This window comes from Rhea pennata, chromosome 10, assembly GCF_028389875.1.
Source record: "Rhea pennata isolate bPtePen1 chromosome 10, bPtePen1.pri, whole genome shotgun sequence".
NCBI lineage: Eukaryota > Metazoa > Chordata > Aves > Rheiformes > Rheidae > Rhea > Rhea pennata.
Window position 1 is genome coordinate 19,394,421 of NC_084672.1, and position 144,179 is coordinate 19,538,599.

At 36.6% G+C, this 144,179-nt stretch overlaps 1 protein-coding gene across 1 annotated transcript; it reads right to left on the reverse strand.

Moving 5' to 3' along the window:
• Positions 1-8,879: 8,879 nt before the first annotated feature.
• Positions 8,880-108,512, reverse strand: VPS13C (vacuolar protein sorting 13 homolog C). The gene is made up of 83 exons (XM_062583297.1): positions 108,351-108,512; positions 107,050-107,093; positions 103,671-103,713; positions 102,801-102,896; positions 101,828-101,929; positions 95,858-95,967; positions 95,038-95,097; positions 94,377-94,436; positions 93,732-93,812; positions 86,266-86,323; positions 85,795-85,922; positions 84,809-84,915; positions 83,913-84,084; positions 82,918-82,980; positions 81,635-81,767; positions 80,975-81,069; positions 79,196-79,338; positions 77,518-77,710; positions 77,233-77,347; positions 76,771-76,907; positions 75,956-76,082; positions 75,209-75,326; positions 74,606-74,735; positions 74,148-74,226; positions 73,045-73,184; positions 72,389-72,542; positions 71,903-71,979; positions 71,698-71,757; positions 69,804-69,957; positions 68,652-68,768; positions 67,947-68,050; positions 66,807-66,974; positions 65,701-66,005; positions 65,369-65,516; positions 64,472-64,577; positions 63,936-64,063; positions 62,184-62,340; positions 61,328-61,407; positions 60,628-60,687; positions 59,320-59,479; positions 58,189-58,302; positions 57,540-57,643; positions 56,913-57,080; positions 56,170-56,474; positions 55,663-55,807; positions 54,524-54,680; positions 53,585-53,715; positions 52,307-52,476; positions 51,519-51,757; positions 49,685-49,920; positions 48,842-48,934; positions 47,305-47,670; positions 45,898-45,987; positions 45,284-45,439; positions 43,980-44,244; positions 43,160-43,320; positions 42,461-42,582; positions 41,921-42,215; positions 40,222-40,611; positions 39,801-39,905; positions 38,887-39,051; positions 38,402-38,530; positions 36,899-37,032; positions 36,362-36,488; positions 34,670-34,905; positions 34,171-34,312; positions 33,026-33,166; positions 30,823-30,904; positions 30,649-30,718; positions 29,685-29,796; positions 29,065-29,178; positions 26,827-26,963; positions 26,492-26,573; positions 25,930-26,043; positions 25,607-25,682; positions 24,845-25,008; positions 24,052-24,097; positions 22,836-22,959; positions 22,108-22,222; positions 13,783-13,874; positions 12,338-12,461; positions 11,989-12,072; positions 8,880-9,090 (listed from the first exon to the last, which is right to left on the reverse strand). The coding sequence occupies exons 1-83, from the start codon at positions 108,448-108,450 to the stop codon at positions 8,989-8,991; spliced, it is 11,136 nt and encodes a 3,711-aa protein (XP_062439281.1). The 5' UTR covers positions 108,451-108,512; the 3' UTR covers positions 8,880-8,988.
• Positions 108,513-144,179: the final 35,667 nt, after the last annotated feature.

Consider the following 144,179-nt stretch of genomic DNA (forward strand, 5'->3'; position numbering starts at 1 on the left):
CTCATTCTGATGTACATAAGCATGACAAGTCAGAAAGGTAAGCATAAATAACAACAGCTACTTAAGATAAGTCTGTGATTTGACACTACAAATCATTCAGTAGCAATATCGCTGCAACTCCCAGTTACTCATTCCCATCACTGAAAGGTTTTGTTGGTGTCACTTAAGCCAGACAAGTTTCTGATTCAGTTTAGACTTTTGTTCTACGAACAATTGGGTTTGTTCAACTGAGTGGCACAGGAACAAGAATGAGTGGCTTGGACTGCATGCAAACTACATAAATCAATACTTTTGGCAAATGCTTCATATTGTCAATAACAGCCTGTTCCATGTATTATGATCCACAAAACACAGTAAAGCTCTGTATGTACTGAGTACGAGTCTCTCCTTGCCAGTCCTGCAGCACTGTTGATGGCCCACTTAACTGGATTTAATACAGCCTTAGCTATATTGTTTCATGTTTATTATTTACAACGGAGCCCTAAATGTGCTTTCAGTAAAGTTAGGTATTTCCCAGGTCCACTTGCCCTAATTCTTAGATTAAGGCCCTCTTACACAGTAGTGGGGCAGACAAAAGACAAAGGATGGTTAGCTCTGGAAATAAAGTTTTGTGCTCACAGATCAAGCATGTTAGTAAACATGTGAGCAATTTCACATATTATTTCTCCAAAGAATTTATTTTTATTTTCAAAAAAGTTTCATAAAATTCTGAAGTCAAGACTTGAAATAGATAACTTGCAATATCAAGAATGTGTTTCTATATACATATAAAGTTGCAAACATGCAAATATGAAAAATAACTATTAGAATACAATATGAGATGCCCTTAGAAGAAACCTGAAAAGAATTCTGAACGTGCTCTTACCTATGGAAAAAGTTTGTATCACCTCTGTCTGAGAGAACTTTTAAAGGACTTCATTCAGATAATTGCTGACAGGTAAGTTGCATTAGGATTTTAAATCTTTGAATAGATCACAAGAAGCAAGTACTACAGTCAGAACACGATCTTCAAGTTTGCTGCTCTATCCATTTTTTTTTACTCCACTTTTTATTCCCTGTTCCTCCTCCATTCTACTCCTCTAAGAACTTCTAGACAAGGCAGCTAGGTGCCACAGAAATGACTAGAAAGAAATGAAAGGCCATCCAAAATTTGTTAATCAGCATTCATAATAAAGTACCTCACAGCCACCACAGCCAGCTGAGTCTGCCCTTCATATAAACAAAAGCCGTCAAGTTTCCCTTCAGAAAAGCTGGTTCTCTTGAGAAAAGCTGGAAAAGGGGCCCAGAATATGATGCCTAGCAGAGTTCCTACTATAAAAAGGCCACACTAGAAATTAAGAAAAGCAATGTGTGTGTTATTTGCTGGCTACCCAAGGTTTACTAGATGGGACATACCAAGTCACAAGTTCTGGTCTTTTCATGGATAGGATGAGAGGAGCCAAGCAGAAGCTAAAAAAGGAGTAAGGCAGCAATCTTGTAGTAAGCATTGACATTAAGCAAACAACTTATCTCCCTCTTTCCCTTCCTCAGTTTTCAGTCCCTGCCTGCAATATCAAAGAGAGAGTTGCCTGCAAGCCCTAGATGCTACAGGGCCAGAAAATAGTGAGGGATCCAAGAGAAACTCTGTAGCCCTCAACAGCTAGCACAGTGTTATGTCCCATGGCAGAGCCTGTAATTTAATGAGACACTTCTGCACTGCCTCCTTTCTGGCAAGTTAGCATTTGCCTCTTCCCTCCTCTGTCTACCCTTTCCCCCAGCCCACCCTTATTTTCCAGAGGATTTTGGGGGGGGTGGGGGGGGGGGGGAGAAGTAAGAGAGAATGGGAAACCTAAAGATTTTTTGGGAAAAAACATTATTTCTCAGTGGTAAAATAAGAAACATGTTTTAAAATGTTTAATTCCCAAATAATGACAGTTATCTTTTCTGCTATATGCCTTTCCAGCAGGATTTTTGTCTCCTTAAATACTTTTTGTCAGCATAAAGATATGGTCAGATTATTATTTTTATACATTTAGATAGCCTTACTATCTAGATAGCCTTTTTTTTTTCTCCTGTAGATGCATCAAGAGAATCTACAGAGTGTAGGAATAGGAAATGATCCTAAAAAAACAAAAAAAGAAAGACACTGCAGTCAACCATACAGAAACACAAAGAACAAACAGGTTAATGCAACTTCAATTCTTGCATGCTGCAAAAAGAGGCACATGCAGAAGACTGGAAGCTCACCAGTCTAAGACTTCCACATACGAGCTACAGAAGTTGAGCTAAGGTTAGTTTTCTTTAGTAATAGCTCTTAGTGGAGATCTCCACAGTAAGAAGTGACAATCATGATCCAAATAGAGAATATTATTACTTAAAATTCTTACTTAATTTGCAAATAGGAAGCTTTTAAGTATAGCTTGAAATAGGTATGTTATCTATCATAAAGCAATCTCTTCTACTAATCAGAAAAATTAAGTTATTTAACTTTGGACAAACAATGCAAAGAAACAGTATAAATCTGTTAAACAGTTCAAAGTTGGCTTCTTGGGCTGCATTAGGTCTACCTGAATTTATCAGACACACAGAAGAAAAACAGTACCTACCTTTTATGACAGTCTGCTATACAACCATCTTCAGATAAATTTCTGCGATTCAATAATAGCATGAGCAGAATGAGCATGCTAGTAAAAATACAAAAGGTTTGCACTAAAATACTAACTAAAATACCAACTAGTATGTGAATGATCTTTGTACTTTATTTTTTTTTACAATGAGGAAAAACTTTAGGGTTGGATCTACATTTGGCAAAGTTTCTGACAGTCTCTGACATACAGCTCTGTGCTCTGTATTTTCCGTATTGACTAGACGATTTAATAATACAGTATTCCCTGGGGAGGAGGGTAGATAGGAAAACTAAAAGACAACAGCAGTAAAATAAAAAGATTAATTCCTCCACCTTGTGGACAACTACTGAAACAACATCTTATAATACCATTTCACAAGGTGTTGTGAAAACATATTGATTATCAAATTCCAAAACTCATTCATCTATCAAGTTTCATAGATTAATTTCTGCTATACCATTAAGTGTCAAACTTCAAAAAGAATCCTTGCAATTAACTCAAAGTTGATTTAAGTAATAAATTGTTTGGTTTATGAAATCCTTCAAAAAGCTACGCCACGTGTCCATTCTCTTGATATTTATCAGCACCAGTAGTTAAACACTCAATGTTGGTGTGCTCTGCTAAAATCTAAAGAATTTCTTATAGTGTACAGAAAGTCCTGGGGTTCAAATCTAACAAAAATCAATGCCTTCAGGGTTTGTCCCCATGACAAGCTTATTGATATTACCATTCTACTTTAAACCTTAATAATAATCTTAACTCAAAATGTTCCCTGGTATGCATGTTAGTATATCACTATACTATATCACTGAGATCACTGTATCTTTTTTTTATTATTATTATACACCTTTCAAAATAGGATGAAATCAAAAGCTGTGTTTCTTACTAAAAGTTAATGACTTCAATACACTCTGTCCTGCTTCTACTGATAATTAAGCTGCAATAATCCTAAGAGATCAGTTGTATAAGCCATTCCGGACTCACTAAAATCATTTTAGCCCGATGTCATAGCTCTTTAAAAGTCAGTCAACTTACTTCTATCAGGCTAACAAAAAGCATTGCTAGATTTTTTTTTTTTTTTTTTTTTAAGAAGCTTTATGAGCAGATTAGAGTCCTTGTAAATCAACTAAATAACTAAATCAAAGGCAGGTTTAGGGCCGTATCTATCAGAGTAGAGACTAGGGCCTGTAGAGCTGATCGATTTACCTATAAAGGTAAAAAAGGTAAAGGTTTTTATGTTGTAATTGATTTTTGGTTTATGATATTATGAGAAATTTGTTGTACTGATGAGGAAAAGTTTCAAATCCCTAGAAATATGCTACATATACACTTCCCTATTATCAACATCTTTGCTTTGAACAAGCATTTTTGAGAATTATATTTCCTTACTGTGCTCACCTGTAATAATTAGCAGCAACTATAAAGAATGTGGACACATGTAAGAGGAACACTGGAACACGACAGTTGTCAGAACACCGGGCAAGGGGAATTTCCATATTCCAGTTACTGATTCCAGTAAAAACTGGAGATTGCTCTTTGTCTCCCTCACTGAAATCCAAACAAAAATTCCTTTTCTTGTCAAAATCTAATACAATCACTCTTTTCAAGTCACACAGTTTGCCTTTACAAATAGATTATTTCCTGTTACTGATGTAAAAAGTTTACAGTGGAATTTCAATACAAACTAGCTTTTATCAGCTTTCTATCTCTAAAATGTTTGTCATATCAGCTTTCACTTTCCTCCTCTCCAAATCTACCACAACAGTATCACATTTTGGGTTTTGCCCATAGAAATCCAACCTGAAGACTGAAGGTTAGATTAGGATTGAGATACTGAACATTCTTACTGTAAAACAATCAAAAATATCAATTTGAAGTAGAAAAATCCCTGTTGACTTGTAGAAAAAGATGATGATGCAATAAAATGAAGTCTTAAATTCACAAGTTCCTTTTGATAGGCAAACTCTTTCAAAGTTATTTTTTTCTTTCACATTTAAGCTTTCTTCCTTCTCCTAAGTCAGGTAAATAGATTAATCTGTCTTCATTGCTGACAAAGATCTGGAAAACTCCAGAACGGCAGCAAATCCCAAAATATAGATTATAATTGCTAAAGTCTGCAGATTTGCATATTCATATTATTGTTACTGACTGATAATGCAAGTGCCCACAATCCAAGGGAATTGCATTAGTAAACTGAAAACTATTCATATACTTAGAACAGAAATTTTACATCTACATATGATTAACAAAATTTTTTTCCTTCACTCTTCAGTTTGCCTTTCATTTGCTGCATGACGCCATATGTTTAATTGATAGCAGCACCCCCCCACACACCTCCTACCCCACCATGAGCATACCTTTGTGCAGGAAATCTTAACAGTGAGACTAAGACTTTGACTTATAAGATGAAGCCTTAAGTTTTATGAGGTGACGCTCAAATTTCTCCACATATTTTACATTAGTATCATCTCTCTTGAAGGGGGTGGTCCACTGGTATCTATTTCAAGTAAATTCTTCACACTCAGGTTTGAATAAATACGACTTTTTAAGCTGTTGAAAGAATTATTTCGTCAAATAGATGCTAGCTAGTTTCAAAAGTATCACAAGTCAGTTTTCACTTTTTAAGCTAATACTTGGTGACCCAAGATATTTTTATAGGTAATTCTAGTTGTCAAAGATAGATGTTAAAATATTCCTAGCACGCTAATCTACTCTGACAAAAAACACTTTTACTGTAAGTATTGAGATAAAAAATATTGAAACCTTGATTGTTAAGCTGAATCATTTTAATTTATCCCCCCTCAACTTCACAGTTAATCCTATACAAGAGACCATATTTAAGCTCTTACTACTAAATCACTCTATCAGTTCCATAATAAACCAAACATTTTTCCCAGACTCTGAAAGCGTTAAACAAATTGTTAATCATGGTGATGAAAAGAGTAGAGTTGTTTTACCTGGAAGGAACCACGGAATCATAGAACGGTTGAGGCTGGAAGCAACCCCTGGAGATCAGCTAGTTCAACCCCCCTACTCAAAGCAGTTGGCTAGAGTAGTTTGCCCAGAACCTACTGCCCATTCTCCAAGGATGGAGACTCCACAATCTGAGTGTGGAGTCTTTTTAGTTTTAAGTTACACAAGCGTTTTTGTTTGCTTGTTTTTTTAAGCTCATTTAAGTGAGCTTGAAGTGATTGGCTTATTGTAGTCCTGTGGAGAAAAGTATCATCCTATGACTAGCAGTGGCATTCTTAATAAGCACAGAACTAAAATTCCTATTGAAAAAAATAAAAAAGGAAGATTAATTTAAAAAGCACACAGTTAAGCACAGTTGCCAGTACCATCCTGTGAAGGACCACAACTATCGATCTTTAACATGTTAACATGTTTTTGTCTACTGTAATACCATTTGATTTGACTATCAGTTTGTGCTAGTCTTTTAAAGAGGGTTACTAGGTTGAGAAAGATCTGCATAGGGATGTATTTCACTCTACTTAGGAGAGGGCTGAGGCTGGGAAGGCATGACAGAAAGCAGCAAGGAAGCTGCAAAAAGGAGGCCACATCTCAAGCAGGAGACCAATAAAACTGCAAGGAGAAGGCAGCCCCCCAAGCCTTGGAAAGATAAGTTTCTGAAGAGCCAGAGAAGCCTATGACTCAGGAAGCGATGGAAAAACTGAAGCCAAGCCTGGAAGCAAGGACCCAGACCTCCAGCTCTAAGTTCTACTTAACAAGTTAATATTCTAGGTCCTATTCTCAGAAAAATTAGGTTTATAGGTGGAAAAAATGGGAGTCTAGGAAGACCTCAACATTTGACCTACTCAAGTTTGCTCAGTAATACTGAAATTCTAGAGCTTCATAAAGGCATAAAATCTGCCAGGGATGGAAATTACTCATTGCCACACTGAGAAAATCTGCCTAAGTCTTCAAAAAAAATATTTGTTTCACTTTGCACTGTAGTAGCTGGTTGAAATTCAGAAGTTCTCTGAAAAAGCACTCTAAGCCAACACCACCTCATTCCTACACAGCATGCAAGATCTGCATAAACACCGCAGGAACACTGGACACCTATTAGTTCCAAACATGTATCTTCATTTAAGCAACAAGCAGGCATGGAAATCCTTAGCAAATCACCTCACCTGTCCTCTTTAGTGCTTGGTCCAAGTAGTAAAGTAGATTGTTCACTACCTCTTCAGCTGGAATTTTTAGTGCTATTTACCGCTTGAAATTCTGCTAGCAACTGAAACAGCAGACAGATGCATTTTAAAACCAGAAGTCTTCTACAAAAACCTACTACTCCTTCAGAGTGTTTAAATAGGGAGTTATTTCACTGCATTTACTTGAGAAGGTGAGAAAATGATATCAACTGTTTACAATTCAACCCAACAAGTATACAAATAAAAATGAGGCACAGAAGTACAAAACTGAAGCAAAGAGAAGACTGGTTCAGCAACCCGTCATCAGAACTGTTTTAAGCCTCAATTCTCTACCATAAAAAAGGCACAAGGTACCTTCCACATATGCACTGAAAGGAGGCAGAAACGAAATCATTTGTTTCAACCAGGGTTAAGTGATAGTACACCTATGAACTATCCTTTACATGCCAAAAAATAAGCTGAAGGAAATGCTGGGCTGCAGATAGCTCTTGTGCAGTACAGTAGTACAACAGTTCTCCCAGACTCTGCCAGTAGCATGTGACAAACCAATACCATGTGACAGTATTTTACTTTTGAAACAGTGTCATTTAAAAGCATACCACAAATAAATGCATATAAAAATTTATTATCAATACCTTTAACATGGGTCTTGAAATACACACACAACCTTGTCAGCTAATTTAGTTAACGTTTGAGCAGAAGTTTCTAGAAAAACAGTGATATCCTGGAGATAACAGTTGTAACACATTTTCTCCATTGTAGTAAACAATATTAATAAGCTGTCTGTGTAACTGCAATAAAATCATGGTTTCATATGTATTCTAGAAGTTCTGTTTGGCAGCATACTTACAACTATCTTAAACTTCCTAATTTTGGCAAGATCACAGGTACACATTCAAAGTTTATTATAGAATCCATCAACCTAACACTCAACATAGAGTTTATATTCCAGGCCCAGTTCTCATGATTGCTGCACTTACTGAATGAATCCATGCAGGGAAGTTGTCATTTTTAGCTAAGTTCATATTGGTAGCTATTTAGTTAGTACAAAATGAAATAAAAAGAAATCGTTCATTGATTGCTTCCCAGCAATGCAGGTTGGAGATAGTGTATTTACAAGAATAAGCACATGTAAAGGCACATTGTATCATATTTGAGCGCCAAAAGATTGACAGCAAGAACTGAGTTCACAGATCACTTGACTAAAATCTGTTTGCTCATATAGTTTTTGATCCAGAAGGCTACCTATGTAGCATGTGCCTGGTGCTAAGAATGGAAGTTGTTTCAATAGTAAATGGAATTAGTCATACCATTAAAAACTAGACATGCTTTGAACAAGCTTAAATGTCTTGCTAAACTGACTCTAACAGCCTTCAATAAAACAAGCTGCTACAAAAATAATGCATCAAAACTGACTTTTAGCTTAATTAGTGAATTCCAGTGAAGCAACTATATACTGAAATACAGAAAACTAATTACCTTGGTTTAAGCCTTGATATACAAGGCTATCTAAAAAAGGTGTATTGTACTGTTTCTCCTGGAGAAGTATTTACAGTGATAAAACCAAAACCATATTCATTTACATGACAAGTGGTAAATAATATTTTCCATTTAAAAAGTGTAAATTTTCAAATTTTAATTTATAATGTGAACAATCAGATTCCCAAGCAAGCCTCTCCACTTAACAACAGCCTATTTCTTTCATACATGTTCATTCTTATGTTACTCAAGAGTGCAAAATTTTCATGACACAAAACAGACATGGATGAAATTATAGTGGTTAAAATACACACACCTCTAATTTAAAGCAAATGCTGTTTAAAAATAGATGTCTTTAATTAGCCTCAATTAATAACATAAGTATTTCAGTTTTCAAAAACCCAGAACCACTATTATTTCAACCCCTTTGTAAACCATTACCTTAGAGTGCAAATTGGTAATCACTTTATTTTTTTTCTGAAGTCTTAGATATTTATTTCAGAATAATTAAATCAATAGTTTTGGAAAGAACATTTTATCCTAACCATATAGTCATATAGTTTCCATTACTTTTGAAAAGAAGCACGGTTTTTGTTTTTGTTTTTAAATAAAGCATTTATGACAGTTAACTCAAAGGAAGACATGAGATGTATTTTATCTTTATTTTCTGCATAATGTTTCCATGTTGCCTCTAATCAATTTTAGGTATAAGATTGCATACCAAAGGTCAAACCCGACAAATCCTGTCATTATCAAGATAGTGCCGGTGGTTTCTTCAACTGCAAGGAGGCTTGCTTCACCAACTTCTGTTGCTTTCTTGCTGCCTGGGCTTCCTCAATGGCACAAACAACCCTCTGTAAAGCAGTATGTTGGGTGGGGAGGAAGGGGAAGAAAAAAAGAAAATTCAAGCGTGCAATCTGCAGTTTTCTTCCGCAAAATACCAAAAATACCCAGTTGAAAAAAAATATGCATTAGCACATATATACATGCTGGCCAATTTGTCTGCCTTAAGTTAGACACCTATCTTCTAATTTCTTCATATAATTTTCAACTCAGAAAAAGCTTCCGTCATGTCATCAATCTACTCAGGTTTTTCAAGTAGTAACGCTAGTGATGTTATTCATGCTTAACTAGATAAACAGATGATGAGCAAGTGACATTTCCAATACTATAGGCACTCAATAGCTTTCTATGTCAGGCATTTTAAAAAGTTCAGCATTGAAGTCATCAGCACTAAACTCAGGACAAGTCAGCCTATACAACTACGAACTAATGCCAGAGTCTTAGTAGTACTGTAAAACTGAAGCAGTGACATTAAAATAGCCGCTTCACATCATATGTAATGGTCACTAACACAAGCATAATAATTTTCTTAAAGGTACAGGCAGATACTGCAATACAAGTAGCACAAAGCAGTTTAAGAGGATGCATCTTGCCCTTTACTGAATTTCCCCTATTAAGAGATGAAAAGTCTTTTTAAAAAAGCTAAAATTTATTATTAGAGATCAAATTAAATCTTTTTTTCCTCTTCTAAAGAAAATATTTGAAAAAATTTTGATATATTTACACACACTCGCACATGTATATACACACATATACATATATACACATATTATTTATATATTTTTCATATCTTTACATATATATGTTATAAAAGGCTTGGTTTTATTTTATTTTATTTTTGAGCACCTACGTCTACTAGTTTTAGCCTTGAGGTAAAAAGCTAAGAAAGCTGTTACGTTCAGGCCAAAAAAAAAAAAAAAACAACACATTTGCGTTACCTTATCTGGAAATACAAAAGTAGCGTGGACTGTACTTAGAACAAGATATAAAGGACTTCAGACATTTTAGCAAAAGTTTACAATGAAACTCTGGATAAACTGGATGAATAGTTGAAATCCACAAAAGGATAAATTAAAAGAGAACCAAACAATAATGCCCAACTGAGCTTAACTGAGCAATGCAGTATGATTAAATTTATATTTTTTATTTAATTCCTGAATCCCAAAGTATCTATGCCTAGTGCTCATGACTGTTTATCATTAAACATGTTATGCATAATAAATATCTAGAGAAACAAGAGTAGCCGTAACTTGGATGGTCAGTCTGATTTTACTTGACAATTTTCAGCACTTACTGAAAGCTAAAGTGTTTAAAATGTTTATGGGTGTTTTTTTGTTCAAAATTTCAATAAATGGCATGTAACAATGACTATTAAGACAAAGAATAAGCTGGATGGCTGACAATATTCATTGAAAAGTACCTGAAATATTTCAAATATTTATGAATTTCTGGTAACTCAGAGAGGTTGGGGAAAATCTTAGAGGACTAGAAAAGGGAAAGTCCAAAACCTTTCTTTGTTTTTAGAGAAGACAAAGAACAAGTTGCAGATAACCTTAACCTGATCTTACGAATTTTGCCTCCATATTATTTTCACTTGCTAACAGAGGATACTACAGAAGCCATCACAGAAATGACAATTGTTTGTAAAGCACACTTTTTCATGATCTCCTATAAAATTGGACTAGTTTTTCAAATGGGATCAATGGAAAGTAGGGAGATGCAAAGTGAAGAGTAATACTGATAAAGTCAAAAAAACAGAAACCCATGAAAGATAAAAAGACTTCAGGACGGAAAAATTTGTCTTCAGTATACAAATACCAGTAAAGGAACAAGTTTGTTAGGCAGTGACGAAAGAGCCTTTAAGAGAATCAAATACTAAAGAAGCATCTCTCTCTATCTCTCTCTCATGAGGCCTACAGATGTTTTATTTTTTAATCTTGAATTTTGAATTATACAATGCCCCAGCTTTGTAAGAGATGCAGACAAACTATAATATTTAAATAAGTCAGCCAAAAGCTCGATTTGGAATGCAGGGCGTAAGAAAAGGCCAAAAAAACTTCCATTTTAAAACAGAAACCGCAAAGAAAATATGTACTATTTGAGTATGAAAAAGATGCTTTAAAATGACAGCATGCATTTTTCCTGCCCAGTGCACTCCATTCTTCAATATGGATTGCTCAGTTAAATAGGAGCAATTTGGCCTATACTCTGGCTGCTGGCTTGCTGTTTACTGGAACTACAATATTAAATCTCTTCCAACATGCTGGGGACATAATTGATCTCATTTTTGTGATTGGGAAAAAACTCCTCCTGCCTCACAATCTGATACAAATATACAGTGAGACACACAGCTTTCTAGGTAAATACTTCCTTTGTTTAAGTATGGTTTATCTTGGACTTTACAGAGATTGTTAGCCCAGGTGAGCTCCTACAGAACTCAACCCTTCACATAAGAACTCCCAAAATATATCAGTCTCCCCAGCAACATGAACATTTACAGATAAACAGTAAAAAAAAATAGGGGAGACAAAAAATGTGAAGTCTTTTCACACGAACATACACTTAATGGGCAAACTCAGTGATCTTAAATTAATGAGGGGGCAGTGGAATTCAGAGGTACATTGAATCCTTAAGACTATAATGAAGCTGACCAGGCCCACTATTTGAATTTTCTTTTACTGCTCTTTGATCATGAAGCATAAGACAACGCAACTTCAATCTTAATCTATGACTGTATATATTTTCTTGAATGCTTTCAACTAACTTGTCTCATCCTACTCCAGCTTGAAATAACTTTTTAATGAGAAAGTATGGTAATCAGCCCCCAGATACAGCAGTCCATTCTGTCTTTTTGACACTGAGTTTCAAAAACTGTTAAAAACAAAGAAAGAAAAAAGAAAAGAATATACCTTTGCCACAGTTTCATCCTGAAGCTGAATTGTCCTCATGTATTCGCGACCCATACTGTCCTTCCTTTGGAACATCCCTTGATCCTATTGCAGGGCAGAAAAAAAAAACGTAGTTCAGGTGACTCACATGACAAGAATGCAGAATCTGATATTGAAATGGCTTGAAAGTCAACCTTAGACTAGACTTCTATGCAGCCTCTGTCCAACCCCACCCATACATCCAAAAACTTTGAAGTAATTCCTTTGTCATAGTTCCATAGCTAGCAGTTAGAAACCTTAAATGAATTAGGATTATACTCAGATGTCTCGATAAATACTGGTAAATGAAAAAAGTTCACGCTTCTCTTACCATAACAGTGATTTTTAAAACATTTGCTTCATAAAAGGGGCGGTGTGTAAAATCTTCGAATAAATAATCCCACTCTGTTGTTAAATGGCCTAAGATTTCCACTTCTTTTACATATATCACTCTCCTGTTCAGAAGACAAAAAGAGCTGAGTCATATTTCATCTTCCCTTAAATCATAATCTTACTAGAAAATAAAACAAAGAACAAATTAGTTTGAGAAGACATTTTCTATATGAATCAAAAATAGTCACCCAGTAATCAAGGCACTAGATTTCCTTAAGGACTTTGAGATGAATATTTTGCCCATCAGTCTTATAGATGATTTACATTAGAACATGATACACAAGAGTTAGTTAAAAATCATCTTGCTCCCTCCAATTCTGAACATTTCACCACAGTTAAATGCTAAGGGGTTCTCAGTCAATTCAAACCTATGCACAATAGCCAGCAGACACCAGATGAGGGCACTAAGACAGCTGAACGCTGGCTACACAGAGACACAAATGGAGAATAGCTAGACTGACAAAGTTGCTGAAGTTTACAGTTGCTAGCTAGCTGCGCCTTATTTACTTTATGGCTCAAAGGTCAGCACCAGGCAGCACTGAAGTAGCACATTAATACAGAAACAGGTAGCACTTTTGAACAGAATTAACCTAGAAATTTATGCATGTAGACAAAGCAGGATAAGGAGAGAAGCATACATTGAGCTAAAGCAGCAAATAAGCAAGCCACTTAAAGCTGCATTAAAAGACTGTGGCAGTATCTTGGAAAACGTTGTTCTGTTGCATATTTCTGAGGTGGGTTAGTTGATAAAGACAAACCCTACAGGGTGCCTCTTAGAGTCTTTTCAGATGTAAGCCTATGACATACACTCAGGAAGGTCTAAAATCAGTGACGTTTAGCATGTGGAGCTCCTTTCCATGAGCTCCTTTTCTTTATCTACATATATTTACAAAGTTTTGATTCCTCTGACTGTCTGAGACTGGTAACACCTTTCACTCTAAAACTCCCTGGTAAATTTAAAATTGTTTCATACTTGTATAAAAATAAAATTAAGACTCCAGTTAGAGTAACATTTAATTAGACAAGACCGTAAAAATATGTATTATTAAAAGACTGGTTTGACTGTAAAGAATTAGCATAAGCCAATTTAAAAAGTCAGCAGCAAAGAAAACAAACTTTACAATGAGTACGATGCAAACGTCAGACCCCAGAGTTAATTACAATGTCTTCCTAAATTAGTATTTAGTAGCAACATCATTTAAGAATTGATTGTTATTTTATAGTTTCCATAAAGGAAATAAATCATAAAATCAAGAAGAAAAACATTAATGAAAGTACATGCAAAGAGAATAGTAAAACATTTATTTTTTTAGACTTATCTAAATGCCTGATTCCCAAGTTGAACCCAAGAGGAGCTTTTAGAAAGCCTTCAAATCTTAATACCTATTAGTAACAAGAAGGTGTGCCCTTCTGCCTCTTGGAAGTGCACAGTGGTATCGATAGCTCTCTTTTTCCAGCTTTCTGATGTGCAATTTCTAAAACAGAAAATGAAAAAATATTTGGACCATAGAACAATACTCATAAGTGTTTTAAACTCAAAAGCCTTCAAAAAAAGTTACCTAGTTGATCCAATTCTTTAAAGGCAGCCTCTCAGTGTTCTCACTACTGACACTGAGTCACTGCAATGCCTGTCCTCCTCCACTCAGCAGGTGGAACAGTGACACTGCAGTGCCATCAAACTACCTGCTTGGTCAGTTTTCACCCCCCCCCCCTTTTTTTTTTTTTTTTTTAATTGGTAATTCTCATTTTGCTATGCCCCCTTTGCAGGCTGAATTAAAGAGTGAAAATCCTGTGACAATATCTTTGAAAAATAAAGGGCATGACTCAGACAGGTAGAAATAAAAAGCTATAAAGTTACAAATACTCAATACACCTCAAGACCAGGCTTCTGAAGTGAGACAGAAATGCTTATTAAAGAACCAAAATACAAAGGAAGATATTAAAATGCAGATCAAATTACTGTTCTCATTCCGTGTTTTTTTTAGACAACTATAGCTGAAATAACAAACTATGTGAATATGGAGGTAAAAAACAGTTCCAAATAAAAATGTACCCAAGTGTTTCCTAGCTTTTTTTTAGGTTCTTTATTAGGAAAAAAAAAAAAAAAAAAAAAAAAAAAAAAAAAAAAAAGCAGCTTAATCCAAAAACTATTTCCTACTCTATATTTTCTCTTTAACTTGTATCATATTTTCTGCAACATGTCCCAAAAGCACCAAATCATTACAGCATTCCATCAAATCCGAACAGCAGCATGGAAAACTGTCTCACAGTTAACTTAAATCAAGCTCACAATAATACTGGATTAATAGGCAAGAGGATTCAGACTTAGATATATCAATATATTTGTGGGAAATGCATTTGCATCAAAATATCATGTGAAAATTTCTAAAAAGACAGAAGGTAAGAAATTAATAATGCATCACAAGTGGGCACTCAAAGTCAAACATATGCATATCTGTGCAAACCACTACTTCTCATTCTGTGAATTTCTTAGACAGTACACAGTGTGTTTCTGTCCAAGACAATTTGTTGCCTGCTTTTACCTCTATGTGTTATGGGAAAACATACTTAGGTTACTAGTTTGAATGAATATTAATTTCCAGGACAGAAATGGTCTGCTGGTATTAAACATATGATTTCTGGTAAAAAAAATCTTGAATGCATTTCAAGTGCTAGCTGAAAGGTTGCTAGAACTCACATTCAGACTGCAGTTCCCATGTATGTTGTAAATATGCAATCATTGCTAAGGAATCCAATCTGAACACAGGTTTTGTTAACTGACATCATGAATCCTGTGTAGCACATTTACCATGGTAACAATGCCATACATCTCACACACATCTAAAATTGGCTACCAAGAGAACATTCAAGTGAGAATCCCTTAAAAGACCCATTCCCACTATCACGTTTGGGGAAGTGATACTTTATTACATTTTAAAGACAAAAATTCTAGCACGGAAGAATTGAAACAGGAATACAGACACAGGGTTTAAAATTAGTTTTGCATTTGTTTTGGATGTGTAAAAAGTAAATCATTGTTATAATACGCAATACATGCATCTCTATGCTTCAATCATCTCATACTCTGAACACGTGAAATTAAGTTCCATGAAAGCTGGAAGTATGTAAAGGCTATTCGCAAGCAACTGGAGAGTGTGTAGAAGCTGGCATTAGTGTCAACAATAAACCAGTGGGATTATTCAGTTTCAGCCTTGGAAACAAGTGCTGCAAAGAGGACATGCAGACCATGGCTTTGCCCAAAGAGTCTAGTCTAGAAAGCATCTGGATTCTAATGGTACTAAGCAAACTTAAGCACAGGACTCCAAAGCAGTTGTTACAAAACATATAGGCCTAAGTCAGCATCACAAACCTAGTTGTGTTTACTGACAACCACGAGCCTCTTATATTCAAAAACTATGTTATTAATAGAAGGTGTTAGAGAAACTCAAATACCACAGTCCTCCTAGATCAAAGTAAAACATTCATTGCTAAGCTCAAAAACTTTCAGCTATCACCACACACTGAATTCAACTGTGATGCTGAAATTTAATCTACAGTACATGCATCTCAAATGCCTACTCAGTTAGAGTGGCATTGACTGAAACAGTTGCTTTAGTTACACATCTTTCTATTCAACCCTCTTGAACTAAGCATGTTAAATCAGTGCATAAAATCTTTACAAAATACACAGTCCACTTGTAAGTAATGTTTAATTAATAAAAACAAAGACCTTCTAAGCCAACATAACTACCTCTTCTGTTGTACATCTGTTTCAATGGAAAATGTGGCACAGCTTCTGTGTAAGAACATGAGAAAATGCAAGAAAGAACAAACACCATACATCATCTGTCCAGATGCAAAAGGCATGAATCTCAGCCCAAGAATAGCTAGTGCTTGTAACTGGATGCCCCCAAATCAGTTTGACAATCTTCACAGGAAAATAAGATCATGTTCAGTTTTCAGTTTACTGCTGTGACTGTGGAATTAAGAAATTCACTGTTATTTAGAGGCTGAAATTCTTTCTGATAAACTAGTGGGGAAGTCTGTACACTTTCAGCTATTCCCTGTGAAGATAACTTTTCTTAAAAATTTCAATAGCTGAAACCATAGACTGAGACTGATAAAATGACAATAAAAGCAAAATGTGACTGTCTGCCGTTTTATGATCAACCATGTGCATGCTAAGAATTACGCAGTTTGAGTATTATAAGATCTGCTCACAGTTCAATTTACATTAGAATCAATTAAAATAGTTTTAACCTTTGTTTATTTTTGCATTTTTATTTTCATACATTTAAAAAATTAACAAATGCAGTAATGTATCGTATGTTGCAATAGACCCCCAAAACCTTTGATTTCAAAGGCTTAAAAAAAAAAAAAAAAAAGAAAAAAAGAAAAGGAAAAAAAGAGTTTAAACTCGAAGAGTTTAAACCAAGAGCACAGCTTTCCTGGATTTGCTCATCAGTAACACCATGTTTTTCCTCAACAGTTCAGCATTTGCCAAACAAAAACATAGAGTCACTTTCTGAGCATCTTAAAAGTTTCTGATACTATAAAATATTCACAAAAGGGAAAACTGCTATAAAAATCTGCTTATCTATTCAAAATGCTGTAAAAAGGAGGCTATATATAACAAAAATCATGATATGATCTTGAATTCGATACCTGATTCATAGCTATTTTAGAAGTACAAATAAAAATAAAGGAAACTAAAAAATACCATCACTTAAAACTATAATTCAAAAGTTGAAATGTATATTCTGAACTCTTTTGCTGGATATAAAAAAAGCGAGACATACCACATATTTAAACAGGGATTTATTCATAAGTGTGTTTCTCTATTTGGACTCAAAACTTCGGAGAGAAAGCCAGGTTTCAGCAGTATCAGAAACCATTTTGATAATACCTTTAGATTTTATATACAATATGTTACTACAGTAAGAGTTTCTACTAAACTACTCCTAAGAGAAGCAATAAATGTCAGGGCTAGAACAATACTTATGATTAAAAAAGGTTAGAAAAACATCTGATTTATTATCTTAAAAAATAAGTTTTATTTGTGCAAGTTACTACATAATCTGCATACTCCTAAAATTCAGGCATTTCTATCAAAAGCTCTTATTTTCAAGAAAATCTTAGAGCATTAGAAGGAAGAAATTCAACGCATTCTAGTTTTACACAGAGAAGAGATAACTAGTGTGAATTTACACAGCAGAAGAGTGATTCAACCAAGAATGGAAATTGCAGTTTCTTGAAACACAGCCTAGTATTCACTCTGCTACACAGCACTGTGTGCTTACCTTATTACTCATGAAGAAACATTCAGCCCACTTTAAAGCTCCATGTTTTAAAAGGCAAAATGAAGCCAAGTAAAGCCACGGACATCAATACCATCAATCACATGTGTTAGATCCCAGCAGGAAGCAACACCTGCATTCTAAAAAGCACGGGGCTAACAAAGCCAAAGGCATTATCCTGTTTTAGCAAATCTCAACTATGTTCAAAGATACATACCTACGACGATACAACCGATGACCATGAGCCAGCAATGTGCCCTTGTGGCCAAGAAAGCCCATGAAACCCTGGGGTGCAGTAGCAAGAGTGTTGCCAGCAGGTCGAGGGAGGTGATCCTGCCCCTCTGCTCAGCCCTGGGGAGGCCTCATCTCGAGTACTGCGTCCAGTTCTGGGCTCCCCAGTACATGAGGGACATGGAGCTACTGGAGAGAGTCCAGCGTAGGGCTACGAGGATGATCAGAGGGCTGGAGCATCTGCCCTACGAGGAACGTCTGCGAGAGCTGGGCCTCTTCAGCCTGGGGACGAGAAGACTGAGGGGGGATCTGATCAATGTGTACAAGTCCCTGAAGGGAGGGTGTCAAGGGGACGGGGACAAACTCTTTTCAGTGGTGCCATGTGACAGGACAAGAGGCAACGGGCAGAAATTGAAGCACAGGAAGTTCTGCCTGAACGTGAGGGGGAATTTCTTCCCTGTGAAAGTGACGGAGCACTGGAATCGATTGCCCAGAGAGGTTGTGGAGTCTCCTTCTCTGGAAACCTTCAAGGCCTGCCTGGATGCAACCCTGTCTACCATGCGCTAAGTGACCCTGCTGAGCAGGGAGGTTGGGCTAGATGATCTCCAGAGGTCCCTTCCAACCTTACTGATTCTACGATGAGACTTCATTTCTTGAGAATCAGTTCTGCTAGAGTTACTGTATTTTTCCTTTGATTTCTCCAATGACTCATACCATACAGTTATGTTTAACATACTATATTCTACACCCTGAGCATTATTGTGCATGACCTACAGACATGGTTTGCAAGACAGAGATTCGACTTTAAAGATTTTGAAGTTACTGAGCAGACCCCTCTATAGTACATATGCAACAGATGGAGCACCCTCTTGGAAAATGCACTAACAACCAATTTGTCCAACCACTTACCAATGTGAACTGAACTACTTTGATCTAGTTACTGACCTTATTCTGCAACAACAAAACTTACGAGTGGGACAAAAAATGGCTCATCTTGTAAAACTTGCACTTAAAATCACCATAAGCAGAGCTCTAGCATCTGTATCATTATATCTCTCTCAAATATGAGAGCGCTTTTATGTAAGGCTTTCCCTCCTCCTCCCCCCCATCCCCAAACCACTGGATAGTATTAAGGGATCACTCCTCAGGATTTCACACTTTTAAGCTTGTATTTAGTTTCAAAAGACATGTGCATTGAAGTGAAACATCACAAACTCCTTATCTGTAGAAGAATGAGCTCAAAAGCAGAAAGAGAATACCTAACCATTCCCCACAGGAGTTAGGGAGCTAAAGGACACACAAGAATAGGGTGTTTGGAGAGGCTGAACACTGAAACACAAGTTCCCCATCAGCTGAGGAAAGTCACTTTTAATTTGATACAAATGACAAGCAAAGTCTGTGAAAGGACCTGAGCAGATGCATTATTATGGCTGGAGTGGCAGGCTAGAGGTGGATGAATTTGGATTAATTTAATGAAGTAAAATCCAGTGCAGGAATCAGACATGATAAACAGTCAGACAAAAAAGTCCAGAAGTATATAATAGGGACAAGAAAGGTATCTGAAAATAACTTCAACAGTATAGATAGGAGAATAATTCCTGGGCCAGTATTTGTATGGCAGACAGCAAGCATCACGAAGCCATGAATGCAGGTAAATACAGGAAACAATCCAGATAAATTTATATATTATAACAGTCCATTTCTAAACAAAGAAAGCTTGTTCTCTAGCTATTTTTAGAGGGGAAAAGATACAGCAAGTTAAAAAAAATTAGAAGGTGTAGTTCTGGTAAAGTACGTGACATAGTGGGTCAAACCTGGATTTAAAAATGAACAGAACTAGCGCCTACAAATTGAGCTCTTCATGGAACATAAATTGAGTTCTTGTGGAGTAAATGTGTAAAGACAAATAAACTGACCTTCCAACTAATCTTCCTTGCTAAAACATGCCACTTCCTGTAAACAAATGGTCCACTTTGCTTGGAATTTATATTAGAAAACAAAACCTCCCCTAACACTAACCTCTAGTTTAAAATCAAAATCGAATTTAAAAAGCTTTATTCAATTAACAGACTACTGAGAGAAAGAAACTATATTTAGAGAACTACAAATAGAATTCTTTTTCAGTTAATATTCAACTTTGATCTAGACAAATTAGGTCCAAGAAAAATACTAAATATCAGATGTGCAAAAAATGCAAAATATTCCATTTCCAGTGTTATTTGTGCTACTTTTTCCTTTCTGGGAGATGGAAAAAATATAATGCAACAGGAAACACAAGATTACTGAAAAATATTGCAACCCAAATTCTCATCACATTAAGAAATATTTCTGTTTTACTTAACAATACAATGACTTAATTTTGCTTAATTAGCTAAATTAAAAAGGTGGGGTTGTTGATAACGTAAGAGGAAAAGCAAAGCTGACTGTTGACCATTGTATTCAAGAATGACATTAGCAGAGAGATGTCTCTGCTTTAAAAGTTTATTCATGTACAATAAGCAAACGACTTGCTCCTAGTTAAGTTTAGTTTGTTAGTTTATAAGGTGTGGTATTAAAAGTGAGATTTATAGCATCACTTGCTTTAAAAATATATCCATACATATATTTATGGTAATAGCCGTAAGTTTACATTTAAATATGTTGAACAGAAAAGCTCCAGAAGATTCTGAGAACGAAATCAGAGTCTATTGAGCTTTTTTTTTTTTTTTTTTTTTTTTTTTTAATTGAGAGAATATTCATAGTTAAAAAAAAAAGTATTTACTTGAAGTCATGGTAGTTCCTCAGATGTGAAAATGCAAGGCCTATAAGCATCTTACAGAGACCACAAATACAAGTTTTCTTAAAATTTACATAGAAATGGTATTTCTATACCATGAAACTACAAGCAAGCATTTTCACAGAATAAAGTTCTATTCTACATCATCACCTTTGCACTAACACCAAAATATTGTGCTCTCTTCTTCTAAAGCCCCAGCTCTAAGACAACAGTAAAATGAACAAACTCAACATCTACTCTTGATTTTTTTCAAGGGCCTTCAGTACCTCCAAGGGTTTAACTCTCTTGGAAAAACAAATGAAAAAAAAGCTCCCTGTATCTGTCATCTTCCTCATTCATCTAACTTTAACCTAGATGGTTATTCAAATTTCTTTTTTTCTCCTTAGTCTAGACAACATGAAATGCTGTTTTGTTTAACTGCTACATAGAAAAGATACGAGTGATTGGTGGCAGCGTGGTAGGCAGGTAGATGTTAAATTGAATCCTGTCCTTAATCTAAATACTTAAGGCAGATAAAAGACCATGAAGAAAAATCAAGAAGAAATAAGGAAAATGTTTACTCCATTATTCCAGTTCTTGCTGCGTATGCCAGGAAAGAAAGAGAGAGAAGAGAAACGTTAGAAATAGACTGAAAAGTAAGGATTAAAAATGCCACATAAAAGGAACTAGCAAATACATAGGTTTTAGTTTTAAAATGGTAATATATGTAGTTATTTCCCACTAACTTTTTAGCCACAAAATAGATTTTTTTTTTTTTAGGTAAACTTTAAAAACATGAATTTTGAAGTATAGTTTAACTGGATTCCAACTTTCTGGAATGTGAAAGCAACTACTATTTATCCTTCATGCACTATCCATGCCACATTTAAATGTGGAAGCTGGCTGCATGACCATACGATGCCTGTAGTTATGACATATTAGCATTAAGAACAACACAAGAAAAAACAAAAAGTGATTTTAAAAAATTCATGCAGATTTTACAACTGCTGCTACCACCAAAGTAGTACCATTACACACCAACTCGTTTTCTATTCAACCCATTTCAGAATTGCTTACTCTGTGAACCTACCTTACTTCTGTTTCTAAGCAAAATATTAGAACCGAGTGTCAAAGCATTTCTACATATTCGAAGCATTCTAAAACTGTCTTCTCAAGCAGTAACAAGCAATTAATGAACATAACATGTGAAAGACCATTCAACATTACTGTTGCAGTTTCTCCAGTACAATCCGTTTTCTACTAAATGAGTTTTGTTTGTTACAGAGGCTTACCTAATGAAATAGGCAGTCAAATTTTAGCTACAGATAAAATCTGCCATAGATCCTGGCAGCTTTTTTCTAATATGATCCTTTACGGAATTCTTCAGGTTAGTGAAATTTAACTGTTTACAATGCAAGGTCATACCTCAAATAAATCATAACCCTCAGCTTCCACCCTATTGTACGGCCGGATGATGCCATCTTCATGAATAAGACGTGGAGGACGGAGATTAGATACTTCCTCAGTTGATTCTGCCACCCTGCCAAAGACAACAGAACAGTACCTTAGTAAACTTATTACAGTTTTGAGTTTCATACTCAGATTGCCTACTGTTTTCTCAAATTCTTTTTGTAACACTACTTTTTCTTACAATACTTTCCAAAGCTGCGCTTGAAGCCCAAAGCCTGATGTGCACGCTAACTGAATTTCAAACAGACAGCATTTCCTCCTAAAATCCAAAGGTCTGTTTTTCACAATAGGTTTAAATGACATTTAGGTATTTGCATTCAGGAGTACACAGACCTACTTCAAAAGCAAAATTTGCATATTAGGTGTTGTTTTATTTAGATTTTTTATATGAACTTAATTAACCTGAGGGGGAGGGAATGAAAGGAAACAACTGGCTAGCTGTTGTCCACCTGAACCACAACAATGCAAGATGTATTCTGAAGCAGCAATTTTTAGACTTTATGGCAAAATGCATTCATGACAGGCTACTACTGGAAGCACCTCTCGATACTGTACATTCTACTGCGTATTGCAATTAAGGCAAATAATTTGGTGTCACTACCAGATTTCTTCACTATCTGGTGCCCAACACATGAAGAATTCAGCTGAACTGACTAGCCCAGAACTTCCCCTTGACATTTTACCTTTGAATTCCCTGGAAGGTACTGCTTGCCATATCTACAATGCCACCGGTTGGGCGGGCCACAACTCCTACAAGCCCCTTTCCAATTCCTTTAAAGAATCCAGCTGCACCTTCTTTTTTAGCCCCTGCAGAAGAAGAAAAAAAAAGCAGCGAGTGGGAATGGGTGAGAGATTGTTTTAATGTTCAACCTGTTTAATTAATGCTCCAATCTGCATTAAGATTGTTTTGTAGTGGAAATATCCTCAAGCAAATGATTACAGACAAACCATTCATTAAAAAGTTCTCTAGAAGTCACACATTTGTTCCCCACCTCTTCAATAATACTGCTGTTCACTTAACACCTCAAAAGCCTTCAGAGCCAAGAAAGCGAAGGTGTTACCTAGAACCACAGCCATAACCAAACAATCTGACAACTGTGTTACACATATAACAGAAGCCAAATATTTCTCTCTCCAAATTCCATATTTCTGGTGGGAAAGAAATATGGAAGAGTAAAGATGTTGCTGGGCAAGCACAGGTTTTCATGTAACTCAAAGCAGTAGTCAATCTATAGAATACAGGTGAAACAGCATAACAACTAATTTTCAATACTTAAACCATTTTGATATAAACTACAGTAAGAAGCAACATATCCTAGATGTTTTCTCTTTATCATCTATCATACTGACAATGTAACAACTTTCACAAAAATACATATTGATCCCAAGCATAAATCAAACTTGTTTATTAGGATTTCACCCCTTTCTCCAAGTTTTAGAGTCCCAGCAGAGTAAATGAGGAATAAGACATGTCATCTCCAATGAACATGCCATTTTAACTGTTCATTTTTGCCATACTATAAATACATTAACTCAGCATCTAACACATCTATGTGCCAAGTATACTGTTGGATACTGTAAGGAAAATGTTCTAATCGCTAAAGCCTTTTCTATCTTTCTTTTAGTTACCTTTACTATCTTTGGTCTAGCCTTAAACAATAAGCTAGGTACTACAGCAAGCTCAACAAAATATTCAGTGACAACCTTTTTACTCATTTAGATGAGATAAGTAACAGTTATAAATATATTTAACTATATTATTGCATAATGTGGCATTTCAATTGAAATATAATCTCTGCTTCAGGATCACCATGTTTAGCTTATATCAATATTTATTAAAAATTAAATTGTAAAATATTGAAAACTGTTTAAGCAGTGCATTGCAGCCTTTGTGCTTACCTTCCACAGGTTTAGTGATTATGCCAGTCACACCACCAACAACACCCTAAAACAAGGAACAGAATTAAACCGTTACTTAGAGATAGGAATACATTTATAGTCCATTGAGCAATTAGATGTTTCTCATCCTTCATTTAAAAAATTTTAGCCAAGTTCAATATCAGAAATAATAGGGTTTGGGAGCTTTGTTTTTTAATTCTTAAAGACATGCTAATTAAGGGAAAGGAAAGAAGGAGAAAGATAGGAAATGAATAGATGGATGAACTGGTAACAAAGACTGAAACATCTTTTGTAGAATAGCCCCTTCTTGTAATAATTAAGAAAGCAGCCACCATTTCATGTTTGCTACTAACAGAAAGCTGTCCATACTGCCCAAACTCCCTGTCATGAGTGACACCAAATATTCAAGATTAACATTGAGCAACTCTGTGACAGACTTTAATTTAAAGGAGTTTAACAACACTAAGGTGGAAGAATAAAAATCCAGAGGCAATTTTTGAATCTGTCAGCTAACAGGATCAAAAACAACAGTTTAATATTTGTAACTTATAATTGCTTAGAAATAAGCTGACTGTTTTGCTTTTGAAGGGCAAGCGATAGACGTTGTTAGGATACCTAATTTGCATTCAAGACACTGAGTCTCTACAAGCTGACTTAATGTTTATCGTTTTTATTTAGTTCATGAACTAATAAAGCCAAAAAAGAAATTATCAAAACTTGCTTGTATATTACTTATGATTTTCAAGCATCGATTAAGTGTTAGCACATCATACACTGAACTTCAAATTTATACCCGTAACAAGCCTTTTCCTCCCTTGGCCAGACTGTCACCAAAATCTTTAGGTTGACGACCCATTTCCTCTCTCCGTTTCTGCTGATATTCTTTGTCCATAGTGATAGCAGCCAAACCTTTTCCAACAGAACCAGTGATCCTAGACACCACTCCTGCTGCACCACCTGATGCAACAAAGTAGAAAGCAGAAGTTACTGTTCTTTCACAGTTTAACAGCCAATGCAGAAGTTTCTCTTTGCAACAAATTCAGATATTACTAATTTACACAGTCTATTATGTTTTCTATGAGAAGACTCCAAAAACTGTCCTGAAATCTATAAATACAGTAAAAGATAACTTTTAAACCACATCAGCGTATGTTATATAGCATACTGGATAGAATCTGATTTCTTCTAATTGCAGTAATACATAGCTAAATAAAACGTGTAAATTAATTGTAATAATAATTTGCCCCAAGCGTACTCCTCAGTGTAACATTTTAGGATCATTAGAGTTACCTTCCTTATTCATCCTCCACATGTTACAAACTATACACACAACGTTTCCTAATTTGCTTCCTCATCTTACAAAATAGAGATTTAGAACCTCCCAAATAAGTTAGGTATGAATAATCTGTAATCTGGGTACTGGCAATACTATCTGGCAAATTCAAATACTTGCTACATAGACATTTTAAAGATGTTTCCCTTCAAAATAAGAAAAAAACTCTACAAACATGATACATGAGTCAATACAATGTATCAAAAGTGTAACAGTACATACCCACAGTGTGTCCAAGAAGACTCTTAACACCAATTACAAAGCCTTCAGCAAATTCTTCAGGTCCTTGAACAGCTCCCTGAAAATGAACCTTATTATGAGTAACAGAAAAGTATATGCCTATACAACCTGAACCACTAGCAAGTCCTTTACATTGCTAAGAGTTAAATTGCTTCAATATGACTTAAAAAAAAAAAAAAAAAAAAAATTACAGCTTTCCTAACTGTTCAGGGTGTAAATTAAAGTGACAACCAATTTACAATTCCACCTCTATATTCAAATCAGCCTACCACTCATACGTGACTGAAGACTCATGGACATTATACCTGCACAGGCTCATAGAAGAAGGCTTCAACTCCCTCAGACAAGCCTCTGATTAAGCCAAATGGATTTCCAAGAACATCCAACCCAAGTACAAGAACATACATCTGTTTCAGGAGCTGTGGGAAAAAAAAAAAAAAAAAAAAAAAAAAAAAAAAAAAAAAAACACAACAGTGCTATCAACTGCTGTTACACTTATTTCCAGCTCAGACAATCTGGTGAGTTTTTTAATTAGTACCCAGATAGGATATCAGACTACTCAAGTATTCCTGCCAGACTGAAGACTGGCTTTGGCAAAAGATACAAGGTTATGTATAACTCCACTAGAATACTGTGGTAAAGAAATATATAAACAGAAAAAAAAAAAAAACAGAAACAGCTACTTAAACTCATCTGCAGGAGAACTATGCGTTCATATTTCAGTATTGTGCCACAAGATTCATACTTCATTACCATGAACATAAAATTTACACCTTTTGGTGTTATTTCCCTTTCATTCCCTATTTTCAAGATTTCAGAAGATTTTTACTCAGGAATTCATGCAGAGGCTTGACTAAATTAACTTACTTGTTCAGTATAATGTCTAACAACTTTCTTCATCAGTTGGTCTCTCTTGTAGAACTGATACTTAATTTCAAAGAAAGCAAGTCTGAAAGACAATTAATCAAAGCTTCATTATAGATATTCTTCCTCTTTTCAGTTAGCTGTTCTTTTCTTGGATGATCCTGAAACCTTGTTTTCTTGAAAATATGCACAAACCACATCTTTTCCTCCATCCATCCATTTCCCCAAAGGCCCTATCACTTCATATTAGCATAAGTCAGTAAAGTTTTATATAGACCCAGTTAAGAGTGGAATGCTGTATTTAAAATATTTTTTAAAAACTATCTTCATTAGCTTACTTGAAAATAAGATCATCCACATCTGTCAGAGTAGCTCCAATACTTTTCAACAGTAAATTCAGAGAATGGATAGCTATCATTTCTTCGCCCTTATCTGATGCTTCTCCACCAGCAGCCAGAGACAGGCTCAAATGCAACTATTAGAACAGAAATGTTTAAAAAGACAGGTTGCGTGCATGTCTAAAAACGGTGATGAAACAGTGGGAAGCATAGTTGCTGATTTGCCTTGAGGGACCATACAATTTGAACAAGTACACTTGAACTCACAATGGTGTAACATTGGTAACATTTATTTATTTACATTCCACAGAAGTCTCAAATTACTCTGGATACACTGGATATTGGGAAGTTTAACAGTGTGAAGTTTAACTTCTGTTATGACTACATCTGTATACTTCTTTCTAGACAATGACAAATAATACTACATTGGTGGAGCTTAATTATAAGCTCATGTTAAAAGTTAAATTCTCATTTATTTAGCCAGCCTAGCACATACTTCTGCCACTAATCACGTATTTTTGTACAAATTTCAGACAACTGTCATTAACACTGTAGAACAGGAATAAACATCCAGTATTGCAAGACACCTTTTTCAGAACAAATCCACACATTTTTCTTAAGGGAGATAAGAAATTATTTACCTTTTTCTTTGCTCAGTACCAGAACTGATATTCTGCCTTTATGCCTCAACAGGGCTACAAAGATGATCAGAGGGCTGGAGCATCTGCCCTACAAGGAAAGGCTGCGAGAGCTGGGCCTCTTCAGCCTGGAGGAGAGAAGACTGAGGGGGATCTTAACAATGTGTACAAGTACCTGAAGGGAGGGTGCCAAGGGGACGGGGACAAACTCTTTTCAGTCGTCCTATGCAAGAGGCAAGAGGCAAAAATTGAAGCACAGGAATTTCCGCCTGACTGTGAGGGGGAATTTCTTCCCTGTGAGAGTGATGGAGCCCTGAAACAGGTTGCCCAGAGAGGTTGTGGAGACTCCTTCTCTGGAGATCTTGAAGGCCCGCCTGGACGCAACCCTGTCTACCATGCTCTAGGTGACCCTGTTGATCAGGGCGGTTGGACTGGATGATCTCCAGAGGTCCCTTCCAACCTTACTGATTCTATGATTCAAATTAAGGTATAGCAGTAAATCTGTAAAACTTGACATTTTTCAAGACTCACTATGTTTTGTTTGCTTGTTTTTCAATAGGCCACACAGATATTTGAGTCTTCCCAATATCCAGTGTTTTGGTATGTTTGAATGAGTCAGTGAATTAAATAAAAAATAGGAGGGAAAGAAGTCCTTTCCTGTACTTAACAAACAATATGTCTAGACATGTCAAAAATACAAGATAGACATTATAAGGATTTCTTCAGCAGTTATAATCAGACTAACCAGGGAACATTGTTAAGACATCAAAATAGTATCTTGTTCTGCCAGTGCTGTCCCTGGCTTCACCACCTCTTAAGTTTCTAAGCACAATCACATTAGGAAAAAATACAGCAATCTTATCCAAGTGTTTACTAATAGAATAGAAATCTAGTAAAGTCAGTAAAAAGTTTTTAAAAAGTACCAGTTTAATCATCTTTTTTTTTTGGGGGGGGGGGGGCAGGGAGGGAGGAATGTCTGTCTTCTGTATGTTCACTAAGGCAATTCTGTGATAGCAAACAGAAATAAGCTGTTTTTGTTCTTCTAAATCCTGACTCAATGGTGGGGCAGGGGGAGGGGTTAGGGAGGTATTCTGTTGACCTAAAGTAGTGTACACTTACTGACGATATTTTCCCCTTGCTTCAAGGAATATAAACAGTTCAAAAGAAATGAGATCAAGCCTGTGAAAGTGCATCTTACTATGATTTTTCATATATTACTTAATTATTTAAGCCTTGAATGTTTATTCATCTAGCTTTTTTCATTATTATACCCGTTGAGACAGCAATGATTAAGAGTCTCTTCTCATTCCATGTACACTAGTCGTACTCTAGGACCAACTAAGAAAGTTTTCCATCTAAGTACTGAATTCTAGAGAACAGAAAATTCCTACCATGAAGACTCCATAAACAAGATTTTTATTGTAATTTATAGTATTATATATCATATTTTAAATTTATAATTTATACTATACTATTGCTATTATTTATAGTAATATAGTAGTACTTCATAATAACATAACATATAGTTATAACAGCTACAACAAAGAATTAAGAGATTGATACCAAGTGTTTAATTAGCACAAGCTTCTCTACCACATACCTTAATTGGAGAAATATGAAAATGCTCAAAAAAGCTGAGTGTTGACAAGTCTGTTAGGGAAGATTCCATTAGCTCAGTGTTAAGTGCATCTACATCCTGCTGAATTAATTTAGACTGGTTTTACATAAAAAGAAATAGGGGACGGGGTGGAGGAAGAGAGAATAGAAAAACTTTTAGTTTAAAGGTATAAAAATCAGTCCTTTCTCCCTAAAGACAAAAAGCAAGAGATCTTTTGCATAATTAGACTAATGGACAGTTAAAAGGACAGACATTAAACCACTCTATATATCCAAATCTTATTTCATTCGCCATGCTTAACGCTTTATAGCCACAGTGGAAACAACTGTGCCATCAAACAAATAATGGAATGTTAAATGAGCAGACAACAATTACACATACTTGAGTATCAGGTAATCAAACTTGTAAATTATTAATGCTGGAACCCAGTGTTTAACAATAATCTCAGTATTTTGCTGAGAATTATCTTGACACATCCCTTTAATCATTGTTATCAAATGCAATACTCACTCATTTAAACTGAAATATTTAAAACATTTAAAACACACCAGTATTACCATAAAGGACCTATTTTACCAAAATCAGTTTTTCATATATATTACCCTTTGTCTTTCAGCTTCCGGGTCTATAGATGGAGTGAAAAGTTCATTAAGTGCTCCTAAAAAACCTTGATCAATTTTCAGTGCCATTTCCTGGATAAGAACCATGAAGTATCTAACAGGGAAAAAAGAACAGCTTATACATGTACAGGTTTAACTTAAATACTATATTATCCTGTGTGTTCAAACTGTTGTAGTGAAATACTGCATAATAGAACTTATGATCTACAGTATCAACTATCTATTTACAGTTAGTGGGCCTAGCAGCCACATGAAATTAAATACTACTTCACTGTAGATTATGACGCTTTGATAATTTACTTAAAAATATTAACCATCACCAAATACTTCCTACCTTCACACACTATGATTCAATATGGTCCACAGACAACATCATCTAAATAGCATGCATCTTTATCCTATTCAACCTCTCTCCAAAAGTCATATTATTGCCTGTTTATTTTATAAAATTCACCATCTTCAAATATTATACCCATATCACTTCAGTACAAATACCTGCACTCTAAGCCCTCAGTAAAAATGATATTGTCTAATTTTATATTATAAGAATTTGGCCAAAGACATAGACCTACTAAATAAAGAACTTATTTTTCACAGTAATATACACTTTTTGGCTGCTTTAGAGGCTATATGCACTGCCTATTAGAGCACTGAACGCACCCAGCCCTGTAGAGCAATCAGCAAGTATGCAACTCTGAGCCAAAATGGACATCATTCCGATGGCTGAAAAACTTCCATAACAGTGCCTTTACGTGGTTAGTCTTTACTTGCTAGAAAAAAAGGTTCCCTTTAAAGCGATATTTTTCCACTGAAGATGTTTAAAACTCAACCCAAACAATTAATTTCAACAGTAACTGGATAGGAAAACTTGGCCTTTAAAATAAGGTTCATTTTTAAAAAAGGGTTAAGTCTCTAAAATTGTGTTAAAGCGCAATTTTAAACTCACTTGAACTGCAGAACTTTGCTGTATTCGTTGAATCTAGTGATGATGCTGACATCAATGAATGGTTTTGGCTCTAAATTAAAAAACATGCAAAAAAAATACATATATATAAAGAAATTGTCACATTACTACTTCAAAGTTGAATACATTTGTTACCATTAAAAGCTTTCACTTTACCTGAATCCAGAACAATTGACTTGGGAGGGGCTACAGGGTGAAATACAACAGGAAACATTGATCCTGGTAACTGATTATCAACCTAAAAATTATCACATAATAAAGCAGTATTTTAATGACACAATAATCAAAAACTATTTCTGTTTTAGAAGGATTGAGTTTTTTTTTCTTTTGTTTTGTTTTTTAATAGATTGTGTTCAAGCAGAAAACCATTTATCTGAGGAGAAAAGGGGAAGATTATGCTGAAATTATTTTAGGATGTTATTTGTTTAGTTACAAAAGTTCAGATGGCTGAAAGCGTCGCAAAGGGGATGTTGAGACAGGTTCACATGCACAAAGATTTATTAGAGGGTCTCTAGCTGACAGTATATAATGACTCTGATAGCAAAGTTACCTTCAAGGAAAAATAAAAACTAAAAGAGAGGAAAAAAGGGAAAGGGACACTTTCTCAAAGCTAACCAGAAACAGCATGATGAGTACCCTCTTCTGGGAGCTCTCTGAAGTGCAGCAAGCAGTGAAGGAGGAGGAAAATTATGATTTTTTTCAGCATGCTTTTTTCCTAGTACTATACCCTGAGTTCTGTTAGAGTCAGTATTGGTTATTTCTGTGTCTGAGTGTTTATATATATATATATATACACATACACACACACACACACTATATGTATATTTATGTGTATATGTGTGTGTGTGTGTGTGTGTGTGTATATATATATATATATATAAAGAAATCAATGCTTTCAGCACTGACTGGAGTACACCAATGAGGCTTAAATGTTGCACATTGGTTGTTAAGCTTCTATGTAAACACTTTATTGGATACTATTTTTGAATATTTAAATGACCTACCAACTTTTCTCCACACTATGTTTGGTTTTCTCTTGAACTAAAACTTAAAAAATGAGAGGCAAATAAACATCAAAAAAAGAGGGGGTGATCCTCATGCCAGTGGTACTTGCTTCCCATGAACACCTGCTATAGCAACACTATTGGAGTTTGCATGATAATGCTCATGCAAGAATGGTATCAACTTGCATACAGCATGAGAACAATATGGGAAAAATATGACCACAGAGGCTCTGGAAAGGCCTGCCACAGTGGCTTCAAGGAAATCTTTTAAGATCTGCAGATAGCAGGACCTTAGCACTACACTAAGGCTAAAACACTACGATAGTTAAGGTACCATGGAACGGAAGCGTTGAGTGATTAGGAATTTCCCAAGATACTTTTAAAGTATTTTCAAACGTCTTCATGATGGGTTCAAATTAAGTATAGCTGCCATGGCACCTATTCAGTCCAATACACAGATTTCGTATTCTAATTAGAAATTGCACGTTGTCATGCTAGCGAGGTCTAACACAGCATTTTATTAAGATTCTAATACAATTTTGGCTCACATAGCACTAAGCTATTAATACTTGAAACCAAACAATGATGATGTGAAAGTTTTACAGAGCTTTGAATTAAGCATCTTAAACAATGCACTACATTTTTAGGCTTAGTTTCATTTTAGCCGAATGCTACTCAAGAAAAACTGACTATAATCATGCATTTAGTTCTAGCCTTCACTCAAATAGCACCTATGATTTCAGAATCTGGAATAAAATTCATGTATCTGGCCTCTTCCATTTGCTTTTGCTTTTTTTTTTTTTTAACACTAAAAAGATTCTTAGCAGAAATATTAGCATCCTCCCCTTTAAGACTTACTACTCAACAAATCCTTGGTTTTCACTCTTACAGAGCATGAGAAAATACATTTACCTAATAACATTTTGTCCATCCTACTTTTGCCCATGATTAAGATTCAAAGGTACTACAGCTCATGCAACCAGGGTAAACAGTACTTTAAAAGTATTTTTACATTTAGTATACATCAGAATTTTTCCTGTGTTCGATGAAGTAAAAATCTTTCTTTTTATAAAAAGTACCTTATTTTTACAAAACATCATCTTTACTGTACAGTTATTTCTTCACCTTTCTAGAACTCTACAGAGACTGTACTTCTAAGAATAACTACTCTGCACAGTACTTTTCATTTTGATCTGCTAAGTAGTTCTTATACTGAAGGTCTATCTCTAGATACACTAGCTAGAGTAAGATCTAGCATCACATTTATTACATTTAGAAATGCCTCTTCATATACATAAAAGGATAAGAAATTTAAACTGTTCCTTCAGTTTACGGAACATGATGAAATATAATACCTGCAGCCAATACAATTGAGCCCGCAAGCTTCTTTGATGAGGTGACTGTTTGAATTCAACGCGAATTCCTGACAGGAAGTTACGTCGGATGCTGCATCTGATTGGGAAACGCATTTCCATTGGCACCTTGCTAAAATTCACCTGGAAATACAGCAAAGAAGAGCTGATACATAGTTTAATACAATTCTGAGGAAAAATAAAAAAAGTTATGTTACTAGTAAATAAAACCTCAAGTTTTCATTATTTCATGATCACATGACTACTGAATTACTCAAGACAATTATCCATGTGGAAAGAGAAACACTCAACAAGCTGATTTGATAAGCGTGTCATGCAATTTCAGTTGTTTTAATGGAAAAACCCCTGTCTTCTTAGTAACAATCTCTTAATAAATTATACTTTATACAGGCATAATTGAAGATGTTTTCATGCAGTTGACTTCTACCACGATCCTGAAACACATTTAAGTTAGGAGAAGCAAAGCAAAAAAGTCATCAGGTATTCTCAGTCAAATATAATGACTTACAGCTATATGTTCTTGATACCATGTACCTCAAATACAAAATGAGACGTACAAGACCTAAGTATTTAAACAGGTAACGGTATTTTTTTTTAAAAGAGAATCAAGTATGATTTAGAAAGCAAGGTGATTATGATACTATAAAATACTTATTTTAGTCAAACATTTCAAGGCCTTAAGTAGCTTGTGCTTGGAATATGGGTATGCATCATTAACAATTGAAAGAGCTCAGAGAAGTGAATCAATTTCAAGATTCTTGCAATGCTACAGGCTCCTTTATCATTACAAGTCATGGGAGTTACTCTCAAGAAACTCAAAACAAGATTTCAGCATAGAACCTAACTTACATCAACTGGAATAAAAGGTCTGCAACTAACATGCAGATTCTAAGCAAACTTTTCTACCAGATAAATGCTAAAATCTTTGAGACTGCTACTTAAAAGTCTGACTGCAGAATACCTCAATACTTACAATATTCAATCATATGAAGTGTGAAACCATTCCCATAAGTTTTGCTTTTTGTTTGGTATTTCTTTTAACACATTATCTATTCTTAATTAGTAAAAGATACGTCAACTGTTGCACAAGTTCTATATTCATTTGAATATTGAAACTCAAAACATACCTCAGTGTTGTTGTCCAGCTTATGCCAACCTGGATCACTTTTAAACAGATACTTTTGGTAAGCTTGTTCCAAAACGTTTATTTCCTTTTGACTAAAGGGTTTCCATTTCTGTCTGGGTTTCAGTTCCCAAACAACACCAGAACTGCAAGACAATGAGGTCAAATATTCAAACAAAAACAAAAAACTCCAAATAGAGCTAAACTCTTAGAACTTTTTATGCATACAAACCACGCAAGAAATCTTATCCTCATTTTGCAGACTTGGAAAAAAAAAATCTACTATTTACTACTTTGTTAAAGGTAATAAAACTTACAGTTAATCCTATTTATTCAAATCGTACAATAGGAATAAAGGCAAAATTTACTTTTGCTTAAAAGATTTCAATTATATTAACTTCACATGAAAGGGCTTCCCATCAACTCAACTATATTGCAAAAGTTATAATATGCCATCAAACGTTGATTATGTAAAGAAATATTCAGGTTTCCATGTGCAGTACCTAGTAATCCCTATGTAAGAGATTTCTTTTTTATTTTCATTGTTAACAAGAGAAAGTCCAAGACTATGTATTGACACGTTTATTTCTTGATCAGGTTGCTCTAGCTCTTCTGCTTGTCGTGCTTTGGAAACTAATGCAACATCATCAGTAAAAAGTAGCACTCTTTGGCGTCCATCCAGGAAAGACACCCAGTGTATCTGAGTATTTGCATTGTAAGCAAATTGGCCACATTCATCCTGTATTGGAAAAAAATATATACAGTTATATTACAGGAGTAGATCCATGATGCTGCCGTGTGTACACAAACAGTCAACTTTATCGGCACATATATAAATTAGAATTCATATAATCTTTTGTTAGTTCGATTTACTGCATCATATTGATTTAGTGGCATCTTGCATCCCAAATACAGGAAACAAGATTTTTTGCTTATTTGGTCGGAGCTTTTCTGGGGGAGGGAAGAGTAGAGGGAGAGGAGAGATTTAAGATTAGGCATTCCAGTAATATTTGTGGGCAAGAAGAATATTGGAGATAATTCAGAAACAACAGCCTCCACAGTAAAATAAGAGACTTAGAAGCTTGGGTGGTGGGGGAAAGCAGTCATTAAATTGTAAACCATTAAATAGTAAGACTAGACAATGATTAAAATGCAAGGAATTTTTATTTGTTAATATAATTGTGAGGCAAAGTTGAGATATGTAAAACCTTTAAAACCTTTTTTTCCGAAAGCCCTAAGTAGTCATGAATATAACCATAACGATATATGGAGGAAATCAGTTTCAATGCAATCTTAAAATACTTCAAAAGAAGTGTAAAAAATTCTACAAAGTGTTTATATAGTGGAATGTACAGTGTAACTGGGTAACTGCCACAGCTCAGCAGGGAGAAATTAAGTCACTTTCCAATATTACTGAACAAAAAACCTTCCTCCTCTGTCTCTAGCTTCGGTCACTAGTATTTTCAATTTTCATATCCCAATTCAATGCCTAGTCAAAATAAAAAACAGGCCACTTCTGAAGAATTTAAAGTTTAGTCAACTGCAAAGCGGTTGTTACATAGAGACAGACCCATGGAGCTTTACATTCCACTCAAGCAGGAAAAACCTTCCCCCATCAAGGCTGGCTCCCGCATTACTTTACAAAATATTTACTGTATCTAGTTACAATTTCTATCTTTCCTCCATTTGTCTTCTACCTTGATCCTTGTTCTCTTACCTCAACTTCAAACATTTTCCTGTTTTAATACTGCATGACCTACAAACACTGAAACAGCTCTTACTGAAAGACACTAGTAATTATCTACAATTTAAGTATTTCACCAAGGAAACTATAGTCACAACACTCAGGATTTCACTCTGACTTTAGGGAGATACTTCAGCTAAATGTAGCACTACTGCAAAATCACACAAATTATTCATTCTGTATATCACCTAGATATTGCTGCAGTTCTTACACTCTGTCATTCTTCCTTCATATCCAAGAAAACGATAGTGAAAACACAAGCTGGAGATTATGTCCAGTCCTCCATTTATATTAATCTAAAAACCTAAAACCCTTCTACTTGAAAGTAGACCCAAAAATCTCCTAAAAGGCACAAATGTGAAGTTACCAGAGAAACTCTGACTTGGAGCATTTTAGACTTGTTACAGTCCTAAACTGGTTCAGTATTTACTTCTCTTCTTTTGATATGTACCTTAAGTAGATCATGTTCACCAAAATTTTGGGAGTACACCCAAGTCAATTTTCTCGTTTTAGTTGGATCCGTCCATGCAAACAGGCACACTTGCTTTGGTTTCAGTTCCATTTCCTCTTGTAATCCACTGCAGGTTAAAAAAAGGAATTAGATGACAGCTTTCACTGTTTTAAGATCAGTACTTTAACACCTCTAATGTACTGTGGGGCAAGCCACTGCAAGACAGCATTGCTATATCCTCCAGCCTCCTACAGGAAGGCATGAAGGGCCTAAGCTATGGACTCCCAACAAGCCCAGCAGTAGCTAGATGTTTCCTGGCAAACTAGGAACTATATACCTGCTTTACTCTACTTCCAGAAACTTTTAAGATTGCTTAAAAGCAGACATAAAATACATCACTGAAAGAGCATGATAAAGAAAAGGAGGCTGGGTTTTGTTTTTCTGTATTTTCATTAATTGTAAAAATATGAACTACTTTCTTCACAACAGGTATCTGCTAGTTAAATGACAAAAGGGTGAAGTCTTTACTTCACATACCTCTGTTTATATCTGAGAGACTCCCATGAAGTATGGTTAACAATAAGAGCTGGAGCTGCTCCCTCATGGTAATCGGAGAAGCTTATGACAGTAGAGTGTTCAGAAACATTCACATCTACCAGTAAGCCCCCATTCTGTGGAGAGAGAGTTCAGTGCAAATTTAAGTTAGAACAGACTAAATCATTATTTTTAGATCAATCTTACAAGTGAAAAAAGGAAATTCAATATTAGCAACAACATGTTTTATTTTGTTTTGGTTTTTTTCCAATAAAGTAAATTCACACACAGTGGTCACTGGCTTAAGACACTAGTAACATTCACAAACTGTATGTAGATTTAATTGGAAAAGTATACTTAAATTAAAACAAAACTGACTTCTAAGAATTAGATACTAACTTTTTTAAAGTTACTTCAAATATTTGGCCAAGCCCAGTAAAGAGTATAAACAGGTATTTTCTTCAGTTCTTATTTCAAAACTTAAAGCTATATTTAAGAACCATAATTTCCTGCAAAATCCTTAAGAACTAAAAGATATTCTAAACACCTGTACTAAAGTTTTAAAAGGTACAACAAATATAGCAACATCATACCAACAAACTGATCACATCAGTCTTGCTGATTTCTACTTGAACCGTGTTAAGTGTTATTTTTTAAGGGCTTTCAAGATCCTGCTTTCTTCAAATGTATTCAAGAACCTGAGATGCGTCCTCCTGCTGTATATCTGAGAAGTTGTCCAATTTTTCTAATTTGCTTGTACAGAGGAGCTACCTTGTGCTTTTTTCCTTTTGGATAGTCTCTTTGGATACTCTTCTCAAATGCCTGTCTACCAAGATAAGCAGACTTCTTTGATATGCTGTAAGCCCTGGAAGGAAGGTGGGCGGGGACTCATTTGCCTTTGAAAAAACATCCTAAGAGATCCCAGCTCAAATCAGAAAGGTGAGAAAATTATGCTTAGCACACTCTGCAGTAGTAGAAAAACTCACTTATATTTTAGCTAATTATGATCACCATTATCTCCAAGAACTTTTTTGAACATTTTACACTTACATACATGCTCCCTAACGATAAGTCAAATTCCCAAGTAATTAAGATTTTTACTACTAAAAGTATTTTAGCCATTAGCATGGGGTTTTTAAATATCTTTAACACGCATTAGCTCATCAAGAAAACAAAAGACACTGCATTTTAGATTGACCATTTAAGAATTCTGAAGGCACATAAGAAACACTCTCTGCAGAAAAATAATGTTAGTTTTTAATTTAGTATTAGTGGAGCTGTCCAGCTTCCTATAAGCCTGTCAAACAATCACCTTGACTGCTTCATACAACTGTGAAAAATATTAAGAATGCTACAGACTTGATTCACAACCTTTTTTATGCAACAGAGCTTCAGTGCAGTGCACCAGATGCTAAAGCACAAAGCTTTAGTCCTGACTATCCTAGGGATACCTCAAAGCTAGAAAGAAGCACAAAAAAAACTGACTACACAAAGACATAGTCTCACCAATTCTTCCAGCTTCAGCAGAGTACCATTGTCCTGGTTTTTAAACAGGAATGGTTTGGATGGGCTTTCATAGCCAACTACTCTTACACACAGTTCACCAGACAAGTTCTCAGGCCAGAACGGAAGACACTGGAAAACAGAAAATATGAATGACTTCAGTAATTCACATATGTTCAATTTAGTAAACCAGCAGTAAAACAAATGCAGTCTTGAGTGACTAGAAGTATTTCAAATGCCTTACTTCTTACCCTACTATCTACTGACAGACACCTCATCTATGTTTAGTAAGTTATCTCAACTAAGAACTTGATTCAATTACCACCACAGGCTGTCTGTGAAGTTCAAGTTGCCCTGAAATATGTGAAGCAGCTGCATCAGGCCGTCGGGAATGACCGAGCATCTATAGAACTTACTTTCTTAAGTGACAGTTAGGGACCAACTATTTGTCTCTGAAAGCATCCGAAGGAATAGAATTGAAAAGTTACCTCTGAAGCTGAGATATAATTCCATTTATTAGTTGGAAAAGAACCACCGGGACCAATTTCACCAACTTCTAGTTCCAGAGAAGATTTGTTTGCTATTGTGTAGAATGGAGTGAATGTAACTATCCTGGTAAGGTTAAAACTACTTATTTTGATGCTAACTCCAACCTGTAGAGCAAGAACAGTTTGATCAATCAAAGAGGACAAACATAAAAGCATAGGCAATCTTAAAAGAAAAGTCAGGAAGGAGGAAAAGCAAAGCCAATATTACTGTGATTTTTACTTAATACTTGCAGTAAGAGAACAGACCAGCACTTAAAAAAAAAAAAAAAACTATATGGAATTAAAACTCCCCATGTATGTGTATACTATTAACAATTGTGTTTTTCATAGAATCACAGAATCAGTAAGGTTGGAAGGGACCTCTGGAGATCATCTAGCCCAACCCCTCTGCTCAGCAGGGTCACCTAGAGGATGGTAGACAGGGTTGCATCCAGGTGGGCCTTGAATATCTCCAGAGAAGGAGTCTCCACCACCTCTCTGGGCAACCTGTTAGCCTTGGAGACCTGGTCTTAGAGAAGGGTGCCAATGAGGGTCTAAATACATGCAAACAATTACGAATTTTGAATGTGAATTCTTCTAACTATCCATACATGAGTTTGCTGGTGTATTTTTGAACAGCCTAACAGATTTGTTATATAAGCAAACATTTTCAACTTACACTGAAACTTCCCTGTTGGTCAAACTTATTCTCACCAAGTGACAAACTGAGTAGCTGTGGCATAAAAATCATTACCCTTGACATAAAATATCTGACTAATTTAAAAGTAACTTAAGTGCAGAACAGACACAGCCACAACTACTCAAGCCAAAAATATCTCAAGAAAATTCCACAAGCTACAGAAGGCATATCTTACCAGAAAGTCCATGGTATTAGCTGAACATCTGACATATCCATAGCTTCCTACAGTATCAAGGGAAAAGCTACTGGACCAAGTGCTAGTTGAAATACACAACTGGATCTATACACAAAAAAGGACATTTAAAATATTTCAATAAATTTATTTTAAATTTTACGGCTTATACATTATGGAGCACAATTTTCTCACATATCTAGTGGTATTAAGATGACCAACATTTAAATGCTTTTAAAACTTTCTATAAATTAAGATAAGCTTAAGCATGTAGTCTCATTACTCTCATTTTGGTTTACTGGTCTGTGAAAGATGATATTACAAGATGACTCAGGTAAGAAGGGGAACAAGAAATACAGTTTAGTTCTTCTCTTCAAAGGGGGACTTTAAAAACAACAGCAAAGGCCACCTAAAATAAGCATACCTTATTTTTACTAAAAATATTTTTCTTCTTAAAGGAGAACAAAACAATATCTCTGTTATGTGCTGGATGCTTAACGTAAGTATCTTCTGCTCGATACTGGAGAATATGGGAAGTCTTGTTGATTAGCCAGTAAGGACTGAACACAGACAAGATCATACGGCTTCCAGTTCGCCTGATATGTATGGAAATATCCACTGTCATCAATTCTGCAGAATGTGATGTGAAACACACTGAAAAAAATTCAGGCATCCCATCACTAATTTTAAGGTGTCCATTCCAGTTTTTGCCTTGATATTTTATCAATACAAGCTCCATTAATTCACCACTGATTCTTGAATGAAAAACATCTGCAGCACTCCCTTCTGGCAATTCACGAGCTTCTGCTGTTCCCTGTAATAGAATTAAAAAGGAAGAATTAGATTTTTAAATGTAGAAAATTTAGGTGCCCATAAAGCAGAATCTTACAGGATGTACATGTTCCAGGTATTTCAGTACCATGTGTCTAAATGCCTAATCACTTTTATTTGAGCTTGATCTTATGAAAAATTTCAGATCAACAGCAGTTTTCTAACAGGACAGTAAAAAGGACTCTGGATCAGTCTGGTTCCAACACATCCATTGTCTGTTCCCTTCCTCCTTCATGTTTTTCAATGGATTTCAGCCACAAGTTCTCATTCATATATTAATGATACTAGGTGCAACACTGAATTGGGTTGTTCTGCAGATTCATGGCTGAGACTTTTCACATTAAAGAACATACAGGGCAGGAAACCCTCAGCCCTGGGCCACACTGTTTGGTAACCCAGCTTCCTCAGGCAGAACAACAGCTTTCCTAAATTTTATTAAGAAATTAATTTTGTATTCAGCAGAGACCAGGCTTGGATCAGCTAAAGGATATGAATACCACAAGCATATATCTGCCTGCAAATACAGTGAATTCAAAATTGGAGTTGAGCCACTAGTTTCTGGCTGCTCATTCAAGGCAACAACCTGTTCTATATTCTGTGTGTATTCACTGTACTGAAGCACAGTGAAGAGAAGGAAAACTGGAAATACTGCCATTAGTATTCTGCGCAGAAGTGAAAGACAGATTAAAATGAAAGCCACAGCCAATTATATGAGCAGGACAAAATAGAACAAAATTAGGTCGGCAGTTCTAAATCTGCACTCCTTTTCAATTTACTGAAAATCACTCAGCTATACTAGATACTGAAGGCACTGACAGAATGGAAAAAATTCTGCATAATATCTTGAGAAGAATTCTTCTATGATCTGGTCAAGTGAGACCTCACAGTAGTCCTCAATAAAGAGCCAATGTTAGAATGAAGAAAAAACATATTTTTTGCGGAAGAAATGAGTTCCAGATAGCTCAGGCACTTTTCTTTATGGCTCTCCCTGAGAGCCAAAAAGCTATCTTGCAGAACACAGACAGAATCTTGGACCCATATAAAAAGTCCTATCCAGTATAGAATTCTTATTTCAGGAGAAAAACATAACTGGCATGGTATACCCAAAGAAATAGCAGTTAATCCCCCAAAATCCCACAACCAATGCATTAAGTGACTTGATCAGTTGTAACAGAAAATAAATCAGGCAGCATTCAATATCCTCTACAGTACATTCACCTTTCATTTTAAATGAATGTCATCTTATTTAAAATCAAGTAAAAGCTTTAAAATAAAACTGAAAGCTATCCTACCTCAAGTAAATACCTCAGTGAGTACGGCAGAAGATTCCTTACAGTCAGCGTAGGGTAAAGGTGGATAATGTAGGCAGGATCCCACTCCTCTCCACATGTTGAAATAAAATTCAGTTGATCAGGTACAGCTGTTGTGCTGACTATTAGAGGTAAGAAATTTGTCTCAGTAGATGGGCACTGTAACAAGCATTTTACTTCATTGCTCCGATGAAGCTCTTCCCTCCAAACAATGTAAGTTGTGGACTCTTTGAATTGACCTTCCAGCATTCCCGTTGGTTGAATATATAGATGACATCTATGGAAAAAGGATAGGTTAACAATCACAACTTTGCATTGACAATGAACTTCATCCATTTGACAGTAATTCTGGAGGGCTTTTGCAGCATACTATACAACTACCTAATAAAGATAATATTTGGTTTTTTATTAGCCCCAGTCAGGAAAAAAACAGTTCTAAGTGGACATTTAAGCCTCAACAGTAATGCTGCATTTGTGTATCAGTCTCATAATGAAGCATCCTATATAATAGAGAAAGTGTACCTGTAAGAATGTAAAGGAACATGAAATTCCTCTTCTGGCTTAGATATGCCAATGGGCTCCAGCAGTCTGGAGTCTCTAGCCAATTTATAGATTATGAATGGGATGGAGAAATGGTTCTTGATCTATGATAAAAATGTGCAAGTTTTAGAAATTTGTACAAAACAAATGTAATTAAGGGGAAAAGTACAAATAGCAACATGGAAAAAACTTTACTAGATATAATTAAGCTCCTCTGGAAACAGACTTACACTTGCCTTAAGTAGTAAGAAACATAATTTTGAAGGAAAACTATATGCAAGCATGAGAAGACTGTGCTCCTTTTAAATTCCATGATTTGAAAAACTCACTTAAAATTCCATGTCATGTAAAAGGTATTTAGCCCAACCTCTTAGATAAGGATATTATGAAAGCCAGAACTAAAACATAAACAAAATAATCCCCGCCCAAAAAAAAGAACCCATAGTCTCAACTACTTCTCAGTGAAAAGCACATACACAGAATACATTAAGTATCTTAGAAATTAAGCAGCTTTTTGGAAAAGGGTGATCTCATAAAAGTAAAGTACTTTACATAAAGTAAGAAATATAAAAGCAAAGTCACTCATTGAGAGCACACTGATTTTGGGTATTCAGGGTTTTTTTGTGAGGGAGATTTTTTTATTATTATTTTTATTATTTATTTATTTATTTATTTACCTACCTGCAGAGGAGATCGTACAGTAATAACTTTATTTCCTTCTGTAGCATCTATCTGTACAAGGACAGAGTCTGAACGGTCAACAAGAAGATTTCTTACGTTATACAGTCGACGGCCTGGTTTGGCTATGGGAATGTTTACCACCTCCTTATATCCTTGAATTTCTAATCCATTAAAAAAATAAAGTCTTAATTAGGAGGAAACACTTACATATAGTATGATAAATACCACAACCATTACATTAAAGTATTTGAGTGACAGTTGCAACATAGAACATAATTTCAGTATAACAACCCAACACTTTCATATAGGATGAGATGAAAAAGGAAAAAACAGTAATATTACATATTAGGAGTTACAACACCCTAGTCTCCTAAGAATATTTTCTAGCAAAGCTGAAAACAGAAAAATCGTAACTGCTCTCAATTAAGTGACTAACTACAGAAAAAAAATAATAGCAGTGGGGACAACCAGGAATTAAAATCCTGTTTAAAAGGAGAGGGAAAGTACAAAACTACATTCCTTGAGTCTATAAGATGGTCTATCAATGACTTCAGTAAAAAACATTACTTTTTTCCAATGGGAAAGTAAAAATTGGACTTTCAGTCTCTGGAAAAGATGGAGAGAAGGAATTTTACTTTCTTATAAGATGTTCAATAGTGCCTGGCTTAAAAGATGGTGTGTTTTTTGGGGTTATTTTATTTTAATTTCCATCACCTGAGTTTTGATCATATTGAATTTAACCTATAGATTACCATGCTGACTTCTCCATTTTCCCCATTCTCAACACTATCATAATATATAGCGTTCCCCAGCATAATACCTAAATTTAAAGAGAAGAGGGAGCTTTCTTGTCGGTGTAACGCAGACAACTTTCCTCGTTGAAGAGGTTCAAAAATAGAGTACTCCAATTCCATGTTCTGACCAATTTCTACTTTGTTCATGTTTTCCTTCTCAACTGAATCAACTATCCGAAAATTAGAGCTAGGAAGCACTTGGAGAGAAACACCTAGGGCATTTTTCACTATGAAAGGAGCCGAGTCTTTAAAGGAATAGTCAAACGTGGAAGCAGTCCCTTCTGAAAATGCCTGTAACGAAGAACATATATAAAACATTACATGCAAATAGCCACAAAATAAACGTAAGGCTGAAAGGCTTTAAAAAGTATTTTAAATTTAAGAAGAAAGTTACAGACAGTGTAGCACCTATGCTTTGCATAGTGGTATTTAAGGAGACTGCAGGTTATTTCCAAAAACACTTCATATTTCTTTCATGACTTGCAGCAAATGTTGATACCAAAGTAAGTGTTCACGTCCTCATAGGGACTTAGTTTTCTTCTATAGCTCAACAATCAAAAAAAGACACAGAAGGCCCAACCACATTTACCATGCACGTACTTCATCCTCAACCACAACTTCTGCCAAACATTGTTATTACACAAAACCATACTAACTGATTCAAAACAGCATAAGCTATGTTGCTTAGAGAACTTACTCATACTCTCTCACTTTCTCAGAGAACTGACATTCATTTAGAATTACAAAAATAAATGTACTTAAGTCACATTCTCTATAAATAGCTTGATTTGGTGACCAAAAGCTCCTCTACCTACAAGAAAAGGGGAAATATAATGTAGGACACTCAGAAGCATTCCTATAGACACAGGGAAAAAAAAAAAAAAAAAAAAAACCTTAAAAACACAGTCATTCTACTGCCTCAGTTTGAAGGTCAATCCCCCAAATCAAGCTTTTTGTAGCATTCTATTAAGGAACAGTCCTACAAGCAGCAGGTTAAGGAGCAGACTAAATGAAAATTAATAGCTCCAAGAAACATGGTTGTTTCCTACAATCTATTTTCTGACAAATTTAAAGAAAAACATACTTCCCTTCCACTACCACCACTCTAAGTCCTCCATAATGACATGCATTCTGCTTACACATGTAAGGAATGGCCTTCTTTCAAAAGCCATCATCATCTTTTTGTTAACCCTAAAGGACTCTCAGTTCAACTCCATTTCCACCAGATAAGCTTTGTCAGGGCTGCAGAACAATCAGTGACTTGTGACTAGCAGCACATAAAGTTCTTCAGAAGCCAAAAAATTCAGCACCTTCTGCTTGTTAAGATTACCTTGGCTAAATTATCAAAAACAGCAAGACAACTTTTTGATATCGTTATATTCATTGTATCCTTTGAAGCAATGTTAACTGCAGTTTGTGGCTCAGGAAGAACAATAAAGTCATCCCCAGGCATCAGACTTCTTTCTTGGACAGGGTTAGTCTTCATCTAAAACAAAAATTTCGTTAAGCAGCTATGCATACAAGGAATTATGTTCTCCTATGTTAAAATAGGAAAAAAGTTTACCTAGATGTGAAATTCCCGCCCCCCCACCCCCCCCCAAAAAAAAAAAAAAAAAAGAAAAGAAAACCAACTTTACTTTGTAAATCTATAAGATATCTAATAGGCAAACTCACCAGTAACATGGGAAATTTACACTAATACTGAAGACAAACAAGCTATTTTCTTCCCATTCTGTATGTCTGACTACATGCTTCATCTTGCCCATACAGTGGATAAACAACATTATTTAGAAAAACCTTGGATGTCTACAGACTGAATTCTTCGTGTCAAATTGCACAACTCCCTTAAAGCAAAAGCATTTCAAACGTTGCATTACATAAAACTATTAGCATATTAGCTGCCTATTCACAGTGACTATTTCAGTTTCAAGTATTTTTACATACTTCCAGCTTTAAACTCCATTGCTTCTTCCCTCCTTCAATTCGTTCAATAAGAGGTTCCCACACTGCATGAGTTTCATTGTAATAGTGAACCTACGGAAAGAACCAAAATTAAATATGGCATCTAAAAATAAACTAAGCTCCTTCTATGACAGCTAGTACACTTTCATATCATCAAAAATTGCCTTTTTCCAATCGTGGTTTCAAATTTCAGTGGCCTAATATTCATTTTTAAAGGCTTCAAAAATTAATACTCACACAAAGATGTAATATCTCATACATTTTTCTTAAGTGACAATTTATGTTATCTGACTTACCTTTAAAGAAACAGGAGCAGACAACCTGGAAATTCCCTAACTTTGTTTCACATCATTACTAACATAACGCAATCTCTATTATCTCCTATGGTGCCTGTGAAAATAGCTTTTAGATGAAAGAACTTCAATGCTGTAATTATTTTAATGATACTATAAAATAACAATCAGCCAGGGGAAGAACTCTTTAGTCTGGATTTGGTCCCCTGGAACAATTCATCTGTCTACAATTCATAGTCTACACCCAGCTTTTATTTCTCTTCAATCACTGCAAATCTGAACAGGAGAAACTGTGGACCAGACATAGTTCTGAAAACTTGTTTCCTATCTTCCTCATGCCTCCTCCTTCCAAGGAGTATTCTTTCCCCACGTTCATCTATATATGATCAGAAATGCATCTTTTACTTAAATATTGATATCTTCTATCATGACATGCACATATAGCAACAAAAAGGGGCCCTCTGCATATCCAACAGACAATGGTGTATATAGGGCACATTTGGTAAACCGACAGAATATGACTAAAATGTAGTTTAACCTATCATACACAGCAGCTCTTATCTGTTTATATAAAACTTCAACATACCACTTCCATAAGAGATTAATTACATGGCCTAGCCCATCTAGGAAATTAGCATTACCAAATCATAGTGAAAGAGCTGCAACAGGTGGTAATACAAACACAACACTTTTGCAATGCAAGACTTTTGAGAAGATTTAGGAGACATAAAATAGATACAACAGTGAATACTAGCTAGATAAACTAGAGCAAGAAAAAGTTAAATATGAATATTCTACTTTGTCAAACTCAATGTTCACACAGCGAAGAGTGAATATGTAAAAACACTGAAGAAACAAAGAGAACTCCACAGTAGCAATTACCATTAAGAAGTCCTATTAACTGCATGCATAGCAATGTTTATCCATGTATATAGTTAGTCTGTGAAACTGAATTATGCTTAATCATACTTGCTGAGTACTAAAGAATTAAGAATATTACAGTATAAGCCAATAACATAGCACTTACAAACTCTACTACAAATGAAGTTACTCAAGGTGAACAAATGTTTCAAAATGATAATTTGTTTCTACATACCTCCAGGGCCATATCAGCTGTGGCCTCCATGAGTGAAGACCAGTTTTTAAGAACACCTGAAAGTACAGATTCTACTAACAATAAAGGCACAGTTCGATGTCCCAGACCACATTCCAAGGTGATCTGGAAAGATTTCACTACAATGTCAAACTTCTCTTGTTTCAGAATATGCTCACGGTCCTTAAAAGTTTCTGTTGCTTCAGTGGCTACATCTACACCAAGAAACCAAGCATTGCACTGATCAACAGGCTTCACTTGCCACAAATTTTCAGAAACTTCAGCTGTTCCTCCAGAATCCTCCTCTGTTGTTTTTGGTTTTATGGCAGCCATAATGGTTATCACAGTATTAAGAATTATTGGTGAAATCTTGAGAGGAAAGAAAAAGACAACAAGAATCCTCATAGCTCAAAATTTTTTTAAGAAAACGATTAGCACGCAAAACACAAGGGAAATGGAAGTGGCAAATACCTCTGGGCTTATTTATGCAGATATATGGCATTACTAGGCACTCAAAAGATTTAAGCAACTTACATTACAAGATCAAGAAACCATTCATGGACCTCCTCTTACTTTCATTTCCTAGTTTTACTTTTCTAGTTCCTCCCTCATAATTCTACAAACTCAAGAACAATATTGTCTGGCTGGAACCTTACTTCTACTGATAGGGCAATTCCGTAACTGCAGTCAGTATCTACCTTTTCCCTGTTACACTGTAAAGCATCAATATATTGAAAGTTAATTTTTAAGAAGCTCGAAGAGTCCCAAATAGTATATTTGCAGAGTAATGGACACACCACTTCTATTAACAGTACATTTAAGCATACAATGTACTATTGCTTCAAGTTTAAGGTTTCACCACTGATCTCCTGCTCAGATCAAAAATGCATCCTGGAGAGCATTTTAAAGAGCAGCTATCTAATTATAGTCAGAAAGGCCTTTATTGTAGATATACTTAAATTATTAATTCACCGATTAAAAACATGGTATTTTAGATTATCTATCATCCTGGAAATCAAGTTAATCACCTTAAGTTTAAATGCTCTTGTGTGAAGCAGCTAGTGCAACTACATGTGCAAAAATCCCACACCCACAAAACACCAGAACCCTGCATCATTTAAAAGCACTAACATTTCAGTTGAATGTATAAAGCTTTCAATATTTTCTCAGAATGGATACTTTGACTTTTTCATATTGTGTACATGTAGTTTTATTTTTCCTGTTTTAAGTCTCTGAAGAGAAAGTAGGGTTGGGGGGAGGAGTATAAATTTGAAAGACACTAGTAGGAGGAAGTTTAGTATCTGAAATAAATTTGTTCTTTTTCTGTCAACAGGTTGCCAAAAAGGGAAACGAGTTACCATATACATAATTACTTTTCCAACGTAGAAAAGTTCCGAAGAGCAAAACAGCCTATTACTACAATTAAACTAACAGGGAAAATGGAAATTTTGAATAGAAATATATAAATTTCAAAATCCAAGTGAGAGGTCTTTTGAGAGGCGACTGCTCTTCCAAAGACAGCTTTAATAATTTTGCTTACCTTTACAGTAAGGTCTTCTACTGTTACTACCACAGTCTGTAACCCTGAGATGTGTGTCATGTTTTCCATTACCAAAGAACACGGTCGTAACACCTGAGTGAAAAATTTGATTATTAAGGATATTACAGGATTCCAGCTTTCTTAATGCTTTAATTCCATAGGCCAAGGGATGCAGGTTGCATAAAATACTACTTAAAACATATGTTACAAGATTATAACAGATTGTTATCGTGCTTCATACCAGTATTCAAATTCACACAAATGCTCTTTTTAATCAGAAATTTAAAAGAAAATAAAAGTTCTTGACATAAGGTTTAAAAAATAAAAGTAAAATCCAATACAGAGCTACACTAATGATATAATAAAATGAAAGTGAATGCTTGAACGTACTAAACACATAAGGAAAGATACTATGCGTGAGATGAACCACACAGGCCACCCATGTGGCTTAATGTTCGCTAACACAAATAAATGATGTTCCAGACCATAAATGTATGGCTGCACTAATTGCCACACTCTACTGCAACAAGTAAATTGACAGCCAGCCAGCGACAAATATGTAAGGAAGTGTTCTTATTCTTCAAAAATCTCTTACACAATTTCTTCACTGGAAAACCTTAAATTTAATGTACCAATGCACAGATAGAGGTTTTGGATGAAGCTCTACAAGCTGAAGTCTTGTGCATATTGATAAAAGATTCATCTTTAGATAGCACATGATGGCTACATAGTCCCTCCCTACCTTCGTAAGTTAGAAGGAAACTGAGTGCCCCTTTGAAGAGAAGAACATGCCTGTCAACAATTTTCACTAGTTTTCACAGAGGGAAAAGCAAGTTTTCTTACTGTAGTAACACCTGTGTCTTGTTTTTCTCGGAGAAAGGCACAGGCCAACACTTTGAAGTCCTTTACTTGAGCTGTCATCCTTTGGGCAAGCTTTCCAGAAGCCAGAGAAAAGTCACACTGGAAGGAAACTTTTAAGGCAGGGGCATCAGCACTGGTCAAATTTGCAACAAACACAATTTCTGGATCCATGATCACAGCTTTCACTGTCTTTTCACTATTTGACTGCGCCGGTATTTCTGTGAAAGTTAAAGAAATAATAAACAAAACCAAACAAACAAAAAAACCCACACAAACTTCAAAGTAAGAAGTTTGAAAGTACTGTTATATATTAACTGAAGTGTGCATAAGAGCATAATTTTGAGAAGTGTAAATTTAATAACTAATGTTTCATCCTAAATAGCAATACTGTAGTTCTCTGCTGAAAGACCTACAAGATAGGCCTACAATTAGGCCTATTTTCATAATTATTTAGTAGGACACTATGTTCCAGAAATCAAATTCCTGCATCAGCTGCAGAAATATGATTATGGAAATTTGAATATGTAAAGTCTAGTCTCACACTTTCTTAGAGACTCAGTTTCTAGCAATCACTGCAAACTAGTAAAAAGTCTTTTTATGATGGAACTGTATATACATTGTAGTCAAAGTACTGGCTGTACAAAGCCAAGCTGGAAACCATTAACTCCTGGGTTTTTTGTTTGTTTGTTTTTTTTAAATCAGAAGTAACTAACTTGTTTAAAGCAAAGTTTTACTAATTGAAACAAAATCAGCAATATGGAATTTCACATCTGAATATCCACTCAGTCTCCAAACAGAAGACCAGAATCATGTTATGTTTAGCCCACTTAAAACCAGAATGTGCTATCTAGTGACATCCTGGTGGCTGACGAAGCTGCTACTTCGATTCTCAGTGATAGGCAGTAGAGTGGCATGTGATCCATCTACATGCTGGGACTCATTATGTAGGTTAAGTCTAATAATACCTGTAAACACTGGCACATTGTACATATGCAATGGAATAGATGCCAAGTTGAGATTTAGTGCACTACAGAAAAAGAAGAGATAGACACCATGGATTATATCCAGCAACACCATTTACGTTGTCCTAAAGGGTCCACCAAGTGCCATTTTTCTGAAGTAACTACTGTCTCTTCCTCATCACAGGACTCGCGTGCATTTCCAGCAAGGTGAGAGCAGCAGAGTGATCTGCTTGCATCACTAGGGCAATTCAGAGAACCTGCAGCTCACTGCCAGTGCTCTACCAAGTTTCCCAAAGGAAAGAGAAGGCTTTTGGAAGCAGGCCAGATGACAAACTAGGATTAGGTTTGACCACAAGTCAAGGAAGCATGGCAATCAGTTAATAACAAAATAAACTCCTCAGAAGTTGGTTTCAGTTCAAAAACTTATTCTCCATAATTGCTTTGAAATAACAGACTAAGGTTTCAAAATTCCCAGCTTGTGGAAGTAAGAGTACAGACATTCTATGCAACTGGCATCTAAAAAGGGAGTTGTTCTTTTACTTTAGGTAGTATCCACACAGCACTTATAAAAAAAAAAAAAAAAAAAAAAAAAAAAAAAAAAAAAAAGCATACCTTCTTTACAATATTAGATGAGTAAAAAATGCTGAGCATGAGCAATGTTCAATATTTCTCTCTCTTGAAAAGTCACTCCACTACCTAGTAAGGTTAGATCTATTACTTCTTAGAATAATCTACGACCATGGTCAACTTCCACTTTGTGAAGAATAAAACTGTTTAAATCTAATAGCAAACAACTTTGGATAATTTATTTTCAGTATGAAGTCTGTAAAAGAGAAGAGAAAGGCTTTACAAACCTTTTTCTGGCTTTGACTTCCCAGAGGCAACATACATTAATTGGAGCTGTGCAGATCTTTCAGTTGAGGATGCTGGCATTGAGTTAATAAAGAACTCTGCTACTGTCAACAGGAATTCCATACTGGCACATATGTAGAGCTTATCAAGGACAGCAATTACTTCAATTCCATTTTTATCCTGCTTGTAGCTTACATCTATCATCGAACTGTCATTTGTGTCATCTTTCTTGTCTATCATTCTGAAAATTAAGTTTAATAAAAATTATTTCAAATACCGTTATAGACAGAACTAGAACAAATAGGCTGCATAAGTAGTTTTATTACTTCTCCCTCTGTCATTTATAAAAGCAACGTAACATAAGGAATGAGCATTTTCTACACAAATAAGAGTATGGACTTTCCTCTTACAGAGGAATAATAATTTGAAATTTGTGTGCTACAATTAAGGAACTGAATGTGTAGCACACAGAGTAACCTTCCAGTGCACAGAATTCTCCAGCTAAAGTTGCCTCCTATGCTCAGTTGTTTTACCCAGTTTTCCTGTAACTCTCAAATTTCTCACTTATTTTTTGTTTCAGATAATCTGGGAGATGGACAGAAATAAAAAAAAGAAAAATCTGTTTAACATTATTAAAATTACATAACTCACTGATTTGGTGCACAGTATGAGAAACATTGAAAGCCTTCCTAAATGTTATCGATCCCATGTGAAATAAAGTATAGAACAAAGAAAAACAGTTCTCCCAAATCACATGCAGTTTTTTCATTTCTGACATACTCAAATTTACCTTGCAGTCACATTCTGAACTCCGTCTCTGAGATCATCCAGGGTACATGCCTTCAGTTTAACATTAATATCCATTGAGCCATCCGAAAACATCTTCCCTGATGATGCCATGAGATGCAGTCGGAGTTCACCAAGACGTAATTTGTCGCTATGCACTGAAAGCAGAGACTCCTACAGAATAATGAGAAATGGTAAAACTAGCTATCACAGAAGTAGCAGGCATGCTTCTCTTGAAACTTAGCACTCTTATCAAACATTTAGATTAAGGAATGGAAGAATAAAGTTAGCCTGCTGCTTTCATCAATCCTCCAATCATACAAATCAAGCCTAAGAAGCTGACTGAGAAAACAGAACAAGCAGGGTTGCAGTGGGGCTGTTTCTTCACTGCATTTCTAGCAGCTTTTCAGAATACATGAGTGAAGGTATTCCACCCTCACCTTCCACCAGAGAATCCCTCCACTCTCATCACATCTACATGCTTTGCCAACCCCATTTACAACAAGGAGTTAAAATGTACTCAGCAGTGGGAAGGATATGAAAGAGATATTCAAATCAAATACAGTTGCAGTGACTTTCTTCCTGCTGATGCTCATTCTGCAAAAACTTTTTAAAGAGAAAAAACACACACCCTTCAAATGAAAAGCGTGACAAATTTCTCCATTACTTATTCTAACAAAAATCCACCACATATTTACTGTATACCAAACTTGAAAAAGCACAAACTTCATGTCTGGACAACATATTACATGATTATACCAAGGTAATATTACACATCCTTCTCTCTTGTTTTCAGCACAGGAAGGATGTTTGCTATTGCTCAAACTTAGGGCAATGCAAGGAGGAAGGGCAGGTTGCTTCCAGCTTGGATCTGCTCTGCTTATTACCTAAATATACAGCATGTGCCGAACTAGCACCATCTACGCACTAGCACTTCCTACTCTTCACATTTCCATTTTTATTTTACAGAATTGGAATCTAGTTTTGAATGATAAAACTGGGGTTTTAGGATAATTTTTTTTTTTTTGGGGGGGGGGGAGACGAGGGGGAAGGGGGTGTTTCTGCTTTAAGTGCAAGTTAGAAAAGCATAGACATCCTTCAAATGATGGACGTTCTCCTCCAACAAAGTTTCAAAGTCCCAGGATAAATTGCATAAGCTCAGCAAGGCAAGAATTACAAAGCCAACACAACAGAAAGATATCTTTGTTTTACTGTCCTGAGTTCCAGATGCGAGAGGCTCAAATTCCCCACCCCACTTAAGAGAAAAAGCTTTGTCACAAACCTGATTTTTTTTGCTATTGTAGAGAATGACTGAAAGTGACTCAAAATTAAAGTCAAATTTAAGCGTTGTATAACATTCTGCAGAAGAGTGAACTGTAGAAACATTTCTCTGTCCCACAGCACGAAGAGGATCTGTTAGTGAAAAGAAAATACTTACACATTTCTTTAGAACACAAGGTTTGTGGATTTTCTTTTTTTTTTTTTTAATTTAAGATCAGAAAGTCACATAAAAAAGCTCTTATTAGGAAGACTACTCAGGACATTTTGAATTTTTGTATGTTGAACATCCCTTTATTCTATTCAAGGGACATTACCTAGCATAGATGGGTTTAAGAATTTGAAAGTCTCAGTTAAGTGTGATTGTTTTTTCATCTGTTTTAATGAAGAACTATAGAGACTATCAAGACTGTCAAGAGTTTCTCTTCCTTTAGCTTTAAAAATGTTACAGTATAGCAACTGAACCAGAAGTTGAAACAAATTTGACTTTGAGACTGTCACTAAGTTATGAACAAAATGATTTTGCCAAAGCATTACAAAACATATAATGTTTAGAATAACACACTATTTGTCATTAAAAATAGAATATCCTGAATTATTTTAAGTTGGCATTAAAATCTAAAGGGTCTGTTTTTTTGGTTTTTTTGTTTTGTTTTGTTTTTTTTAAACCATTTGCAACTTATGAAAGCCCTCAATACTGGTATAAAAATATCACTCCTATAAAAGATAAATTGCAAAAAAAAAAAAAAAAAAAAACACTAAATCATCAACAAAAAAATCATCAACAACTCACATGGCCATGTTTTTAGTACATGCATACATTCATATCTGTAACTTTCCATAGATACACTAAAGCTAAGTTATTTAGACACACTGATATGTTTTGGGTAAATATGATATCTGAATTTGCAAGTAATCTATTCAGGTTTTGAATTGAACATACCCTCACAGAAGTCAGATTCATTTGGAATTTCTCCTTTTTTTATTATTTGCATATCTTCGATGTTCTGTTGCACAGTATTTGGCTGGGAAGAAGCCCCTCCAAGGTTTTCAAGTAAAATTTTCATGACAACATTTAGATCATCTTCACTGAGTGCAATCTGTAAAGTGACAAGCCCATAGCTTCATTTTTGGCAATGGTATTTCTTTCCAGTGCAGAACCTTACCTTTATCAATAGTACCCAAAGGCTGAGAAGAAACAATGTGGTGATTCCACCACAAACAAGTCTGTCAGTCAAAACAACCATGGCCAAAACATCCTAAACTTTTATTAAAGTTATTTGTCCATTTTTCTTATTAGTTGTTACAAACAGGAGTTATAGCAAGAACTAAAATTACAGATGTTAAGCACTTCCTGATCTTGCAAAAGCTCTTTGCCTACTTAAATGAGTAATTTATGATCACAGATACTATTTGACACCTCAGTATTAGAGAAAGATAATGAGATAACATTAAAGCCAAGATTTATGCAGTATACTATAAAGCAACTGTTACTCAGTACACCTTTAAACAGTTATGGAATCTGCATCCAGTTATAACATAACCTGGTCAAAAAAAAAAAAAAACCCAAAACAAAACGCAGAAACAAATTAGAAATGACAGAGTGCATTCACTTAAAAAGCCCAGAACACATACTGTTATAAACATTCTCTACTTTCAGGTTTTATCCTGGTACTCCTTCAAGTACTTATTTGTCTGTGCTTCGTAAGCGCTAGGTTTGGCCACAGTAAAGATGCACAAAGAAATAGGATGGAAAAACAATTAAAAAGCTTCTCAATCCAATTCTTTCCACTTACATCTTAATGACTAGATAACTGAGCAGATAAACTTGACAGATTTCACTGATTGTTGATTCAAATGATAGCTCCAACAGACTAAAGTTTTATTCTATTTAGACGCAACTGCACTAAAACTACTCTCTACCTGATATCAAAACTGTAATACAGTTATAAACTGAGCAGTTAGGCTAGAAGTCATTTAGCATTCTGTAAAGAATCCAAATCGCAACTAGTCTACAAGACTAAATACTACTCCAAGCATAAATGCAACTTTTAGTTCAGCTCTAACTTGTCACAATATTACCTGCATTGGTTTTAGGTCTCCTTTGATACCAATTGCTGGTGTTTTATGATACCAAGCAGCTGATAAATTTCTCTGGACCTGTAAAGCCAGACTCACAGGATGCAGAATTTTAGTATCTGGTTGAGAATCTGCAGATATGATGCACCTACAAAAGGCAAGAGCAGTAGTAGCATAAAGAGATTTAATAGCTGCAGAATCCTGAAAAACACACTTTTAACAATCTAGCAGAATTATTTACATATCCACTTTAAGTGGGTAATGTGTGTGTACATGCACTTATGCCCCAGGTATGCACTTACACATATTTAAGAGCAACTCAGTTACTTTCCTATATTTTTTTTTCAGAAGTTTTAGAGACTGTGGACATGTCTGTGTCTATCTAAATGCACTTCTCAGCTTTTATTGTACACTTTTCATCTTCTATAATACTTCAATAATAAAATGCTGCATATGAAACATAGCTGTTTTATGAATATTTCTCAATATAGAAGAAAATTCCATATATACCTTGATAATTTCAAATCAGTCAGCTGCACATCCATGTTGTCAATGACTGGAGGAAGAGAAGATTCATCAGAAGACACCAATTTAAATTCATTCTGAACGGTGATTAAGCCAAGATCAGCTACCATAGCATTATAGGAAGTCAAAGATTCAGGAACAACTATAACTGGAGCTTTCAAGTTGATATCCATTAAGAGACGGAAGCTCTTTTTAGCGAAGTCTTTCATGCTGGAAGCAGCCATTTCTGCTGCCTGGACTGTGACTGCACTCAGAGCCTCTTGTGCAGCTTGGAAATTGTTTAAGAAGTTCTATTGGAAAGCAGTAAAAAGGTAAGAGTTCTGCAACAGCCTATATAAAATAGACCAAAACTCACAAAAAGCAAGCTCTAGACAAAAGGTAAATTAAAAAAAATAAAACAGTTTAGCTGTGGCAGAAACATCAAACTTTGAATTCAATCACAAAAGCTTCTAACTAGAAAGAGTCATGTACTAGCTGAAACATGATTTACTTATTTAGTTTTTAAGACATTAAAGCTACCACGTGAATCACTGCTTGCTTTTCTCATCCTGCTTACTTTTTCTTCATTCTTCTATAATGCAGTGCAACTTTGAAGAGATATTTCTTCAGCAAAATACTTCTACATGTTTGTAGAACAGCTCATCACAATGAAGTTGTCACTAACAGCATATGAAGCTTTTTTTTAACCTCATAATTGTCCAACAAGAGAATTAAAACTGATGTCTTACCAAAAGAGACATAAAGAATTTATGTAGATAAACTATTTGAATGCAGCCAACTTTCAGAGACATTTTACCATCCACCTTTGACATATCTGCATAGGCTTCCCCTGCTGTAGCATCTGGATAAAGTGACATTTGAAATCTAAATACTTCATCTCCCATTATGGAGACAGCCTAAAAGGATAAGTCAATGGATTAACATCACTAGGCAATACTGTGACAAATTATTGCTCAAGTTATCAAATAAGAAATATTTCCACAATAGATCAACAGCATTTTGTCAATAATATTTGGGTTACATATATGCTAGGCACAAAAGGAACCTGAATCAGATACTTCATGGTATGCCTTGTCTCAGCTGGTTATCTGTAGTCCATTTTATATTAACACTACTCATCAGAATAAAAAGAAGCTGCTGCAAATCTGATTAAGAACAACAGACTATTGAATGGAAGTGTATTTTGCATCTCTGAGGTAGAGGAAATATTAACCACTGAAATTTTGCTCAATATTTGATGTATTACATCATATTTAGTATTACAGAACACAGCAAATAAACTACAGTGCATTCATTAAACAATTTTAAGAATTGTTGTTCGTCTGTTTTTCAAAATAATCTACATAGCATATCACCTTTTTATGAATTGTCTTTGGATCAACATTTGTTACTACAATGTCCTCAAGTCTGGAGAATACTTCTATCCTTTCAGTTTTCACAGCTACAGATGCATCCATTCCTGATTGGGGATGAAAGAAAGAAAATAGGTAACAATTTATTAAGGAGCAGTTCAGTAGGTAAGCATTTTTAAGAAAGAAGCATTATTTAAAACTGAATACAAAGAACAGTAATTGGTTGGAACTGAGAACCACACAGTTTAACAAATGCTAAGTCTAAGAAATATCCTAATGCATACGAATTATTTGCTAACTTAAACTGACTCTAAGGCTAAGGTGAAAATTTCTGACAGTACGTAGGACATAACTGTTCAAAAATACAAGCCTGTGTTACTTATGAGACAAGTGCTTCCATTTCAATTTTAATCTATTCAGAAATTAAATGCCCCTCCCTCTTTAAAAAAAATTCTTTCCTCATAGGTACTTTGACTATTAAAATTATTAACTTAAAATTAATCATGTTGTAAGATTAAAATTCATTCAAATAGATGTTACAGAAAAAACGTATACTTTGTACACAAAAATCAGGGGTGGGAAGGAAAGAGGAATAGCATGTGTTCCTCACTATTATCAACTAGTCAAAATACTTAAATTAAAAACCCCTTACCTTGTATTCTAATGTCTGCAATTCTATAGGTCTGATCACAAACAGAGATACTAAATGCATTTAACTTTGCAGTGAGTTTCAGTTCATAGATATCATGAGTTTCATTACTAGACACTGAATGGGAAAAAAGTGACATACATGTTGAAAAACATTGTAACTTAAATTTTTAAAACCAAATTCACGTTACTTATGTTTTGTACATACAAACAAACTGTTCAAGACCAATTTGCAGTTATTCCTTAAAGTTAGTTATTTGATATGAAATTAACTAAGCCTTTAACAATACAGTCCTATTTTTCTGGCACAAGAACAGTCATCAACTAACATTAATACCTGATTTTCATTAATACCTAATTTTCAGTTTGCAGGCAACAGTACCCTGAATACACTGTACATTTCATTATTTGAAATGCTATCCACATAAGCATCTAATTTGGGCCTATTCGGGAGTACGGGGGGGAGGGGAGGAGCAGAAAAAAAAATACAAAATGCAAAGTGGCTGCAGAATGCAAAATAAAACAACAAGCCACTACAAACTCAGGTAGGATTAGAAACCTTGAGTTTCACCAACAGCAACAGAAACCCCAAAAGTCAACCACAGAAACCTAAACAAACCTCTTTAAGGACCTTCCATAAAAAAAGCTCATATTACTTAAGGGTTACAGATCTCCACTGCTGAAACAGACACAATATTGAGGGGAGAGTTCATTTCCTTTTGCTCTCTCACGTCTCAAGAATTGGTTATTTTAATTAGCGTGAGCACTCTTACAGTCCTTCAGACTAAACGGCAATAAAGTTGTGACACTGATGCTTTGGAAAGGCTTTGGCAGTGTCTACTGCAATACTATTTATTCAACATTTGTTATAAAAGTTGGTCTATTATTTAGGGAAAAAGACAGAGTAAAGGGAATTTGTGGGATTAAGCAACATAGTTATCAAACAAAATATCTGACCTCTCAAACACTAGAGATAACATTTAAAAAAAAATAGTTTATCTTCTATCCACATAAAATTGTGGGTGTATTCTATTTCACCAAATAGACTGCAAAGCAGTCACCTGAAGGAGTATCCTTTCTTCAAAAAGCTCTGCTGTTCATCTGCTGAAGTGCACTATTTCTAACACCATGTTACCTGGTCTGAGAGTACTTTCTTTCCATTCTACTTGAGGCTTGTGATTTGATGGTTTATCAGTACTGGGAAAGCCACCTGATGGAACACTGAATGTGAGAAAATTCACAATGGAAAGTAAAGCCTCTGTGTGAAGTACTATATCCAAACACGAGAAGAAAACCTAAAACAAGGGCAAGGAGATAAGACAACGCTGTTATTTATTACCAGACCTTTGTGGAAAAAAAAAAAAAAAAGTTGCTATCATGAAACTGAGATAAAAGTGGAACAGAACCCTGGAACAGAAGAGGGAGCTACATAATGGAAGTTTAAAACAGATATAGAGGAACTATGTCAATCTAGAAACTGCTGTGTAACACAAGTAAGCTTTTTCAGTAACTTAATTCTGCTCTTTTTCACCATGGACTATATCAATGAAGCACTTCAGCTGGTATCTTCAGGACCATGTGGAGAGATACTTTAGTAGCACTATATAACAAAATATCAAATACAAAATTTCCAGGCAGAACAAGAAGTACATAAATATTAACTGCTGTAGCTCATTCAGTTCACTGAAAACTATTATCAGCTACCAGTCTTTCCATGCTGACACTACTCTTGGTAGGTGCAGATACATCAAAGAATGTCAGCTTTCTTCACTATCAGTAAAGTACTTCAACCATTTTAATTTCCATATGTAGCAGAGTGTTTGTCAAGAAGCAAGCTCTACCCACCACACTCACTATTGCCTTAAAAGATCCATTTTAAAATCAACAGTTCCCATGGCTCTCAGAACTACAACCTGCTTGCTTCAGAAGACACCAAGATGCAATGGAAAATTACACACAAATAGTTGACTTTTGGAGAAGTAGAAAGAACACTGATGAAACACATCACCTCTGAGTATGCTAGTCTGATGCATCATCTCACACCAGTTTCACTCCCCGGAACTTCAAAGTTTTGCAACACAAAACCCTCATTTGACATGCTGACAAGTTTATTACTCAGAAATAAAACATATCCTACAGGCTTCAATTGTAAGTACGTCCTTACAAATTTTAAGCACCAAAAAAATCTACAGCTTCCATTTAAAAATCAATGCATCACTGCTAAGTATTTCTGTAAAAAACACCTTTCTTTTTTTTTTTTTTAAAAAAAAAAAAACTCTCTGAAATGGATAAATATAAAACAGTAAGCTTCACAGATTAGGAAGTCAGGTGTGGTTTTTTTTTTCCCCCTCTTAAACAAGCATTAAATGAGCAACAAACATTTGATACAGTTGTTACTATTTGAGAAACTTAAAAAGATCATGAAATATATTCCTGTACTTACATTGATAGTTTGCTTGGTACTTCTATATGTAGTATCAAAATCTGGTCCATCAGCATCAGCCTAACAAAGGAAAAAAAGCCCAAGCACACAGTTAGTCTTTACCTTAAAAATTAGAATTAATCTTTCTTGTTTTTCTTTGCAATGTTAAAGTGATGAACCCTGAAGACAAAGTTGTCTAAAGTACATGATTAAGTCAAACAGAATCAGTATTGACCATGTTTTGCTGAATAATATTTTACAGCATATTTTGCAAAAATTCTACAGGACATTTTTAAATTTCTCTTACTGGCAAATGCCTTTAAACTAGATCAATTTGCACCTAGCACTTGTTCAGAACAAGATAACTTTTAAGTCATCATAAATGAAAAAAAAAAAGCAGGAAAAAAGCATAGCCCACTGGTCCTCTTTATGAAAGATAAATATTTAAAGGCCGGGGGGGAAGGTTATCTATTAACATACCCTTTCTCAGATATTGCTTTTACCGCTGGTAAAGGGCCACTTACCATTTGCATTATATAGGCAAACAGATATTTGGGAGAAGACCTTGCCAAACTATACACCTAAATCCTACAGGCTTTAAAAAACAAGCAGAAAACAAACAAAACAACAAAACAGCAACAAAAAAAAAAACACCCTTAAACATAGGCTAAGTACAAAAGCCTTATTTTGTTCTCCATAAAATCTTGAAAGGTATCAAAACCTTTAGGTATTCCATTTTTAGAAGATGTTCACCAGTCTCGCTCGAAGAATTTATAACACAAAGTGGATCTCCTTTTAAGTCTGCAAATAAAGAAAGAAGTTACTGATACTTCTATTATTATAAAGTCTTTCCATTCACAACTTGATTTCATGTTCATTCTCCATTGTATACTATTCTTGCTGAAATAGTGAAGGCAAACAGCTTTTTTTCATTTAGAAGTTGCCAGTGAAGAATTCTCTTGTGAAATGCTGTATTCACCTTTTCATTTAAGCAAGTCAAAACAAAAATTACCTTAGTCATGAAAGAATATCCAAGACTAAGAAGTTATTTACATTCTGGTTGTTAGCTTTACATAAAAATTTGATAAACTATTTCTCTATTTTAGTACATGGCTATATATTAGTTATGTATCAGTTATTAGTTCTCTATCAGTTACCTTCACTTCAACTCCACTTTGAATTATTACCTGACCTATCAAGGATGTATCTGCTGATTTTCCAGTGCTGCCAGAACTAGTAATAAAGCATATACGCAGAACTCAAAGTTGCAGTAATTTAGTAACTGCTCAAAATACTTTGAACAGGCAGAATATTTCCCAGAATAGTCACTCCTACTCAAAGTAGGCAACTCACTCAAGTAAATTAGTTCAAGCTAACTCCAGCAACTGAAGTAAAACCTGGTATCATGTAAAACGGATTTATTGAATCTAGAAGGGCAGCGACATTACGTTAATGTTGGACATTACCTCTCCTTCCCTCCCCCTTTGCTTTTTTTTTTTTAATTATTTCTGACTATACTACCATCTTACTATAAAAGTTGTTTGCGCTCAGTATATTGAGTTACATAGAATACTTACCAGTTATTTCAAGGCACCTCATGGTAATCTTTTTCAGATATGCTGCTGCAGTCAAATCATGGTTTCTAATTCTGGTTTCAGTTCCAAGCTGTAGTACAGTTAGAATATGTAATGGATCTCTCTCCTTCTGGACCTGCTTCATCAAGGTTATTACAACCTTGAATATGGAAATGAAAAGAAGTCCAGGAAGTTTAGTAAAGCTGTCCAGAAAACATGGCATGTAGTTATAATTAGGAATTATCTCCTCAATTATACTTCAAAAGCCTTGACACTTTGCTTTTTTATACAAACAGGATCTAAAACTACAATTTCTAAAGATGTTTTTTTTTCTCTATTCCTCTTAGTCAAGCAGTGAAGTAGACCAATCACTTCTCAACTCCTACAACAACAAAACAAAAAATCTCAAGTCTAGTGATTTGATTAGAATTTACTTCGTTGATTTAGCAGTAAAGCTTTATTTTCTGAATAGGATGCTACACAATGCTAAATACAGAGAATGAATATACAGAGAATGGTTACTAGAAATCATATTTGCCTGTAAGGAAGGGCTATGAGAATGAGTATCAGTATGAATTAGTCTTTGGATAACTAACAAATATACAAATAACTTCTAACAGAGCAGGTAAAAAGCGCTCCAATGTTACACTTCCGCACTTCTGTTTAAACAATTTCATGCCTTACACTCACCAAAATTTTGAAAAGGGGAAAAAAAATTGTTTCTAAATGAATGTGAAATGAATGTAGAAGAACTAGATATATAATTACTCTGAAAAATATTGCTTCAATCATTTCATTTCATGGAATGATTGTCTTATATTTTTTGGAACTAAAAATACAGTTGTCAAACCAACAATTCACCACACAAAAAATTCAAAGAAATTTTGCAATTGTCTGTATCATTATATGGCATATTCTTTGTAGACTAATTAGTATTTTGTCATATTAACCAGTATGTGCAGCCCACAAACAATGTGGAGTCTAGCTTATTAAGAATTTCCATGAGGTGTGTAACCTCATAGTAAATATACACAAAATTATTAGTAAGATATATTAAACAAGAAAAAAAATTGGCACTGCAAGCTAGCCTATAATATGCCTCACTCCTACCATTAAGATATTCTTCATAGCCAAGAGAGCAGTTCCAAAAGAAACTGAAGCTCCAGGGATACTGATGGTACAAGCTGAACAACTATGTGCTAACTCTCACACAGCAACAGTTTTGGGTTTGGAGGTGGGTTTTTTGTACAAAGAAAAAGAAACTCAGATTTACTACTTAACAAAAACATCTACAGAGATTTAGTGAAATTTAAATTATGCACCAGAAAAATCACAGTAACATTAAGAAAACTGCCTGCATAAGGAGAGAGCGAGCGAGCGCATGCGCGTTGAGAGGGAGCATCTTGTGCATAAATATCCTTGTAACTTGATAGCTTGTGTATTTTCCCAATATTTTGCTAGAAATAAAAGTGAAGTTCTAGGTATCTCTAAGGCAGGAGGGAGGAAGCGAATCTAGTTCTTGCTTAGTTTTATCTGTTTTGTTACCGAGAAGAATGTTATATAGTGCTATGAAGGACTAAAGCTAGGTTAGTGCAGAACATCTAAGAAAAAATCTGTTTTGTCTTGCTGATGAGTAACTCCATCTTTAAAGGAATCTCTGAAGATGGTTAAGATGGACTTCATATCCCATTTGTTCTGATTATCAGATGTGAATGTTAAATTCAGTAAGCATAGATTCTTCAGGTGGACAAATACCTCTTTGATTTCAAAAGTAAGCAACATATTGATTACATCTTCATTTAATATTCCTTTTCTCTTTTCAGACATTTCCGGAACACTCTTATCTTGTGTCAAAACGGATTTCTCCATTTCTTTGGTTTTACCTGCAGTATTCAAGAAACAAGTTAGCTTCAAGATGCATTGCTACAATTTTTCTAGTACAAGAAATACATACAATTCTTTTATTCATTTAGATGGTTTAAAGTTGCCTGAGAAATGCCAGTAAAATTTCTACAAACTGAACTCTGAACTTGAGAGTAGGCAAAGGAAGTAGAAACGTGTTCTGACAACAGATAGATACTGCCATCTGACTAACTTGCTTCCTCTCTCTACCTTCATGAGTTTTCAGTTACTAGCGTTACCAAGTTGTCTCGCAATGTTTTGACTTTTCTGAAGCATGAGATTAGGAACATCAGCTTTGCAAGATTTAAAGAAAAAAAAAAAAGTTATGTTTTTCACTATGCCTGAAAGCTAACACTTAACAATCAAGACAAACAAATGCCATTTCTGACCTTCCTTTTGCAGCACTGTTTTTGCATGACTGTGCTTTTCTGCTTCACCAAGGTTTTCCGTCAACACTTTGAGAAAGACATTCAAATCCTCTTGACTCACAACAATCTAAAAATAGTAAATTGCAGTTCTCAGAAGATGAAGTTTCTTAAACTGTTCGCTAGCTAGCATAGCAGAACAGTCTTTTCTAGCAAGAAAACGACTGCTTATTCACAGTGACTTTGTCAGCAGCATTGTCACATGAATAATGTAGCATGAACAGTGAAGTTCTTTTGAGCACCTGAAGGTTACGACTTCTGAAACTGAAAAGGTATCAGTATATATAGCAGCTTCAAGTTACAATATCTTTGCTTTTATGACTTCACTATAAATAACATACTAAATTACGGCATTTTATTTTCAGTTTTATAGAGATGTACCTGTTTTATTTCAAAGTATATAAACTGTCACAAAAGGCAACTGCCTAGAACTCACTGAAGGGAGATAGGATGTTATGAAGCTGAAGTTACCAAGGCAAATATTTGCATAGATCTGAATTACTCTAAAGAGGATACCCCTTTTTATACAAGCACAGAAAATGTGCTGTGGAATCAACAGTGATAATATTGCTGCAAGCTGGCCCTGCTTTGTGGCAGGAGATAAACAAAACTCCTTTATATTCCTTGTAGTTTTCTGGGCATTTCATGGTATAACGAACATACACAGAATTTTTGGACGTTTTTACAACACTTTCAAATTTCTACATTTATATATGTAAATCAGACCTCCTGACATGACAATCTATAGCTATCAGCAGACCAGTAGCTTGTTCCACCTCTGCATCCAGAAAATATAAAATTTAATGTTATAATTCAGTATTACAAGGAGCTTCTCATCACCTTCTTTTTTGCAAGACTTACATTCATTGTATCCAGATGTCCTGCAATCTCCACCACAGGTTTTTTGTGAAACCAAGCTGCAGCTAGATTTCGATTCACAGTCAGGCTCAGATTAACAGGATGAAGTATCTGAATGTCAGGATGTGACAAACCTGTCCCCATAGTGACCCTGAAAAAAGAAATGTTGGGGAAATGTTAAAAAATATATATATTACAACTCGTATTTTACATGGAGTTGTATTTATGAAGTATTTGACTGGCACCAATAGTATTTCTAAACAAGTAGATTGAAATCTTACCTAGTATTAATATTATCAGTTAGTTAAGGTGTTATGTAGTAAAATGCACTTTACCTAGATAGTTTCAGCTGCGTCAGCTGCACATCCATTTTATCAATGACTGGGGGGAGAGAATTGCCTTCTGCAGACACCAAGCTAAACTGGTTCTGAACCCTGATCAAGCCAAGGTCTACCACTATAGCATTAAGGGAAACTGAGGACTGAGGAATGACAATAACTGGTGCTTTCAAGTGAATGTCCATTGACAGTCGGTAACTCCTTTGAGCCAGGTCTTTTACACTTGTAGCAGCCTTTTCTGCAGCTTGGACTGTAGCAGCACTCAGTGCCTCCTTAGCTGTTTGAAAGTTGTTTAAAAAGGTCTGTAAAAAACAGTTGAAGAGAAAGGAAAGATATGGCTGTAAATAGCTTTTTATTTTTAATTGTCCTCTCATTTTATAACAATCACCAGAATCAGTATCAAACTGGGCTTCCTGCTGTGTTATTTTTTTCTGGAAACAAATATTGAATGCCATCTGTCATGACAGATGTTAGTCCAAAAAACATACTAACCAGATTCTCTTGATTTTAAACCTATCTCTTCTTCGTTTATTGGCTCAAGATCCCTTTATCTCATTAGATTCTAGGGACACATGTTATTTTAATCTCTCCTTACCTTCAGTGAATAGTAATTTCTACTGAAGCCATTACTGAATGACAGGGAGCACACAAGTGCTTTGTAAGAAAAAATAACATTAGAACATCTGACAAAGGTAGAGACATTTACAGTGATTAGCTTTCCTTCTGCCTTCTAGGCATCTAACCTCACAGGAAGATCTGCCTCTGAAGTTAGCTCAGATGTTTGCAATGAACATAATTTATTGTAATGATCTTTTTATTTGTAATCTTTGGGAAGTGGGAATACAAAAACAAAAATATACACATAACAGCAAGCTTTTCCTTATTTCAGGACAAGAGGGAGAAAAACTACACCTTCTTGTGCAGTGTTAGTTTTTAGATTTAAATCAGTCAGAAAGCTTACTTTATCAGAGTTTACAAATAGTACAGAGAAAATTAAGTCTATCCTCCTTCTTTTGCAAATTTCAGTTAGTCACTTGTATTAAGCACGCAAACAAGGAAGACTAATTCAAGAAAGCAGCAAAAAATATACAAAAAAGTCTTACCAGAAGAGACATGAGAAATTTATGAAGATACACTATTTGAATACAGCCTACTTTCAAAAATACAGTACCATCCACTTTTGACATATCAGCATAGGCTTCTCCCTCAGTAGCATATGGATATAATGCCAAATTGAAACTAAAAACTTCATCTCCTACTATAGATACCGCCTAGAAAGAGAGAAACGAAGTATCAAACTAATGTACGACAACCATCTTGCCATCAGTAGTTTATAAAAAGAGTTCTTAACATAAAAACAAAACAACCACACAAACCCTAAATGTATTAATATATCAGATGTAAAAATTAGATAGAATCTTCTAACACAGAAATCATGCTTCAGCATGTATTTTATTTGGAAAGAAGTATTCATTTGAATTTTAAAAAAGGAGAAAAATAGTCTCTTCAGTGATCACCTCTGACTGCAAAACATCACCACAGCAATTCATCACTTACTTGAAAATTCAAAGGAGATGAAATATTTTCCGTACTCAGTACAAGTCCAGAAATATAATCTTTATTACGAAAAAGTTATTTTTCTGAAATTCAAAGAGTTTCATGAAAAAAGGTGTATTGAGAAGAAGGAACTTCAATTTTTTTTTTATTGTCTACTGGTTGGAATATTTACATTTCAAGGAGCATAAAAATATTTCATGTTCTCCATGCAAATTAGACCTTACCTACTATTGATCAAATCCATTAACTCGTACCTCCCTGTATTTTCTTCCTTTTTGCTCCAATTAAATGAGAAAAACAACATGTTTTGATAACATCAGAGTTTAGGGGTACAGAGAAGTAACAGTTCAACTCTACACATTGATACAGGCTGGGAACACCTGGCTGAATAGCAGTCTTGCTAAAAAGAACCGAAGGGAACAGGCAATGTGAAGTTGAGCATAAGCCAGCAATGCACACTCAACGAACAGCAAGGAATCCACATACTTACTGGGCTACATAACGAGGAGCACAGCAAGCAAGCAGAAGTTATTTCCCCTTACTTCACCAGTAAAACTGCCTCGTAAAATACTGTGCCAAATCAAGTATTTTTGAATAGTGGAATAAGATGATGTTCGTTATATTTCACTTTTATAGACACAAAAATCAACCAACAGGTAAAAATTAAAAATCTTATAGCTGAGTACCTTTTTATGAAGGGTCCTTGAATCAACATCTGTGACAATTATGTCCCTGAGCCGGGCAAAAAGTACAGTGCAACTTGGCTGAAGTAAAAGAGATGAATCAAGACCTGCACAGAACAGAGAGAAATGGTAGTACTGCGTAATAGAAATAGCACTTATTTTTGTGCAAGCAAATTATACAAGTTTTAGATAGATGTGTACAAGCAAGATTTCATAAGCTATATTAAACATATATTCATATTAAAAAGAGCTTTGGCAGCAATCAGAATGGTGGTCACGGCCAAGTTAAATTTCCTCTCTCCACTGAATTATTGATAGCCCCCTGCGAGGTGCAGGTGGCAGACAACAGAACTAAGCAAACCCCCCAGGAGCTCAAAGCCAAAAGGTAACAGCTCTAAAATAATCCTAAATAACTCAGACGTGAAAAAAAATATCTAAAACTTACTACAACAGGAAAAGTCATTCAATCATATTCATCTCCTTCAAAATATGAATGTAATTAAACAACTTCAGAATAAAACATTTTTTTTCTAACTGAAGGCCAATACATTATGATAGATAAGACAGACAGACTTGAGAAACAAAACAAAAAAAAAAAAAAAAAATCACAAAAACAAACTACAAGCTATCTTTGTCCAGAAAAAGATATTCAGAAGCTGAAGAATCTTGAAGTACAAGATTAGTTACTACTAGAAAACAATTTAATACCTTGTATCTTGATCTCTGCAATGTTCTTCTTTTCATCGCAAATATTTAAACAAAAGGCATCCAGTTTGGCAAAAAGTTTGAAGTCAAAGACATCCTTATCCTTAGAAATTCTAGTTACTAGAAAAGAAAGGAAGAGAAAACTTAAAATTCTGAAAGTATCGAGTTGGCTGTTTTGACATGGGTTGTTTGGCATTCAGATGACTCAGTACTGTCTCCTACAGTTTCTTTCATCACCATTAGCATGATAGTCTGTAATATTGCATCTCAAGCTACAAGCTCTGAAGACAACTTTATAGATAGGAGTATAAAAAGTTTATGCTTGTTCATATCTCTACATTTGATACTACTCTCTTCCAGTGATAGGTACCTATTGAGACCTTCCCTCCTTCTCAGGCTGAAGAGGATAAGATGAAGTGAGGCACCAGCTGTCAAAAGCTATCTATGGAGAAATAGCCAGAAGCCATTAGATCTCACTGATGGTCTACATTTTCACTAACCAAAAGTAACAGAGTTAAATGTTAATCCAAGAGCTGAAATGTTTATGGGTTTTGGTAAACTGTACACAGCAGCTTTTCCTCTAGGCTGCAGAATCAAACCAGGTGATGTAAACTTAAGTGATTCAAATCATTCTTCACTAGGACAACCTCACTTTCAGCTAGTCAGATGCTTCAGTTTCACACAATGTTAAAGGAAGTACAGCGGCTCTTTTTGGGCCAATTGTTTCAAGATTTAAATTTCTGTTTCAGCTCTGCAGGAAGAGCAAGACTTTCATTAGGCTGGCAAAGGACTATTTCTTTTATCTCAGTTACTTCTTTGAAAGTACAATTGTCTAGTTTGACAACATGGCATTATCAATTATCAAACTACTGTTTCTTTCCTTTATTTTACCATGAACACTAAGACCCATAATGCTGTCTGAGTTCTCTAGGCTGGCAGAAATGTCATTCATTCAAATTCTAGTCTGAAAAGGCAGTGAAACAAGAATAGAAAGCTCATCTGAAGACATCACTTATAACCAAAAACTTGGCTTCATTTTTTGAAATCAATCCTCCAGCCTGTGAGAACCACTCTGTCACATAGGCTTCGAACTTCATCTCATCCTTCAAAGCTAGTAAGATTAACACTAAATTTTCCATAAAATATCAACTGTACCTTTCTTAAATTTAGCACCATCTTTTTGCTTTTCTTCATTAGTTGTTGTTTCTCTGCTACTTCCACTGCCAGATGGAGTAACAGCTGCTAAAAAACTGACAGCAGACATAAGGGCCTCTGTATGCAGCAGAAGGTTTAATGATGAAAAGGTTATCTGTTGAAAACATGAGACTCCACATCACAAAAAAGTAATTTACAAGTAAAACAGGTAGACTAAGACTAGAAGGCACCCACTAAGCATACAAAATCCTAAGAAATAGAAAAACTGCATGTTTCACCAGCAACAAATCATCAAGAAAAAGCGCTACCTGTAAAGCAGAACAATGCTAAGCTTAGAGAGTAAGTGAACCTGACAAAGATATATTTGCTGTAACTATTAAGCTATAATCTCCTCAGTACAAAAGCAAAATTATACAAAATACAACTAAAACCATGGGAAGAGTGGAAAACGCTTTTCTCTTAGATGACTAATTAGAAGAGGTATAACCAGAGTAAGGCAGTCTAATCTAAAACAAAATTCAGCCTTCTCTAACAGTACACTCTTGACAAACACACAGTCATTCTTGGATGCTCCTGCAATAATACAACATTATGTAAAAGGATAAGCAACAGTTGGCTGCTGCACAAATATTTAGGGTAAAGGCATTTCTCAACTTACTTACCAAAAAGGCCCTAAAGTTGGAAGAACAACTGCCTTGTAGTTTAACAAAGGTTATTATACAGTTGAATGGGCTTAAAATTGGGAGAAGACAGTTCCAACCCAAATCTTCCAAATGCAGAAGTCCTTTTAAAGACCTGCTGGGGAACACCTCATGATGTGGAGAAAGCTGAATTCTCTAACAGAGTTCTCCCATAGGATAACTCAGGCAACTCAGCATATACATTCACCTCAAAGGCACCAGAGTAAAGCTGTTATTCCTTGCTGAGACTTCAGGTACTTTTTTTGGTAGAAAGATTCCAGTATTAAGTGGACTTCCTGGTGAAGTCTGTTGATACGCTAGAACTATGAGATGGCCAGTGGAATATTTCAGTCTTCAGTATTACCATACCAAAAAAGGTCAGACAAACTATCTTCACAAAGTTATAAAGTAAGTATTTCAAACTAAGTTATATTGATAAAGGGCGGGAGATATCAGAAAATATTTCTGTTATGATAGGTATTAGCATTGTTTCTCAAGTTAGGAAAACTGACAGCCCTTTGTAGTTTATTTGTGGAATTGCTCAAGATACAATTTTCTTTTACAGTGAGAACTCTGACACCAAAAAATATATCTTAGTACAATAGTCAGAAATTAAGAAGTTAGGTATTAGCTGTTGAAAAAACATATCCCTATACTGCAATAATTTATAAAAGGTTTATATTCTTCTTCTAGAGTCCCTTAGAGCAGTGATGGGAAGGAAAATGGAGTATCGCAAGATGCTCCTGATTCACATTTCAGAGTGAAGAATTAGAATATGCCACTCCCCCCCCCCAAAAAAAATTCATTTGTAAATGGATTAAAGCTTAGACTTCAGACTCTTAGTAAATTTAGCCAGAGTGCTGATCACGTAGTTCACATAATGCAGATGAAAAATTTTTCAAGAAAGGGAAAGACTTCTAGATCTACTACATTTTCCATACACTTGAATTACATGATCCTACGTGTATGAGGTAGATGATGCATCCTTTCATTATTTGACTTTTATCCACATGAGCTAGCTACTCAACTTCTCCCTGTCACTAAAAAACAGATTAAAATATTGCTCCTGCATATTAAGTTGCATAACAAGTTTTCAAGTGCTTTTTAATTCTTTTCCTCGCTATTCCAAGAGAATAAAGCCAAAAAGCCCCACTGATTCCCTCCCGTCTAAATAAATAAATCAACAGAAAGCAAGAAAAGCTACAGGCACTCACTTGAATCATCTGTTCAGTGTTGTTGAAAGCTGTTTGAAAGCTTGGACCATTTCTGTCAGCCTGAAAATAATAAGTACCATGAAGGTTAACAGCAACTCAACTCAGCCACTGTACTCTCCAGAAGATGCAATGAATCCACTCTGAAGAGTAGATTCAAGACTTTAGTGCATAAGAACATTTTAAAAATAAAATGTTTTATCTATACCTTGATATATTCCACCTTCAGAAGGTCTAAACCAGGTTTATCTGAAGAACTAACTAGATGAAGGGGTATCTTTTTATCTGTAACATAACCACATGAAATACATAAGAATTAGGCTCTCAAAGCACCAAAGAATTTGTGCCTCCAAGAAAGAGATTAACTTTCTAAATAGTATTTTAAAGTATGTTGGACCACTGAATCTAAGTCAATGCTTTCTTAGACTTTTTGGTCCAAAACGGCAAGCCTGCACCCATTCTTTATCAAAAGATTAAACACTACACTATTTAATTACGTAGTAAGCATTAAGGCAGGATGCCAAAACATACCACCTGTATCCGTGGGACAGTTGTTACTAATGGAAAGCTGCATAGTAAGTATTGCATATGCAGAACTAACTACATTTGGATTTTAGTGAAAACACAGAGCCACGCTTTCAGACTAACTAAGAGATACAGATATACAGTATTATATTCTTTCATTATATATTACCTCCAGTATCATAGTAATCCAAGCTAATTTTCTTTAAGTAAGATACAGCTACTAAACTATAGGTTCTGATTGTGGCTTCTGTCCCAAGATGCATTACATCAAACACAAGAACTGTTTCCTCAGTTTTCTTTTGTCTGGTGAGTTCTAACACAACCTAGATGGACAAGAAATACACAGTTATGCCATAAGGTATTCTCATCCCTCAAATCAAGACAAGAGGAAAAAAAAAAAAAAGGAACAGGAAAAAAAAATAATGTCCTAACATTAGCACCTTGCTTGGTTTAATGATACTTTAATTAAGGAGTTAACGCATAAAAAAAGTTTCTAAATGTAGTGAATATTTGGGTGTGGAAGGATGGAGAACTTGGTATCACAGAAATCCTTTGGTGTTTGTTCTTTGTAAGTGAGCAGTCTGGGCATTTATTTTATTCTTTTACTGCAACACTTGTTTCAAATCATGGTTTAGCATATTCCTGATGGAAAATGATGCTACCAAAACAGGATTTTTTTTGATGAATATGTGTATATATTTCTTTTTATTGGTTGCTGTATTTTGTGTGTCTGATTTGGAAAACACTGGTAATAAAATATGATGCAATTTTTTTAAAGTGTTCCTTATGTAGAAGGTAAAAAACCCCAGAATTTAAGAGACATACCTCTTTAATTTCAAACTTCAGTTGAAGATCTGTCAGCTCCTCTTTGACAGATTCTTTATTTTTTATTTCTTCCCCTTTTATTAGGGACCTGTTAGTTGGCTCAGAACCTTCTTCAATATCAAAATATTCTTCTTCAGAGTCTACAGAACAGACATGACCTCCTCCTTACTAACAAGGATTTTCCAGAAACAGATACAAATCTCCTACCCTCTTTCCCATTTCAGTACAACTTTAAACCAAATGATCAATCTAAACATAATCTGACAAAGTGTACTTTTTACATCTATATTCCTTTCTTACCCATTGAATGGAACGGTGCAAATGAAGAGGAGAAAAAAAAATAAAGTCCCTATTAAGGAGAGCACTAGAGTTTGGCTGTATCATTAGAAGTTAAAGAATCCATATAGGGAAGAATAGTTATTAATGTCAATACCTCAATTCATTTGCTATTTGTATTTCTGCATTTTTATACACAAATTTTGCTAGTGCAAAACACTCAAGAACAGTACTACTAGTGATGCTAAGAACAGTCTATTTCTACCATATATGGCTGAAGATGATGCAAGTACTTTAGATACGTCGTTAAACTTCCCATATGTCCACCCTTTTTGCCATAAGGCAAATACAATACAGAACAACTAAGTAAGTCCTACACAAACACCCGAAGGGCCGCAGCAGATTAATATTTGACTAAATATATTAAGCTAATTTTGAAGTAACAGGAGCCTCAACATTCTCATCTGAAAAGTACCTCATGACTTCTGGATAAATAAATTGGTATGCTCATAACTTCCTAATAAAGGAAGTTCCTAAAAAAGGAACAGCTCACTTTACTTACGTTTGGGGAGGCTGCTAATACAGAAACTTCATAATATGAATTAATCCCCCCAAAATAATGTGTTATTTAAAAAAAGCAAATTTAGTATTTTGAGTTAACGTCAGCTCCTTAATCAAGCCTTCCTGTGCAATGGAAGTTAGAGATAACCATACTCATCTCTATTGTTTCTATAACATGTTTTAAGACCAACATTAGCCAGAAAATTTTAGTTATTCCATAAATTACAGCTTTATACTTCTACAGACAAGTATTTGTAGTGTCTTACCTGACTCTATTTCTGCTAGCAACTGTGGTGTATCAAGTAAGCCTTTGCTAACAACACGGATTGCAGGAATAGCCGATACCTAGAGAAAGGAGAAAAACAAACAAACAAAAAACTTCCCAAAACACAACACTGCAGTATTTTCAAGTTTATAAAACATTTTATGTTCAGTCATATTTTCACCTGAAGACATGTCTTTCAATTGGCATTTCTCATATTTCCCCAAAAGATCAATTTTACCAATAGATATATTGAAGCCAGAGTGACAAAGGCCCAGCTAGCTTTGTTTAAGTTCAGCATGGTAAGCCACAATAGAGACATTTTGCCCCGCCCAGCTGGAAGCTTAAATTATCTCTTATTTCAAGAGACGGAGATGACAGGCGTTAGTAGGAATACACTAATCTTAATAAGATCATTTTAATGATGTCTCTCCCTCCCCACTCACCCCATAGTCAGCATACCTTTGTGCTTGGAATTGACACAGATGACTTCTCAGGCAATGGAATGCTATCAATCAGATCAAAAATTGCCTTGATTTTTTGGTCAGAAAGCCTGATGTGCACCAAAGGAAGCCCGCCTGACACTTTAAACCTTAGAATGAAAAAAACACCCACCCACAGAAGAGAGATTATCAGAAGGCGAAAATGATTACTGAACTAACACTTAACATTTGGAACCTTTAAGTGTGAGAATAATCCAAAAATTTGAATAATTCCAAGTACATACCAATTCTTGATTTAAAGTCTTATTAATATATACACCCATATATAAAGATCACATCACAATAAAGCCAATAATTCTGGATTAATAATAGATGCTGGACTTGACTCAAACAGCGCAGTCAGTAACCAGTGGAAGGGAATGACTCCCCTCCCTCCCCCAAAACAACAAAAAAAAACATACCCAAAAGTAGTAGGCTACTTTTATTTCCTTCCTACCAAAAGACCTAAAATTAATGCCTTTAAATTCAAAAGCGTAACTGAAACTTCACGGAAAACATAAGTTGTTTTTCTCTAAGTACCAAGTAATTAAAAAAAGAAGTCCTCTCAACATTAACACATTACTTTGCCATCCTGGTATCTTTTTCAACCATTGATTTTGCCAACTGTACATGAATATCCATAGGCTGTAATATGTGCAAAGTTGATGGATGCTGAAATCGAGCCTTCTTCCAGTCTTCACCTGCAAATGTTTAGACATTTTATCTAAAAAACTGTTGCTTGCTAACTGCTCTACTTAAGATAACATGTAAAAGTAACAGAGTAGCAACACCAGAAAAGATTAAAGAACACACAGGAGCTGGAGAATCCTGTAACATTTGGGCAAAGTATTTTAAAGGCTTCTGAATACATTTTCAACAGCTTTTAATTAAAAAATTGCCTTAACAGCCTTGAGCCCAATTCTATACTGAAAGATATATCCTGACATAAAATCCCAGAAATGTAACAGTGATCAAGCATTTTGTTGACTGCACAATTCAAGTCCAAATGAAGCATCATCATGGCCAGTTCCAGCTTTATTTTCCTTCATCTTAAGGAAAAGAAAACAGTTCTATGCATTTATGTTGCTTGCTGGCATCAAAGTAAAGAACTGATAGACAATGCTAAAAATAAAAAGCAGTCATTTTCAAAAGAACTAAAATTATCCAGTTTAATACCAAAGTACATACTATAAGACTGTTCAGTTGTACTAGTTTTAACAAGTCTTTAGTTAGTGCTAGTTTTGTTTTGCCTCTTTTCTTCAAATAACATACTTACTACACTTAAGTATCCCTAATCAGTACTTTGAATAAATAGCAACTATGTTATTACCTGCTCTGACAAAAAGGAGTTGCACATTTTTTATTTCCACATCAAACTTGTCATAAGCTTTGTCCATAATCTCCTCTAAAGATGGAAAGTTAGAAGCTTGACTACTGCCTTGATTCACGCTGTTCAGCTAAGACAAGAAAACGTTAAGTCTAAAAGTTACATATACATGCTATTAATTCTACTGAAGATGAAAGAGAATTTTAACTATTACAGAGAAGACATCTTAATTTATTTCATACTTTGCTCGATAAGGATAAGCAGAATATGTCTATTAAAAGTTTCATCAATCCATTTAATTTGAAAAAACAAGTTCATCTTTACTTAAGGAATTTACTGTTAGAGTATGACTACATAAAATATTTGATCAGTCTACTAAAATGAAGTTAAGTAACATTTTTCAGCTTTATAGAAACAAGGGTCATCTTTCAAACTTCAAATAAACAAAATCAACTTTTTAAACATTCACTTTTTTAATAAAAGGCTACCATTTTTTGAAAAATTTAAAAATTAAGTTCACACGTCATCCTGCTAAAAATTAAATAAAAGACGTTATATGGTAAGCTAGCAGGATCTTGCATCAACAATGAAAATGTTTCCTCAGAAAAGTACAATAAAGATAGCTTAACACCTTCAAACACTGATGCAAGTGCTGAAAACCCAAATGACTCTGTAACAAGTATCTTCAATAAAACCACATTCGCACAAGTGATCATCTTTGCCCTTCAGATACAAGATAGTTCCAGATGACAGCTATGTCAAGAGAAAAGAGCATTTCCTTCTTTGCAGTCCCCCCCCAAAAAAAGCCACTTATATACCTGAAGTGTACCGAAGTCTAAAATAAGTAAATCTGATTTTTCATAGTAGAAACCTGTCTGTGGCACCACAAGGTAGGAAGGTTTCAGATTGATCTTCAAGTCAAGGACTTTCCTCATTTCAATAATGTGAGCTAATCCTTAAATGAAAGCCAGACATAAAATTTGACATTCTATTCAAATGTAAAACATTTCTTCCATTCTACATATAAAAAGCTGTTCATTCAAGAGAATCTATCTTGTTCAACATTTTATTGATTTCTCATTAAACTGAGGGTTCCTCCTCACAAAGCACCCATCAACCCTCCAAGTCAAGAAAGTCAAAAAAAAAAAAAAACCTCAAATGAACCCATAACATTACATTATATCTAGATGTCAACAAAAACTTAAGCAAAGAGTTTAGAGAATCTCATCGAAATTTTTTATGAGTTAACCTCAGAGATAAGACTGATGCCATCATCCTACCTGTAGCAGTTCTTTCCTTAATTTCTTCCAATTTCATTAATGTGGCTGATGTTAATTTTTCAAGATCCATCCCCTTGCTTGTCTGAAAGAATTCTATCATTGCATTTATTGTTCTCTTTCAAGAAAGAAAAACACAGAATTATCAATATATATAGAATTCACTCAGTAAAAGCTCCAAAATAGGACATATGAATTAATAGTGCAAAAACAGTGAGAGTAAGAGGAGGGGAAAGAAGAACTAGAATGGAGACTCAGAAAAAAGTTTCTATGTGAATTACTACTCACTGCATCGTATTTTATTTCCACGGGCTGCGATTCAATAGCAAGACTCTGGTCAGCAACACTATCCTCTGGGTTAATATTAAACTCTATCTTAAGTAGAGAAGACTTCTTATCCCCTATGGAAGCCACAAGGGAGGGTACAATGTTTTCTTGTCTCAGGCCTGTAATATACCAGTTTTCAAGCTTGGCTTCTACCCTGAAAACAACAAATAGTTAAATATTATTTAATTAGAGTACAGAACACAACTCTATCTAGAGAAGACATAAAAGATTAGAAAGACTTTGATAAAGGAAAACATGAAGCAAACCTAGCTACACAGCACTAACATACCACACAGTTAAAAATAGTAAAAATAAATTAAATAGGAGGTAAGTTGTTCACAGCAACACAATGGTGGTATTTGCTTTTCATATCCTGTAAACTGAAAGATACACTCAATTTAACTTTCAAGCTCATGTTTATTAAGACATATTAACAAAATCACTTACCAAATGAGAGGTACAGTATTTATACTACAGATGAAAAAAAGAGTAGGAATCTTAGCTGTTACTTATTGATTTCAAAACAAGTCATGGACAGTCTCATTCTCTTTGGTGAAAATGGAAACTCCTTACTGTCGCCTTCATTAGGAACAGGTTCATTAGGAACAAGGATAAGCAAGGCCAGCAATAAAGTGCATATTATGTCAAATCATGCTAGCACCCCTAAATCAGACAGTTTCCTAACCACCACGTACTTTTAAGGCTGAATTAAATTGTTTTTACAGTTCTGGGTCTACACAATCAGAATTCCTGCACTTCCTTGACCGCTCCTTCTCTCTCCCCCAACTCTGACTTTGGGACGTAACACAGTTTGGGCATAATTAAGATCACAAGCATGGCTCTATTAAGATAGTCTAGTTACATTTTTTTCAAAACTCCCAATCAATGCAAATATCTTTTCTGCTGTTTCAATCACGTCAATTATATAGCATGCATTTTTGTAAAAACATTTTCAAATTTCTTCGTATTTTTTGTGCAGCATTCAGGCTGTACCTTTAACAATTGCTCAAAACAGTTCTCACTGAAGTATTTCAAGAGTCAGCAGTTGATCTGGTGAGCTTATGCACAAAGTCAGAAGATGAAGGAACTACAAATGAAAGTAGGAAAAGTGCACAGACTCATTTTCCAGACACTAAAAACCTTATTTGCTGACTGTACAAGGCAGTAATTTTTCTTCAGTGTTGCTGCTGTGCCCTTATCTTCAATCACAGGAAGGACTCAATTACCCATATTTCGGGTAATCTCCTAATCAGAACACAGAAGGGGACACATTTATCATTTCCATAGGAAGTCAACTACACATTCAGTAGCTTGGTGAGAAGGTATCAGCCAGACGATTTCATACTGCTTAAATATCAACTCCCCAAATTCATATTCAGTACTTCAACATTTGGATTCAAGAAATAGCTTATTAATGTTCATGAAGACTAACAGCATTCTAGTCTTCATTCTACTCTACATTATTCAACACCTAAGTAACAGTAACTTCTCAAATTACCTACAAAAACAGTAAAAATACAGAATCCCTGTAATTTTACATGTCAATAAACAATATAATGCACTGTTCAAGGAAAAAAAAAAGTGATAAAGCTGGAAAAAAAGTGGTGTTTCTACAAAAAGAAAATACCAAGCTATTTACTTTATGGCTTGTGCTCCTGGACGCTGTGCTATTTTGGTACTCAGATCAATTATCTGCACTTTAAGAGTTTCAGGCACATTCTTGTCTTCTTTAATTGTAAGAGAAGTACTTAACAGCTTCAGTGTCACAACATGGGCGACATACTAACAAGGACAGAGAAAATTGAGATTAGTTATCTTGATGTGATTACTTTCTCAGAATTTCTAAATTAAACTGATTTATAAAATGTGGTACTTGCAGCTATTCCAGTACATAAAGGTAACATATACATCCCCACGCAAGCAAGCTAAGTAAACTATCAGTCATTTCTGTAACAAAACAGTATTTCAAACAATACAGAGTATATCTAATCTGCATCTCAGGAGGCAGACAGGATTTTTTTTTTTTTGAAGCTGTGAAAGAAGACATAGTTAAAACAGAGTTTGAGCTTGCAGAGCTACCAAGCTCAAACAAAATCATCATAATCCTGACAAAATAACTGAATTTTTAAAAATACTGCATAGATGCCTTTGTTGTTCTTGCTGCTGAATTGGTACTGACCTTGTCAGGAATGGGAGACAAGTATCATCCTGGTGGCCTTGTCAATCAGAAACTTAAGAATCAAATAATACTTCCTATCTGAATTTAAAGTCTGCACATTTCTTCACTATACTGAGAGGTATGAAACTGCCTTTACACTTAATTTGTCCAAATAAGGAATGGAAATTCTTCCACACAGGGAACAAGGAATGGGTGAAAAAACAGAAAAATGCAACATTGGACATTGTTTGGACCATGTCTCTTCTATGCTGGTAAGAGATGTGTGCTGCTGCTCTACTCTTTTCAGCTTGACAAGAACATTAACTCAGCTGCACAGGAACTGGGATACTGCCACTCCAGTAATTCTTCATGTGATGCACATGCAGGATTATGATTAAATTTAACAAAGATGTACAAAGTTGGAGTGGTAAGTTATTTGTTTTTGTTTGGTTGGTTGGGGTTTTTTTTGTTAGGTGGCTCAGGGGCAAGTTTCATGAAGGAAATAAAAAGAGAATAGAGGAAAGCAGTGCAGGGGAGAAATGATATTCTGCTCAAAAGAAACACTCCTAATGTAAAAAGTGCTTCCGTAACTAATGAGCAACTCCAAGGAGATAAGCAAAACCACCAGTCCAGTTAAGATTTAAAACTACAATGGTAATAGTATTCACAGGAAATAAGCATTTTGGCATTTTCTTAGTTGTGTACTTTCAAGCTTTCTTTCCATAAACTCTCCCCAACATACCATACCTACAGAGTTTATCTTTTATTCCTTTACTTAACTATAAAAAAATTGACATACAAAATTATTTTTAAAGTTATACTTCCCTTTTTGTTGTAGGAAGAAGTACTACAACAGGAGTCTGTTTACTTCAAATGATACATTAATCATTAGAGCAAATGTTTCAATGAAACATAACATGATGCTTTTAAGAGAAATCTCCCTGAAAACTATAAATACGAAGCTAAACAGGAAATAATCATGTTAATGCTTACCTTTATACAAACATCCATTCCATTATCAGAATGAAAGTGACTTTTTAGATTTAAAAATGAACAAAAAGATCATACAGGCTAATTCAGTTTTCACTAAAACACACATCAAAAAAATAGATACAATGAAAAGGAAAATATAGAATCTTTTAATTTACAGCTAGTTTTTTAATTCTCTTTCAGATTGTGAACAGGTATTCCAACTTCTGATTCCTCCTTCCCCCCCCCCTTTTTTTCCTTCTTCCTTCTGTCCCCATATAAGTTGCCTACCTGCTTTGGCAAGGAAAGGTGATGGGAGCTGTCGCTATATCCAATAGCAGTAAAAAGCTTAGCTTTCTCTTCTTGTGTCATCAGTTCATCAATAGCTTAAAAACAAACAAACCCATGCATTTACACTTTGATTAGTAACTGTAAGTGACTTCCCTTTAACATGTCTACCATCCTTTACTCAAGTTTGGCTGAAATATCAAGCTTATCTTCTATTTCTCCAAATCACCGTAAGTTCCATATTATTAAAATACGTACATAGAACTTAGAACATAAAACAGTCATCTTACATGGTGTTAAATATGTTCCACCGACAACATCACTTATATTGCAAGAGGCCCCATAATTCCCAATAATCAAAATAGCTTCGAGGAATACTATTAGAACTATTACAACTTCTGGTTCAGACAGCAGATCATCAGAAGAACATAGTATTTTGATTCTGAAATGTTTATGGCCATTTCAGAAGCATGTCCTATTTGCCAACTCAATATTCATCAATGTTATGTAATTCTAAAAAATGAGTCAATAGTGCAGGGTACTGCCTTTGCCTTGCTCTCTTTTGCACAGTAGGAAGCATGATATATACTAACTTCCTTCTTACTGTGCATAAAAAAAAAAAAACTTATAATGTAAAGTCAGTATATTTTAGCTTAAACCTACTTTCAGGAACCGATGATTCTTCATCTTCCTTCTTTCTAGATTCTTTCTTACTCCAGAAACCACCAAACCAGCCTCCACTTTTTTTTTCTACTTCAGTTTTCTTCTTCAGTAACTTTTGTCCTGATCTTATCATCTACAAATCAGACATTAAAATACCGAAAAATAATACATTGTTTTTATATAAGTAATACATGCAGTATGCTGACTAAAAAGATACTTATTGAGAGACAGGTATACCACCCCTGAAAGAGATTAAGAATGCTTCGATTTACACACCAGATAAAAGCAAAAAGAGAAGCTGAAAGAGAAAGCAAGTTTGTGTTATTTTGCATGGCCTTTCTCTTTTATTTTGTGCATTTAGACTACAAAAAGATGAAAGCCACGTGCAAAAAGAAAGAATGTTAAAGGAAGTAAGAAGTAATCGTATTTCTTAAACCTAATTTGCTAATACATTAACAATCCTGAAGACTGATCCTGTAACACTAGGTATATTTTGAACTTTTTAACCATACCATACTTTCCATTTCATAGATGGAAGTCTGACCAGAAACATCTCGAAAATAAGCAAGAGTATTTTTCCTTTATCTTCACTTTACCTATATCCTGGATGTATTAACAAATATTGATGTTACACTGCCATGAAGAGCAATGCCACAATGAAAATACAGATATATGCTGATTTTAATGCTAGAAACACAGCTACCAGTAGCATACTCTCAGAAAACTATTCTGAGCTTACGCACCGCATGCTAAGTGCTTTTGATCTCAACTGCAAATATAGCACTTCTCATACAGTTACAACAAGCAGCTCAGCATTAACAGCTATTTCCATAGTCAAATACAGCTAGTGACTTCATCTACTTTTTAATGATTCTCTCAGAGTGGTTCTCTAATTAGACTGTCCATCCCCTAAACAGAGACTAGAATATATCAAGGTAGGTAGTATGGGATCAGCTGTACATGTTGGATCTCAACACAGTGACAGTACCAATATTGAAATAAAAGAAGTCAAAGGAAGAATGGGGTGTGTGAGGAAACCATTAAATCACCAACCCAAATAATGGCCTGAATGTTACAAAGTGGGTAGCAACAATACTTTGCACACACAAGTTCCTACTTGGGTGTTTTGGAACTGGTTTCCGAAATTAGTTTACTCCTGCCCTGGAAAGACAGGTGATTTGCCCTCTCTCCTCCTCATCCAGTCATACTCCTACCACAAAGTTTTTCAAAATGTTATCACGACAGACAATTCTGTTTAAGATGTTACAGAACTTATTTCTTACCTCAACTTGTGCTTGCTGTCTTGCTAAAATTATGTTGAAGACATCAAGTTTTCTTTCTAGGTCCTATAAAACGTATGGTGAAATCATTTGTCTCTTAAGCACTTTTTCAAAAAAAAAAAAAAAAAAAAAAGCTTACCACTACAGCTCCTCTACTAGCCTTCTCACAATCACACTAAATTCTTTCTAGACATGCTCTTTTCTTTTAAAGGTATACCTGCTGCAGAAGTCCACTAGAAGATGAAACCTGACATGCAAGAGTAACCATTTTACTAGATCAATTTTCCACTTCAGTAAATGCAAACCTCATTAAAATGTATCCAAAAAAGGTTAATTTAAATAGCACTTCACTATTATTTCTTTTCTTTCCACAAAAGGTTGCTTTATACTCCAAATTCCAGATTAAAACTGTACTTCCACAGAGCTCTTGTGCACTAGTAAAACCAATCATGATTATTCTCACATATAAAGAATTTAATAAAGCCCCCAAAACATGCATACACCCTTTCTCTAAAGTGACAATCTTCTTAGCATCTTTTGAATGTTAGCAGGTGTCATGTTTAAAGTGATTTTAACTTACTCTAGCTTTATCTTTTAAAGGCAGACATTATCACCAAGATAGTTTCTATGTAAAGCTTGAACCAAAATAAGGGAAAAGCTACATTTTGTTCTGATACTTATGGCTATAACAAAAACACATACTATGGATTCAACACTGTTACATTTTGTACAAATATTTATATAGTTACCCATTATCTCTATCTATTTCAAAACACACTAAAAATTTGGCATTTAATAAGAAATCTTAAGAAACTCCTCTTTAACTTTTAAGTCAACTCTCAGGAAAAGAGGTTTTTTGGGATCTTAAAAAGAGTCATACTCATCAGTTAAAAGCCTAGTTTAAAGAAAAAAGAAAAATCAACAGGAACATTTCAGTAATAAAACATCAACTATGTCTATTGAACCAAGAAATATACTACCATAGCAACACTACATACCTGAATTTGCCTCTGTGTTTCTTCTGACAGTTTACTCTGCATCAGCTTGTTCTTGTACACATTTTTATAACTCTTCAGAAGCTGCCTATGTTGCTTTATGCTACTCCATGACCACATACGAGCATGCCTTTTGATATGAACTTCAAGGACACTGTTACCTGCATACTTCCACCTACATAAATTCCACACTTGTGAGTAACTTGCCATTCATTTTGCACATTACAACTTAAAATAAAATTAGAGGCAGTTTATCAATATGCAAACATTTTGTTCACAACTTGCCATGTAAGTAACTTTGTTTTTAAAGAAAGTTTAATGGTTTCAACACTTTTGAAAGATGGACTCATACGTTATATTTAATGACCGCAGGACTACACATCAACATTCTCTATTGACTGTGCATTTGTAAATTTGGGCTGTAACAGCATTAAGCAGAGTCATTAAAACTAAAGTACTTTTGATAATCAGTATCAACTAAGTATTCTGAAAAAAAGCCACAGAATTTATCAGCTCAAAATTTAATGAACTGAAATTGCAGTTGACATATGTTTCCATTAAAACACTTTTTGGGGGGTGGGGTTGTTTTTTTTTTTTTGTTTTCTTGCTTTTTTTAAAAAAAATCTTTCTGAAATTATCTTCTAACCTCAAGAGGTAACACTGGCATTTAGCTTAGAGATCATAGGGACAGAGTCAGCCTTGCAAGTTAGATTTTTCATTTGGTTCTTCCATATGACCTCTCCTGCACTTCTGTTTATACTTTGCTAAGCAAAGTGCTGTTAAAGTAATAATGATACATGCAGTCTAGCTTTAAAACCACCATTAGCCACCAAGGAGAATGAAGAGACTAGAGAGGAGTTCAGTGTCTCCCAAAGAATGCATCAATATATGCAGCTTACCATTGTTTAGCATTTTTATGGAGAGATACACTTGGTCTGAATCTTCGGTATGGTGCATTGCGAACCATGTAATCTACAGACTCCAGAAGATCTATCATGCTGAGGTACTAAAGACATGAAAACAAGTTTCTCAGCAAAAGCTTGTATTTTGTTACATGCAGTGCTTAAAATATGCATACCTTAACCAGAGTCTTCAGTATGCATCAAAGTATATAGAAATGTAGGCCTATGCACTTCCATCGGTTATGGAAAAGCAAAATCAACTACAGCCACTGCTTTCAGAGAGCACCACCATATGAACCTCAGCTCCCTTGAGGGCCAAGAACAATTTTTATTTTCTGTTAGCCTGCTCACCACCAAGTATAAGACTTTCTCAAACCGATCTTATTTTCTTCCCTTGTCAATACTCCATTTGTCCAGTTAGAAACAACTTTTGCATTAGTTGGCACTATCAATACTGTTACAAACACAGCTTACACTTTAACATGAACAAGTATTTAAACAAACTAATCATAAATAATCAGAGTAACTCACAACACTGACTGCTGAGGAGTTACTGGCTATATCAGTGGACTTTGTTACCAAAGCCAATGTAGCTCGCTCATTCCCGCCTTTGTATCTTGGCACCTCTTCAGTTATAGTTTTACTATAACTATAGTTAGGGCTTACAGTTTTATCAGATAAAGCAGAGTAAGGGATACTCGTAAGAATTATTCCATTCTCTATGTGGAAAAAAAAATGGTACTTTAAGTACTGAATATAGGTCAGGAGACCTTACCCAGAGTGTCCACAGATTAGATAGGGTCTACCACAAGGACATGCCTGTTACACAGATGTGTTCACAGGGTTCCTGCTGCACAGTTTCAACAGTCTGCTCACATATAAACAGTAAACTCACAATGTTTTTAAGCAAATAAACAAAGAATCCTACAGTTTTTGTCACAAAACTCTAAAATAAGTGATAAGAGATACCATGCCAGCTTTACCTGTGGTTTAGTGAGTTCAATGGCAATTCTCTGTACTTCTACATTCCAATCAAGCTTAGGAGTTTTTAGTTCTACTTCTGCATATGGGTTGATAAAGAGTCTTGCAGAGGCTGATACTGGTCTAAAAACTTTAAGATTAGAATTTGAGATTAGTTCTATGTTTAAAGAATGAGAAGTCATTTAAAAGTACTTTCTTCTGCCACTTAACAGAAGTCTAAAGAGATCAACTATATCAACCACTTAACAGGTGTAATGTGCATGCTTAAGACTCACAAATTTATCATGCAACTGCTACTAACAGTGAAGTCAGTGCAGTAGTAATCAAAAGGCATACAAGCTCTAAGCTGTTACAGTATGTTAAGATGTTTATCAAATAAAGTTAGTTAGGTTATGCCTATGCAATCAGGTCAGTCTACTGCACACTAACATGCTCACAACAGCTGTATATTCATTCATTCCTAGCTTACTTACTATACTGGTAGTCTTGAGGCTGGTTACTGCTACATGGAATTCCGTTTTTCAGCTGATCCTGCAAAGGAAAACAATACTGACTAGCAATTGCTTAAGAGAGCATTACTTGTGGATGGTTCTCTAACCTTTGACAAGACCAGCTCAAATTTACATGTACTCTGCAGGTTTACTTGTTTGCCTAATGGGAAATCTAATGAGGCACAAGTACTTTAAACAGTTTTATTATTGCCTTTCTCCAGATTAAGAGAGCTAAGTTTCTCATACCAAGAGAAGGGCTTAGTGCAGTCTTCAACTTCCCTCAAAATCTTGCAGATTTAGAAACATATAGCTTGTGAACATTTACATGTGAAATGTAACAGATAAATGATTTTAAGTTCTTCGAAGGTTCCCTACAGTGTATATTCACTTTCTACCTTTCCTATTGTTTAGTATATGGTTATGACACTTGAATCTTCTGCTATTTTGCAGCTAAGAGAGAAACTCAAGAGAGTCTTATTTAAAGACAAGGTCTGTCTTGCACTACAATTCTTCAGTAGTCTATTCAGAATACTATACTCAGAAGTATTTTATCTTGTTTCACAATTACAATAGCACAATCAGTAAAAGCAGAAGGCCTTTTAGAACTACGCATGTATTAGCTATTACACAGATACAGATCAAGTGCTTGTACCTGTTACGTTTTATAATAATATTCACCATGCCCAACAGACCATTACAGATCTTTTAAATTACATCCATATTTCATATTATGCTCTAATATATTTAAACACTGCAGCTCAGCCAATTGTTTAATCTAGTGCTGTTCACAATAATCCAATAATCCCTACAATTAGTGCAGCAAATACTGCAGTTAAATACGACCTTATTTACAGCTAGTTACCAGCAGGCCTCAGCAGCCCTCTAATCTGCTACAAACTGTGACAGTTTGGTTTCTAGGCTAAGCCCAATGTGGCAGAATTATAGTAGTTGAATTTCAACACTTACTTTAGGAAACTTCCCTCCTCCCCACATATACATACACATATATGTTGTGTGTGTGTGTGTGTGTGTGTGTGTGTGTGTGTACACAAAAAATTCAATGATAGGAAGTCTTGTTACTTAAAAATAGGAAGAAAATGTTTCCTGAACACACTTCTAAACTACCGTGAAAATGTAACTAGCAGTTGATCTGACACCACCTCTAAAACAAAATATTTATCTCCCACAAACATAGAGGACACTTTCCTTGCAGCACAGTTTGACATTTACTTAGATATTTTTTGTTTGGTTTGGTTTTTTTCTTAAATGAAGCACACTGGATTTTTTTTTGTCACTTAATTCATAGACAATCACTCTCTGTGGGCTGCAGTTCCTCTGCACAAATACTCTGATTTCTGAACAGGGGTTTATCTTAATCCTAGAGGTGCAGTCATATGAGACAGAACCTGAAAAATTTGCTATTGCAAGTAGCAGCAATTTCTTCCCCACTCTGAAGTCCACTCCCTGCTTTGTCATAGCACTGAACTTTTATGACTCCCCTCAATGGGGTGTCTGGCTAAGAAACAACAGCACATAGAAAGCAGCAGAAAAACAGGAGAAAGAAGATGGCAACTGGTTTGCCTCTTTAAGCATCTCAGCCATCTCATCTGCTGTAGCTTGTGTGCTTCAGTCTGCTCAGGGAAGTTCCACTGCTCATTTACTCTTCTCTAGAAACCTTGAATGTCTGCCTACTAAAAGTTCTCAGGTCTTCATCTGGCAGTCATTTGACTCGAATTACCCTAATATTATCAAAATAACCTCCATACCTCGATGCTTAGAGAAAAGAACCCACTTTTTCTTCTCTGCCTTTCCAAGGGAAGCCAAAGGGGGGGGGGGGGAAGGAGGGAGAGACAGACAGACAGACAGAAGACTACCCTCTTCTCTCACCAGGGAACAGAGCCACAGAAAAAGAGCCTACACTCAGCTGCAACAGGATTTTTATCAACAGGATAAAAATAAATTAGCAGTGGAAGACCAATTCTGAATAAACCCCAGTAATTCTTGTTTCTTAAAGTAGCACCTTCAAAGTCCCAGGAAATGCACAAAACTGACCAAATACATCTTAGTTCAAACATTTTATCTAAAACATATTTCATGAAAGAAATTACTATTCTTAAGACAAATACATACTGCTTCCTTTCAAATCCTGACTTACACCCAGGACACATTTTACATTCATATTGCTGAATGGAAAGACAAACAGATACTAATAGTTGTTTTGACCAGTAATAAGTATTTCGCAACTACAAATTTCAAGCTGCTCCTTTTCCCAGTGCCTTATTTAAAAAACAATCTTTTTTTAAAATAAAAGGTACATTTTCTCATGAAAATATTTGCATTTCACCTTACTTCCTGTCTACTGATCCATATTAATAAAAGGTAGCTTTCAATGAGATTATTAAATATGTAATAGTTAATCTCACAAACAGCCATATGCTCATGTTATTTAAACATGAGGACTGCTGTATGAAAGTGACAGATTGCTAAGGATTATACAGCTTATTATCACTACAAGCAGACCAATTAGCCAGTAGGGTAAATCTGACTTCTTGATAACACTGTTTAAAATCAAGACCTAAGTGCCCTGTTTAGGTGGGAGAACTACTTTTCCAAAAAACAGGCAATACTAAAAAGTACATAAAAATGTATACTAAAAAGTACATAAAAATGTTTATCTTGGTAGCACAGAGAAAGGCTCAGGTCTGAACAAGAGTGAGGTATTCAGGCTGAATTTTGTTCTTCCCTTGTGTTTCTTCAACTCTTCTCAGGTTTGTTCTGAGCTTATTCCTACTCTCCTCTCCCTTTAGGCACAGGGCCTTACTATTGCCAGATTCAGGTACAAAGGACACTCAAAAGACTAAGTAAAAATGACTTTTTTAAAAAACTGATGGAAGTTCTACATTGAACAGTCAAAAATGCACAACAATCAACTAATGGAGACATTGCTGATATGTAGGCTGATACCAGTACACAGACTAAAATTGCTAAGGGCTTCCAGAATCAGCAAAATTGGATTTGGGAAGCTGCTTTGACTTAATAGGTGATCACAACACTGGATACTGTCTGCTCCACTGGAATTGCTCTGCCCTCACTCAAAAAATTTACAAAGAAGAAACAACAGTTTTGGGAAATGGAAAACTCAGTTTTATAGCCACGAGGGCAAGATTCCCAACTTTTTCAGAAAGTATGCATTAAAATCCTGATTGATGATGGACTAGAAAATTTACACCACTCAAGTGCAACAAAAACACACTAACATCTTCACTTGCTGCTTTGCCTGCTTAGCTGACAGTAAATTGAACTATCCTCAAAATGAACTGAAGTCTATGCTGCCAAACAGTGGCATGTAAGCCCACAAAACAGACCACAGGCATGTTAAAGACTGATCACAAAGGACCTTTCTGACAGTGACAATGACATTTGAAGCAATAAGGCAATTTTTGCTGCTTTCAGTTCAAGAACTGTGTATTCTGCACAAGTCAGTTTGCATTTACATTTTACTTCACATTTAGACATAACAGAGAAAACGGCCTACCAACAAGCTAAGACGGTAAGAACTGACAGTATTACGATAACTAACTACCAACTTCAGGGTAAGTCTGAAGAGTCTACAGCTAGAATAACTTTACTATTATTTAAAAAATATGAATACCTTTGCTAAACTAAGGAGGCAGAAGCAAAAGTGCACTGAGGTGATTTAGCCCTTTAAACAACAAAATAAAAGATACTGTACGACTGGAAAGAAACAACATTTTGATACTATTTTCTACACACAAGCCCCAGTCCTGAGGCAATAAAAAAGCCCTATAATGTGAGTCAGAACAAAAACAAATGAAGAACTTGGGTTTCAAGTTTTACATAATAGACAAGATTCATAGAATATTAAGCTACTGGCTGATTTTTAACACATAGCAGCTTTGATTAAACCTTCCACACCAAGTCCATCAGGCTAATCACGTAAGTGTGTATTTTGTTTAGGAAAAATAAAGACACCCTTAAAAAACAAGTACAACAGAAGAAAAGGGCACAAGCAGCATTTGAAGCCTTCCATCCTTATAGGTTTAGAAGGTAAGGTATAAGGACACAGAGCACATGTATAACCCCTGTAAGCAGATGATAATGGCTCAATTTTTTGCAAAAATAGCACTCATTCTGGCATGCAGATATACAGACAGCATACACTGCACCTCTTCCACAGTAAAATGAAGAGATTCAAACAAACAGAACAGTGATCAGATGTTCACTATTCCAAGTGAAGTAAAGGAACTTTTCCATAACCCCTTCTGCAATTTACTTCCAGAACCTAAAATATCAGTAACATACTATCCAATAGCTTGCCAGAATAATGGTTTATCATTACTTAAAAAAAAAAAAAAAAGCTAACTCCTTTAACCAGGTTAATGAAGTAGAATCATAGATTCAGTAAGGTTGGAAGTTGGAAGGGACCTTTGGAGATCATCTAGTACAACCTCCTTGCTTAAACAGGGTCACTAGAGCGTGTTAGACAGGGTTGCATCCAGGCGGGCCTTGAAGATTTCCAGAGAAGGAGACTCCACAACCTCTCTGGGCAACCTGCTCCAGTGCTCCGTCACTCTCACAGGGAAGAAATTCCCCTTCACGTTCAGGTGGAACTTCCTGTGCTTCAGTTTCTGCCCGTTGCCTCTTGTCCTGTCACATGGGGAAACTGAAAAGAGCTTGTCTCCATACCCTTGACACCCTCCCTTCAGGGACTTGTACACATTGATCAGATCCCCCCTCAGTCTTCTCTTCCCCAGGCTGAAGAGGCCCAGCTCTCGCAGCCGTTCCTCACAGGGCAGGTGTTCCAGCCCTCTGATCATCTTTGTAGCCCTATGCTGGGCTCTCTCCAGTAGCTCCATGTCTCTCTTGTACTGGGGAGCCCAGAACTGGACGCAGTACTCGAGATGAGGCCTCCCCAGGGCTGAGCAGAGGGGCAGGATCACCTCCCTCGACCTGCTGGCAACACTCTTGCTACTGCACCCCAGGATTTCATGGGCCTACTTGGCCACAAGACACATCGCTGGCTCATGGTCAATCTGTCATCCACCAGCACTCCCAGGTCCTTCTCTGCAGAGCTGCTCTCCAGCAGCTCAGCCCCCAGCCTGTACTGGTGCCTACGGTTATTCCTCCCTAGGTGCAGGACCCCTTGCCCTTGTTGAACCTCAGGAGGTTCCTCTGCCCAGCTCTCCAGCCTGTCCAGGTCTCTCTGAATGGCAGCACAGCCCTCAGGTGTGTCAGCCACTCCTCCCAGCTTGGTAGCATCAGCAAACTTGCTGAGGAGGCACTCTGTCCCCTCATCCAGGGCACTGATGAAGAAGTTGAACAGGATGGGACCCAGTACTGAGCCCTGGGGGACGCCACTAGCCACAGGCCTCCAACTGGACTCCCCGCCACTGATGACGACCCTCTGAGCTCTGCCTTTCAGCCAGTTCTCAAGCCACCTCACTGTCCACTCGTCTAACCCACGCTTCCTGAGCTTATCTAGGAGGATGTTATGGGAGACAGTGTCAAGAGCCTTGCTGAAGTCAAGGCACACAACGCCCGCCTGCTCTCCCCTCATCTGCCCAGCCAGTCATTCCATCGTAGAAGGTTATCAGGTTGGTCAAGCAGGATTTCCCCTTGGTGAATCCGTGCTGGCTACTCCTCATCACCTTCTTTTCCTCCATATGTCTGGAGATGACATCCAGAATGAGCTGTTCCATCACCTTTCCAGGGATGGAGGTGAGGCTGACCGGCCTATAGTTGCCTGGGTTCTGCTTCTTGCCCTTTTTGAGGACTAGAGTGACACTGGCTTTCTTCCAGTCCTCAGGCACCTCTCCAGTTCTCCGTGACTTTTCAAAGATGATGGAGAGCGGCCTGGCAACAACATCTACCAGCTCCCTCAGGGTGGATCCCATCCAGGCCCATGGATTTGCGGATGTCAGGCTTGCCCAGAAGGTCTCTAATCCTATCCTCCTCAACCAAAGGAATGTCTTCCCTTCTCCAGACTTTTTCCCTTGCCTCCAGGCTCCAGGATTCTTGAGGCAGCCATTTGGCACAAAGTTCTTAACAGAAATGGTTCTTAACAGAACAGTTGTTAACAGAATTGGTGCTTTGGTAACTCAAAAGCCTTCAACCAACACAGAGAAAAAAGGCTGTGTGCTCTCAGACTCAATTCTCAGACTCTCTATAGCTGTCCTACTCAAAATTTCTAAGTTCCCTGTGCCAAAGTACCTCTTCCACCAAAGTAAGCATTATAAGGTCACATAGCAATGACATGAAAGCAAAACAAATACTTCACATACTTACAGTATTAAAAGTTCCAACACCCTACTACTCATCCAGCTAACAGCAACTCAAAACACAAATAAGTTAGAGAAACTAGACATAGCCTCCTGTAAGCCCATACACTTACATTTTATTCTGTTTTTCCCCTTTAACTATCCTTTAAAAATATCTGCCTCTTATTCTGTCCAGATTATACTTATGGCCCTTGTTCTGCTCCTCATCATTTGTACTGGAGTACCATCATCTATTCTCCAGTCTCAGCACCAGCCAAGTTAGCTTCGCAAAGTAGTTTCTAGCATCACAGCATGTCCTCTTTATCTGTATCTTTCATGTAGCATGCCCTATTTGTGTTCCACTCAAACTCATTTTAAGAGGTCTTCATTACTCAGCCCTAGATTATCTTTCACATTTAAAGCTATGACCCTTTTCTGCCAAGCACAGTATACTCATTCATCCATCTGTACAGCGTATTCTACTAAAGCTTTTCCCAAATTTTGCTAAAGCTACTTCCCATAACTGGGGTTGCTCCCTTAAAAGAACCACTACATTATCCTTTTCATAACTTTTTAAAGATTGACAGTGAGTATGTACTACCTATAAGCTTCAGTTTCTTAAAACAAAAACACCACAAATTCTCTCCCCCAAAAACACACATACCCTTCATTTTAATTTCTTGTTCTTCTATTCGTTTTTCTCCTTTACTCTGTTAATTTTAACCATGCAGCTAAGATATTTGGATAACAGTGATACAAGTTATTCTTCTGATACAGACCTAATATTTTGACTATTTATTAATTCTGTGCCCATTTACTATATCAATATTGCCATTTTTATTACAGTAGCTACATAACAATTCATATAGACTAGATCTTTAACATACAGTACCAGGTAAACAGTAAGAAGTCAGGATTAATTTAACAGAATTGATTTACAAACCCAATTTCTGAGAATTTTTAAACAGAAAGGAGTCAATAACATGGAGTTAACCAAAAAATATTAGCGATCAATGGAACAATGGATTAAGGTATGACCCTGGTATGAGAATATAGCTGACCAAAATAAGGGGTAGGGAAAAAAAAAGAAAAAAGTTACTATAGTGTATTTTGCAACACTACAAAAACCCTGGAATATACAACTGTCTAATGCATTTCCTTCTACATTACCAATATTTGTTCACGGGAGCCATGATAGCACATTTTGCTTTGTACATTCCAGTAAACACTGAGGCTGTCGAGGCACAAAAGCTGTGAAAAGAAGAAAGCATTCAGCAGATTCCATACTCAGTATTCAATCCATTCTACGAGATTAGATTTTCCCCTTTTTATATATATAGTTGGTCTGAGAAAGAAGCCAGGATTCTTAAACCCTTCTTACAATATTCCTATCATTTCTTAGATCTTCAAATACTTATTTTAGCAAGTGTGAATCCCAAATATGTTAGGCATGGAGACTGGAGTAGAAACTGGCAACAGTAATTTAGCACAATTATTTGAAATTGTAGTTACTATGCCAATTTAAGACTTGTTGCATAATGCATGTAATGAATGGATCAGTGTTTGAATCTATGGCAAATTTTCTAAACCATGGAGTTGAAAGTTACGCCTTGTATAAAAACAGTCATTTTGGTTCTACTTCTGTCTGGATATAAAGCAAATTTAAGAAAAGTAACAGGAGAATTAGCAAAACAAAGTGCTTTTTCCAATTTCTCTTTAGAACCTCGGATTATTTCTCCTGCCCCACTTCTACTACAGACTCCCAAGATCAGCTGTTCACTATACTCCTAAAGGAGTGAGGCAAAAACATGTTACCTTGTATATCATTTTTGCGGCTTCATTCAGAATAGAAGGTATCCAATTCTCATTTGTTGTCTAAAAGTTAAAAGTAATATAAGTCATTCTTTGTATCTTATTCAATACATTTGAGGTTTTGTTCTATGCTTTCAAGCACAAAAAGCATCATCATTTTGGTCCTACCAGACAACAGCAGAAGACAGTTTCTCTAGACTGCATACACATAACTCAACACTGAACTTTACCAGGTTTAATTTCCAACTCCTTATCACATCTATAAAATCCTTAACATCTAACAAAAACAAGGGTTAACTGAAATTATCTCCTCGGTTTCTCAAAAGCCTGGCCAAATACCACATTTCCATTGCTTTGAGCAATGTTTGTCATAATATACTTATTAGCCCTACTCTGTAAAGATAAATACTTTCATCTAATTTTAAAGATAATTTGGATCATAAGAACAGTTAGCCTTAAAAAGCCCCATCTTCCCCAGCAGTCTTCCCTTCTGCCTGTAAAAATATTAAATAACACTTACATGCATGAAAGATTGTCTAAGCTTCCAGCTGTATGCAAGCTTTCATTATCTCACATTAAACACAAACTTTCCTTTCGGCTACCCAGCCAAAGACAATTAAACAAAATATATAAGCACATGCACACATTCTCACACACACATTACCAGTAAGCTAAGTTCACCCAATGTCATTCCCAAAGAAAATGGACACTGTGGATCTGTGACCTATAAAAATAGAAAAACAAACAAACAAACAAAAAAAAACCACAGGTATTTATCTCTCATCTGCCCATACAACAAAGATGCATCATTTCGTTAAAATGAACTTGAACTCTGTTCTGAGGGTCTTCCTTCACTTACACTACTACTAGCTGGAGCATTCTTAGAACTCTCCAAGTTGGGTCAATATCCAAGATCGATGTGGTATAAAGGCTTAAATCCCAAAGTTCCCTTTCAACATCTAATAATCTTTTTATAGGGAAAAAAAATAGTCCCAAAATAGATTTGGGAAATAATCAACATCTAATCCTTCCCTTTCACAGGCAACTATCACATCACAAAATGCCTCATACTTTTTTCCTAAATGAAGTTGCAAATAGGATGGAATAGTATCAGTTTTGTTTATATATTCTCAATCATCAAATAAGTGTTTTTAACCATTTGCTTTCTGACTCATCTCTAACCCTTATCAGTTCCTGCCATTCTGCATCTCATCTAGCATACTGAAAAATTCTGTACTTAACTGCATGCACTAATGCATGAGAAACAGCCACTACTCACATTTAGTGAGACACATGCCATCAAACAGGGCAAAGAGAATATGTATCTCAAGTATCCAAAATATTTATGGTTTTCAGTTATACTTGAGGTATTTTACCTGAAGAGGTATAGAACAAACCAGAATTGATCTATTTCTAGGGACTACATAATAACCACAGCACTGGAGTACAATGTAAAACGAAGAAAAGATGTTCCAAATACTTACATCATCTTCATATCGAACATGAATGCCTGTGATTTTGACTTGCACATTTTTTATAACTTGAGTTGCAAGCTTTTCTAAAAAAGTATCTTTTTTCTCTTCCTTTGGTTTGTCTAAAATTTAAGAAGTCATCATTCAGTTGTATTGTCACATCTTGAGTCTAACCATACCAACAGGTATTCAAATATAAACTTAATGTTTACTCTAATGTAAATACTTGACACTTAATTGTTTACTTTTTACATTAGATAATGCATTTTTCTCTTTGTCAGTGTAACACTTAAAATTAGGAAGCTCAATGTCCTATCCATCTGTACCCCCATGAAACTTTCTTCTATTACAGAGCATATCACATGAATGTAACATTCCTGTCTATCCATAGTCTGAAGACATGATTTTAGCTGAGTGTGCACAACATGCTACCATAACGAAGTTTACGTCCAAGTTTCAGTAAAAATCATTTAGCTTACAACACAGCTTTCTGATTTTTTTTTTTTTTTTTTTTTTTTTTTTTTTTTTTTGGTAAACATACCTCACCCCACTCCTTACAAAGTAAAATGTTCTCCCTTAAGACTCCCTCAGCAATTAACTAGCAATTCCAATGAGGAAATAGGTAGGAAGGTGTAATTCAGCTCAAAAATATCCTTGAATAGCCAAGTGAAGACAATGTTTGCACAATAAAAGATCAGTCCATTATAGCCTTTTATAGCACACTGAGGATGTAAAAATGGTGATATATTATATATAGAAAATGAACAGTTACACTGTAAAATATTACATTTCTTCCATAGTGGATTCATACTGTGGCCAGTTAAGCTAAATCCACACAGAACCTTTCTAAGCCACATAGTGATAACTGAGCTTATTCTGAACAAGATGGGGCAGCAGAAGCAACAGACACACAGGAGCCACCCAAGACAAACATATGCATACCGGAAAAAACTAAGAATTTACTTAAGAATTTACATTCACTGTTTAACAATATAAATCTGAAAGTGTTATCTTGGACCAAGTGTATTAACATTTTAACTTAAATACAGGTGAGCTGTCTGTTCTCTAGCTCTCTCTACATGTTACCTCATGTTGTACAGTACCTACTTTACAAACTGGGTGTCACAGTGAAGTGCCACTGATAAGCTTGTGTATTTTTGTTGGAAATGCTACAGATGGCTCAAGCTGAAGACACATACATAGCTATCCAAGTACAGAGGGAAAAAGGACCACAGGTCCTTTAATTAACTTTTTAATTAACTGAATTTAGGGTTGCACTCACTTTTATTTCTCAGACTACAGTAGCTATTTATAACATTTTACATGTTTCTGATTCTCATGCAGAGTAACTAAGTATATAACTTAGTATTCTTTAAAAAAAATTATTTTTTAAGCTAAGAGAGGTTCAGAAATTTTCAATAAAAATAAAAACATTTTGCCACTGTATATGATATAGTAATTCTATTCAAGAAAGCATTTGACTTCAAGTAAAAAATTAGTCATGAAATCCAGGAAGAAACAAAAACTTTTATATGTCTCACACTTTTCCTCCCATTAATCATTCCTTCACAACTCTCAGCTGTTAACGTCCCTTGATATTAACAGAAAGCAATGCAACTCTGATAAACAAAAAAGGGCAGAGAAGCAGGTATTCAAGCTTCATGGCTTTCCAGTAATGCAAACAGGCAACTCATTAACATTTTTCTAACTAAATGCAGCTATCAGCAGCAATAAAAGCCTGACAATTCACAAAACTGATCCATTTTTTACTCTGTTTATGAGCCTACACTGCAGCTTCACCCAAGTTCAGATAGGTAGCAATAAAATTACATGAGATATGGCAATCTGTTCAAGAGCCACACTCCCAGTGACACTAATGATGAAAAGTTGTGCTTTGATAGTGATGGACTATGATTATCTTCTTGGGGAGACATCAACTTCACTGCTGTCAGAATATCAGTCATAACACAATGTTAGCTACTTAGAACAGAAGCTAAGATGACAGTTGAAATGATACTTTACTGCTATATCATCAGTATATTAACAGAATTATTTTATATGGTTTTTACTGTAATATTATGAAAACTGAACTAATAGACATTCTCTCTCTCTCACATGCAGTTTTTCCAACAGTCAAGTTCACGTTCATTTGATTCAGAGAACAGGGGAATCTCAAAAAGCTCTCTCTAGTTTATGTCCTCATTTCCAAAAACAAGGCAAAGCATCAGTGGCTGTATAGCCAAAACTAGGAGAAACTAATCCAAACAAATCAAACAAGTCAAGCATTTTTTTTTCTTTGAAAGTATGCACACACAAAAATAAATAAAAAAATGCATCCACATGTTTTACCTACCTTTTGAATGATCATGACCTCTAAAGGGTTTCTTAAAATGCTTTTTATACTTTTTACGCTTACGTCCTTTTTCAGTGCAAGCAATTTTACGAGAAAAATAAAGTTCAAGTTAGTAAAGCACAAATACAGGAAAGCATAGGGAAGAAAAAGAAACAAAGAAGTTCAGTTTGTGTTAAAGCAGAATGCCTTTGTTGAGCTCTCATTAAAAGCTTTTAAAGATTTCAGAGGTGATAAGGAAGCAGCCAGCTACACTTTACAACACAGAATCTTGTTTTTTTAAAGTTTATATGCAAATTCACTTTCCTGGAAGCAACTGAAATCTTGGTTATTTCTACATTGTTTAAGTTTAAAGTTCCATTAAACTAAGTAGCCAGTAAAAACTTCACATTACACACCCAAGTATCGACTAGATCAATGGTCCTGCCAATTGTAAGGTCAAGACGATAATTTTGACATATTCCTTATGTAACTTCTGAAGAGTTTGAAGAACTACAAATAATCATCAGGTTTCTCAGTAAATATACCTACATAGGACTTTTTCATGAATTCATTACATTAATGCACTTTTGGATCAATTAAGTATGAGATGAACAGAAAACAGAACTGAAGAACAATTATTTTGATAGGTGTAGCAAAATTCTAGAGGTGAAGAACTGCTTATTAGAACCCTGGTGAACAACTTTGAAATCCAATAATACATGTTTGTCTTTAATTTAATGACCTCAGGCAGAGGCATAGTTGGCATACCTGAACAGCTAATAATGCATACACATCATGAGGCAAAACCACCAGAAAAACAACTTCTACCATACAGTGGCATAACTTTCAAATTAAGATATTCAAGATGTACACAGAAACCTTAAGAGCTTCTCAATGACTCTCACACTAATCAACAGCAGGGTATGAACGTGATCTGAAAGAATGATGGTTATAAATGTGCAAAATGCATGCAGAAATGATGATTCTTTAAAAAGCTTTTATGAAATTAAATTCTAATATTTACACACACATTATGATCAAAGCAGTCACAAACTGTTTCATGCATTAAGCTAGTGCTCCCATTTTTCCACATTCCTAAAGAAAGCTAGCTTGGTCAGCTATATTGTTTCTTCCCCCTCTCTGCCCACACAGAGGAAGAGGAAGTTAGCAATAGGGCAGCCTGTGCTCAACATTTTATACTTCTAGCAGAAGGGTGTGTACTGCCATAGCAAGAAGCAAGTACAACAGCCTGTTTAACTAGGGCAAGGCCTTTATTTTGAGTTACTTGCATGCTTGTTCAAATAAAGGAGAAAGTGCATCCCAAGGTTTTAACCTGCCTTGCACTTAGACAGCGGTCATCCTACCACTGAACCAGGAACAAAAAGAAAAAACTGCCCCAAAATACAAACGTTTTCTTTTAAACAGTTCACTTTAAATATCAGCTACAGAGCATTCCTTGTAATTTTAAAAGGACAGTTTCCTTCAGTCATTAAAGAATTTGTAGATCTCATGCATTCAGTCACATGCAAGACAAAAACAAGACATGATTTTCCTATATATCACTTGCATTCACAACTATGGAGACACAAAACATAGCTCAAGCCCCATTTTAAACTCATTCTGAACTTGCACTCAGATAAAAGCCTACTAAAGAATTTTGGCTAGAAATAGTCTTCTACTGAACTCGAGAAAAAAAAAAAGAGTACAGCAGGTATAACATAATAGCAGCTCTGCTGAACTTCACTGGAGACAGTTTCCTTGCTTACTTACTGAGAGCAATCCAAATCAGTAAGAACACGGAAACACATGCTAGATGTTTTCAGTCTTCTATGTCTCATTTTGCCTATTCAAAGTTGCAAGACAGCCTGAACTTGAAATGTCTTAAGTCCAGAAACTTTAACGGTAATTATCCTCCTTTAGTACACTTAATGTACTAAAAAAAAAAAAAAAAATTACCAGCATTCTATGATATTCTTGAACTCAACATGGCTGATGGAGATCTTTCTTGTACTGTCTTTCTGAATAGCCACTCAATTAAGACCACACCAGTCACTGTACATTTCCTCTTGAATTCACAATTATTAAAATCTTATTTCTAGAACCACCAATATGCGGATGCTTACCAAAAAGTCTTGCTGCTTCATTTCTACATATGGCCATTTGGATGTTGGTTTCTTTCATTTGTTAAACTTAAGTAGTAATTAACCATGCATACCCACCAGGTTTGATGTCCTTGTAAATCAGTTTCTCCAACCCATACAAGGAATCTTGTGAATGAATGCCTTAGTCCGCACGGCAGCAAATGATTAAAAAAATGCATTTTTTAAAATGAAGAAATAAACTCCTGATTTAGTGTCAAGTTCATAAAATTCATGTGCTAATTTAGTATTTCCACTATAATATCTGTCTACATATGTCAAATCATGCAATTTTCATTTTACTTCTAACTGGCAAGTGTTGCAAGCTTTGGTCTCCTAAGTTTTGATAATGATAGACTTCAGTAGCTTAGAAAAAAGGAAGTAATGTTTTGCCAGCTTATGTCAGCAGATCTTGTTCTCACTTTTCATCACATAGTAATGTCACTCTTTGGTTAGTACAAATTCGTTCAAAATTTGAGTAGCATGTCTTCAAAAAAATCCCCAGAACCTTCTGCGTTAAGAGATTCTTAAATAAATTTAAGTACTGAATCGGGCTTCTATACACACTAAGGTATGCTGAGTATTAGCCACAAAAGCAAATAGAGCTAAAAATGGACCTTGATAATTTCATATTCAGTATATTTCTTAAACTATCACCAGATATATTGTGCTCCTGAAGGTTAACAAAAAGGATTCCTTATGAATTCAAGCTGCAGTAGAGCAACTTTGGCCCTAAGACTTTTGCACCTAGCAAGGGCAACAGATCTGCTCATGCAGGAACTGTACAACTCCTCCTGAGTACAATATTCAAGCACAAGACCAGAAACATGCAAGAAACAAAGCCACTGTACCACTGAAATGTGAGGCCACACATGACTGAGAGGATAACTACAGTTTAAAGTAACCCAAGTTGAGTGATCCCTTGCCTTTTTCTCCTCGATGCTGCAAGTTTAACACCGCATCTCCTCCAAACATGACTCAATTTAATTCTAGTTCTTTGAATGGGGAATCAAGCTACTGAGGTACTATTTTTAGTATTTTTAGATAAATAATTTCTTCAAAAGCATTAAAAATGCAGATTATGCTAAAAATGCTCCACTTAAAAAGACTTCCATTTCTCTAAAACACAGTATGACATTATTAAAGAATCGTATTAAAACTCTACAGTAAGATAATGTCCCATGCAATGCAATTTCTATCATCAGTTCTAACTCCTCAGAGCTTTATATACATTTACATATATATATACGCACACACACACACACACACAAAAAAAATCAATCGAATTCACACTTCCAATGGAAGTTAAATGGACGAATGAATAGTAAATAAGTAACTTTTTGTTTCAAGTTTCAGAGGAAAAAAAAAGACTTTTTGAAGAATATTAGTAAGATTAGCTAGATACTTGAAAAGCATAAGATTTAGGAAGCCAGACACAAAATAGGGTTTTGTTTTCATATCATAGCCTAAGTTCTCAAATTTTGATGGAGGTTTACATTATTAACTTAGTACCTTTTTCTGCTGCTTTCTGCAAGGCTTCCTCAATTCTTGCAAGTTCCTTTTGTTTATTATCTTGCAAGTATTTTTCTTCCTTCTCTGCATCATATTTAATGCCTGTAAGCCAAGTTGGGGCAGTTTTAATTCTACAGTTGAAGCACTGTTGCTCAAATTAAGTAAATACATAATCAAGTAGCACATACCATATTCAACATTATCTCAAACAAGACAAACTCATTTGGCAACATAAAGGCTATTCTTGGTCTAACTGCTCAAACCTACATCACACCTCTGGAATTCATACTCCTATGTAGTAAGCTACACAAGGATTATACCAATGTTTAAGTGTTATATCCCAAGAGACGCAGAAATCACGATGAAGAACTTTGCTATATCCTTACAAAAGCAGAAATTCAGACTCCTTTAAGTGTGCACTTTGCAGTATAACCCAAGTTGTAAGTTCTACTATATATATATATATATATATATATATGTATGTATGTATACACACATTTAATGCTCTAGAAACCTGAAAGTTTACTTAGTATACCAGAGCTTCTGATTTCATAGAAAATGAATCAAATTCTCTGATCCTCTTTCCTCTCCCTAACAGCCTGTTCTAATGGAATTACTACTTAAGTGTTAAAAGTTAGAAACAGATGGACTACTTCAAAAAATCTAGCTCATGCCAGAGAAAAGGGTTCAGGTTAAGCATCCTTCAGAGGAAACCTCTCTTCAATTGAACTTAAAATGGATACACCCAAGGATTTCCATGAAAGCAACAGGTGCCATTTCCTCCCACCCTTCTTGCACTCACTTGTCAGCGTTTGCCTAAAAACCTCCTTGAGTGAACAGAATGTATAAATGGTTGCCTTTGTGAACTACCTCCTATTACATAATATATTATATATTCAATTACATAGTACCCTTCAATATTTTTCTCTCTTCCATTATTTGATTTCAATGTTTTCTTGAATGGTTTACGTACTTGCTCCAGGAACTATTAGAAGATATAAGCCTTCTAGAGTTGCAACAACTGCCTCACCATACAGATTCTTCCAAGGAATCTTCAGAGTAAGTTTATCTAGATAAACAAAACATAGTTACTTCAAGGCAGAAATCTATGCTGTGTTCAGGCTGAACAATACCTCAGTTACCGAAGACCATTAGCCCTCTTTCTGGAAGTCCTACACACCACAGAAGGTAAGGTGGGACCTCTGTGGGCCTAGGCAATTCGTATAGATCTTGAAGTGAAAAAAAAAAACTACATAGAAAATAAGCCATTGATTTAAGCAAGAAGATGCAGTGAGTCACAAGACTTCAGATCAAAAGTTAAGATCATGACTGAGTTTAATTTACTGGGATGAACACAATTTTGTAGAGACATAGAAAAATAGATCTGATGCACTCCTCTCCCACAATTGTTTAACTTGAAAAAGCAATGCTGAGTATGACCAAAAGGCATTTTGACAATGTAAGTCTGAGAATTCTTTAAATTCTGGCCTATATGCCAACTTTTCACAAATCTTACTTAAATTCTTCATATTGATCATGTAACTTAAAAGCCACACATATTTTGCTTGTACTAAACAGCTCCCTTAATCATTCATTTATCTGGAAATAACCTCTCAGACACGTTTTTCATATCCAGCCTGTACAGTTACTCCAAAAGGATCAACCAAACAATATCCTATAATTTAATCAGAGCAGTTAGACAGCTACACTAGTCTCAACAGCAAGTAAAATTACAGAGATCACCTGTCTAAGAAAGCTTAATAAAGAAATTCAAGAACAAGATTGATCTTAAGATCTGCTCTAAAATTTCCATTTTAAGATTTCTGGTGAAACAGTAACTTACCTATCTGACCAACTTTTACTTTAAAAGGCACATCGAGTTCACTCTGTTAAAAAAACAAAAGAAAAAAAAAGTATTAAACAGATCCATATATTTTAGAGATAATAAATTTTGCTGTATAAACCAGATTATCTTTACTCATGTTAAAACTACTCTCCAAGAACTAAACTTCCAGAACAAAAGCCGTTCTCCATGTGACAGAGTTCTAATTATTTAGTAATACTCTCATGAACTTAGAGATCCATAAATATGATACAGTTTGTAAAAAGGATAAAAATGAAGCAGTTAAACATTTTCAGCAAGACTCTCCTGCAAGCATAATAATGCCTTGCTCCAAAAGTTACTAAAAAATAAAATTTTATCTACATGTGATAATTTAACTCTGCATTTTTGTTAATTTGCCATATAGGTCTTTTGTTTATGATAATCAGTATTGTACCTAATTTTTCCAAATATACATTAAAAGCCTCACTAAAAACGTTATGAGGTCCTAGGCAAAATGCCTGCCAAACATCAATACGATAGGCTTAAAGACAGGATGAACAAGCGAATAGTGAGCAATTACCATCAGTTAAACCTGACCAATGATCTCATCTATATAGCCTACGTCAAAAACCAGGAAGAGAATCACCGGTTAAGAAAAGCCCACCCAAAAACAAAAGGAAAGATTTAAAATGCAATGAAAACATCGTGATTTAACTAATATTACAGCAAATTTCCAGCTGGTACTTCCCCCAGCTGCTGCCTGTTTCCTTTCCCTTCTTAAAGAAAGTATTTTCCAAAACTCTCTTCCACTTTGACTTCACTTCAGGCCTTTGATTTGTGGTTAAATTATTTAGAAAGAATGCCAATCTCAAAAATTATAAGCGGCAAACCTGTTTTCTCAAATGAGATAGATATTAACTCCTTCTCTCCCTGCATATTAGAAAAGAGCCTTGAGCCATCCATTGCAATTCAAATATAGTTAACTGGGCTGCCCCAAAAAACAGATTAACACATCTCCAATTTACATATCAGTCAAATTTCCACTGCTTTTAAGAAGTGTCCTGAACTGCAATGAAGATGTAACATCAGATAGCTTAAAAAATATATATATATTCCCCCTCTTTCTTTTAATTAAGCAACAAAGCTAGTGACAATGCTTTTGTGACTTATTCTTCATCTACTGACTCAAAGCAACTATTGAAAAACAAGAGCTATGGTATGTTTTAACCCTTTTCTGGTTATAACTACATATTCCTAGAGACTTATCCAGGTGTTTCAAATCCCTCTTGGTGACATGGTGACAATCACTCTTCAATATCTTCCAAGCATATCTTGCTATTTCATCTTGCAGGGGCTGTATGTTAAAAGTCTGCTCAATTGGCTTAACTGGAAGCTTTCCTGACAGTTTTTATTTTTCATTAAAATGTATCAGGAGAGAGAAAGTAAATTTTTTTTAAAATACTTTAATCTGCACACTTTGTTTTTAGCAGTAGAAACAAGCATAGAAAGAGAGTAAGCAAATTATGAGAACAAAAATCTCTGCTATCAATAGAGCAAGGAGAGGTGATGTAGAAGTAGTTATCATCCAGCAAATCTAACCCATTTGACACTGTATTTGTGGCCCACAGTCGAACAAATTCTGAGGGAGCTTAGCTTAGTTTTGGCCTGCTAAGAGGGCAGGACCACGATTTTGACCTTGAAAAAAATCTGAGTTTTCAGAAGATCACCTTTGAAGATTAAAAAAAAAATATATATGACATACTGGAGAGAAGTTCACAAGTAAAGATACTCAGAGTTCAGCGTTCTTGTAACAATAGAAGTCTGAGAAACTTGCAACAGGTTGCTCAGGAACGTGGGTCTTCTTCATCAGGCATTTTTCCTTATGCTTAAAGGATATAATAAAGCTGAAGAAATCCATGGGCAAGATTTTATTGCTATTACTACTACAGGTGTTTGACATCATAAAAAAAAGGAGATTAGTGTCAACTGCCATGTTACACTTCTGTTTATTTTTATGGCTGAAGTCATGCAAAACAAAGCAACATCCTCAAAGGATAAAAGAAACGTGTATTTCACTTCAGCACTCTTGTGTCAGCAAATACTCTAATATATTTTGAGAGAAAACTTGGAATATATTTACACAAGCTTTTGCTTTGAAACCCACTAGACAAGTATAAAGCCATTGAAAACTCCCCTTATTTACAGTTCTTGAAATTATCTTAGGTCTCTTTCAGCTCTGGTCAGTCACATAAGTCAGTACTTGAAACAAGTGAAGTCAGAATTAGTAGAACCACAATCAACTCTGCTATTACAATAAGAAGCAAAGACAGATGGATGAAGTAGGTAACACTTTTCCTCTTCTATCCTTTTTTAACTACCAGAGTACAAAGACATTTTTACTGAGAGCTGTGAAATAGACTTAAGCAGAACAAAGATATCGCTAATAGGTGAAATAGGCAGGTAAAATATGAAACCAGAACAATGAAGAAAATTATTAGGTCAAGCAAAAATCCAACATATTTTCTTTTCACAGAAAAGTACAAATTCACTTTAGTGAAAGTAGAAGCATACTAAAGACTGCAGTAAGATTGTCTTAACAGTACAGCCATTCATTTATGCCATTAAAGAATATAAAAATTAACAAACACTTTTTCGGATAAGAATTTGGGTACTTAATGCAAGCTGTTTCTTGTCCTTCCCCCATTCCATCACTCCTATTTCAAAAGGAGCAGAATGGAGCATTTGAATGACCATAGTCAAGTTCAGAGAGAACATATCTTACAAATGTCTGCTTTGCCAGTTTTAAAGAAACATCAACTTATGTAGGAAGTCATAAACATAAGCCTTAACCAACCTAGAAGGATGAACCTTTTCTTCCTTAATGCCCACATCAGCACCTGAACAAAGCAGTCCTTCAAAAGCTGTTATATCAATCAGTTTGTAGGAGGCAGGCCTCAAAAACCCATTTACTCCAACAAAGTTGAAAAGAAGAACATGTAGGGCTATGCCCTACATTTTACAGGAAGACTAACATGGTAACAGAAAAATATTAAAATAACTTATTTAAAGTTTTATTATTTCAAGCCTCAAATACTAGGACAGACTACACATATGTGTGCATACGGAAGTAACACAACAGAAAATTTATTTCAAAAGTGTATGTGTAATTTAAGTCACATTTTTAATGCAGAAGCACACTTAGAATTTAATTCAGAGCTTTTCTTTCCTTCCTCTATTGCAATATCCTGAGCAAAATCAGAGGCGGTTAATCAAGAATTTACTTTCAAGAACTAGTAAAGAAGGTATACCGTGTAACACAGAATTTCAGTAAGTAGCGTTTTATGACTTACGTCCTCAGATCAAAAAAAAAAAATTTTCAAAAATCTGAAATACTTACTAACGCATTCTCCTTTATCTGTAAATTGTCCAGTGCCACATTACCTATGTGGAAGAAAAACAGAAGTACAGAATAAGTGATTTAAACTATTGTATTATGTTGGAGCAAGGAACTCATCTACAATACTCCCAAGAACACAGGGTAAAACCTAAAATCAAATCTCCAGCTACTAGATAGCACAAAATCCTTAAGATTAACACAATAAATGGTTAATTTATGAGTCATTAACACTCATTATTCAAGCAAAATTTAACAGTGGTAGAGATTACAGAAATATCACTAACTTATATTTCTGCCTGTTTCTACACCATTCAGTGTGTCTAATAATACTTTCTTATTATCATTCTCATTATTCACTTTGTGTTAGGAATAAAAACCACAGGTTTTTCAAGGCAGTGCAGACTAGGAAGGTGCTATCTCTTATTTTCGTTGATTTTACATAGCAGGAAGAACAGCATGAATCATAAAACCACAAAAATGTAAGGCATTTGCGTAACTGTTTTCATAAATGCATTAACTTTTCCTGAAACGGGCAATATAACAAGATTTCCAAAGGGAACATAATCATCGAGAATTACCTGTGATGAGGAAGGCGCATCAAATATACTTCTTGGTGCTTTAATACCAGATTCCTTAGTGCTATGTTCTGCTTATAATACTGGAATGTTCTGCTTATAATACTGGAATTTTTAATAACTTGTAAGTGTTAGAAACATTAATCTTGACTACCATGGCAACAGCAAAATTAGATAAGAAAAATCTCATCGCTTATGTATCTAAGTCAGCTGAAATAGCCTTCTCTAGTCAGCGATTAAACTACTCACCTGTCTAAAGAGTAACAAACTTGAATGTTCAATACATTGGCTGGGAATAGCATGGCACACTACCCCCGTAGAGCTTAATACACACGATCTACAGGAAGTTACCCACATTCCCCCTCCCCGCCTCATTTTGAGGAAGAAGGAGCAAAACCCAGGTCGTGCCCAGCGCCGCGCCGCAGCTGCCGGGCACTGGCTCCCCCTCAGGCAGCCCCCCGCCTCGAGGCGGCGCAACGGCCACAACGGCCGCAGCCCCGCGCACCGCCCGCCCCTCACGGGGGGCGCGGCCCGCCCCTCAGGGTGGGGGGAGGGGAGGCGGCACAGCCCCGCGGACCGACCGCCCCTCACGGGGGCCGCAGCCAACGAGCCCCGCAGCCCGCCGCGGCGCGGGGAGCGCCCACCCGCTGCCTCGCCTCGCCTCCCCCCCTCTCTGCCCGCCCGGCCCCCGGCGCAGGGCGCGGGCAGGCGGAAGGGGCTCCTTACCCCCCCATATGCCCAGCTTGAGCTGGGACTTGTTCAGGTTCTCCACATAGTCGCCCAGGAAGCGGTTTAGCAGATCCGCCACCACCGACTCCAGCACCATGACGGAGGCGAGGAGCGGCCGCGGGCAGCGAAGCCAGGCGCGCGGGGGCGGCGGGGCGCCCGAGAAGCCGGCGGCGGTCAGGTGACGAGGGCGGGGCGCGCGCCCGTCCCGCGGGGGCCGCGCCGCGGCCGCGCAGCCCCGCCCTCGCTGCGCGCCGCGCCGGTGCGACCGTTGGCCGAGTGGCGCGACCGTTGGCCGAGTGGCGCGGGGGCGCCATCTTGTTCCGGTCGGGGTTATGATCACCTTAATCATAATCACCAAAACAGTCGCCAGTCTGAACAAAACCGAAGAAACCTTGTCTTTTACCAGAACCTGAATCTCTGCTTCTCTCCAACCCCTTGGAAAACCCCTTGTGTTCATTTTTATCTGAAGGCTCATAGGACACATGTGGAAGGCCACATGACCTGATGCCAGTTGGGTTATGCCTGTCAAAAGCAGTGGTTGTGTTGGAGATAAAGCCTAAGGGCTTGTAAATACAACTTTGAAGCCTTAAACAGGTAGTGTCCTCTTTCATGTTCACCTATTTATTTAGAATGTGTATGTATTCTTAGTGCCCCCTTTGGAATAAACATCTATTAGCTTCTTTAGTTGGAACTAATCTGAAAAAGGTTAGATCTTACAGCTCATATGAAAACTATAATGTCTATTAATGCAGCTATTCAAGTAACGTGAAAACTCAGGAAGGGGATACGAGAAGAAATAATTTTTAGGGAGTTAATAGCATGACAGAAAATAGATGAGAGCGTGCTGCTCTGTGTGATGAATCTGAGGGTATGGATGCTGACGCTGGAGTGGGTTTCAAATTTCAAAGGGGCTGTTTGCATAAAGTCATTTTGAAATCATGAGAGCTCTTTAATTCATGAAAGAACAGTGCTTTAAAGCTCAAAATAATACCTTCAGTCCAAAATTGTGTCCAAAAAAAAAGGAACTTAGCAATAGGATTCAGGCCTCCAAAACACATAAAAATCAAGGCCACATGAGCACAGTCTGCAGACTGTTAACAGAGCTTAGTGCCAGATGTTATGAAACCACAGATAATCAATGAAAAGATTTCGGTAAACATAATAAGGAAAGGTCTGTTAGTGGCTGTCTCCCCTCTAGTTGTGTTGCAACCTCTGTTTCGTACTGGTGAGCTCCCTCTTACTGTAACTGAGGCAAATCCAAAGAACTCTGGTTCAGTGTCCCATGACTTTTATTTGTGCAGTAGACATGTACCTGAGACCACCCTCATCCACATGCTGATCCCTCAAACACATTTTCAATTTGTTAAATGTGTAATAAAGCATAAACAGTCCAATTCAGAACACCCAAGCAACACAAGACTCCTTTTTTAGCATCTTATTTCATGTTCTAATAGAGAAATGCCACGTCTGTACCACATTAGTCTAAATATCAATGTCTACCTTGTCTGCAAGGGTTTTTCAGCATCAAAGCTTTAATGCATAAAACAAGCCTTTATTACCACTAAGGGCATGGCTGATAAATGTGATGGTCTAGTTGCAGTTTTTATCGGGGAAGTCTTTTTGCTGAATGCTGGAGAAGCATGTGAATGCTGGGAAGGATCATTAGTGGAAAGCATCTGCTTCCCCTGCCCTTCCATGGGCATCCACTACCGATTACTGTAAAGGATCAGTTGGAGCTGGAAGCCTCTTCTCCCTCTCAGTCTGTGGAAGTTCTTGAAGATGCACTGTCAGATTGCTTTACTTGTAGTCACCATACTACACACATTGCATACTAGCTTTTTTGCAAGCCTGGTCTAAGCCCAAATGTGGATAAATTGGTTTTATGTGGCGTTATTAGGGCCATTTTTGTTCCTTCTGAGAAGGAGTCCAGAGGTGATTGAAGGGACCAAAAATCTGCTCCCGAGCCTACAAGCTGAATACATTGTGATATCTGACACATCGACTATGATGGAATCTTCATTGGTGGATAGTATTAAAATAATTTAAAACTATCAGAAAATGAGGCATGCTTCAAAGGATTTTAAATAGAGCTATTAAAAAAAAACAGCGTCAACTGAAACCTCTCTAACAGCTCATTAGGTTAGGGAGGGATGGGGTACACAAGGAGCTGCAAGTATGAGATACCAACCCAGACAACATCAGTGTGACTACAGAATTCAGTGTACCACTGTGTCATGCCAGTTGGTTACTGGAAAATGTCTTAGTTGTTGGTGATTATTGCCAACTGAGTGGTCTTTTTGTCCCAGTAAATGGGAACGGTGTAATAGGAAGAGACTGGTCATTATAAAGAGCTATCTTTCAAGTCAGTACCAGGGAGCTGAAAAACAAAGTCATCAACCCAAAGCTCTTTATTTGTCTTCTTGCGCAAAGAAGTGTCCAACCCTGAGGAGCATTACATTTTTGTGTGCCTCTGCAGCTAAGGCTCTACAGATCTAATGGTGTTCTGCATATATTCCAGCTAGTGACTTACCGGCAATGTTTCTGTCACACGTACACACTTAGGTTGGAAGATTCATTTCTTTCCATTAGCAGAAGAGCTTGCACTGACTCCTACAGAAGTGTTTAAGATTGAACAACAGGGCATTAATATTATTGAATGAGTGCTTTTGTGCTATTGTTTCCTGCTTTCCCAAGTCAAATACACACCTGGCAATTTTTTTAACCTTAAATAACATGTTAATACAATTTATCTTCCATAGTGCCTTAGAAGATCTTTATTACATAATTAATTTCTGCAAAAGCTAGTGTTTGAAATAGAGGGGGGAATTTTAGCTAAAATTATTGAATTCTCATTTTAAACTATGTTTGCCTTCAGACAGGAAGACAAACTGCTAGGAAGAATGGGGACTATAAAAAGTGATAAATACTTTGAGTACGAATGATAATCTTAACAGGCTGGAGAGAAAGTAACAAATATAAACTCTTGCAAGTATTTCCAAACACAATAATGGCAGAGCTAATTGCTGGAGGCCTTTAGAGTCCACGTGGAAAGCTCCTATGTCTTTAGGATGATAACTGCAAGTTCATCACTCATCTGATTTCCAACTGCCTTGTCATATCCCCAGTCTGACATAATGCTGGCTTTCTAATTTATAATTTGTTTATTTTACTTATAAGTTATGTTATTTATAAGTTTACTTCTTTTGTGCAGTGTTGGCTATTCACATCCCATCGTATCATATGGAAGCAGCAATGCAAGAAAGCAAGACAGGAAATTGTAAATAGAGCTTCTGATGCCATTCTGTTAGGTAACAAACTTTCACTTGTTTTTTTTTTTATTTTTTTTTTTTTTGAATAAAGCTTTAAAAGAACTTAACTTACTAACTATGCTTTTGAATATGCAGTCCATGACTGAATAACTGAGGTTTGAGCAAGAGTATTAGCTAATCAGTGGCAGCTCATGTTCTCAGCATATGTAAATATAAGAGCAATCATACAAATCAATGGTGTTAAATGTCCTCTTTAACAATTATACAACATAGCCAGCACAATATATCTATTTCTCCCTCACTTTTCAGAAGTCATAAGGACTTCTGCACAGCAAATAACAAAGACCAGTTTATCACAACAACAAAATGTGTCGGAAAACGTATATGGTTATATATGGTTAGGTAATTTCCTAATGACTACAATGTTTACCTACAGAAAATATTTAAAGAACTCCATGATTTTTGAAAATCACCTGGTTATAGCATAAATTTGAGTAAATTCATTTTCTATTGCTCTTTGCAAACTTGCTTTCCTCACAAGTAGATATATATGACATAGTGGGTCTTAAAATTGCTCCCAAAGAAGTGTAATTTCATCTGGGAAAGAACATCAGCAACCCAAGTCTGTGTCAAAATATCTTGTTTTGGTAAAGCCTGAACAGATTTTTAAAAATGAAGGAAAACTGAATGGAATTAAGGATGGAGAAATTATGAAGAAAGGAGTTTTAATATTTTATCCAATGTACGTGCAGTTACTTGTAAGTACTGATATATTACTTGTAAGTAAAGATACATATTTTTGCACATTTACTACCAAACAATCCTTTGGTAGTCTTCCTGAGCAGATAGGGTCCCACTCAAAAATAATATTAATGCAACTCCTGTTTGCTGGTAGGTACCATTCCTTGTGTGTTCTCAATGAAAAAGGTAAACAGTCCAAAAAGAAAAAAAAACATATCCTGTTACATGAGGTATGAGTTCTGTATCCAGAAGAACAGATAAAGGACAAACAGAAATGTGGATGTTTGCTTACCATTCTTTGAATATACAGATAATGTTCATTCACCTCAGAGAAAAAGCCATACAATCTGTCCTTTTTTTTTCTACATACTGACAGTGAATAGATATGACTGGCTTCATAAATATGAATGGAAACAGTAGTTTCACTCGGCTGAAAGTCATCAAAAACAGCATGTTCTGGTTGATGTTGGGAGGCTCATTCTGTATTATTGTAGCACTTCATCAAATATAAAGATTTGATGATTCCATTACTGCATGATTATTTCCTAAACAGTAAACATAAATACAACACTGTAACACATAACTTTGTGGTTGTGCTATTTATATGGCAAGATTTGTTCAAATCTCTAGATGTACATTCACAAAAATGAAGCATAGAAAATGGTAATCTGCATTGTAAGTGTCAGTTTAAGGTTTTCATTTTATGAATAGAAACATGCATTGTAACAACAAATATTTGTTTGCTGTTGCCTGTTACACAATCTTTCATGCATAAGTAATAGTCACAGCAATTGAATGCTACTCTGAGGTGGGTACGTGGACTGATAGCTCAATCTTTCTTCTCATATTTAACTGCATTAATATTACAAAATCTCCAGCTCCTGACATCTCACTATTGGCAGGTGAACAGATGGCAAATTTTATCCACTCTACCTCGTTACACAGAGTGTATACCTATTAGCAGTTGGGAAATCAGCCAAATAATGTAGTATCCTCTCTCCTCATCACAAAGCCTGCAGAGATAAGGCAACTTTGCAATGAGTTCGATCAGGTTGCCAAGGGCCTTTTCCAGACAAGTTTTGAAAATCTCCAAAGCTGGATATTGCACAGCCTGTCTGACCAGCCTGTTCCTTAGCCTCTCTCACTGAGATTTTTTTTTTCTTCAGAATTGCTTGGAATTTCCCTTGCTGCAACTTCTGATTGTTACAGTCTCAGAAGCACTGATCACATTTAAGACATATATTTGCACTTAGCAGATGCAAGACATCAGTACGGATAATTTTGCCATCTTGATCTTTCTAAAATAATTCAGTATTCTGTGGAAATAATGGCAAATGATACTGGTTTTGTTTTTCTTTTACATTTTAAATGTTAATTTTTTGTATTTTATTTTTTTCACTGTTTTTAACTTTGTTTCTAAACAGTGCACAGGATATTTCATTAGTATTGAGTGCATTGCAGAAAATAAAAACAAGAAATATCTATTAAATACTAAAATAAGAATCTGAATATTTGTTTATAGGAACTAGAAAACTGCTGACTAATTAATTTCTTAAGAGCATTATTAGGAATTTCTACAATGCTGTTATTTCAAATAGTAAGCAATAAGTAAAACCAACAGATTACAATATATTAAGAGGTCTGAAAAATAAGAAGATGACAACTTACAGCACTCTGGTTTCCCTCTTCGCTCTTATAAGCCAGGGACTCTTGGAGAGCCTTGGAGAATTCACATCTGCAAAAAGCAATGGTACCATTTCAGTGTGCGTCCTTTTCCCTCTCTGCAATAGAATAATAAGCATAAAAGATTTTCCAAGGCACACTTGTATAAGAACCAAGTGATAAACAAGTGGAAGTGTGTAAGTATATGAAGGCAGTGTTACCTTCAGTAACTAACACCAAGGTATGGTCATTTTATGAAGGACAAAGTTGATCTTTATTCATAAATAAAACTTTAAGCATCTGGAGAAACCTAGTTTTGTTTCTAAGGATAGTTTTAAACCAGATATACTGCCCAAATTCTAGCATGATGTTTACATTTTTCCCTCTTAAAATCTCATCTCTTTTTCTAAATAAATAATTAGGTGTGTATCCTTTTCCATTATCTTTCAAGACAGACACTGGATCAAATTATCTTCACTGGCTACTGTAAGGATTTCAGAGGAATCTGGGTAAAAAAATGCATTCCCACCAACTGTTCTTTGTTCAAAGCCTAGAACCAAAGCTCTTTGTAGCTTTCATATGGTTACAAAAGAAGAAATACAGTGTGGTGCAGATACTGCACAGTAGGAAATAATGCTGTATCCACAAATGAGGACAGCTGCACTGACACCCTCAGTATGACAGGTGGTTTTGAAGGGGCTTCGAAGAATCTTCTGTCAGATGAGCTCTAGTTTTCTTTATCTACTACACCTTATCTGTTTCTAAGAGATTTATTAATTAGAATCTGCATTTCTACAGGAAATTTTTAAGCCAGGAGGCTAAGTAAGTCTATCTGATCAGTATTGATCACATATATGTCATGCCAACTGAGATCTAAAATATAAATTGCGTTGACATCTTTTATCCAGAGCAAGGGAATCTTCAAAAACAGACAAGCTGTATCATAAGAAGAATCTAACTTAATTTTTCATGATGATTTTATTTGATGGTATTTCTGAGAATCATATATTTTTTTTCTTAAGTAATGTGCTGTGAAGATGAAAAAGCCACTAGCTATGTAAGAAAATTGCTTGAAGTAAAAATGAACTTGTTTTAATGAATACATTGCCTGTGAGAGGGAAGGAAGCAATGCTAGTCTAGTCTGGACCAAACAATTTGCTTTTGAATGATAAGCATAATTTTATTCACTTGAGCAGAGCTTATTCATTATAAAAAGTATGAGTTACAATGGAGTTTTTTATGGCTTGTTTTCACATGTGAGTATGTGGAAACATTGGCAGTGGACTTTATGGCATTACAGGTTTCTTGTCAAAGAGAGAAGGCTTTCAGACAGGGAAAGCCTGAAAAATATCCTGTTATAATCAATAATCAAAAAAGAATGACCAAAGTTAGACTTGTCAGATTTCTCAGTCGAACAGTCTTACTTTCTTAAGTACATAAGAGGTACATCCAAGAGGACAGGTTGAACCGGTTAGAATTTAACAGAGAGCTCTCAGTTACCCAGTGTGTCTCTCTATGGCAAAACAGGATTTGAAGAAGCACTTATCAGAGTGGCAGAATAGAGGAGCAGCATTATGTGGGGCACCTCCCTTCAAGATGCATAAGGGAGTGTTGTAATATAGCTAGTTCCTAAAAACACAGACCCTACACCTGACTGGCATGCCACAGGTCTGACCTGGAATTAACGGGTATTTGTCCTAGAAAACACAGTCCAATTGTGAAGCCACAGGTGTAAAGAGCTTAGGGTAATGGCTTCTCTCTCCTTCAAGAGAAACAGAGTTCATTATATTCAAGGTACCTCAGTCCGTTATTTCAGGTCTTGGGCATAAATTATGGCAAGCATTTATATACTGGTCTGTTCAGAATTACGGCTTGCTTTGTTCTGGAAAAACTGGCTGGGCTGCTGCAATATCCAAAAACATTAAAATAGTTTTCAAGGTTCTCCTAAAATTTTGCCAATCTGAAGTTGCATAGAGATCATTAATTTTACTTATATTTGAAGCCTGATTTGGTTGGTGCTAAAAGACATTTTGCTAATCAGCTCTTTCATGAAGGAATGAAGAAATTAGTTGCAGAACACTCTTTATAGAAAAAAGTCATAGCTAAGAATTTTTGTTGCTTTTGTGTTTAATTTTATTGCTGACAGCTAAGGCAAAGAGTTAAAAGACACCAGGAGACAAGGAAGCATAATAAAGGACACATTTCTAGTAGTCCCACATGAACGTTGTCCAAAGGGAAACCTGAAATGGACAGTTGGAAATATACACCAAAAAATAGGTTGACAAAATGCAACTGGTGTAGCAACATATTTTAAGTACACGTGAATATCTATTAATCCCAAGCCATTTCACTTGCTAAAAGTTTAAGTCATTTGCACATTCACCTGCATGCTGGGACAGCTCTCTAGCGATAAATACTAAATCATAAATGACAGCATTGTTCAAGATAACTTTTCTGAGTAGCATGTGTGTGTGCTTTTCTGGAAAAGTATTGGCTGATTTTGAAAAAAAAAAGAGATCCTAAAAGGTAGCACTATCGGGAGTTTATTATAAGCCATGGTGTGATTTGAGAATGACTAAGAGAAGAACAGTAGGATGTTGCACAATTATAACACCCGTTGTTACTGACAGATTTAGTGCATTCCCCGATGGAAGTCAGTCTTTAATACAACAGAGAAAGGAAAAATTCCAAATGTCCCACTTACTATGAACTCAGAAAACCAGAAGTAAGAGTTTATTACTTTTGAGTAAGAGTTTCACAGAAGTCACCCTTACTCCAGGCATTTCTGAACTAGATGGTATTGCTTTTGTTTAAAATAAAATTGTCTTAGGAATGGGAAATAAAAAATGTTTCATGTAGCTTAGTTTTGACAATATCTATTTATAAGACACTTGCCCCACCCCTCTAATTTTCTAAATCTTATTTGAGGTTGGAAATATTAACATGAGTGACCTTATTTGCTGATGCAGAGAAACAGTCATCCAGGAGATCATCTAGCAATGCCACCACTTAAGTCACAGGAAAGACTCTGTAAAAGAGATCTATGAATCAGGATGGGCTAACTAATCCTGGAATAAATCTTGCACAGCAGTTATTATTCCAAAGAGATATTGTTTTCAGGTGTTTCTTCTTGGCAATATTTAACTCTCATGGCAACGCACATACATTATATAAACAAACATGATTCTTTTGTCCCTTCTGTCAGTTTAAAACTGGAGTAACTCTGTTAGAATCAATGTAGCTACAACGTACAAAGTCAACACATGTTAGGAATTATTCCCAGGGTCCCATGAGTCACAGTATTCTTTCTTCTTAGCAAGTTATGGTTCAGACCTCTTGATGTTTGCCAAAAAGTGTTGGACCAAAAATGCACTGATTATGATCAGTGTCTCAGGATAAGATAAGGCCAGTGTATAACTTGTATTCATTTCATGTTATCCAAAAAAAATCCATTTCTTGTATGCTCCTGAATGTGAAGCAACATTCACAGGACTTCCAAAAAGACTGTTACTGAAAATTAGGCTTGCTAGGCTCCATAACAGGGTCCGACCCTAAGTTCCCACTGAGGCAGACATTTGAATCAAAATTAGAGTGAAATAAGTTTTAATGGCACCTGTGCAGAAATTACAGCTTGAGCTGGGTGCCTCTGAAGAGAGACCTTGAACAAAGAAATTCCTGGGCAATTATACCCTTACAACCTAAATTTCTCTGCTCCTCAAACAATGGTTTGGGCCAATTGTAAAATTTAGGTCTGGGGTCTTCTCATGTTTGATTTGGTCCCTTCATTGCTTCTGGCAGGCCATAAAGGATTTGTCTCTTATCTCTGCAGCTGCAGCTTCCCTTGTTGGGCAATTAGGCTTCCTTATCTTTCCAGTTTGAACCAGATTTGGGGGCCTTCTTTTTCTTAACAAACCGTAAGCTTTGTGGCTTAAGGCTTCAGCAGACTTAGCTACTAATGCTAAGCAAGTTATACTAAGTGCTAAATAACTAATTCTAGACAGCCTCAGTCCAAAATTCTTTAACAAATGCCTTCAGGATTTTAATGTGTGTCATTGAAAATGTCTATAATATAATGTCTGAAGAGCTATTGAGAAATTCCTTTTATATAAAATAGAGAGTCCTCATATCCAGGCGGCCGGTACTTGTTAGCTGTGGTAGCAGTATTACCAGAGATACCACAAGTACATTTGGGAAATACCTAAAAGACCAGTTCAAGGAATCTCAATTTTTCATAAACTATATTGCAGTCCAAAGTGATTGTCTTGTGGGGCCCTGTTCCTTCCATTGGAAATACCATGTTTGTCTTTTAGCATTTTTTTTTCTGTGCCTATTTGACCATCTGTAATGTATAAAAATGTCCCATTGTAAAATGGGACTTTTATATACTTGGTTGCACAGTATGAATTAAATTTATCAAATAGCAATCTATGTGCGGTACAATCTTATCATGAGTAACAGGCACCTAGATTAAGTAAGTGCTATTAACTTAACTAAAATGAGTAGTCCCACAAGGCCCTAACTGTTTCACTCCAGTCTGGCCATGTGCTATAGCAATACCATTTTATAAAAAGTCCAAGGAACCAACCAACTTGCCGCTGGCACTAGGGAAAATTCAGAAGCAGAAAATACTATCATAGAGAAAACCAGAAAATCCATCTTAATGAAGACTTCCTCTTTCATAGGATTGCAAAGAATGAGCTTCACATCTACTCAGTCAAAATAGAACTGTAAAGAGAGATAATGTCCTAACTAAAAGTCAACTTTGCTTTAAAAATGTGTTGCTGATGTAAGGACAAAAGACCATTATTTGTCTGGTCTTTTTGGACTAAGATGAACTTTCTTTTCATTAAGATATGTGTTTGCTTTCATTTCCCTTTACATTAATTATTAGTTGATTCTTAGTGAATACATGACAAGCAAATTTCTGCTTTGAAATACAATATATTTTCTATAGACCAGGCTTTTTCTGATATTTATATTGTGTTGATTTGCATTAGTAGATTTAGAACATCTATTCCTCCTCTCACATCAGTAGAGATTTTGGAAAACTTTTTTAAGATCTCAAAACTAAGCCTTAATTTATAGGCCTCAGTGAAAAACTGGAGCCCCTAATAACAGTGTGTTACACAGTTACACATCTTCCTGATACATAAATGTGTTCCAAGTATCTTCCAAGGTCTGTTAGAAGTGGAAAAAACATTCAGTTTAAAATGACAGTATGTTAGCTAGAATGCAGTGAAAGACAGTACATTTTGATCAAGAGCTCAGTACAGTACAGTGGCTATTTGTAATAATGATATGCTTGAGCGGTTTCAGTGGTGGTTTCTTACACGAATTATTGACTTCTTAATCCAAATTCCAGTACTCAGAAGATGTCATAATTTTGGAAACTTTAGTACTGCTTCAAAAGTTTCTTCAACTGTAGTGTTGTATAGTGGAAATGGGAAACCTTTGTTGCAGCTACTTTAGGCTATATGAGTAGTTAAGATTGTAGTTGTCACAAGGAGAGAGCAGGTACTAAGTGTTTTGAGCAATGGCAAGAAGTCAGATGTGATATACAGGTTTGATAGTTAGAAATGTAATTCAGTAAAGCTATTTTTAATACAATACACTGATTGTAGCCATAGGTATATCAGCAATTCAGATAATGTCTTTAATCTGTATCAGTCATTTATTGTGTTAATTAATCAAGGAGGAATTGGGCTCAAATACCTACTTGTTGAAAGTTGCCCAAATCTTTTGAAATGTAGTTCATTGATAGCTGTTTATGAAAATATATTGAGCCTAGTAACTATGACAGAGTCCTAAAAAGGGCCCACTTTTAAGAAGATGTATTAAAATAAGCACTAAAGCTCACTTTTGCCATTTGTTGCATTTGTGCATTCTACACTATGTGGTCTATATCTTATGTTGTCAGTTCTCAGGCAGAGGAGATTTATAGATGTATCAAGAAGATTGTGCATTTGATATTTCTCATTATATAATAGGCACAATCTTATCAAGGTGTCTTCAAAAGTCTTCAAGCAGAAGACAACCAAAAAAAAAGAAAAGTTAAACAGTACAGTAGTTTGTCAGCTGGGTTATTCTAGATGAAGAGGGAAAAGATACGACCTAGTCTCCCACATCTCTGTGTTATGACCTAGTTCCTAACAACAGTGAAGGGAGGGCAGAGAAGCAAGAAGGAAGAGTAGGCAAAAAAATAAAAAAAGAGATTTCCATTCAAGGAAGAAGCAGGTTTCCAGAACAATTGCTCCTAGTGATTGAACCTTTGATAGTAAAAGCAGGAAAGATACAATTAAAAATCTCTGCAGAAAATTCCAGCTCCAGCGTAGATCGTAGCAATTTATCAAATCAGCCATATCAACAAGTTGAAGCACTGGTGCAACACAGGAGGAATCCTACTGTGAATTATAATGCTAATAATGCTAATAGCACATTATGTAAGTTTATTTTCATGTTTCTTCTATTATTATCAATCTATGCTTTTTAATGCAAAGTTTTTGTTTTTCTCCTTTACCCTTAATAGTGAAGTTGATCCAGAGTTCCTCTTGCACACCTGCTGGGTGCTCCACTTCATCAGGGGCTGGAAAATCCATTATGCAAAGCTAAAATAAAAAAGTATTAGGCAGGCTGCCTTTCCATGCGTCATGGATTCTCAAGACTCTGCAGCGCGATCTACTGTTGAGCTGCAAGGGCATACTCATGCGTGGATAAGTTACTGGTTTTTACCAAAATGTCTTTCTAGGTATCTCACCAATAGTGCAAAGACAGACTGAGGGTACTGTAATCTCTTATTACTGAAGAACATTGTCTTTATTTGTATTTCCATTTCACTGTTGAGATCTAAGTAGTCACATGAGAACAAACCTTTCAGTAGCATTTTTAAAGCTTATCTAATTTCAGAGTTTATCATATTTAAATTTCCACTAAAGATAAATACACTTATCATTCAGACTTTATTATTTCTCTTATAGTAACCTGGGTATACATTATACCAGGATTCTCAAATAGGTAGTGTATGTGAATGTAAAGGGCAAGTTATCAGTTATTTCACAAGTAAGGCACTTGAAGGTAAGATGTTTTTACATCAGCATGATGTAATAAAACCTTTGCTACAAATACAGAACTATAATTCAGATATGTAATACTTGCCCTTCAGTTTGTTATTTTTTAGTTCTTCTCAACTGATATGTCATACTAAGCAACTCAACCCTTATTTTAAAAGCAAAAGTCCACCTCTTAACTTCCTCTCTCATATTTGGACCTACTGTCTCATCTGCCACTTGGTGTTCTCCAGCTTCTTCTGACATTCATATACTTAAAGACACAGCTAAGAACTGCTGCTGTTTCTATCATAAGCTTCCGGATTGAAGCTTATGGATGGGAATAGCACTGTAAACTGTTGAATGTATTATAAGCTGCCCCTTATCAAAAGGCAGGAAAAGTTATTGATAATATCTAATAAAAATAATAACATAGCAACTACTTTTTGCAGATGATTGTTTTTTTAGGTGAAAGGTTGTACTCAGCAGATGAGAAAGAAATTAAGAGCCTCTGCTTACTGTGCTTTCAGATCTTTACTTTTCACAGCAATGAACCATATGTACTTTTTCCCTGTTGTTACTATAACAAAGAAGCACTCTGTTAAATATTAAACAGTCCGTGAATTAAGCACTCACATGCTCTACTGCGGGAGTCTCGGCAAACCAATGAGATAATCTAGATTGAATGACAAGTCTCTTTTGTGCAAAGTAATGAGATAATCTGGATTATTTGAATGACAAGTCTTTCTTGATTTATGTGTTTTAAGAGTTCAAGATAGCAAATCTGACCTGACACACATCAAGAGCCCTGTGTCCCTAAACATTGTACCAAACCCTAGTCACATAAATGGGTTAACTGTGCAAATAGAGAGATCCATCTGAATTCCACTGCAAGACTGAAAACCTCTCACATTCAAGCATTTCTGTTTTCAACACAGTTTAAAAGTCATTTAAAATATCAAAGTAAATGTTTTTGCTCCAGGTGAAACCTCTAAAGGAATAGTCTCCGGCACAAGCATGTTGTAGCCTGACTGCCTGTGTTGCCCTGGTTCAACTCTTATCGCGAATAAGAGTACGGCTAACAAGTACTGGCCGCCTGGATATGAGGACTCTCTATTATGCCCTGATTAGATACCCAAGTGTTTTGGACTTGCACATATTGCTTTCTTTGTGCCTTGTTTCCATGCTGACCTTTGGATTTCAGAACCTCATTCCATCAGGATTTTGATTATTTATTATTATTATTATATTGAATCATTATTATTGTTTGAATTCTTAATTATTATTTTGAACTGAACTAACGTTTTCATTTGCTTGAAAATATTTTTTTGCTCTTTCATAGAGAAGCTGGAGCCAGCATGGAGACACAGCCTCCCAGCAAAGATGAGCTTGTGAGTTTTCAGATTCCTTCAGGAGGGAGTGCTCTTTGATGGGGACCAAGGGAGCTGAGCACATGTCAGCAAGGTGAGCTACCGTGACTGCCTAAATAACACAAACTCTCTGTAGTTTGTCCACTTTGATTTTACAAGAAGAGATGTGATATGGGCACTTGCCACTGTGGCAGCTGGCAGATCAGGTTCTGTAGTCAGCATTTTGATTTAACAGCGTAAGGGTAACACACAAACCAAGAGAGTAATGTTGAACTCCTCTGGTCTGCAATGAGATTTCTTTTGTGTAGATGCTTTGGGGTCTGTGAAACTGATAATTGCTCGCAGAAAATTCCCTGGCATAAAACTGTGAACCTGAGATTTTATGCAGAAAATAGAGAACCAGTAAGTATATGCAGCTTTGAGGAGTTTAATTTTCTTGGCATCCTTTCTCTGAAGCTTGTCATCAGCATGAGAGTGAACCCACCTACAGTCTCCAACAGAGTTTAGAAAGATCTTGCACTATCCTAAACTTCAGTGATCACCGTATGTACATCTCTGGCATTAAAACAGCGGAATCTGAAGATGACACTGCTTCTGTTGAGAAGAAAAATACTCAAAATCAGTGAAGTCATAACCATTTCCATGATATAAGAATTTTGCCCATAACCACATGAAATTTTATCTACTTTGAGAACATGCAATTTTGAGAAAAATCCTTCTCAATTTGGAATTGGCAGGCTTTCCAGGGCAGAGCTCTCCAAAGATGGACAAGCAAGTTCCTCATACTGAGGTGAACTCCCATCATGCCAGCCCCGGAGCCTTGTAGCTGGCACTTGACAGTACAGGTACAGTCCCCTAGAACTGACGTCACTCAATTTCCAGTTTCATTCTAACAAGACAGTCTGTAAGAGCAGATGTATTTCTTGCCTAATACCCTCAGTCAGCTGCTTTTACCACTGAGGTAAAAGTTATGCAGGAAGGAAAATACTGAGCAGATGGATATGTTTACTAGGGAGTTGAACTGTGTGCAGAAGCACCATTTACAGTATTTCTGGGAATTGGTGTAGTCAGGAAAAGATAAAAGCATATTTTAATTAATAACTGCATCAGTCAGCTCAATCATAAATGAATTTGTCAGGCTGTAAGTGGAAAAATACATTTTTTTCGAATTTTTATCTTTCATAATTAATGCTATAAAGTTGTATGAAAATACCATTTTTATACATAGGAGATATTTTGCAAAACACTTCTTTTTACTGAACATTTAAGTAAGTACTGAGAGAACATAAAGGCACAATGTTAGACTACGATCTAAAATAAGTTAGACTCCGAACTGTGATCTGTTTATGTATTGCAAAGAAAAGAGATGACAACTGAGAATGATACACTTCTGGCATTTGATGAAATCAGGATTTTTTTGAAAGTCTTCACAGATGAAATAAATATATGAATGTTTCCAGTTGTGAGATTCTCAGTGCCCAACAGGTGATTATATATTAAAAAAGATAGATGTGTCCTTTCTGAGATCTTCTTCTTTAGAACAGAATGATGAAGAGTCTCTGAATAGGACTTAGATTTGAAGATATCCTGCTTGAAGAGGACTGGGTCACACAGACTGTGTCCAGAGTCCATGCTAACCTGACTGTCATCCAGCAGGGGAAAAGAAGATGAGACAGTACTAGTCTGTAGAGAAACTCCATAGTTCACAGAGATGCAGACCCTGGCCCACAATCCTATTGTCTGAACTGAGATCAAAAAAGTCATCCAAACCTACTCCTGACCTACTATTGTTAGTCATAAGGCTGCTCCAGAAATCAAGTTTGCTACAAAGTCCTTTACAAGCTTTGTGCTCTTGTGGGTAAAGACAGGCGATAAGTAAAGAGAGTAAACAACAACTCCGCAACTACAATGAAATTTTAAGGAGAAGCTATTGAAGAAGAGAACAACAAAGAGCTTGCATCTCAACTTTACATCTCTGTACTCCTTAATATTAACTAACGAGGCTTTATTGTCTGTTTCAGGCACTGTCCTTTGTGGACTCAGTCCTGGTACCTGCAATCCCCAGGCAGGTCAACTTCTCTCTTACAGATAGGACTTTACCACAGGGAAACATGTGACGAAAATTAACAAACAGTAATTCTTCTCTGTGTCATCCATGGAATTTGATTACACGCTACACTAACTTTATGATTTGATGAACTGGTGAACTAAGCCAATATCACTGTTAACACACTGATTTAATTTCATCTGTAATTTTGGTATGATTATAATGTTGTTCATTTTAAGCTTATAGCAGTTTAGCCTATATGATGTGCTTCTATGATGTTAATATTTGCTTTTCTCATTTAAAATAATAAAGTCAGAAAAAGCACACAGAACTAGATTACATCTTCATTTTTAATAGCCCTTACAAGTTTCTCATGTAACACAAAACAGTTTTGTTTTTAATTGAAGGCCTTTATTAGATTAGGTCACCCTGTTCAAGAAAAATGAATTCAAATTCATCTGCTAGCATGATCGCAGTACAGGGGAGTATACCTTATAGGAGGAGAATAAAAGAGCTTGGCTTGATTACTCGAGCAAAATGAAGCATGATGGGGATACAGTTTTCCCTTATGTCTGCCAGAAACACTATGGCAAACAAGGCACTATTAAGGCGAATGCTGGCATCAGAACAAGATGAACAGCGTGATTCTATGGTTGAAAATAAGGCATCTACCCATCCAAAGAGCAAGGCTCTGGGCAAGCCGTATAATAGGGGCAAGAGGAGATGCCTGTAAAAAATGGGCCTGTTCAACAATCATTCCTAAGTTTCTTTATTTCCTGTTTCTGAAGAATAGTTTCTCTTTAGCAATATAGCTTTCCTTCGTTGGCTATGTCAGTGCTGTGCACCTGCTAATTTGGTTTGCAGTTTGTACAGCCATAAATCTCCCTAGAGATATCACATGAATTGTGATTCTTTCTTATTAGCTTGATTTTTAAAAATGTCCTGCTCTGCCACCAAGCAAGGGTGAAAACTGTTTCTTTCTCCAGGAAGTGGAAGCAGCTTTTATGAAAGAAAGGGAATATTTCCTGACTGATTCAAGTGAGTAGCAACATGATGTAACTCATAGAATATGTGTAATTTCAGAATGTGCCTCTTGTTCTGAAGCTTGGCAGGAACAGTACTTCACTGGGAATCTGTAAAAAATGTGCAACTGCTATGAATGGAACAAGTTCCCTTAAAAAGAGACACTGTTTAGACTAATCAGCAAGTAAGCTTTTCAAGTGGAATAACTGACGTAGTAAGTCTTAAAGCAAGATATTTTTACATGTTTTCAATATAGAAGGATAACCACAAGTGCCAAATGTACTCTTGCATATAAGAATTTCTACTTGTTGGCCAAAGAGCACGGGCACAGAGCAGCCATGAGGCATGACAGTAAAAGGAATATGGTAATCCCAAGCAATCTGCTATCCTTCAATATGGGCTAAGACTTAAAAATAGCACAAGAAAAGGGTCGAGCTAGGTGGCAGAAGCAGAAGAGAGTTGTTTGCTCAAGAAAGATGCAGTATGTGCAAGCTGCCTCACTAGCAATGCTCCTCTGAAGTCATTCTGCATCTTAAGCTGTTTACTGTTCTGGCTGAAGGATGCCAAGTACAAGTCTCATCCCAAGGATTACTCCTCATCTTAATTTCACTCTGTCAAACCACGTCTGTGCTCACTGTCAAAATGAAGTTATTCTTGTCACTTGTTTCTCATCTTTCTCATCATTATTAATGAACCAGACACCCCTTTTTAAAACTGATATCACATCTACCACCATCCTGTCCTTGAGTTCTCAGCTGAGCACTGAAAACTGTTTGATCCTGGCAGTTTTATATAGTTCAGTTTATTGATGTATTCAAAAGTTAGTGATTCTGGATACTAACATTTTAGGCAGTTCCTTGGACCCAATCCCTATAAAGAAAGATCCCCATGTAGGACCCTCCCTGACTTCTTCCATATTAAACAGCACTGACCCATTTGCAAGATTTTCTATGTAACCTTTTATTTCATGGGCAATCTTTTATATACTATTACCTCATCAGGCCCTTAAAACACTTTTGCAGGTTTCCAACTTTGGATGCGTTTGGGAGATTTTAGTCAGTTCTTATGGCTTCCTTTTTTGGGAAATTAGTTCTAAAACCAGAGCTTGTGTTCTACCCTATTTTTGTGATTTGGTTATGACTTTTTGGAGGATGTTTGTTCGCTCCTACTAGGCTCTCTTTCCTGTTTAGCAGTGCCAGTTGCTTTGTGATTTGATCCTTTTGAAGGCATGTTAGAGAGATGAGCATACATCCAAGCCACTAAAAAGGATTCTTCAAATGTTCTCTACATAGCTTCAATTAGATTTCCTTTTAGCAAGCCTCCTCATTTCCATCAGTTATGTATTACTGTAGTGAATCTGTTTTTTCCTCCCACAAGGCTGATGTTTGAGGACATGGTGGTCATTTTTGCAATTCACAAGCACTCTGTACGAAGGTTGCATGTTGACCGAGAGAGCGTGGGGTCGCTGACTACTTGCAGAAAGAAGCGATTATTCTGCACAGCATCCCAGCATGGCATTTGCTCAGTATGACCAGGGAGTCCAAGTTGCTCAGCCTCTCACATCTGTTATCATTTCATGATCACTACTCAGATTTTATCACTGATGATATTACCTTGACTCTTCTCACTTCAGGCTTGGCATTTCAGTCCATAAGGTTTCAATTCAATGCTGATGTACTTAACATTCCCCCCCAAAAAAAAAATGGTTTAACAAAACTGCAGTTTGAAATATGTGGCACTGACTCTTATCTCCTCATCAATACGTCACAGGTTTATAACGAACTCTGATTACCTTCCCTCCACTGGGAGCCAAGTTTGTCCATGAATTGCAGTGCTTAACCATGAATACTTTCTGTCCTCTACTCCTTTAGGACTGCTAACTGGGCACTTTAATGACAGGAATAAATAACTCCCTTTTGCTAGTGCAAGCAGAAACTGTCCAGTACCAGGTATTTTTTTAGCCTGTTATTTACAGGGCTGTCTCAAGATTAGACAGCTGAGAGAATTAATTTTGGCATTCACTAATGATACTCTGAAATGGTTTCTGTGCAGTTGTAGCTAATCCAAGCAGTGGGCTCTCAGCTCTGTCAGCATAACACTGGAAGTAGTAAGCGAGACTTCCCAGGCCAATCTGCTCAGGACAGAACCAGCAAAATGCAGATTTCATGGTGGCACCTCCACTGTTGACTCACGGAGATTCAGGTGTCTGCAATCTTGTTTTGCACAGCACAGCAGTGTAACCTTCACTGAGGCTCCTGAGAAAATTGCTATGCTGGGAGAAGGAGCTATGAGACAATGTCTTGGCCGGAGCTGGACAAGCTGAGCAGGGCAAAATAGCAGGCAGAAGTGAGACTGATGAAATGAGGACAGCCAGTGACTTAGGGATTCAGCATGAAATACCTGCGGAAGTATGAAGCCCTGAGAGAAAAACATGGTCTCAGAAGATGACAAGTCCGCAAGGCTGAGGGTGAGCCTTTTCCAAGGAACGAGGCCCCGGCCCACACTACCAGCTCTCATCAGCTGAGGGAGATGTGAGTCTCTGCTAGCTCCTGTGTGCACAAGGAAGCAAATAATTGCTTTGTACCTTGAAAGGATATATCTCTGGCTCACAGTGTCTCTTTGTGTGTAGTACAAGTTGTCCAAGCTAAGCAACAGAGAGAAGGAGGATTACACTACCAATATGCCAAAACCATCAGCTCGGAGAGGCTGCCCAGTGAAGTGTCTTTCTCTGAGCAGAGGATCACACTCTACATGTGAGCCAGGAATAAATTTGTTGGTGCTTTGCTACATGCAGACAGATTGCTTCTAGGTGGAACAAGCAAAAGCTGCTCACTTGTAGCAAGCCTTGGAAAAGCTGGGTGCCATTGACTTCTATTTCTGCATCATGCAGGACAGTCCCAGCAGGACCCTGTCCTTGAGTCAACAGCAGGGAGAGCATAAGTGCTGCCCAGGGACCCTATTGCTACACAGTGGCCGCAGGGTTAAACCAACCAGCCCTGCTCTGAGTTATAATTCAGCTTTTGCGGGAACAGCACTCTTGCTTGCTTTCTTTATCCATAAGGTTCCTTACCTTACCTGTGCAGCTGTGGAAAGTTTGCCACATTTACTGACGAGCCAAAAGGAAATAGAGAATGATGTTCAGTGTCAGACTGTAATGAGTCATTGCCTTAACCAACATTAATTAACTGCTTTATAATCTCTCAGTAAACCGGTTTTGCCTTTTCATGGACATGTGGAAATACCACTAAGCTCAGAAACAGGAAGCTGAAAAAAGGCACAGGAACAATTATATCGTTTGTTTAACATAGTAGGGAGTAAAATTCAAAAAAGAGTGGCAGCCACAATTTAATAATTTTTCCTTGATTTTCTTCCATAATTTGGATTTGAGAAATTTTTAAATAAATGTTACCTGTAGGCATTCATTGATAAGTCGGTGCTTTAAACTTCACTTGCTTGTTTTGAAAGAGAAGTATTTCACTTCCTTTGCAGTTTTAACCCTAGCTCAAATTTCATTCTACTGATATTTTTGATAGTTTTAGAGCTGCTCCCAGATTTATTATGCCTTAATTTTATATTAAATTTTTAAAATGCATATAGAGAAATGCCTGTTCATCCCCCATGTACTATTGACGCAGCGCAGGCAAAGTCTCTGAGAAGAAAAAATGTCCTCCCCAGTCTCCTCACCATGTTACTCACTCTCTCGTAGCCACATTACCCCCTATTCTGTAGTCCCCCTCCCAGGTGCCTCACTACTCCCCCTCCCTACATGGACATTTCTTTTCCCATGTCCACCAAGTTGTAGCAGGAGAATCAGTGAGATCCCTGCGAAGGTGAGCTCCACACTGGGGCCAGGTACAGACCTGGGAAGCCTGGCTAGACAGAGCCCAGCTCTGCTTTTATTAGTGAGCTGAATCAGGCTTAATTACTCTTTAGAGGTCATGCACACACAGCTTGACCAGAAATAAGCAAAATTAATTTCATCAGGCATGCACAAAGCAGACAAGACACTGAGAATTTAGCTACTAAGATCTAACAAGTCTGCACTGAGCACGTGCAAATTGCAGTTTGCACAGTTGCAACAGTTGCATTGCATGAGAGCATCAGAATGGCTGTATCTGCTCCAAAAGCCACAGCATGCTGTATTTGAGTCGTTATTCCAAGCCTCTGGAAACAAGAATTAAAAACCAAGATCTCTTTCATTAACTTGAGCTTTAGAGATGGTTGTGCCTTTTGATCAGAGGTTGTGCCTGTTTTTCACTAAAATGTAGCCTGAGGTTAACAGTCGGGATAGAAAACTTTAGGCCAAACATTTGCAGTTTGGCAAAGTTACAAGTGACTGAAGCCCAACTCTGATGACAGGAAGCAGAAAGCAGGCTGAAGAGCAAGCCTTGATAACTGCGCTTGCAATCACCTTTCTCATGTTTCTAGTACTAATGTATTACTTTTACTGCTCCGGGGCCATTTTTCAAGAAAAGTTATAAAAAGAATCTGTTTTCATGGATTATTTTTATGCGTTATAATTACAGCCACTTAGAGTATTACACATTTACTTGGGGAAAGGACGTAAATGAGTTTCACAAATATTTAATCAGTTGGGTCTGCAGCATGACTGAGTTTACTTCTCTCATGCTGTAGTGAGCTAATAGCCGTGTCCAATGATTGCTGTAGTTACCCCTTACTGGAAAAGCAGCCAGACTGTTCCCGTCTTGGGTCGAAGGCTACCTTTGTGGGACTTTGTGCCAACTAAAGTGCAACTACAGCTTTTTAAAGAGCAGATCTACCACAGCCAGGCTGTTTTGCTGGCTTTCTGAAAGAACTTTTGACTTAATACTACTCTAGAGCACCAAAATAATCCTTCTGTAAAGTTTGTATTTCTTACAGTATTTATATTAAAATTAAATCCTGTAGACTTTGTGTAATAGGCAATATATTTGTCCATTTTATTCTTATTTTGTACACTGTGTTAAAGCTACCCACAAGCAAATCAGAAGCAATTTAGGTACTACATTTTGTTCTGGAAATAACTTTCATAGGTAGGGCTTTCCCAGAAATGCCTGTTTACAGGTGGTACTTCCAGCAATGACCACTCCGAGAGGAATAATTAGTTGCTTTGTAGTTCGTAGGTATCAAGTTTCTCCTCTCAGCCTTAATTAGATTGCAGAGTATGGCTGGCTGCATATTTGCGTTAATGCGGCTGAAAATGAGATCTCTTCTACAACGTCCTTTGGTATTTCAGCAAGGAGGCAGTGTGCTACCGCCGTACTATGCCCAGCACACGAACATTGCAGATGTGCCAGACTTGGCAATAAAAGAGACCTTATTCTGTTTCAATCTCAGCCTTGTTCGGTATCATGCAGGGACACTTGGAGATCTTCCAAAAACTTGCATCACAGGCCCTGTTCAAATGCACCAAAGTAGCATAACTACTACAGAGCTTTGTACCATAATGAACCTATTCCTACGCATGCATGTTTAGAGAGTTATTACTAAATATGAAAGGACATTTGAAAATATCTCTGTCCAAAAGCATACATGGAATGTCTTTGCTGTGGGTTTTTTTTTCCTTCCCTTCTAATACAAAATATAAGTGAAGGAGAATACAACAGAGGAAGAAAAAGCAGACAAAATTTGCTCTAGGAAGAAGCCTATCAAACTACAGAGAGGAAGAGCCAAAATTCACCCTACTGCTATGTTTATTTATAATAATTACCTCAAACATGGACTTTCATCATTAAAACGTAAAGGCATGACCGTGTACGTGTGCGCTAGTAAATCTGCACTGAAAAGTAAATGAATGAAATGCCAGGTATCTTATCTCTCCTCTTCAGTTACCTCGTGACTTATCACGGTTGACGTTTCTGTAAGGCTATAGTAGCAGATCTGAGTTTGAACATTCGTAAGGAGAAGATGCAATACAGCAGCTCTGATGTCAATAGAAAGTCAGTCTTTGTCTGCTTCGTTTAGGTTGAACTTAATTGCAGGAACTGCATTAATAGTCAACACCAGCCATCTGTTTAAACGTGTGTGCTTTGAAAAGAATTGCCATGTACAATAAACACACTCACTGTAATGACTCATATCTGTTTTTGTGAAATGAAAATTTGGCAGTTTCCCTCACAAAAACATTAAATTACAGGTTAAAAGCAGTTTTATGTCACCGAAAAATAAAAACTTGACAGGCCTGACAGCCGCGCAGTTACAAGGCTGTCTGGGAAGTATTTGTTACCTGCAGGGCTACCAAACTGAACCATTTCCCTTGACCTTCCCCAAAAAGTCCATCTGGGAAATCAAAACTGACCCAAGAAACTTCTGCAGCCCTGGAGTTCAGTAGCCAGGGTGTATTTAAGGATATGCTGCCGTGTATTCTTTAGTACATTTGCCCAGGGTGTATAGGGAAGTAAGGATGCTGCCGCTCAGGGCTGACATGACAGCAAACTCCCAAACACCTGGAACGAGCCTGGCAGTGCTGGCAGCCCATCTAGACAGAGACTGCAAACACGTATCTGTGAATAAGACATTTTCAAAAGCATTAGACTGATCTTCAGTCACTCACTTCGCACAGGGCAACACTCTTACCCTTCCTTTGGCCAGCCAAAACTGCCTTAAAAGCCAGCAGTGCTGCATGGAATCTGACACCATGCTCCAACATTCATGCAGCAATGCTGGAAAAGTCAGAAATATGCAACCTCCTATTTTTGGGGGGTCAGAAAAAACAGGTTTTCATTCCTTTTATCTTCCCTTGTAAGTGCATATTAGGTATTATTTTTAAAGAGTGAAACAATATGCCATTAAGTATCTTTTGTCATATAATTTCTAGGTAAGTTTTGTTAAATTAATAATAGCAATACACTGGTGCCTGGACTTATTCAGCAGCAGCATAAATTATGAATTGGCTGGTTCCACGCGTGCCAAGCAGGAGGCAGCGCTGGGCTGCGTGCTTCCCACTCACATGTACAAAGTAGACTGTCATTACATTTACCAAGCATTAATACGCAAAATATGTATGAGTGCCAGCCCAAAAGGAGGCTCAGAAACTAGAGGAAAAAAAGAGAAACATATGGTGAAGGCATAGGGTGAATCAGCAACTCCATTGCCTTTCCTCATCTGGGAAGTTAGCTTGACATCAACATGGCCCTGTTTTTTCTCTAGAACAGTTTCAAATTCATGGGAAATATAAGCAGGCCTTGCTTTATTTCCTAAGCCTTGCTATTGCACAGACTGATGGTTCCAATGAGGTACAATGTTTCATTGTATGAGGAGGCCAATAATTACGTTTTAAGGTGTATTTCAGTATCAATTGTTTTCCCATGAACTATTTTCTGCTTCATATACCTGATGGAGCCCTATTCAGTCTATTCAGATTCCCTATTCAGATTTTGTTAATGCTAGTATTTGTGAGTTTGAAGTGGACATCACATACAAGAAACCTGCAGGACTTTCGAGTTTTGCATGATGTGCTGAATCTCAGTACTCTCTATTGACATCTTCTGACCTCTCCTTCTTTTGCAGATTACAGACTTTTTGGAAGCATAAGGCTGCGTCACTTTCTCCGTATTTCCCCTTCTGTAGCAGACAGAAGTCTTCTAGCACCTGCTACTTCTCAATGTACAAAAGCATTTTTGAAGCCTGTAAGGTAATCTTGGCCTTCACTTAACTTCTGCTAACAAGCCACATTTTAGCCTGTCACCAGCTTTCCAAAGCAGATGACTGTTGCCTGCAGTTTCAACATAAGTTGTTAGGGCAGTGGGAGGCATGTACGTGACAACTTAGTGGCTTTGCATAGCCCAAAATGCTCATTCTATTAAGTATGAGTAAGTTATTGTTGATCCTCAGCTTTTCTTATGATGCATCCACTAGGAAGCAATCTTTTTCTCACGGGCTGTTTTATAAAATTGTTTCTAGGCATTTTACGCAGGGATATTTCATGTTTTATTCAAAGGCCCAAGCCTCCCTTCAATAGACCAGGATTTTTGTTATTGCTATTACTACTTTATCACAGTTTCATACGTATTACTTCTCAGAGACCTATGGTACATACAGCTGTTCCCTTTTTTCTTACATCTCATGATTTGCACAACATGGTAGGTGAAAATAGCATAATTTTCAGATTACTTAGCCAGGTTTATCCACTGAAGTCTACACACACTTACAGAGATGGCACAAAACTTTAGATTACTCTGTTTCCCTTCATATAGCCAATATCTAAAATGCCTAGCTCCCTCAGATAAACCTCACACAGGGAAATGGGGATAAGGAAGATGCCATGTGGAGGGCCAGTGGAGAGGGTTGTACAGTGTCAGAGGAAAAGACACTGATGGAAGGCAGAGAGGAGCATAAACGCCATCTTCTGTTACACGTGTGGGAATATCTTTGTTACTACAACTAACCTTGTTCTGCTTGTTCTTGAATTTTAAAAAAATAGTACTTACATGGCAGCAGTAGGCTAGATATTCTTGAGTACACTGTGTTGAATAACTGCTCCCAGCAGTTTGTTTGGTAAAGTATTACTCTTTCGGTGTCTGTGCACATAAATCCAACGGCTGGCAGATAAGGGAATCATTTTTTGACTTTCAAGGCAATCTCCTAGGTGAAAAGTAAAAAAGTTTCTAAGAGGAAAGCTATATTAACTGGTCTGCATTATTATGTACCAATATTGCCCTTTGTCTTAAAACGTTAGATTTAAAAACACCAACAGCCTGGATCCAAGCTTAGTGTTTCTATTTTACTCCAGGCACTCAGACGTTATTGGTCCTTTCTTTGTATGGAATTGCCTGCTGAAAACACTCCAGAGATTTGTGACTTCCGTGCTGATTTATATCATTCACAAGACATCGGTTTCATATAGCAACTGGGAATGACCCAGCTTTAGTAGTCTAGTTAAAAAAATACTTTATCTATAACTTGGTAATTCTGAATCAAAGATGACACTGTCAAAGTTCTTGCAAGGGAGCAGAAAACCTTAGAAGAGGGCAGGGAGATGAAGATGTGGAGAAAGACACAGGAGGAAAGACAAGTTTGCCATAATACAAAGGAGGGAGATGGAACAAAACAACAGATTTCTGGGAGGGAAGAATCAGCAAAAGCAGAATTCATGCACTTAAATTCTAATCACTTTGAAACAGTGATAGCTGATGAAAGATCAAGGCAACAGCCTTACTTTCACATTAGGTAAAAGCTGATAAGACTTAGTCTTAGATAAGACTAAGTGCCATAAGTTATAATATTAACTGAAGATAAGCTTGTGTTGTTTTGTGTTGTGCCATAGTAAAAAATAAAAAAGGCACCAGCAAGTTAACAGGCAGTGCAAGGGAAAGGGTAAGAAGCAAAGGAAGAGCAGCAATGAATGATCTGAATGGCTACATTAACTTATAATGTGTTTCTCGTTAAACCTATGCATGGCTCATGCTTGAGAGCTCTTAAACACAGCAAATACATGAAGAACTGTGGGAACCAGTATCTGTAGACCTAAAAGACTAGCATCTACTCTAGATTGTGAAGACGAAATGTTAAAACAGACAAGTCAACATGAAAGTGCAGATGTTGTAGCTAATCAAATATCTCTTCCAAAAGCAGCAAGTTTCTCTCAGTAACAAGAATGGGAAGAATTGAAGAAGCAAGGAGCAAAGCAAGAGAAATACTTATATATTTTAACAGAGTGCGGAAGACACTAGTTGACTCAGTAACAACATCCTGACAAACCATCTGGTTTTAGTACATGGTCAACTGAAGAATTTTTGATTTAAAGCCTACTAAGTGATTTTAAGTGTTAGTGTCACAATTCGGCGGGTTCACAAAGGCCAAAGGCAACAGTTTGAGACCAAGGTATCTAATTGATTTCCCACTGCTATTTTTTGCAGTGAAGCAGGAGCTTTTGCTAAGAATTGCCATGAGTGTTCCATAGCTGCTAGACACATTGGTCAGCTCTGCTGGTAGCCTCGGGGAATTGCTCAGCTTACAAGATGCAGGTACAAAGAGAAACAATACAATTCTAGGCCCTCATCTTGAATAACTCTGCTGTATAAACTATGTGCATGCAGAGGGATTTTAAGCAAAGCTTTTTCTCCTTTATGTGCAAACCATCAATTATGAAATATTTAAGTGCTTTTCAAGTTATTCAGGCAGGTGGTGCAACACAAAGCCCCCTGCAGCACTTTCAAGGCAACTCTGCTTGTAAGGGAAATATTCTTATCTTTTCCTAAAAGCAGGATTCTATAAAGGGATTCATATCCAGAATCATAACTCACTATAATTGCATTACAAGGGTTTTACTCAGCAACATTATTTGCAGCACAATTTTTATCCCAGGGCACTCCCAAAAGAGATATTTTGCCCAAAACACCCAAAGATCACATGAAAGGGGCAGGTAGCACTGAGCCCAGTAGTTGTACCCTCCTTCCCCAGCTTTTTGCTGGGACCACCTCCAACTCTTAATGACCAATGACAGCATTTGTCTACCTAATACATAGATGGCCTGAATCAGACGAGATTTATTTGTTTGTCTCTCTCCAGGCATGGAGGAGACATGCATGATAAATGCCTGCAGGCTGTAGAAGCAGAGCAAAAATACGCATAGGTGTCTTCAAGAGACCTTATTGGGTGATTATAGGCAACACAGATGTTATTTTCTTGAACTACTCCCCTTGATTTCAGCTCCCTACATTGCAACTGGCCACATTTTCAGTGCATGTCTCATAGGCGCAGCCAGAAGTGGCCTGTGCTGCTCAGGCAAGCGCTGCCGCCTGATGCCCACTGCCAGGCTGCCACCATCTAACAGTATGGGCATCTTCCCCCTTGCTGGGCTCCAGCGGACAAAAAGACAACGCAGCCCACTGTCCATTCAGGCTCTTACAGAAAACCTTATGAGCAAGAGCAAAGCCTGGCCTTTTGGTCTATTTCTGTCTTAAGCTGCCTGCACTGTCTTTCCCCTACATCTCGTTTGCACTTCAAGGAGAGAGGAGGCTATGACATCTTAATTAGTAGATCAAGCAATATATGGGCAAGATTTCCATGAAGAAATTTATCAATACGTTTATTCTTATTATTAGGAAAGCTGCCAACTATTTGGTTGGTACAGACGCAAAATAGTAGTGACAAAAGAACCTAGGTTTGTATATATGTTACCCTAAATCTAATGCTACTCTCCCCCACTACAGCCAATGCATCTGGAGTGGGGGGCATCCCCTTCTACAGTTTGCCAAGAAGGTTATGCCCCTAATATCAGTGCCCTATCTGACCCATCCATCTTGTCTGCCATGAAGGAAAATACAGCATGCAGATAAGCCAAATAGAAAATGTTTTTAAAAGTTGGCTGAGAATTTGGCACATTCTGAGACTCTCGTTGCATCTAATGTAAAAAGGATCGGATCACAAGTATGTCTGTAGTACTTCCAGAAAGCCAACATGAGTGAGCCATCCTATGTTGGATTTCTGATATTAGCAAAACATATGAGCAAAACACATCCAGAGAAGTCCTTGTCTGCATTCGGAAGGTGGAATTGAATAAAAGGAACAAGGTAAGTGGGATGAGGGACAGTAAAGAAGACTGAGGCAGACTCAGGTGGTGCTCAGTGATGGGACAGGAGACAATGGGCGCAAATGGAAAACTGGAAATTCTGTTTGAACATAAGATAACATAGAGTAAGGAAAAAAAAACAAGAAAATGCACATACACTTTCACTGTGAGGATGCTCCAGCATCAGAATAGTTTGCCCAGAGATGTTGTAGAGTCTCCATCCTTGAGATATTCAAACTCATCTGGATGTGGTCCTGGGAAATCTGCTTTAGAGGACCTGCCTGAGCAGTGGAGATTGAACCTGACTGTCTCCAGAGGTGCCTGCCACCTCAGCCCTTCTGTGAAGCTGACAAAAAAAATCATGGGCCAATGCCATAACAAGGACTTCTGTTTCTAAAGAAACATGGTTTAACCTGTTCATACTATTAAGTTCTTATCAAGAAAATGTAAACTATAAGTGGCATCCAGCCTTCAAATAATACTTGTTTACAACTGGAACATGGAGTGGAAATATAAATAAACGGAACAGATTATCCCGATACTGATACTCTTAACCCTGTATTTTGATTTTCTATTTCATCAGCTTTTGTTCCAGTAACTTCCCCCAGAGTAGACTACATTTTGACCTTTAAAAAGGTTCCATAGAGTAAGTATCCCTTTATTTCTTGTAGTATTAAATTTAGTGTCAAGTGTTGTGCTCTCCTGGGCAGTTAGACATTAAAGCCTTCTCTTGCGTGTGTACAATAACTTGCTGGAGCTGCTATCCTTGACCTTGTCCTACCAATGCAAACACCTCTGCTGTCTAGTAACTTCCATCTAGCCCCTTTCCTGCAACAACATTGGCTCATTCATTCCTAACAACGTACCTTGAAGCCAGGTAGCTAAATGAAGCCATGGGTATTTTTATAACAATATAGGAATCTCCCGCATGCTTCATATACCTCTTTTTGTCTACATTTACTGGATGTGTCCATTCCTTTCCACAGAAATTTTTAGGACAAGTCCTAAGAAACTCACTGCAGGATTAGATTTGTACTCAAGTTTTTTATGGACTTTGACAATGTCCAATGCTTCCAGTGGGTTAGAAATAACTCTATTTTACCAACTTTTTCATATTAATAGTTTTGTTTCAGATTCTCTTGGATGAAGCACATGCCCCAGCAAAATGTCCTGTAAGGAAGGCAACTGAGCTAGTTAAATGTCAAAGCTGGAGAGCTATTTAGCTGTTTTCTGAACAGAATTCAGAAATTATATCCAAAATAAGGATGCCAAATGATTTCCCAGATGCATTGCATCCTATACCAGGGCACAGGGATAATCTCACTACCTGAGAAGGTGGTTCTGGAGCCAATTGTACCTGCTTGGATATTCTGCAGTACAGCATGCTGCAGGACAACACCTCTGTGCCCAGCTCAGCCATCCTCCATCACCAGTGGATCACACATGGCACGCAGTGCTTCCCTCTGGCTGTGCAATGCACTTGGTTCCACTAGTCAGCTATTGCTCCACAGCTCTTCTGTAAATACAAGAGGACTGGTAAACTCAGGACAAGGGAACAGGGAAGAGGTGTTTACCAGGGGATTTAAATTCCTGTGTATATACATATCCTTAACCAGCAATCTCGTAGCACAGGATTTCTCAAAACTTAGTTCAACTTCATAATGAAGTTTTTAACCTTAGCTGGACTTTGACCTTTACAGCTGAAGAAATTTAATTTCAAAGAATCAGTTGCACAGGTCAAGTTCACATCGTTTGGCAGATAAGCCAACACAAAGGTCAGCCACTTGCCCCATAAATGCAATTTGTCTCTGGTTATATTTGGCAATAACCTTATTTCTTCTGAGAAATAAGACTTGTCTGGTTTTGTTTTTTGGAATAATTCAGGACACAGATCCTGGGCATGCCACCCTCTGAGCCACATGGAAAGGGAGGTTCTTGCAGTAGGAGGTCACTGCCACTTCAGCCTGCCCTAGTGCCTGAGGGCAGAAGAGGGATGATGGTCTGGAGAGCTACCTACCTACCCTTGTGGGTCCCTTGTGGCACCACAACTCGGCCATCTCACACTCTGCTTGGTTACTCCTGCAAAAGCTCCTCATCTTACACACAGCAACAAGCCAAGAGACTGTTCAACGTCGCCCAAGTATTACCACTGATCTGAGCCTGAACCCTACTGGGAAGCAGCAGGTATGTCCCATTCCACATTACTTTTTCATGTTTCTGCATGTTCAAACCTTGCCCTGTGCTGCTCTCTGGAAAGGACAAATTCAAACCCTGTTTGACTGTTTCAGGTCCAAGGCAGGGAATACCGGGAATGGAGCTGGGCTCACCTTGTGTGGAGTGCATCTCCAGAAAGCCTCAGCTGTGATTTGAGACAACTGGTTCTATTCATTAGAGATCTGCAGAGGCTTGGCCTGTCCTCCTCTCCTCTTAATGTCTTCCCCAGCACCCAATCCAAGCCTGCACATCTCAGCTACTGGCTTGCATCAACTTTGACACTTCAGGCAAGCGCAGTAGCGAGGTGAGAGTCAGCACTGACCAGCTACTCCTTCATCACCAGTCACATTGCTTTTTCCAGCATGGGCCATTTGCCTTTAGCAAGCCATAATATACAGCTCATCCATGCAGCCTCAATGCTGGGCTGAGCTGCCAGCTTTGCTCAGGAGACCTGCTCCCAGAGCCAGGTGGCTGCCAGCATTGAACCTGCCTTCAGCCACCAGGTTTTGTCACATATGTGGAGCACAGGTATGAGCAGCGCCCAGCTCCACCAGTAGTGGATAGCAGCTGTGCCCAGTACTGAGTAAAGCTGAGGGTTCAGCTCTGCCAGTGCACTAGCTGCCAGAGGGGCCAAGCTGATGCATGCTCACAACCAGGGTATCTTCTTGAATCACAGGTACATAAATTATATGATCTGGTAAAATCAGAGAAACCTCAGACAGAAACTTACACTGGCCACTAGCATTTCAAAATAGTGTCTATTAATCTAACTGTTTTTACTGGGATGATAAATTCAGGTTTATTACTCCCTGGAAATGGGTAATGGTTGGGACAGGAAGGTTTGACAAAAAACAGAGCAAGGATTAAAGCTAAATGGTTTCAGCTTCTGGAACTGTGCATTTTGATGAGATGGGAGAAACAATCATGAACTACCCTATCTCATCCTTTCCCTCCCCACATAAGGAAAAAAGCATCTTTAATATGAATGGCCTAACCAAGTGCTCCTCGCACTGTGTTTCTCACCAGTTATTTCAAGCCAAAGAAGAGCAGTTCCATACAGGGAACCGAGGAACAAGGTGAGACATAACCATATGAAACCCACAGCACTTAGGCATATGCAAGCAGTGTAAAACTAAATTGGTGTGACCTCCTGTGCTTTGCAGCAGCAGTTTAAACTGACAGGCTGTAGACTTTTACTTCTCCATGTGTAGCTGCTCAACTAAGCAATGCAATGAAAACCCAGAACCTGTGGCTGGCCCTCTCCTATATCTAGCCCTACTGAAAAAGCACCTCCTAGATTTTTCAGATGACCTCTCTCACCTTCTCTTTCAAATGCTTCCTGATTTTGCATTGAAGAGCCTGAGAAATACATGAAGGAAAGTTTTTAAGCTTTAATACAAAAGTGAGCTGGAAAATCTTGCTCACTATTTTCTACCCAGTAATGTGATGCTCGACAAGGCCAGGTTCTTGCTGTGCCACCCAAGATAGCTAATTTTGCAGCATTGCAACACTGGCCAGAAAAAGAAAAGTGATAACAGAGAGAATAATCAAACCACAAACCTGAGCTGTCTAGCCACCTTTGGTAGAATCCATGCAGGAGGCTGCCACTACTTCATTCCTATCTGCTGGGCCCTTCCTCATCTGTCTGTGGCCCGACTCAGTTCCCAATACTCCATCCCACTTCCCGGATACTGCAAGCAATTTATGACGTAGCCTTTGTACATCTGACAGAAGTTAAAGGACATAGACTTCGTTTAAAGAAAGCTAGAAGCACTCTTTCCCCTCTAAGGATCCTGTAAACACATAGGGCCTGTGGCATCAAACTCATGACTTGCTTCCCGTTGCCCATGAACAGGGACGCAAAGGGTTGTTGCACAAACCACAGCCTGTGGGGAACAGCAAGGCCCTATTCCCTGCCTCACAGGCACACGCTGCCGTGCCAGCACGGACCAGCCCGAGGCGATGCCTCCGGCACTCACTGCTCTGTCCCCCCAGGCCACCTACACTGCACATCAGTCACCTTGCCACCATCTAGCTTAGCTCACAGACACTCTGCAGCATTCAATACCCTTTTACCTCAACAGGGAGGACAGACTGTTAGGCATAATTTTTGTCTTTTCCTCCAGGAAACTATTAATCATTTTATTAATATTTCCAGAGCACATTTTAGTGACAACAGCCATCAGTTTTAAGTCTGTATTGAAATGCTATCCTGCTGAAATATGCAGATGAATCTTATATACAAAACTTTTTTTGTTTAGCATGTGTAGTAATGGAAAACAGATAACATCTAATTATGTCATTCGTTTTGTGAGCATAAGGCTACTGTTTGTTTTAATCATACATCCTGCTGCAAAAAAGCCATCAATAGATGTGACTCATTACCTCACCTGCCTTGCCCAAATATCATTCTTCACTATTCAGCCACACGGATGCAGGGCAGTCAGGCAGCTCTGAAGCCCTCTGCAGTCGCTGGGGCATGTGGGGACAGCATAAGTGTGGGGCTGCAGTACAATGCCCCACACAGCTCTAGGCCTGATTTGCTCGGGCAATCCTATTTAAAGAGATTTTTCCTGGACAGATTCCCTAGCTTGTGGGCAGTAGCCTGGCAACCCAAAGATAGGCTCTTCACAGATCTAAACATTTGTCTTGTCCTTTCTCCAGTTTTCTGAGGAATTAATAGGAAGAGTAAAAACAATAAGAGTTTTTTACTCTTAGATCCCACCATGCATTGAGTATTTCACTGCATTCACTGCAGCCAAGTAGAAAAGCCAAACCACAAAAACAGAAGCAACAGCTTATTTAAACAGCTCTGTTGCAGGAGGCATTTGGAGACTGCATAAATGCCAGTTCCAACAGCGTATTTCCTGAGTCAGTCTGAAAAACAGGAGTAGCTTAGAACAAGTGGTGCAATAACTGGAATATGATACTGCAGTCTCTGTACTGCCTAATCCCTATTCTACACATCTGTCCCCTCAGGTTTTATAGGTCATAGAGATTTGCTTCCTTGGTGTTATTCCTCAACTTCGCCTGAAAAGGAGCACAGTTAGGAACAGTATTCTGTATTTCAACACTTCACACCACAAATTGTATTTGAGCATAATCTGTACAGGTTTGTTTCTGGGCCTGGATTTCATAATCAGAAAAAGGGCATCAAAACTTCTCAGAAAAAAAACATAAGACCTTGCTTTGTAGTAACATTTGTCCACAACCATTTGAAGAGACATGCTTAAAACAACTTGCTTCCAAAAGGCCAGGAAAAGTAGTACTTTCAATGCAGCTCAAGCAAATAATATTTGCTTTGCAAAACAAGGATCATATAAAGGATCTTGGCAGAAAGAACTTCTTTTCTTAAATAAGGAAACTCAAACATGGATCAGTGTTTTTAAACACAAAATTAACAGGTGATCGTCCTACCATTGAGTACCACTGAACACATCTGAGCTGCCCCCTCAAAAAAGTTTTGCTTGAGAGAGTCATTTATGCTGCCATATTTTCATAGTATTTCAAAATATTAGGAGACTTCTGAGTAGGATAGTTCTTAATCCTGAGGGGCTGTTTTGTTATGCCAGAAGGTGGATTTTCTTCTTGCTGTTGACTTTCTTATAGGCATGGAGGCCTCATGAGTTTTGCCAGGCTGCAGTAGCCAATTGTTTTCTTGTTTGCCCTTGCAGGTGTTTTACACAGTGACCCCAAGAAGACTGACGCTACTGGAAGTAAGCTGCAGCACAGGCAGGCACTGTGGATGTTTACCATGTAGAGCCTGGCTGATCTGTAGGGGCACCAGAAAATGAGTCCTGCACACTTCAGTATTCAGGTAAACTCAGCTGTTTGAGTTGTACAGGCAAGGTCCCATCCCTCAGAAGGGATCAAGTACTTACTTGAAAGCAAAGAAAAGACACAACATAATTTAAAAAGAGTTATCTTCCTTCTAATGCAAGCTTTATGGTTATACTTTGCTCTGTCTGACTGATATAGCTGGATAGCTACTTAGTTCAAACAGTACTGAGCATGATAAAAGAGCCCATATTAGAGAAGAACATTATGAAATAAAAAACAGAATTTGCATTATTTACCAGAGAACCACGTGCAAAGTTCAGCTGTACTTCCTGAGCTTAAACTCTGTACTTGAATTAGGTCTGCAAGTCTTTTGCTGCTCTCAGCCAAACGAGCACTTAATTCCCTAGCAGACAGACTGTATCATCAAACTTACGTAAGGATACTTTCTCAGAATTAAAAGATATTCTTTAAAGAGTGTCAGAAACAGCACAGTTCTCAACAAGCCAAGGACATGGCCTTTCCCTCCTTAAATACCTGACCCAGTGAGCCCAGCTGGAAACCTACTTTTCCTGTTACAGAAAGGAAGGACTTTCTCCAGGGACTTAACTCCTTCCCTGCCTGATTATGGATGAAACCTTAGAAAGCTTTACAGCTGCTTTTCTTTCACAGCAGCCACTATGCTATGCTCATCAGCCTGGAGAACAAAAGGCTTGGAGGGGATCTTATCAATGTGCATTCTTGGGGTATGCTCCCCAAAATACCTCATGAGCAGATGTAAAGAAGACAGGGACAGGCTTTTCTCTGTGGTAGGCATTCAAAGGACATAAGGAAATTAGCACAACCTGAACTACAGGGAATTCCACTTAAGAAAAATGGTTTTACTGTGAGGTGGTGAAACACAATTACTCTGTAACCAGCAGGTTACAGAGTCTCCATCCTTGGAGACCCTCAAAACCCACCTGTCTTTTCCAGCTGCCCCTGCTGTGAGCCAGGGAGCTTGGAGTCAGCGATCTCCAGAGGTGCCTTCCAGCCTCAGCCCTTCTGTCAGTCCACGATTCGATGGTGTGGTGCCAGCACAATACAGTGCACATACCCACTCTCGTGTGGCTACAGGTGATTCTCTGAAACAGATAACTATCCTCTTCTGTGTTATGTAGGAATACCT

Excerpts from the sequence above, each read along its gene's own strand:
- VPS13C (XM_062583297.1), bottom strand. The coding sequence starts at position 108,450 with ATGGTGCTGGAGTCGGTGGTGGCGGATCTGCTAAACCGCTTCCTGGGC. Across the intron at positions 101,930-102,800 it reads TCTAATAGTTCCTGGAGCAA|GCATTAAATATGATGCAGAG; the intron begins GTACGTAAACCA and ends CTTGGCTTACAG. Across the intron at positions 22,223-22,835 it reads ACCTTCCAGGGAATTCAAAG|GGTGGCAGAATCAACTGAGG; the intron begins GTAAAATGTCAA and ends TGTCTTTGGCAG.